Source organism: Pipistrellus kuhlii, unplaced genomic scaffold (genome assembly GCF_014108245.1).
Source record: "Pipistrellus kuhlii isolate mPipKuh1 unplaced genomic scaffold, mPipKuh1.p scaffold_m20_p_13, whole genome shotgun sequence".
NCBI lineage: Eukaryota > Metazoa > Chordata > Mammalia > Chiroptera > Vespertilionidae > Pipistrellus > Pipistrellus kuhlii.
Window position 1 is genome coordinate 12,906,156 of NW_023425438.1, and position 111,465 is coordinate 13,017,620.

At 47.5% G+C, this 111,465-nt stretch overlaps 9 protein-coding genes, 1 long non-coding RNA gene and 2 other non-coding genes across 27 annotated transcripts; 9 read left to right on the forward strand and 3 right to left on the reverse strand.

Annotated features, from left to right (window-relative positions):
• The first annotated feature begins 5,909 nt into the window (after positions 1 to 5,909).
• PPM1G (protein phosphatase, Mg2+/Mn2+ dependent 1G) lies at positions 5,910 to 28,098 on the forward strand. 3 transcript variants are annotated; one of them, XM_036434926.2, is made up of 10 exons: positions 5,910 to 6,289; positions 22,415 to 22,484; positions 22,979 to 23,064; positions 23,529 to 23,661; positions 24,328 to 24,740; positions 25,318 to 25,455; positions 25,802 to 26,036; positions 26,401 to 26,530; positions 27,081 to 27,183; positions 27,482 to 28,098. In XM_036434926.2, the coding sequence occupies exons 1-10, from the start codon at positions 6,170 to 6,172 to the stop codon at positions 27,686 to 27,688; spliced, it is 1,635 nt and encodes a 544-aa protein (XP_036290819.1). In that variant the 5' UTR covers positions 5,910 to 6,169; the 3' UTR covers positions 27,689 to 28,098. The 3 variants fall into 3 exon arrangements, with proteins under 3 accessions (XP_036290819.1, XP_036290820.1, XP_036290821.1); XM_036434927.2 differs by lacking the exon at positions 27,081 to 27,183 and having other exon boundaries at positions 5,973 to 6,289; positions 27,482 to 27,663; XM_036434928.2 differs by lacking the exon at positions 27,482 to 28,098 and having other exon boundaries at positions 5,973 to 6,289; positions 27,052 to 27,186.
• Positions 13,915 to 14,050, forward strand: LOC118717857. Its single transcript, XR_004987619.1, has one exon. It is a non-coding gene; the product is annotated as a small nucleolar RNA SNORA21 (small nucleolar RNA).
• On the forward strand, positions 23,197 to 23,303 carry LOC118717898. Its single transcript, XR_004987645.1, has one exon. It is a non-coding gene; the product is annotated as a U6 spliceosomal RNA (small nuclear RNA).
• Positions 28,099 to 28,467: 369 nt separating the features above from the next.
• On the forward strand, positions 28,468 to 34,489 carry ZNF513 (zinc finger protein 513). Of its 4 annotated transcripts, none has more exons than XM_045580588.1 (4): positions 28,468 to 28,601; positions 29,131 to 29,286; positions 30,185 to 30,763; positions 30,848 to 34,489. In XM_045580588.1, the coding sequence occupies exons 2-4, from the start codon at positions 29,262 to 29,264 to the stop codon at positions 31,672 to 31,674; spliced, it is 1,431 nt and encodes a 476-aa protein (XP_045436544.1). In that variant the 5' UTR covers positions 28,468 to 28,601; positions 29,131 to 29,261; the 3' UTR covers positions 31,675 to 34,489. The 4 variants fall into 4 exon arrangements, with proteins under 4 accessions (XP_045436544.1, XP_045436541.1, XP_036290829.1 ...); XM_045580585.1 differs by lacking the exon at positions 28,468 to 28,601 and adding an exon at positions 28,662 to 28,887; XM_036434936.2 differs by lacking the exon at positions 28,468 to 28,601 and adding an exon at positions 28,663 to 28,887 and having other exon boundaries at positions 30,185 to 30,759; positions 30,847 to 34,489.
• On the reverse strand, positions 32,053 to 37,594 carry SNX17 (sorting nexin 17). Its single transcript, XM_036434938.1, has 15 exons — positions 37,334 to 37,594; positions 36,820 to 36,894; positions 35,770 to 35,887; positions 35,196 to 35,260; positions 34,831 to 34,941; positions 34,637 to 34,727; positions 34,402 to 34,489; positions 34,089 to 34,158; positions 33,746 to 33,838; positions 33,450 to 33,653; positions 33,206 to 33,331; positions 32,971 to 33,048; positions 32,755 to 32,829; positions 32,634 to 32,675; positions 32,053 to 32,541 (listed from the first exon to the last, which is right to left on the reverse strand). Exons 1-15 carry the CDS (start codon positions 37,394 to 37,396, stop codon positions 32,428 to 32,430), a joined length of 1,413 nt encoding a protein of 470 aa, XP_036290831.1. The 5' UTR covers positions 37,397 to 37,594; the 3' UTR covers positions 32,053 to 32,427.
• A 75-nt stretch (positions 37,595 to 37,669) lies between these two features.
• Positions 37,670 to 42,420, forward strand: EIF2B4 (eukaryotic translation initiation factor 2B subunit delta). 8 transcript variants are annotated; one of them, XM_045580583.1, is made up of 13 exons: positions 37,670 to 37,846; positions 38,208 to 38,251; positions 38,528 to 38,663; positions 38,898 to 39,104; positions 39,631 to 39,713; positions 39,905 to 39,996; positions 40,216 to 40,330; positions 40,425 to 40,501; positions 40,683 to 40,785; positions 41,053 to 41,180; positions 41,312 to 41,489; positions 41,877 to 42,057; positions 42,174 to 42,420. In XM_045580583.1, the coding sequence occupies exons 1-13, from the start codon at positions 37,816 to 37,818 to the stop codon at positions 42,371 to 42,373; spliced, it is 1,575 nt and encodes a 524-aa protein (XP_045436539.1). In that variant the 5' UTR covers positions 37,670 to 37,815; the 3' UTR covers positions 42,374 to 42,420. The 8 variants fall into 8 exon arrangements, with proteins under 8 accessions (XP_045436539.1, XP_036290823.1, XP_045436540.1 ...); XM_036434930.2 differs by having other exon boundaries at positions 38,901 to 39,104; XM_045580584.1 differs by lacking the exon at positions 37,670 to 37,846 and having other exon boundaries at positions 37,862 to 38,251; positions 42,146 to 42,286.
• Positions 42,421 to 46,809: 4,389 nt separating this feature from the next.
• On the forward strand, positions 46,810 to 64,964 carry GTF3C2 (general transcription factor IIIC subunit 2). 2 transcript variants are annotated; one of them, XM_036434924.2, is made up of 19 exons: positions 46,819 to 47,209; positions 51,787 to 52,057; positions 52,220 to 52,541; positions 53,141 to 53,426; positions 55,709 to 55,803; positions 56,575 to 56,652; positions 56,802 to 56,900; positions 57,692 to 57,919; positions 58,117 to 58,228; positions 58,444 to 58,552; positions 59,620 to 59,645; positions 59,828 to 59,957; positions 61,957 to 62,101; positions 62,205 to 62,366; positions 62,559 to 62,646; positions 62,875 to 63,003; positions 63,269 to 63,418; positions 63,565 to 63,672; positions 63,954 to 64,964. In XM_036434924.2, exons 2-19 carry the CDS (start codon positions 51,811 to 51,813, stop codon positions 64,170 to 64,172), a joined length of 2,733 nt encoding a protein of 910 aa, XP_036290817.1. In that variant the 5' UTR covers positions 46,819 to 47,209; positions 51,787 to 51,810; the 3' UTR covers positions 64,173 to 64,964. The 2 variants fall into 2 exon arrangements, with proteins under 2 accessions (XP_036290818.1, XP_036290817.1); XM_036434925.2 differs by lacking the exon at positions 63,565 to 63,672 and having other exon boundaries at positions 46,810 to 47,209.
• A 2,518-nt stretch (positions 64,965 to 67,482) lies between these two features.
• On the forward strand, positions 67,483 to 79,387 carry MPV17 (mitochondrial inner membrane protein MPV17). Of its 2 annotated transcripts, XM_036434943.2 has the most exons (8): positions 67,921 to 68,025; positions 68,486 to 68,560; positions 75,845 to 75,960; positions 76,149 to 76,241; positions 76,330 to 76,425; positions 76,653 to 76,685; positions 76,955 to 77,007; positions 78,430 to 79,387. In XM_036434943.2, the coding sequence occupies exons 2-8, from the start codon at positions 68,491 to 68,493 to the stop codon at positions 78,497 to 78,499; spliced, it is 531 nt and encodes a 176-aa protein (XP_036290836.1). In that variant the 5' UTR covers positions 67,921 to 68,025; positions 68,486 to 68,490; the 3' UTR covers positions 78,500 to 79,387. The 2 variants fall into 2 exon arrangements, with proteins under 2 accessions (XP_045436546.1, XP_036290836.1); XM_045580590.1 differs by lacking the exons at positions 75,845 to 75,960; positions 76,149 to 76,241; positions 76,330 to 76,425; ... (1 more) ...; positions 76,955 to 77,007; positions 78,430 to 79,387 and adding an exon at positions 71,820 to 72,030 and having other exon boundaries at positions 67,483 to 68,025.
• LOC118717190 lies at positions 68,611 to 70,819 on the forward strand. The gene is made up of 2 exons (XR_004987370.2): positions 68,611 to 69,490; positions 69,725 to 70,819. It is a non-coding gene; the product is annotated as an uncharacterized LOC118717190 (long non-coding RNA).
• A 136-nt stretch (positions 79,388 to 79,523) lies between the features above and the next one.
• UCN (urocortin) lies at positions 79,524 to 81,298 on the forward strand. The gene is made up of 2 exons (XM_036434946.2): positions 79,524 to 80,219; positions 80,481 to 81,298. Exon 2 carries the CDS (start codon positions 80,497 to 80,499, stop codon positions 80,890 to 80,892), a length of 396 nt encoding a protein of 131 aa, XP_036290839.1. The 5' UTR covers positions 79,524 to 80,219; positions 80,481 to 80,496; the 3' UTR covers positions 80,893 to 81,298.
• Positions 81,299 to 81,393: 95 nt separating this feature from the next.
• TRIM54 (tripartite motif containing 54) lies at positions 81,394 to 99,276 on the reverse strand. Of its 2 annotated transcripts, XM_036434940.2 has the most exons (9): positions 99,029 to 99,275; positions 86,099 to 86,271; positions 85,196 to 85,367; positions 83,589 to 83,684; positions 82,560 to 82,793; positions 82,251 to 82,273; positions 82,014 to 82,138; positions 81,821 to 81,904; positions 81,394 to 81,525 (listed from the first exon to the last, which is right to left on the reverse strand). In XM_036434940.2, exons 1-9 carry the CDS (start codon positions 99,194 to 99,196, stop codon positions 81,515 to 81,517), a joined length of 1,086 nt encoding a protein of 361 aa, XP_036290833.1. In that variant the 5' UTR covers positions 99,197 to 99,275; the 3' UTR covers positions 81,394 to 81,514. The 2 variants fall into 2 exon arrangements, with proteins under 2 accessions (XP_036290833.1, XP_036290834.1); XM_036434941.2 differs by lacking the exon at positions 83,589 to 83,684 and having other exon boundaries at positions 99,029 to 99,276.
• Positions 99,277 to 102,490: 3,214 nt separating this feature from the next.
• DNAJC5G (DnaJ heat shock protein family (Hsp40) member C5 gamma) lies at positions 102,491 to 103,826 on the reverse strand. Its single transcript, XM_036434945.2, has 3 exons — positions 103,627 to 103,826; positions 102,849 to 103,062; positions 102,491 to 102,667 (listed from the first exon to the last, which is right to left on the reverse strand). Exons 1-3 carry the CDS (start codon positions 103,737 to 103,739, stop codon positions 102,491 to 102,493), a joined length of 504 nt encoding a protein of 167 aa, XP_036290838.2. The 5' UTR covers positions 103,740 to 103,826.
• Between the last annotated feature and the right edge of the window lie 7,639 nt (positions 103,827 to 111,465).

A 111,465-nucleotide genomic window follows, 5' to 3' on the forward strand; every position in this document is an offset into this window, starting at 1 on the left:
GAAACAGCAGTCAGACTGATAAAAAGACTTTCTTGTAAACCTAGAATTCCATGAAGGCAAAATGCATTTGATATAGCAGAAATAATTAAGGTATTTTTAAAAAGCACCCACACAATCTCACTGAAAGACGTATTTATAAATAACAACTTACAAAAATGATTGGGAAAACTTACACTCTGGCCATGATGGTATAACAGGAATGAAATTTACCCTCCTGCCTTAATCATCCAGAAAACTGGATAGAATATAGCTATATAAAATAGTTTTATAGTTATATAAAATAGATATAAAATAGTTTTCAGACATTGGATAACAGGTAGCACTGGATGGTGATCCCTGAGAGAAGGGAAACAAATTAAGTATAGCCTCAGTACTGTCTAGAAAGAGTTTTCAGGCCACTTGTAGAGAGAGGAAACCCAAACCCTCACTGCATTGAGAAGAGTTTGGAGTTGAGGAAGGCCAAGGTGGCAAGCATTTTCAGGGCAAAGTGCCAGCAAGGATGGAGCTACACAGAGAGAGAACAATGAAGTTCTGCAGAAAGATTTTGAGATGTTGGCTGAGCACTGAGCTAAAACATACATGAGGAAACTATCATGTCACAGTTGAGGAAAGAACCGTTTAAGAGTAGGTGGAACAGTCAGTGGAGAGAAAGCTATTCTGGTGGGCGAGGTAGCAGGCAAGATTCAATTGGCAGATTTCCTTATTTTGCTCTTTCTGTTCTAGCAAATTGTAGAGCCAAGTAATTACAAATATGAAGTCATTTGATTCTTTGAACATGAGCCTCAGTTAAGAACGTTTGTCCTCCTTACAACTATAAGAAACAGCAGGAGCTTTCTAAGTACTATTAGGGTTCTCTTGGGCCAGTCTGGCAGACTGAACTTGTGTGTCCTCAGTTCTTAGCAGCCAGCATGGCAAGGGAGTTCTCTTACAAAGGACTTGGAGGGATCTCTAAGGAATGATTAAGTGTGGCCACAGAATCTCTCTGGAAATCACTATTGCCTTTGCCAGCTGACCTTGCTCCTAAACCACTGTTACTCTCGAACTTTGCCACCTCTTACTTCAGGCTCTGCACATGGCCCCATCCCAGTGAACATAGATCTCCTCACTTTATTCTCCAAAGCTCAGCTTAGTCCAGGCTATTTATTTATTTATTTTAAATATATTTTATTGATTTTTCACAGAGAGGAAGAGAAAGGGATAGAGAGTTAGAAACATCAATGAGATAGAAACTTCGATCAGCTGCCTCTTGCACACCCCCCACTGGGGATGTGCCCACAACCAAGGTAACATGCCCTTGACCGGAATCAAACCCGTGACCTTTCAGTCCACAGGCTGACGCTCTATCCACTGAGCCAAACCGGTTTCGGCAGTCCAGGCCATTTAACAGGACACAAAGGCACAGACTTTAAAAAAGAAGCGTAGTCCACAACTGCCACTAGACGTGACCATACTTCAGCTTCCTGATAAGGCAGAACCAGCTCAGCCTGCCCACTTTCCTCAACAGGAATCTCTAGACTGCCACATCTTGGAATCTTAATGCTGGCACGAGACCAGAGGGACTCTTTCTTTTCCATTTGAAGGCCTGCTTATTTCTACTCAGAGTATCCGACCGAGGGACTATCTTCTTCTTAGAGGGGAAAACTCACCTTCACTTTGGCCTGCTTGATGCAATCCCAGGAGTTACTGGTACTTTCCAGACTTGGGATAATTTGGCTTTTATATGACACCGCTTTGCGACATGCCCGTGATTCAGGCTAGTCTGTGGACTTATGTGAGGAGTGGAGATAAGGTTGGCATTCACTCTTGAGGGTGGCTTCAGTTTTGTGAACACCTGTGAGAAAACACTTGGATAAAAACATACATAGGTTCTCCTAAAAAATAAGGATTTTAAGAAACATTCCAGTCTTATAGTCTCATTTAAGGGAAATAAATGATCTCTCTTTTCCTTCAAGACATTTCTGTGAAAGACATAATTTATATTACTAATACATAAATTAACTCCAGCAACTCAGTCTGAAACATCTGAATTTTTATTAATGGTCATTTCACAATTATCTTTAGGATAAAAATGACTATTTTATGTATGGTTAGACAGTCCATTCTGGTGATATCCTTCAGAAAAAGACTGCTAAAAATGAATTTATGTCTTGCCTTCTAGAGATACAAAACAGCAACTGATTTTTTAAAAAGTTTTATTTATTGAAAACTTAAAATATATATGGACCTAGTCCAGAACTTCAGAAATGGACTCTTTGCCCTTTCTCTTCTGGTAACTTCAAAATATCTGTATTCCTTTTCTCTTAACCCTAAATCTTGTCCCCACAGTTTGCCCCTACTCCCTGGACTGATTTTTCACCTTTAATCACATATAGGAAGGTATATGGCATCAAAACTGCTGTGCTTCCAAGGCAATATATATAGTATATATTTTAAGTATATTTTCTTGATTTTTCACAGAGAGGAAGAGAGAGGGATAGAGAGTCAGAAACATCAATGAGAGAGAATCATCGATCAGCTGTCTCTTGCACACCCCCACTGGGGATGTGCCCGCAACCAAGGCACATGGCCCTGACCAGAATCGAACCTGGGACCCTTCAGTCCTCAGGCCGACACTCTATCCACTGAGCCAAACCGGTTCCGGCAAGGCAATATTTTATGACTAGTATAATGTCATCAGAAACAGTATGTGAAGGAATTATATGAAGGGTCAAAAACAGAATTAGGAACCCTAGGATAAGTCTGGGTGAGTGGGGGGAAGTCTGGGAGGACCTACTTTCCAACTTCTCTTTTCTCATTCTCTCCTCACTTAGCATCTTCCATATGAAGGCTGAGTTTCTCAATGTGTGGTCTGTTACCTTTTGGGCGTCTTGAATTTCCAAGGCACTATGAGGCTTCTATGAGAATTTTAAAACTTTGTGCTTTAAGTCATACAATATATTAGCATATTTTAGATTATCTAGATTAGCACCTTATATTTTTGAGTGATCTTATGTTTAAGTTTACAATTGAATGGGTGTCACATTATACTCTGAAGTTAGCATGTAACTATTTTTCTAATTTTTTTAAAATTAAATTATTATCTGTGTACATATCTTACCATTGTCTCCCCCCCCCAAAAAAAAAAAAAAAAAAAAGTTAGCATGTAATTTTAAAGGCAATGTTCCCCGGACTCTCATGAATCCCTTGGGGCCGGCAGGGGTTTCTCAGTGGGTCACTATTTCTCATGTTTGAAAAAACACTGGCTTACACCACCTTCTCTTTTCTTTCCCATATGAAAGGTAACTGGAAAGAGGCTCATGAGTAGCTAATAGAAAAAGACAAAAAAGGTTTTTGTTGTTTTAATCAAGTCTTTTGGACAAATAGGCTACTGGCCTTCGACAAAAAAGGTTTTTAAAATATCTAGTGTATTTCAGTTTATCTTAAATGTTTGACCAATTGAGAGACAATATAAGCAACCTAGTGATTTGTTTAAATATATAACAAATTCTCAGAATTATTTTATTGCCTATCACACCAAACCAATCCCATGCTTTTATATTCCTTGCTGTGGAATAAACGTGGTGTATATTTTACAGACCCTTTTTTTCATTCAAGGCAGTCCCTAAAGTACATGTTTGCTGCTTCTTTCACTGTGTTCCATTAATCAGATTTTGAAACTCATAAAGATGGAATCAGGAGAAATCAATCTGTGAGTATGATGGTGTTTGGGTTTTTCAAAGAAAATTGCTTTTGCTCCCTACCAAAGCATGAAAACTTTGTGTCCTTGAAAGTGTACTGTAATGTTTTTTGGGGGAAATGGGGTTGGACTGAGGATAATCTTCATATTCTTGTCTCTTTTCCCATCTCTTTCCACAAGCCCCTTTAGTATCGTCATTTCCATTCTCTGAGACACCACTGCCCACCAAGTACCTCATTTTTTCCTACAGTCATGTTTTCTTTTCCACCTTTTTCCTTGTCTATTTTTCTTCCACTTTGTTTCAGGCAATCGTCCATTTTTGTGTGAACATAATTGCGTAATTTAATGTTATTCCTCTCTCTTATTTACTACAGTATGTGTTTATGAATACTTAATACATGGCTGTATTTTGGTTGAATAATAATACAACAATGCAAACTTCAAACTTTATATTCAGCTCCTCTTATCCTTAAAGCAATCTGGAAAAGTAGATAGTGTTTTATAGATGAGGAACTGAACCTGAGAGAGAATAAGTAACTGTGAAAGACCTCATAGGTAATATATGTCAAAACTCATGCTTTTTTCATTCTTAGGAAAAAAAAAAACTGGTATTCTCTTTACACTGCCTTCGTCAGAGATCTCATGTAAGTCACTACAGGCCTAATTAACATCTTCCTCTACCCTCATAGTCTAACTTCAATCCAGTGTTTTCAATGTTTGTATATCCAGTTGTCACCTTAAACTGAACCCCCCTTTTTCTCCCCAAACTAGCACCCTCCCACCAACACTCTATTTTCAGTTAATGGCTCCACCCATTTTTGTTATATTCAGGATCAAAACCTTACTGTTCATATATTCAACAAATACTTAAACACTGTTGAGCACATAAAGGAAATGTGCTCGGGGTGCTGAGGTATACAAGTTTGATGGTATTTCTGCCCTCATAAAGGCTTATTGTCTGCCAGGAAAGACCAGTGGAGACCCAGACTAGAGTAGGGAGATTGGAGACTTCCTGGAGGAAGTGATGCTACAGGTGGGTGAGGAGGTTTACTCTGTGGCTAAAAGCACATAAAGAGAAAGCAGGGCTTCCGAGGAACCCAGAGAGACATGGCTGAAGGCCTGAGTTGCAGTAGAATTGCGAAGTGGAAGAGATGCTAGAATTTGGTTCCAGCATGAAGGGTCTGGTAAACTGTGTGAAGGAATTTGGAGGTCTCTGAAGAGGCAGGAGGGAGCCATTGGTTTTCTGTTTCAAAAGAAGCAAACTGCTCATGGTGTGGAGAAATTTTTCCCTTTCCTTGAATCCAACCTATTGCTAAATCCTGTCGATTTCTTATGGTCTAATTCCCACTTTTTATCTTTATCTTTTTTCCCACTGCCACCACCCTGGTCCCAGCCCTTGTCACCTCGGGCTTAGATGAAAGTCCCTTCACCAGTTATTCTCCAAGACTTTCTGTTCCAGACCTACACTGCACACACAGAGAGACTAAGAGCCCTGAAACGCTATACCCGGTGACAGTGAAGTCCAAGTCACGAGTCTTGGCACCTGCAGGCTACCACCTCCAGCCTATCTAATATCACTCCTTAAAATCACTTTCTAACGAGGCTGGCCAGCTTCCTCAAACATCTTTCCAAGTACAGTTTACTGTCTTTCCCGATCCCTGAGACCTCCTCCCATCACCCTCTCACCCCCACCCCTGGCATAACGCTCTCCCAGGCATCCTGAGGGCGCCAGCCCCAGCGCGTGCTCCTCTCCTCGGGTTTCTTCTCTCCCAGCACAAAATGTGCCGGCCGTTTCTGCACCGTATTAACTCGCTGCATGTCGTAGATGAGGTCTTTATTTCCTTTGGTCAGAAAAGCCTCTCTCACACGCTACTCACACAAACCTCCTAAAAGCCCCGTCAGGTGCTTCCTGCGCTCAGAACTAAACGGAATCGAGTCCGGCGAGGTTAGCGGGTCTGAGGGCGCAGCGGGGAGAAAGGGGCCGACACACTGCAGGGCGGACTGTGAGCACCGGGCCCCGCACAAACGAGCGCCAGAGAAACACGAGAAAGGCCAGGTGGGAGAGCCAAGAAGAGGGACAGCGAGGATCAGGTACGCTTGACGTCCCTCCCCACCCCGCCCCTCCCCTCTCCGGGGATCGCGGCCGTTGGTGGGCGTGGCCGCGCCAGTCTCGCGGGAGCGGCGGTTGGGCGGGCCGTTGTCCTCGAGGGCGGGGCGAGTTGCTAAGGAAATGACTGTCGGCTGCGCCGCCGCGCGCCGCGCCGGCCGGGCGGGGTCTGGAGCGGCGCCGTTTCCGCTTCCGCTCCCTCTCCCCGGCAGTCCCGTTACCGCCTCCTGGCCGGCCTCGCGCCTTTCACCGGCACCTTGCGTCGCTGCTGCGCCGCCGGCCGCTCCTGCCACGCGCGCCCCAGGGGGGCTCCCGGCTCCGGCGCGGCACGGGTCGCGCGCGCTCCGTTCGCCTGCCCCTGAGGCCACCGGCCCGCCGCCGCCGCCATGGGCGCCTACCTTTCCCAGCCCAACACGGTGAAGTGCTCCGGGGACGGGGCCGGCGCGCCGCGCCTGCCGCTGCCCTACGGCTTCTCCGCCATGCAGGGCTGGCGAGTCTCCATGGAGGTGAGGCCGGAGGGGCCCAGGGACTGGTGGCTGGAGGGCGGGAACTATATGGAGAAAAAAAAAGGTGGGGGGGAATGGGGTCGTCCCCGGGGACGGGTCTGAATCGAGAGCCTGCCTGGCTCCCCGGTGGCAATTCTGGGGGGTCGGCATCGAGAGCGGGAGGGAGCTGCCGATGCTGGGGGTGCCGTGCTCGGCGGCCAGGGCTCTGCCATGTGGAGGGAGGCACCTTCCGACGCTGACCGCCCTCTCCCCGAGCCTTCGCGCCTTCCTCTGGTGCCAGCACGGCTCTCCGGGCTTGTAAACGGTGTGAGGGTTAGCGTGGGAGTGAAGAGGAAAGGAGCGGCCATTCATTTACTTTTGCGAGGAAGAGGCAAATAGATGTGAATGACTGCACTTAATTTTAAAAATATATATATTTTGATGTTAAATATGTGAGAGGCCTTTTTGGGCGAAGAGTTTGACAGGGAAAGGAAGCCCCGGCAAATACTCTGTTTCGAGTTCTTAACCGCATGTTAATTTCAGAGGCTCGACCTGACCTCCAAGAATTGTCTGTGTTCTCTTCAAAGCCTTTGGAAAACTTGAATTGTGTCAATCAGTAGTATTCCTTTTTAAACAGTATGCTTGATTTTTTTTTTTCATTTGGGGTTTTGCAAAACTTAATTGTCATTTGCCTGTGTTTATAATCTCCTTGGTTTTCAGTAATTTCGTTAATATTTTTTTGTTTTGTTTTGTTTTAACTACAGAGAACTGACATTCTTTTCTAAGAAACTTTACTCTGGGTAAAAGGGGAAAAGTCTGGATGAAAAAAGAGTACCCTATTGGGTAAAATGGATTTGAAACTGCAAAAGAGAGCAGAGAAAATGAGGAAAGGAAGGGAGAAAGTCCTGTGTAAGATGTGTCTTTGTTGAGGAGTATTGTGAGATCTAGGCAGAAGGATTAGGGAAATTCTCTTAATTATGTCTGGGTTTGAGGGTTTATCCTCTTCCTAGGTGGGCTTCAGGTAACAGCCAACTACCGTTCCCTTGGGAATTTCTTCAAATCCTTCGCTCCTCCCTGTGGTTAGCTCTGGAATGACAGTATAAACTTCAAGGTTTGTTCTCAGACTCAGATATCCGTACAGTTGCCTTGAATCAGTTCTATCATTAGGTATAAATTTCAAGAAAAGGGGATCCTATAGTTCATCTCATCTAGTTGGGCTCCCACCTTTTACAGCTCAGAAGTTGAGGCCCAGAAAGGTTACAACACGTGTGCCTTGGTGGAAAGAATCTGTAGGATGAATTTTTTCAAGATTAATGGATGTTTATCATTTGAAGTATAATGTTTATATTTCACTTGTAGTGCAGAGTATTGAGCTTACAGAGTGCTTGGTAAATGTAATTGTCTGTTAGAAATACCTGGATATAGTTTCAAAAGGAAAATATTTACATAATGGGGTTTGAGTTAGTTGGCAGTTTGGAGGTTCCATTTCTGTGACATTTTCTGTTAATATTTTAAGGTTTGAGGTGACTGTCTCATCTCACAGTAAGACTTTTCCTCCAGGTTTCTCATTCCATATTTTCCAGTTTACTCTCTGCTATGGTTTTTCCATTTCTTAGTACTATTCTCATTTTCTTTATGAATTGGGTATTCAGTTTTCCAAGTCATTTGCTCAATGATTCTGTGCTGTTTGCTTCCTCTCTGCAGGACGTTTTCCTTTAATTTTGGTTTCTCTGTTAACTAGAAAATGACTTTTTTTCATCTGGGGCTGTTTGGTTTGTAGGAGATCTCATTAGACTATTACTTAGATCTTAATCTCCCTTTTGAGAGGTAACTACTTTGGGTATTTTAAATCCTCCCAGGTAAACTGTTTCTGAATTTGCCTTTTTTGAATAGTTAAGTATAGTTAATCAGTCTGGCTGGATGGCTCAGTGGTTGAGGGTACACCTATGAACCAGGAGGTCATAGTTTTATTCCTGGTCAGGGCACATGCCTGGGTTACAGGCTCTATTCCGGGTATGGGGCATGCAGGAGGCAGCCAATCAATGATTCTCTCTCTTCCTTTCTCTCTGAAGTCAATAAAAATATTAAAAAAAATAATAAATATAGCTAACCAAATCATCTTCAGGTCCTGTTTGGGATCCTTTTCTGCTTCCTTGATACTTTCCCTTTGGCTTGGTTTTTCTTTCTCTCCAAAGTACAACATAATTTATTTGGTATGGCAAGAAAATAACTATTCATTTAGCTGCTTGAGTGAATTTTTTCATCAAGTATACTCCTGATCCTCTTAACCTTTGAGTCTTAATTCCATCAGTTAAGTCTATTGACCTTATTTGCTTGGTTCTAATGATTCCATTGAGGTAAGTTTATCATGCCGATATGCATTTCAAAGGTTGCTAAAATCCCAACTCATAGATTTAGCCTTAAGAGAATACTATTTTACCCATTCTCTTAAGGGAAGGATGACAACTATTAATTGTTGGCATTTTACACTTTCTGCCTCTCCAGCTCCTCTTTCTATGGCACCAGGGTACTTTGAGGAGGGGTAATCAAAAATACCACAGTTGATGTTCTCTTTCTTCTTCACGGTTTGGAGGGACCCTTAAGCTGTTTGAGAAATGTATTTGGGGGTTAAGAGATAAGTAGTAAAAGGGTGCCTGAGAAATATATGTGGAAATCTCCGAGTTTTGGTGGAGATTTCCGAGAAGTGCAATCTGAAATGAAGTATTTTTTTTAAAATACTTTTTTATTGATTTCAGAGAGGAAGGGAGAAGGAAAGAGAGATAGGAACATCAATGATGAAAGAGAATCACTGATCTGGTGCCTGCAGCACCCCCTCCCTCCCCCCTGGACTGAGCTCAACCCAGGCATGTGCCATTGACTGGAATCAAACCTAGGACCCTTCAGAGTCTGTAGGCTGATGCTCTATCCACTGAGCCAAACCCGCTAGAGCTGAAATGAAGTCTTAAAGGGACTTGTGGTTTTTGGTTGTGAGCTTCTCTGAAAGTGATAAAATGTTTTCAATGGGGAGGTAAGATTAAAAAAAAAGTTTCTCTAAATTATATTTGCCCTTTAAGGGAGTATAATTTTGAATACACTGGTTCACTGCTAAGTTATTAATGGTCATAGAGGGTTATCTAGAATTGAATGTAGACAGGGTTGAGTAGAAAATTCTTAAGATATCTGAATGACAGTTTCAATTATTATATTAATGGGCAAAATATAAAAATAAGCTACCTTAAGCATGTTGTAGGGTCCCACTTGAGAGAGGGCATCTGAGGCTGAAGAGCTTTTATGTCTGATCCTTAGATTAGTGTCTCATCTCTAGCTTAAAGCCCTTTTTTACTTACTGAACCAGGTCAGAATTCCATTGTCTGCGATGCAGTTAAGCAATTCTTACAAAGGGCATTTTTTTCATAAAATTTTTCTATTATTTTTTATTATAAGTTCTTTATAAGTTCTCAAGTACAGATTGACTCAGGTACAATCAGAACTTATACCTCAAGATTTTAAGAATATTTTACATTAATTATTTCTATTGCTCAATCTCCTAGCAGTTGTTACTACTGCTTCTCAGCTCCTGATCTTCTGTTGGGTTATCATTTTGGAATTATCCTTGAGAGGTAAGGACTTGAACTTGTTATATATATATTTTTTTTATATATATTTTATTGATTTTTTTTTACAGAGAGGAAGGGAGAGAGAGAGCTAGAAATGTCAATGAGAGAGAAACATCGACCAGCTGCCTCTTGCACACCCCCTACCGGGGATGTGCCCGCAACCAAGGTACATGCCCTTGACTGGAATCGAACCCTGGACCTTTCAGTCTGCAGACTGACGCTCTACCACTGAGTCAAACCGGTTTCGGCAGGACTGAATTTGAGTGTAGAAATTTAACAGATTTGATCAAAAGCTCTACTCATATTAGGCTTCTATTAAAATTACACTTTCAGGGCATATGCCGGGTTTGTGGACTCTATCCTCAGGTGGGAGAGTGCAGGAGAGGCAGCCGAATGATTCTCATTCATGTTTCCCTCTCCCTCCCTCTGAAATCAATAAAAACACTTTTAAAAGTCTAACTTTGAAACATAACTTACATACCATATATATCATTTAAAGTGCACTTTTCAGTGATTATTTAGAGTTCTTTAGCAATTACCGCTGTCAATTTGTTGTTGTTGTTAATCCTCATCCAAGGATATTTTTATTTTTATTTTTTTCAAAGTATATTTTATTGATTTTTTACAGAAAGGAAGAGAGAGGGACAGAGAGTTAGAAACATCAATGAGAGAGAATTATCGATCAGCTGCCTCTTGCACACCCCCTACTGGGGATGTGCCTGCAACCAAGGTACATGCCCCTGACCGGAATCGAACCTGGGACCTCTCAGTCCGCAGGCCGACGCTCTATCCACTGAGCCAAACCGGTCTTGGCTCTTTTTCCTTATAAAAATATATTTTATTTACTTTACAAAGAGGAAGGGAGAAGGATAGAGAGTTAGAAACATCAATGAGGGAGAAACATCGGTCAGGTGCCTCCCACATGTCCCTCACTGGGCACGAGCCTACAACTAAGGTACATGCCCTTGATCAGAACTGAACTCAGGACCCACAGATGTTCTGTCCACAGAGCCAAACCGGTTAGGGCCCGAGGATATTTTTCTATTGATTTTTAGAGAAAGTGGAGGGAAGGAGAGAGAAAGATAGGTGTGAGAGAGAGACATCTAACTGGTTATCTCCTACATGTGTCTGACCAGTGCCAGGGATTGAGCCTATAACTGAGGTACATGTATTGAACCTGGGATCCCTCAGTATGAGGGCTGAACTCTATCCACTGAGCCAAACTAGCTAAGACACCACTATCGATTTTTGAATATTTTCATAACCTCCAAAAGAAACTTTATAACATTACCAAGTCACTCTAAGTATCCTATATAGTAAAACCCTAATATGCAAATTGACCAACTGGCAAAACAACTGGTCAGTATTATACACATTGACCACCAAGGAGCAGATGTAGGAGCTGTCCCCTGGTGGTCAGTGCGCTCCCATGGGGAGAGTGTAGCTCAGCCAGAAGCTGGGCTCATGGTTGGTGAGTGCAGTATTGATGGCGGGAGCCTACCCCCCAAGTGCATGGATTTTGTGTACCTCGGCCTCTTAGTTTTATGTAATGGGATTATAAATATGTCACTTTTTATCTGGTTTCTTTTACTAAACATATTATTAAAGGTTATCTATTTTGTATCATTAATCTGTCAGTATTTCATATCTTTTTATGGCTGAACACAATATTCAGTTTTATCATTTTGTTTATTCATTAGTTGATGGATGTTTAGATTTCTATATTTTGGCTTTTATGGATAATGATGCTCTGAACATTAATGTACAAGATTTTGTGTGGAAAAAAAGTTTTTATTTCTCTTTGAGTGAAATTGCTGGATCATATAATAACTCTCTGTGTAACATTTTGAGGAACTGCCTAACTGTTTAAGGTTGTAACATTTTACATTTCTACCACCAGTGTCTGAGGGTGTCAGTTTTTCTACATCCTCCCTTCACTTGTTATTATCTGTCTTTTTTATTATGGTGTATGTGAAATGGCATCTCATTATTGTTTTGATTGTATTTTCCTGGTGGCTAAGGCTGTTTAATCATCTCTTCTTGTGCTCATTGGCCATTTTATATATCTTTGGAGAAATATCTTTTGAGATCCTTTGTCCATTTTTAATTGGTTTGTCTTTTTTGTCTTTTTATTGAGATTAAGAGTTCTTTTTAGCCGAAACTGGTTTGGCTCAATGGATAGAGCCTCAGCCTGAGGACTGAAAGGTCCCAGGTTGGATTCCGATCAAGGGCATGTACCTTGGTTGCAGGCACGTCCCCAGTGGGGGGCGTGCAGGAGGCAGCTGATCGATATTTCTCTCTCATGAATGTTTCTGACTCTCTCCCTCTCTTCCTCTCTGTAAAAAATCAATAATATATATATATATATATATATATATATATATATATATATACACACACACACACATACATATATTTAAAAGAGTTCTTTTTATAACCTGGATACAAGTTCCTCATCAAGTAGGATTTGCAAGTTTTTTCTCCTTTTCTGCATATTTTCTTTCTTGTTGGTGTCCTTTGAAACACAAAAGTTTTAAATTTTGAAGTCCAGTTTATTGAGAGTTTTATAGTGTTAGCTCTTACATTTACATCTGAGATTCATTTTGAGTTATTTTTTGTGTATAGTGTAAGGAAGGGATCCACCTTCATTACTTTGGCATGTGGCTATCTTCTCGGTTTCCCCGAAAATAAGACAGTGTCTTATATTAATTTCTGCTCCCAAAGATGTGCTAGGTCTTATTTTCAGGAGATGTCTTATTTTTCCATGAAGAAGAATACGATACACATTTATTGTTAAATGAAAATAAAGGAAATTTATTACCTGTATACGGTACGGTAGTACAGTAGTTGTCAACACAAACCAGACAAACTGTGAATCCTACAGTATCAAGAATTTACTCATTTATTCAATGACAATCATGTCATCATCTTCTGGAACATCATCATAACAATCCAATTCCTGAATTTCCTGGTGAATTTCTTGTGACTCCATTTCTTTCAGAATCAGAGGACCGAATTTCTCATGTTTAGCCTTATTTTTTGGGGGATGCCTTATATTTCACTCAGAAGAAAATATGTAAATAGGTCTTATTTTCGGAGAAACACGGTAGTTGTTTCAGCACCATTTGTTTTTTGTTTTTTTTTTTTAAATATATATTTTATTGATTTTCCACAGAGAAGAAGGGAGAGGGATAGAAAGTTAGAAACATTGATGAGAGAGAAACATTGACCAGCTGCCTCCTGCACACCCCCCACTGGGGGGTACATGCCCCTGACTGGAATTGAACCCGGGACCCTTTAGTCTGAAGGCTGATGCTCTATCCACTGAGCCAAACCGGTTTCGGCCTCAGCACCATTTGTTAAAAAGCCTATTCTTTTCCCTCATTGAATTATCTTGGCATTATTGTTAGAGATCAGTTGACCATAAATATGAGTGTTTATTTATGGATTCTTAATGATATTCCATTTATCTACATACCTATTGCTATGCCAGTACCACATTGTCTTGGTTGCTATAGCTTTGTGGTAAGTTTTTAAATCAGGAAGTGTTATCTCCCAACTTTGTTCTTTTACTTTTATTTTCTTCTTCTTTTCTGGGTCCCTTGCATTTCCATATGAACTTTAGGATCATCTTGTTAATTTCTGTACAACAGGCATCTGGGATTTAATAGATCAACTGAGGAGCATTACTACTTTAACATTATTAAGTCTGTAGTTTGCTGTGGTATCTGTAGGTTTTGGTATCAGGATAATACTGGTCTCATAGGATTAGTTGAGAAACGTTACCTCTTCTATATTTTGTTTTTGTTTTTTTCCCTTTAATACATTTTTATTGATTTAGAGAGAGAAACATAAATGATGAGAGGGAATCATTGATTGACTGCCTCCTGCATGCCCTACACTAGAGGTAGAGCCTGCAACCAGGCATGTGCCCTGACCAGATAGAACTGCAACCTCCTGGTTCATAGGTTGGTGTCCAATCAGTGAGCACCAACTGTATTTTGAAAGGCTATCAAGAATTGGTATTAACCCCTTTGAAAAGCACTCGTTGGGCCTTTTACTAATGACCCACTGAGCCGTCAAGAAAGGGCAAAGTAAAAACGCCACTTTTGGGTGAAGCAGCAGCATGTTGTGTTGTTTTGCTTCAATCGGTGGTGTGACAAGGTGAAAAAAAGAATTGGTATTAATTATTTTTTTAAAAAAATATTTTTTTATTGGTTTCAGAGAGGAAGGGAGAGGGGGAGAGAGACGGAAACATTAGTGATGAGAGAGAATCATCAACTGGCTGCATCCTACATGACCCCCACTGGGAATCAAGTCCACAATCCAGGCATGTACGCTGACAGGAATCAAACTGTGACCTCCTGGTTCTTTGGTCAGTGCTCAACCACTGAACCACACCAGCTGGGCTAATTCTTTAGCTATTTGGTAGAATTTACCAATGAAGTCATCTGAGATTGGGCTTTTCTTTGTGGGAAGTTTTTTTCCCTTTTGTCTTTGTTGTTGTTTGTTTTTTAAAATATTTATATTTTTATTTTTATTGTGGTAAAATACACATAACATAAAATTGACCATCTTACTCATTTTTAAATGTACAATTGGTATGCAGTGTTAAGTACTTTTACATTGTTGTACAACTAATCTCCTGAACTCTTCATTTTGCAAATTTGAAACTAAACCCATTAAATAACCCCTCATCCTCCTCTCAAGTCTCTGGCAACCACCATTCTACTTTCTTTCTATGAATTTTGACTGTTCTAAGTGGATGGGAAGAGAATTACATGTTGGTATTATTATCTGACTTTTTTAATTACTGGTATATGCATATACTAGAGGCCTGGTGTGTGAAATTTGTGCATGGGGTGGGGGATGTCCCTCAGCCCAGCCTGCACCCTCTCCAATCTGGGACCCCTCGAAGTATGTCCGATTGCCCCCAAAGGGGTCCCAGATTGGAGAGGGTGCAGTGATGCACATCCTTCGGACATCCCTCTCACAATCCAGGACTGCTGGCTCCCAACTGCTTCTGCCTGCCTGCCTTCCTTCCTGATTGCCTCTAACTGCTTCTGCCTGCCAGCCTGATCACCCCAAACCACTCCCCTGCTAGCCTATTTGCCCCCAACTGCCCTTCCCTGCAGGCCTGGTCGCCCCCAACTTCCCTCCTCTGCCGGCCTGGTCACCTGTAACTGCCCTCCCCTGCAGGCTTGATTGCCCCCAATTGCCCTACCTTGCAGGCCTGGTCCCTCCTAACTGCCCTTCCCTGATGACCTGATTGCCCATAACTACCCTCCCCTGCTGGCCTTGTGGCCATTTTGTGTCAACATGGGGTCAGTCATCTTTGACCACATGGGGAAACCATCATGTGTGTTAGAGTGATGGTCAATTTGCATATTACTCTTTTATTAGGTAGAATAGAGGCCTGGTGCATGGATGGGGGCCAGGTGGTTTGCCCTGAAGGGTGGCCCAGATCAGGGTGGGGGGTTCCCTTGGGGCAATGGGCGGCCTGGGTGAGGGTCCTGTGGTGGTTTGTAGGCCGGCCATGCCACCCCCCCGTGACCCAAGCGGAGGCCCTGGTATCTGGGATTTATCTGCCTTTTACAATTGAAACTTTGCAGCCTTAGGTGGAGGCCTGGGTGGCCAGGGCAGGCTTCCAAAGACAGATCTGTCTTTTTGTATCTGGCTTACATCACTTAGCACGATGTCTTCAAGGTTCATCCATATTGTAGCATTTGTCAAATTTCCTTCTTGAAGTCTGAATAATATTCTATTGAATATATATACCACATTTTGTTTATCTATCTGTTGATGGACACTTGGGTTGTTTGTACCTTTTTCGACTATTGTAAATAGAGCTGCTATAAACATGGGGTGTACAGATTATCTTTTCTAGACCCTAGTGGAAAGTCCAAGATTAAGGTAAATGATAAGGGCCCATTTCCTGGTTCATAGATGGCTGTCTTTTTTTTTTTTTTTTTTTTTTTTAAATATATTTTATTGATTTTGTACAGAGAGGAAGGGAGAGAGATAGAGAGTCAGAAACATCGATGAGAGAGAGTCATCGATCAGCTGCCTCCTGCACACCCCCTACTGGGGATATGCCCGCAACCAAGGTACATGCCCCTGACCGGAATCGAACCCGGGACCCTTCAGTACCCAAGCCGACGCTCTATCCATTGAGCCAAACCGGTCCCGGCATAGATGGCTGTCTTATAGCTGTGTCCTCCATAAGCAAAGGGAGCTCTCTGGCATTTCTTTTATAATCTCATTCATGAGGAGTCTTCCCTCAAGACCACTCCAAGGGCCCACCTCCAGATATATTACAATCTAGTTAGGACCTAGGACTCCCCCCTTCCCACCCCCGGATGTTGGATAACAATACCAGATAGTATATGCTGAGTGCCAAAATTATTGGTAGAAGCAATAAATATTAAATGTTTAGAGGGGGAAGTGATCATAGAATATTAGTGTGACTGAGAAAGATCTCTCAGAGGTGAGACTAATTGGACCTTAAGGAAAGAGTGTAACAGGCAAATGAGATGGAGAAAAGAGGAAGAAAAAAAGTATTAGAAGAAGGGGTAGGAGGAAAGGCTCTGAGACAAGCATGCTTACTATGCTGAGCTGGGGTAGTATCAACTAGTGTCAAGATTGTCTTTTGGGGAATAGTTATGAGAGGTAAGAGATTAGGTTATCGAGATGGGTAGGAATGGTGTTGAGTGCTTTAAATTTCCAGTAAGTTGTAGGGAATCAATCTTCAATTCAGTAGAATCTGAAGTTTGTAGCAATAAAATGTTATATTAGGAAGATTAATTTGGCAGCTGGATGTATGTGGTAGGTTGGATTATAGGGGGCAGAGAGTAGAGATAGGAGAGGAGTTATATTAAGAGTAAAGTAATTTAGCTATCATCAACAAATCATACAAGTGCTGGCGAAGATGTGGAGAAAAAGGAATCCTGCATTGCTGGTGAGAATGCAGACTGGTGCAGCCATTGTGGAGAACAGTATGGAGTTTCCTCAAAAAGTTGAAAATGGAACTCCTATTTGACCCAGTGATCCCACTTCTAGGACTATATCCCAAGAAACTAGAAAAACAAGTCAGAAAAGATATATGCACCCCTATGTTAATAGCAGCACAATTTACAATAGCTAAGATTTGGAAACAACCTAAGTGCCCATCAGCAAGCAGATGAGTGGATTAAAAAACTGGTACATGTACACAATGGAATACTACACCACTATAAAAAGAAGGAACTTTTACCATTTGCAACAGCATGATGGGACTGGAGAGCATTATGCTAAGTGAAATAAGCCAGGTGAGAAAGATAAATATCACATGATCTCACTCATATGTGGGATATAATGATCAACATAATTTGATGAACAAGAATAGATCCAGAGCTCTATTTGGCTTAGTGGATGGAGCATTTGCCTGTGGACTGAAGGGCCCTGGGTTCATTTCTGGCCAAGGGCATATGCCTGGGTTGTGGGCTCAATCCCCCAGTGGGGGCATGCAGGAGGCAGCCAATTAATGATTCTCATCATTGATGTTTCTATTCCCCCCCTTCCTCTCTGAAATCAATAAAAATATATAAAAAATAGATTGAAGTTACTAAGAAGAAAAAAAAGGAATAGATCCAGAGACAAATGGCAGGGGAGAGAGAAGGCTTAGAGAGCAACCAAAGGACTTGTAGTATGCATGCATATTAGCATAACATGGATCCAGACACTTGGGGGGTGGGGGCTTGCCTGGGGTGGGAATGGCTGAGGGGGGGGGGTCAATGGAGGGAGGGAAGGATACATATGTAAAACTTTGGACAATAAATAAAGAAGAGAGGGAAGTAATTTAGGAACAGAGTTACTAAGGAAAACTCAGCAGGACTTAGTGATGGAAAGTGGAAGACAACCAGGAAGTCAAGGAGGACTTGTATTAGGTGTTGTCTGGGAGAGTTCAGATTTCATTTATGTGTAGGGGAAGCTCTAGATTTTTTGGAGACTTACATAATTCTGGTTTACATATGTTAAGTTTGTGGTGGACATCTAATATTAACAAGAATTTGGAAGTATAGAACTACAGTTCTTTATAGAACCCAAGAGCACTTTCAAGAAAGCTGATGTGGTTTGTACTACTTACATGAATGAAAACTGCAAAACAACTCTTTGGATTGCTATTAAGGTTATTGTCTGCTCTGTGAAGTAAAATGTTGGAGGAAACAAGTTTGAAGATTAGGAGTTTAAGATGAATGTTGATATAGAAAGATGATAAATACGTTTTAGAGGCAAAAGCGAAGGAGAGATTAGATATAGCTGGAGAAGTTCTGAGATAGAATAGGGAAGATGTGATTAATATATTTAAGAGTCAATGGAGAATATAGAAAAAAAGATAAATGAAAGTAGTGATCACAATCAACATAATTTCATGACATCTTATGACTACAATACCTAGTGCCTCTGATTCAAGGGTAAAGAAAGCAGTTGGTCAGGTTATACAAGGTTGGATGAGGGTTTCTAGCTTGCTAAGAGACAGTTTTGAAATACCTAGCTCTGGCTCAGAAAGGGACAGAGAGAAATAAATAAAGGCAAGAGTAAAGAGAGAGGGGCTGTGATCAAAGGTGTAAAGGTGAAAATTGAAGTGCTTAGAAAAGGTGTAACAGTTCTAAATGATAATATAGATTCAAGCCTCCCGGGAAGTAGAGGAGAAGGTAATGCGGAGTAGTTCCAGGAACTGAGATCTCAAGCCATAAGATGAATCTTTATGGTGTGCATTCCTTTTTGAGAATAAAAAGAAGAAAAATGTGTGCCAGGTGCTAAATAATTCCAGTTTATAGTCTTGTGATGATATGGGCAAGATAGATATTATTTCATTTTATAAATGATGAAAGTAAGGTAAGAGATGGTTGGCCAGAGATCATGTAGTATATATGGTAGCATGGCTACTTAAGGCCAGTTCATAGGGTTTGTGGTTGTTTTTTGTGTGTGTGTGTTTTTGGCGGGGGTGGGGGTGGGGGGGTCATTTTATTATGAATGGAACAATATGGCTTATTGTACAAAAATTGAAAATGTAGAAAATAATAATTATTCAAAGCATGCTCTTCCTAAGTTTGATATATCATCTTCCAGACTTTTAGCATATACATACAGGTACTTTCCCCTATTTTTATTACTTAATATATTGTGAACTCATTTCCACATTAACTCATATTCATCATTTCTGCATACCCCTAGTGGGGATTGAGCCCAAAACTTGGGCATGTGCCCGTGGCCTGAATCAAACCCAGGACCCTTCGGTCCTCAGGCCGATGCTCTATCCGCTGAGCCAAACCAGCTAGGGCCGCAAAAAGATATTTTCTTAATTTTAATGTTCCTGTCTTTTATTGCTTTTGAGGTAAAATATTTTTTCATATGTTCACTGAGGCTAGATCTACTTCATGATCACATGTTCTTGTGAGGAACAGATGAAGAAGTAAAATAGATGGTAAATAGAGGTGTGGGTTTAAAAGACATGGTACAGGAGTGGCATTACTAGACAAAGACCAGTTGATTCTCTTGTTCCCACTGGGGAAGAGGGGACAGGAAGAATGCTCCTCCTTCCCCTACCGAAAAATTGAAATTAGTTGGTCTAGTTCCTCAAATTTTAGTAATGCATTAAAAAAAAAATTTACTTCTGAAAAAGCTTAACATTTCTGTGATTCATTCTCATTTTCATCTCTCTGTATCCTCACACCCTCTTATAATTAACTGCTTTTATTAGTTTTCTATGTATCTTATAGTATTACACTATGGAAAGACATTTTTATGCCTCTTCCTCCTCTCTCTCTCTCTCTTTTTTTTTTTTTTTTTTTTTTTAATCTTTATTGTTAAAAGTATGACATGTCCGCCGAAACCGGTTTGGCTCAGTGGTAGAGCGTCGGTCTGCGGACTGAAGGGTCCCAGGTTCGATTCTGGTCTGGGGCATGTACATTGGTTGCGGGCACACATCCCCGGTAGGGGGTGTGCAAGAGGCAGCTGGTCGACGTTTCTCTCTCATCGACGTTTCTAGCTCTCTATCTCTCTCCCTTCCTCTCTGTAAGAAATCAATAAAATATATTAATAAATAAAAAAAAGTATGACATGTCCCCTTTCCCCCCCACCATCGACCTCCTCTGGCCCACCTTCATCTCACCACCCCACTGTCTGTGTCCATGGATTATCCTATGATTTCTCTTAGACAGAAAGCAGCTTCCTAAATATATTGCTCTGCAGTTTTCTTTATTTAACAAAATATCTTGGAGACCCTTCATGGATTTTTTGATTATTTATTTGTTTGTTTGTTTGTTTATTTTAAGGAACGCCAGTATTTACTGAAATGATTTCAACTTAATGTTAGTTAAACGTGTACAAATATAGAACTGGGTATGAATTCCATGCCAACAAATCACACTACAAAATCAGCATAATTAAATCAATGTTAATATGGCACAATCAATTTTGCTGAAGCTAATTCGACTCAGTGTGACTTAGGTAGTGACTGCTGAGGTATAGTGTCTAATGCCTATACTATACCATGTCCCGTGCTGATTCAATTCTCCTACTGTTTTTCTGTAATGCAAACCACTCCTCCTTACTTTATTGTACTTATTCTTTTAAAAATATATATATTTTTATTGACTTCAGAGAGGTAGAGATAGATAGAAACATCAGTGATAAGAGACAATCATTGATTGGCTGCCTCCTGCATGCCCCCTACTGGGGATGAAGCCCACAATCTGGGCATGTGCCCTGACCGGGAATTGAGCTGTGACCTGGTTCATAGGTCAATGCTCAACCACTGAGCCATATCACTACCATCTTTCCATATGAGTCATACATCATTCTATATGGTTTACTTATTGTGTTTCTTCCTTACTAAAAAACAGGCAGTGAGGTACTGAAAATGGTGGTGAGAAGACAGGAAGGCACAGAGGGAAGGGAGAGACCATTACGGCTTTTGGTAGAGTGTTTAGAAGAGGGAGAAGGTGACCTTTGGTCTATGGCGCTCTCTAGATCCTGGGGATGAGGCTAAGGAGCATTTGGTGGTGACCATAGATAGGCCATCAATGACCATCCATAGCATCCCATTAGCTGCTGGAGACAGAGAGATATACAGAACTAGGTATTTTTCAATGCTCTCCTTCCCTATTCTAAAATATCTTTATTTTCTAGACTTGTATAATGAAGGCATAGTCTTATTTCAAGGGTAACTTAAGAACTACTGCACTCAGATTTTCTAAATGAAATAAATTAGAAAATTTTAATTAGTACAATTGATAATTTTAAGTTGTTGATGCCTGAAAGAGGAATGAGAACTATTATTAATAACTTACAGAAGGATAATAAAAATATAAAATTGTGTATTAAAACCTTGTTTGTAGAAAGCACCTGAAACAAAGGTTGGGTTGTTTTTCAAGATGGGGCAGAGTAAGCTGTGGTATACTTTTACCTAGGTCAGACAGTCTTGGTTGAACTATGGCTTAACATGGAATATTAGTTTGGGTGGCAGAGTTTTGTTATTAGAAGAAGTTGATTAAGCCCAGCTTTCCAACTGAAACGTTGGTATGGCAGGACTATTATAAACTTTTCAAGTGTGCTATGCAGTCAGAGTTGAATAATATATCAATTTTGGCTGAGGGCAGAAGATGGGAAGGCTGATTATATGGGGCATTGTAAGTTCCAGGTAACACGTACTAAACACAGCATGGTTAATAACATTATTTGTTAGGAAGATATCTTTTTTTTTTAAATACGTTCTTTTAAAATTGATTCTAGGGAGAGAGATATAGAAACATCAGTGATCAGGATCATTGATTGGCTGCCCATTGGGGATTGAGCCTGCAACCCAGGCATGGGCCATGACTGGGAATCAAACAGTGACCTGGTTCATGCATGGGCTCAACCATATCTGCGCCGGAGGGCAGGAAGATATTCTTTTGTAAATATATCCTCTGCCGAGCCTGAGGATAACTTCTTAAATGAGTTAAACTTTGAAGGAAGAAGGTGTTTACATAGTGTTTTGGCGGGTAGGGCAGAGTGTAAATGTATATAGTTCTGTAACTTTCTAGTGCTTTCAGTCAGGCTGTCGTAGGATTCTTTTAGAAACTTTCTAGGTTGGTAATGCTTTCTGACCACATTGTACTATTTTTCCTAGCATTTTCTTCCTTGAAGTTCACTGGTTCATGGAATCGATCTGGAAGTGACCTAAAAGATTCTTTATTCTGGTTCTTCCCATAGTTGCCACAAATCCAAACAGGTTAGGTCTAGAGTTCCAACAGCTAAGCATTCTACCATCTGGATGACTGTTACCTCCTAGGCTTGAGGCTGCTAAACTGCAGAGGTAGTGACCTGATTCATCTCGCTTCTTCCTTCCTTTCATTTTTCATTTCTTCTTTCGTTCTTATTTCTAGGTCCTGTAAGTCAGTTAGGGTAGAGTTAGTAAGATTAAGGTGTGAACATGATTCTCATGACTTGAGAAAGAGTATCCTTTGGCCTTGAGAAATGCTAATTATTCTCTTCTTTTTCCTAGGATGCTCACAATTGTATTCCTGAGCTGGACAGTGAGACTGCTATGTTTTCTGTCTATGATGGACACGGAGGTAACTTTAACAGTTCATATTGATAACATTCTAACACTTTTAACTCCAGACTTTATAGAGCAAGAACAGGTCTTTTGTTCTTTCACTTTCCAAAGTTCTGGTTCTCCTATATCAATTCCTGCCTCATGCTGTTTTTCTTTTCTGCCATTCTTCCATCCTAATAGGATATTGTATTGGTTCATAATCTCACCAGGCCTTGTTTTAATCCAGAAAAGAATCTTCTTACATTAGTTCCCCCCCCCCCCCCCCCTTCACTGAAAACTAAGTATGCAAGTGAAAAAACAACAAGGGATATATTAATATATTCCTAAGAGGTGATCGTGAAGTCCATTTTCTGAGTCAAAACTTCTCAAACGTCTTTCAAATAGGTTTGAGTTGTGCTAAGATAATTCATCTCCTCAACGCTTGGAATTTATTCCAGTATAATATATAGATACTATATTACTTTCTATGTGTGGGAAGCAGTGCGCTGGGTGACCTTACCTTTCTTCTAGGGGAGGAAGTTGCCTTGTATTGTGCCAAATATCTTCCTGATATCATCAAAGATCAGAAGGCTTACAAAGAAGGCAAGCTACAGAAGGTCTGTCTTCCCACAATGTTTATTCTCCCCTTCTACAGGCTTTTCCCCGTTTTTTCTGATCCTTGGCTTTTCCTTTCTCATTGCCACCTAACTTCTTCTTAAAGAATTCACTGCCTGAAACGAGCTTATTCCGTGCTCGCTCTGGCAGTACATATACTAAAATTGGAATGATACAGAGAAGTCTAGGATGGCCCCTGCAAAAGGATGACACGTAAATTTGTAAAGTGTTCCATATTTAAAAATAAAATAAAATAAGCTTATTCCCATTTGAGCCTTTTTAGAGCTGCCCTATCATTCCCAGGTCTCTGAACTATTTTTCACTTATATATGAGTGTCTCCTAGTGTGGTGGATCACATTCTAATTTGCATCCCATCCTTGTGACTAGGATTCAATCTAGACAATTTATTTTATACCTGCTGTACTTTTTCCTACACTTTCCTCAAAATGTTTTGCTTATATGTAGGCTTTGGAAGATGCCTTCTTGGCTATTGATGCCAAACTGACCACTGAGGAAGTCATTAAGGAGCTGGCACAGATTGCAGGACGACCCACTGAGGATGAAGATGAAAAAGAAAAAGTAGCTGATGAAGATGATGGTAAGTATGGCATCTCATGTTTGAGAGGAAATCAGCATTTTAAAATACTATTATTTAGTATATGTTATTTCTGTATCAATTCTGAGAGAGGATGACTGCCTAGGCACTTAGAGAGTCCTCAAATTAAAGAACCCTATGTTCTCCTGCATTGCATGTGATTATGAAAAGGAGAAATAGAATTAACCTTTGTTGAGTGCCTAGTGTCTTAATTATAAGCATTTTTATGTGCATTATTTTTTGTCATTGTGAATGGGGTCTTTCTGGTTCCTGCTAATATTTATGTGACCTTCTTTCAAGAACAGAGCTGTCATTAGCCCCAGCAGCCAATCATTAAGCCTTGGCCATAGGCCTAGACTGGCACTGTGGGCTTCCTGGGTCCTCAGCCAGAATAGGGTTTCCAACTTACTAATAAAAAATGAGGTGATAAGAAAAATATAATTAGTGATCCTTTGACTAAGAAGGGGGTGAAAGACAAAGACCAAAAGAAGGCTATGGAGGCAGATGTTACTTGAGAAGGAAGCAAAAGGGTGTTTTTCTGAGACTTGATAAGTGAGAGGACCCTTAAGAGTAGGGAGTGGTGGGGAAGTTGGAAGTCAGGCTGCAAGGGCAGTGGATGTAGTAAGAGGAATCTGGCATGGGGGCGCTGATTTAGCCTCTTACCTGCAGTGGACAATGAGGAGGCTGCACTGCTGCATGAAGAGGCTACCATGACTATTGAAGAGCTGCTGACACGCTACGGGCAGAACTGTCACAAGGGTGCTCCCCACAGCAAATCTGGAGCTGGGACAGGCGAGGAACCAGGGTCCCAGGGCCTCAATGGGGAGGCAGGATCTGAGGACCCATCTAGGGAATCTTCTTCAGAGGAAAATGGTCCCACAGCCAAGGTCCACACAGGCCTTTCCTCCAACTCGGAACGTACAGAGGCAGGCCAAGGTGGTGAGCCTGGCATTCCCACTGGTGAGGCTGGGCCTTCCTGCTCTTCAGCCTCCGACAAGCTGCCTCGAGTTGCTAAGTCCAAGTTCTTTGAGGACAGTGAGGATGAGTCAGATGAGGCGGAGGAGGAAGAGGAAGACAGCGAGGTAAGGGCCTGTAGGGGCTGATAGATGGTGAACTTGCAGAGGGGCCTGTTTGGTTGCCATTCATAGCTGTTTGACTCTTTTCTATTTTGACATCCCCAAAGACCCACTATATGCTAAGCTTTTCTTGAATTCATTATCTCCACCAACACCGGTACCATTAACCCTCTTATCTCTTTCCTTTGATGATTCACTAACTAATAGATTTAGTGTGGCCTTGAAAGAGTCTGTCTCCTAGAGAGAGAATAGGAAGATGATGGTTGTTACTTTGGATATTTGGGTATTTCCTTTTCTGGACAACTTACTTTCTGGTCATGTTGCCTACAAAGTGCTTTTGGCTGATTGCCTTGGCCTTCCCCAGGGCTTCCTGCTAAAGACTGGTGAGTCCAGTTCAGGATATCATTTATTCCAATGCTAGCCCTCTCCCTTCCCCCATATTTCTCACCAAGATCATATAGTTGCATCTTTTAGGGTTTTGAGGACCTGTGTTCAGCAGGGCCTCTTTGTTTTGAATAGGAGTTGGGGGAGTGGGACAGGAGGTCATTCCGGTCTCAGTTGCCTGGGATCATCCCTCTGGCAGGAATGCAGTGAGGAAGAGGATGGCTACAGCAGTGAAGAGGCAGAGAATGAAGAAGATGAGGATGACACCGAGGAGGCTGAAGAGGATGAGGAAGAAGAGGAGGAGATGATGGTCCCTGGGATGGAAGGCAAAGAGGAGGTCTGTGGGGAGGGGGACCAGGGGGTTTAGGAGAATCAAGAGGCAGTTGTGAAGCCCCTGATTTTGATTTTGGGAGAGGGGATCCCCTTGCTATTTTAGTTTTGAAGTCATGGTCATGGGGGGATTATTTTCTGCAAAGGGAATGAGGTGTTTTGGGTAGAATTGTCTTAGGAAACAGGGAGCATACCATAGTTTCTGGAAATAATAAAATTTGTGATCCTCCTTTTTGTTAAAGCTCTCTTAGTGGACCTAGTGAGATGAGGAAGCATAGGTGAATGGTCAGGGGAGCACTGATGAGAAGCTCATGTTCAGAAGCTTCCATGATGCTTTCTTTCTCCTCCTCAAGCCTGGCTCTGACAGTGGTACAACAGCTGTAGTGGCTCTGATACGAGGAAAGCAGTTGATTGTAGCCAATGCAGGAGACTCTCGCTGTGTGGTGTCTGAGGCTGGCAAAGCTTTAGACATGTCCTATGACCACAAGCCGGAGGATGAAGTGGAGCTAGCACGCATCAAGAATGCTGGTGGCAAGGTTACCATGGATGGTCGAGTCAACGGGGGCCTCAACCTCTCCAGGGCCATTGGTAAGAACTAGAGACTATATATGGAAAGACTTTTGGGGTCTTTTTCTCTGCTTTATACTATGTAGTAGCAAATTTTAATTTTCATAGCCCTTATACCTTCCCAAATACTTTTGTATCTACTACCTGTTACTTTAAATGTCTCTATGAGATAGGTAATATGGGTATCATTTCTGGATGATGAAAAAAACAGGTTAGTGAATTACTTATGATTCAACCTAAAGTCAGGGTTGAAACTAGAAAGACTAGAACTCAGTTCTCCTATCCGTTAGATTATGGAAAGGAAGGAAATGAATGGCAAGGCTTCAAACACATGACTATGGGAAGTACCCAAACTATTCGTTAACCAACTATTCCTTTACTTCAGGAGATCACTTCTATAAGAGAAACAAGAACTTGCCACCTGAGGAACAGATGATATCAGCCCTTCCTGACATCAAGATGTTGACTCTCACAGATGATCATGAATTCATGGTCATTGCCTGTGATGGCATCTGGTGAGCCTGGCAAAATGCCTTAAAATTCCTTTTTCTGTAATATTCTCGTGTAGTGCTCTGAGCTGCTTTGGCTTTATTTTTATATTATTTTAAAAAATATATATTTCTATTGATTTTATTTACTAAATATATTTTTATTGATTTCACAGAGAAAGGGAGAGATAGAAACATCAACGATGAGAGAGAATCATTGATTGGCTGCCTCTTGCATGCCCTCCTACTAGGGATTGAGACCACAACCCGGGCATGTGCCCTTGACTGGATTCGAACCTGGGACCCTTCAATTTGATGCTCTATTGACAGAGCAGACAGGCTACAGCCTGCTTTGGCTTTATATTATCAATTGAATAACTGCATTCAGAATATTTTCTCAAGCTGCTCTAGGATTAGAGTTTAGGCAGATGGCTTGGTATCAAGACCCCCAGGCCTTAGGCAGAGCTTGAGGACAGTCTCTGTGTTTACATTGGCCAAGCTGTCACCTCTAACCATATGCCTCCACTCTGCTTTGGGTGGGACTAAAGAAGATTCTGACTATTGTTTCTGATCCCAGGAATGTGATGAGCAGCCAGGAAGTTATAGACTTTATTCAGTCAAAGATTAGCCAGCGTGATGAAAATGGGGAACTTCGGTTATTGTCATCCATCGTGGAAGAGGTGAGTCCCAGGTTGGAAGAGAATGTCTGGGCTGCATAGCCAAGGTTTTCTCTAAGACCAGAGCATAGGAGTATCTTTCATTAGTGACAGATGCCAAGCCCTGATTTAGAAAGTTTCACCTTCTTCATTTCCCTGACTTAACTTATGCCTCATGGACTAGCAAATGGGCTGTTTTGTAATACCTGTGATCCATTTCTCTCCTTCTGCCACCTTGTCTGGCACAGCCACCCCTCTAGTGTGACTTTAGGTTCCTGGAAAGGTGTTCAAACCTTAAAACTGTTACCCTTCCGTTTTGTAGCTGCTGGACCAGTGCCTGGCACCGGACACTTCTGGCGACGGAACAGGGTGTGACAACATGACCTGCATCATCATCTGCTTCAAGCCCCGAAGCACAGCAGAGGTTCAGCCCGAGAGCGGCAAGCGGAAACTGGAGGAGGCGCTTTCTACTGAGGAGGCGGAAGAGAATGGCAACAGTGACAATAAGAAGAAGGCCAAGCGGGACTAGTGGACTTGGTTGTCCAGACTCCTGCCCCTGAGACTGTTTTCTGAGCCCTCCGGACCTGAGACTGAGTTTTGTCTTTTTCCTTTAGCCTTAGCAGTGGTTGTGAGGTGTGCAGGGGGAACTGGGTGGCTTTACTCAGCCCATTCCAAAGAGGGCTCTCCCTCCACACAGCAGCCCGGGAGCCGCTGCTGCTCTCCCCAGCCGCCTCCTGCTCCTTGGGGCTCATCACTGGTTCTGTGCCTGTGCTCTGTTGTGTTGGAGGGAAGGACTGGAGGTTCTGGTTTTTACTCTGTGAACTTTATTTAAGGACATTCTTTTTTATTGGCGGCTCTATGGCCCCGGCCGCTTGCACCCACTCTCTGTTGTACACTTTCAATCAAACACTTTTTCAGACTAAAGGCCAAAACCTAATCGAACCGATAGTGTCCTTTTTTCTTTGCTGCTTTCCCATCCTGTCCTGGTCACTCAGGTTGCCTGGGCGCTTCAGACTTGACTATCAGTAGTAGCATCTACCTAGCCATTTTGGGGTTGGGGTGGGGTGTGTGTGTGTGTCCCACGCAAGTGTGTGTCCCACGTGAGCCTGCATGTCCAGTAGAGGGGGGCCCAGGTATTTTAGTTCCATGAGTTACTGGCAGGCTTTGCTTGCATCGCTACTCATCCTCACCCCCCTGTGGAGTCAGGAATAATCTCCTCCTCCAGGGAGGGATCGTGACTGCAGGCGGCCGATTGGAGGAAACCCGGTAGGGCTTCAGCCCTTGCCAGTCGTTTTCTAGCAGATCTCTGATTGGCTTCCTCCCTTCCTTTCGTCACAATCACTTCCTGGTCACGCTGCGAAAGCCCTGCTGTCTGCTTCCCACGGGCGGGACTACGCATCCCGTGCGGCTGTGCGGTAGCGGAAGCGGAAGCGAGTACGGAGGTACCAGCTGGTCTCCGCAGGGGGGGTAGGGGGCTCCATGAATGGACGCGGCGGCGGCGGCGGGAGCGGCCTGAGCTGGGCGCTGGGGCCAGGGCCGGGGGCTGCCCCGGGGCCGCGCCTCCGCATGGGGGCGGCTCGCGGGCCCTGAGGAAGGGCGGGCCGAGCGCCGGGCTGGGAGGGGCGGGGCCGGCGGCCGCAGGCCAGAGGCGCGTCGGGCTGGAGCCGGTCACGATGCCCCGAAGGAAGCAAAGCCACCCGCAGCCCGTGAAATGCGAGGGGGTCAAAGGTCAGGGGTCGCAGTGGGGGGAGGAGCGGGGGTGGGGTCTGTAGAGTGGGTTCGGGTCGCGGTGGAGGGGGACTCCTGAGGGATGGTGTGGGCGATGTGGGCTCCTGGCTTCCCACCGAGGTACCGAGGGAACCCGGGAGGGTCTGCAAGTCTGGGCAGTGCGGTCCGCGAGGTCAGGCCCCCGGGCGCGGATGGTGGGCACCGGTCCTGAGAGAGAAGCTAGCAGCCTTCTCCCCTCTTCAGTGGACACCGAAGACTCCCTCGATGAAGGACCGGGGGCCCTAGTGTTGGAGAGTGATTTGCTGCTAGGCCAGGATCTGGAGTTTGAGGAGGAAGAGGAAGAGGAGGAAGGTGACGGCAACAGCGACCAGCTCATGGGCTTCGAGAGAGACTCTGAAGGTGAGTTTTGGGGACTTCCCTGGAACCCCAGAACTTCAGAAGACCGGTTAGGTTTAGTGCCCGTGAGCAAAACACCGTTTCCTGCCACGGCCAGGGCTGTTTAGGTTAGGTTTGAGCTAGATTTCTTCACTTGCCTAATTGTCCAGTCAGCTCCATCACTTTGTTGAGGTGAAGTTCTGGGGCCTGGTCCAAAGGTGGTATGAATAGGACAGTGGAGGAGTCACTGGTTAAATGTCTTTTTTATAACCCTGTCCCACTCCGCAGCCCATTCCTTACGTGAGTTTACTTGTGAGAGGTTCAGGGAAGGAACTTCAAGCTAGTACTTCATGTTTAATCTCCCTTTCACCGATAGCTTAAGCTCCTTTTGTATGAAGGTTTTAGTCTCTATCTAAAGGATCATTCCGCATTTCCTCTCCCTGTTATCTCTGCACCACCCTATCCCAGTTTGCTGCGCTGCCCTCCCAGTCCTGCCCCTGTAAAGGGTGTTTGAGTCAGTGAGGGAACCCACCTGAACCATCCTTTAGGCTTAAAGGTGGTATTACATGCATTACTTCACTTCTGTTTCCCCCCCTCTTTTTATAATCGGGTCCATGTTAAAAAGAGACCATACTAATATATAGAGCTTAGAAAAGTTTCAGGCCTCTTATTTGTATCCTAAGAACCAGTCAATTATAGTATTGATTCATTGCAGTCTGTGGTCCATTGTGGTCCTTGATCTTTTCTCATTAAGTGGAACTAGGCACTAGGCTAATCCAGACACAGCAATAGACAATTCATATTTAATTTTCGGGATAGAGAAAGGTGGGGCCAAGCACATAGGAAGACCATGAGTGAGAAAAGGTGTTTGGAGTCTAGTCCTACCTAATGTTGATGTCTCTTCTCATGTCTGTCTCACCAGGAGACTCCAGGCCTGGGCCTCCCTACGAGCTGAGTGACGACGAGTCTGGGGGTGGTCGGGCGCTAAGTGCTGAGAGTGAAGTTGAGGAGCCAGCCAGGGGTCCAGGGGAGGCCAGGGGTGAGAGGCCAGGCTCAGCCTGCCAGCTGTGTGTGGGGCCGACAGGTGAGGGGCCGTGTTGTGGGGCAGGAGGGCCGGGTGGGGGGGCCCCGATGCCCCCACGGCTACTGTACTCATGTCGCCTCTGCGCCTTCGTGTCCCACTACTCGAGCCATCTGAAGCGGCACATGCAGACACACAGCGGGGAGAAGCCGTTCCGCTGTGGCCGCTGCCCCTACGCCTCAGCCCAGCTCGTCAACCTGACACGACACACTCGCACCCACACTGGCGAGAAGCCCTACCGCTGTCCCCACTGCCCCTTTGCCTGCAGCAGCCTGGGCAACTTGAGGCGGCATCAACGCACCCATGCAGGGCCCCCCGCTCCTCCCTGCCCGACCTGTGGCTTCCGCTGCTGTGCTCCTCGTCCAGCCCGGCCTCCCAGTCCCACAGAGCAGGAGGGGGCAGTGCCCCGGCGACCTGAGGGTAAGCTGCTGGGCACCAAAGAGCCTGGGACACGGGGATTTCCCTGCGGGTACTTGGATTCACCAGGTCTCACTGTTCCCACAGATGATGCTCTGCTGCTTCCAGATTTGAGCCTCCACGTGCCGCCAGGTGGTGCCAGTTTCCTGCCGGACTGTGGACAGCTGCGGGGTGAAGGGGAGGGCCTTTGTGGGACTGGATCAGAACCACTGCCAGAGCTGCTGTTCCCGTGGACCTGCCGAAACTGTGGACAAGAGCTGGAGGAGGGCGAGGGCAGTCGGCTGGGAGCCGCCATGTGTGGGCGTTGCATGGGAGGAGAGGCTGGAGGTGCCAGTGGGGGACCTCAGGGCCCTAGTGACAAGGGCTTTGCCTGTAGCCTCTGCCCCTTTGCCACCCACTATCCCAACCATCTGGCCCGGCACATGAAGACACACAGTGGCGAAAAGCCCTTCCGCTGTGCCCGCTGTCCCTATGCCTCTGCTCACCTGGATAACCTGAAGCGACACCAGCGTGTCCACACGGGAGAGAAGCCGTACAAGTGCCCCCTCTGCCCCTATGCCTGTGGCAACCTGGCCAACCTCAAGCGTCACGGTCGCATCCACTCTGGGGACAAACCTTTTCGGTGTAGTCTTTGCAACTACAGCTGCAACCAGAGCATGAACCTCAAACGCCACATGCTGCGGCACACAGGCGAGAAACCCTTCCGCTGCGCCACCTGCGCCTACACCACCGGCCACTGGGACAACTACAAGCGCCACCAGAAGGTGCACGGGCATGGCGGCACAGGAGGGCCTGGCCTCTCTGCCTCCGAGGGCTGGGCCCCGCCGCACAGCCCCACCTCTGTTTTGAGCTCTCGGGGTCCAACGTCCTTGAGCACCGCTGGTGGCCGGGCTCTCCATACAGACTCACCCTGAACTAGGGCCTTCTCCAGGGCTGTAGGATTAGCCCTGACCCTCCCGTAATGGACCAGAAGCCACCTTCTCTTTCCTCCCCCGCTGGCCAGGGGTTCCAACAGACTAACTTAGGCACTCTATGGACCATGGGGCCTTGCCTTGACTGGTGCACTTCATGAGCTCAGTGAGGAGGGCCCTGTATTCACCTCCACTGCTCCCAGGGGCTATGGAGAAACTGGCTGGGGGACTGCCCAGCCTCCCACCTGTTTAACTTATTTCAGTACTTTATAATAAAGGAAACACTAACAAAGCCATGTCTATGCTGAATTGGCAGTGGCAAGCACAGCTCAGCCTTCCATGCTAGGATGGGGGAAGCAGGGGCAGAGAGGGAACCAGAGATAGGCAGCAATCAGGCTGTTTAATGAGGGGAAAGTGGGCTAGACCATACACAGACCTCTGCCCATCCCCTTGGCCCAGGGCCCCGAGGAGCCAGAAACTGCTGGGGGGAACTATGGTTCCTCCTCAGGCAGGTAACCATGGTCCCGTGGACTTTGTGCAAAATACTAAATGCTAATTTGGCATCGAGGGCCAGCTCTGAAAAGGGGATAATCCTTTGTGCAGCCAGCCCCAGAGGGAAGGGAAGGTTAGAGGCCCCTGGCCCAGAGGAGAAAAGGGAAAGGTAAGGAGAAGACCCCTGGGTTTGGGGGATACAGGCACAGGGCAAGTTTTTGAACATTCCTCTGGGGTAGAGGGCAGACATCCTAGCACTGGAGATCACAGATCCTCATCTCCAATGCCCTCGAAAGCGAAATTGCCATGGACATCGCTGGCACTGGCATCTGTGCTGGGACTGCCAATTCCCCGCAAGCTCACGGCACTCAGTTTGCTCTGTAACAAAGGCAGGGTGGGGTCAGAGGGCGCAAGCCTCCCTGAAATCCCCCTACAAACACCCACTTCACCAGCCCTCATGGGAAACTCACTGAGAGTTTGACCATGGACTCCCGGCTGGCATCAGGTGATTCCTGGGGAAAAGGCAGAGATGTCAGAAAAAGGCTTCTCATATCCCCAGGATGGGGGCCAGGTACTGATATTAACACTTACAAGCAGTGGTGGGGATTTCACTGCTTGCTGGCTGTCTGAGCGTCTCAGGGTGCCCCCAACCCGCCGGCGCAGCATCTGAGGATGGAGATACAAGGCACTGAGAAGGGCAGGACCACTCCCTTGGGAATCCCTAGCCCTTCCCCCTCCCTCACACATGGTTCAAAAGACAAGGTAGAGCACAGCTACTTAGCCACGTGGTCTACATTTGCTACTTACTTTTCTGATACTGCCGCCGGATTTCTTCACCATCAGCTCATCTACCATGGACTGCAAACAGATGCTCATCATGATAGCCTGAGGGTGAAAGGAGGGCTCAGCCTAGAGTTGCCATCCTGAGCCCGGTACCCCTAAGACAAGGACTCCCACTCACATGCAGTCCTGGAAGCCCTAGACTTGGGTATCTAATAGAGGCGGTGCAATGGGGTCCAGAGGCCTGAGGGTGTGCTCACACCTGGGGGCTGGTGATGGTGACCCACTGGAGCCGGTCCTTGCTCATGAGGTATTCAAAAGCCAGTTCCAGGCGCACCTCGCCCCGGCCCCGGCCCGGGCTGCTTGTGCCTCCGCTGGGCAATGGCACCTGGGAGAGAAAGGGATTAGGCCAAGTTCATTCTGACCAATCTGCCATGCTCTCTTCTGAAGCTGAAGGCTTGTCAGACCTCCGCCCCGAAAGGCTTCTCCCTTCCACCCCAACTCACAGAGGAGGTGACCCGCCAGCACCGCATGCGGGTGACCCGGAAGGAGCCTTCGCGGAGCTGCTGGCCGGGCAGGCGGAGCTGGAGGCTGAGCTCGCTGTTGCCTGCGCTCACCACTACCGGACAGTCCTTCTCTGGGAAGTCAGCCACACAGGCATCGAAGCGCAAGTAGCCATAGTGCCGCAGTGTCTGAGCCAGCCGCAGGAACTGAAACCCAGTCACCGCGCGGGGTTGGTCAGGAGGGGAAGCAGGGCAGCTCACAGGAAGCAACCCCTTGAAGGGAGACAGGCAGAGCTCACCTCCTTCTTGGAGACCTTCTCTTGCAGTGATTTGAGTTGCCGGTGCTGCTCCTTGGTCACCAGGATCCACCCACGCTCAATGTCTGATACTGTCTACAGTGAAGACAGGGCTCTGAGTCAGAGGTACAGGAAGTGTCTACTTCTACCCAGCCTGACCCCTAACCCCACATTTGAAGAACCTCTTTGGAGTGAGCCCTTGACCATAATCAGATGTTGGGTCAGGTACCCTGCTAATATTCTAGGAACTTCTCCCATGGAGAAAAGTCATGAAAGGAGTTTTCCTGGCCGAGGGAAGACCAGAGTTGTTTTCAGAGGAAGGGTTCTGAAGCACCTCCAGGCTTACCTGAGCATAAAGCAGGTTTAGGCCAACCCGGTTCTCCATCACATCATCATCATACGCAGAGTCCCAGTAACTGTGAAGCCAAGGGGTGGAAAGGGGTAATGGTAATGGGACTGCGCTGGGGTAAGGCAAGAGGTTGAATGGAAAATAGGGGCAAAACAGGAACAATCTAGAACTATCAGGCTAATGGTGGCACGATGGGAGGGAAGCTTGGTACAAACACCCAGTGCTACCCCCTCGACCAGAGTATTCTGTCTCAATACATGGCCCAAAATTTCAATCTAGCACTTCCCCATTCTCCAAGCCCAGCCCTGACCTCTTTCTTAGCACAATCTTATACTCTTGACTCCGAAGACTGGTAACTGACACATAAGGCAGCTCGAACTCTTGCAACTTCCGTACAACTACAGGTTAAAAATAAAAAAGGAAAATGTCATGAGACTCAAGGGGAAGGGAATCAAGAGGGAAGCCCTGAGGAAATGCCAGGGGGGAGATGGAGGCAAATTCACTACTGGAAGCTCAGGGTAGCAGTAAAGTACAGAGAAACTCACAAGAAAAGGCTCCATCCTCTTTTTCTCGAACTAGAAAGAGACTAAAGTATCCAATCAAGTCATCTGGAAGATCCAGCTTTGCAGCCACAGCCTGGGGGTAAAGGAGGAAGTACAGCTCATCATACTGGCTGGTTCCAATCAACCCCCAAACCAGGGATCTGGGGTGCAGGGGTACTGCAGAACTAGTGCCTCACCTCCAGGACATCTTCAGTCTGATCTGAAGTGAGCACATTAACCAGAACTTTCTGCCCGTTGCTGAGCAGCACTTCCAAGGAGACCTCTTCTGTGGGGACCTGCTGAGTCTCCTGGGAATGGAAGCCACCACTTGGTTAACCCCTGCCCTACTCCCTATGTCTAGGTTCCGCTGGTGTCTTTATTCTCAGCTGCTTAATTACATGTTTCCCTGATTTCATTGGTACAGCAGAAGCCCCATTCCATTAAAAAAAAAAAAAAAAAAAAAATGGCGCTAGGATGACTCCTCCGTAGCCACTTCATTAAAGTGATGTGGCCCTACAGGTAGGCCCTTCCCTTAAATCTTGACCCCACTCCCAAGCCTCACCTGTTGTGCTCGACGCAGGAAACTATTGAAGGTCTCACTGCTCCCAAGCAGTGGGTCTTGCCGGACTGCAGGGGCAAGAAAATGATGTTCCAGTAACTTAAAGACTCTTCCTTAGCTCCTCCCAGTTATCTTGGTAAGTAACCCCTTTCCCCCACCCCAATCTCATTTCCTGAGCTGAAGGTGGCCTGTCACACTGGCCTCCTCTCACTCACTGTTTGCATAAATTCTTTACCTGCTCCACCCTTCACTGCCATCTAGTTGATCAGTCTATGGACTAGGGAAATAACGATGATGTCCATTGAAAGCACATCAGATTTGAATTAAGTTCTCCCCACCGATCTAAACTGCTTTAAGACTATTCAGTGTCATATGAATATTTCTCAGAGATGGTAGTGCTGGGTTGCTTTGCTAATATTTATAGCATCGTTGCATGCTACTTACTCTTGCTAATGAAGTACAGATCACACAAGAAGCTTTCCACATCTCGAATTTAGGACCTTCTGCAGAGCCAGCTAACAGGTCTCTCCCCATAGTCCTCAACACAGCCAGCCCGAAGTTCCCTCCAACCACTCACCAGCTTGCATGTACTTCTCTAACTGCTCTCGCCTCTGTTCTACCTCAGCAGGTGTCAAAGAGAAGAGCTTCTTTGGGGGAAATGCAGGAAGTACATTGGCCCCATACTCCTTCCGAAGCTATTTAGAGAAAGATACAACCCTTCAAATACATAGCAAACAAGAACAGACAATCCACACTCAATGTTGTTTTGGGCTCCCTTTCCCTTCCCTCAGTCCCTGGTCATCCACGAAGCAATTCCTTTGGCGGAAGTAGCACTCAAATAAAGCCGCCCCTCTGTCCTAGACATAAGTTCTTTCCTATCTGTGTACAAGTCAGCCCCTTTGCAATGTGGGGAGGGTTTGTATGGGACCCAGGGAGCCCCTTGATTATGTAGAGCAAGACTGTGTTCATTGGGTCCTCACAGGGGGCAAAGGAAAATTTCCTTTAAAAGGAAAATGTATTGTGGGACTTATAGAGGCTTCACAGAGCAACAAGTCCATTTTTCAGTTATAGAAACTGAGGCCCAAAGAAATTAGGTAACTTGCTCAGGGTTGCACAACTAGTTATCAGTAGAATCAGGACTCTGTTAAATACATAGTTCTCAATCTGGTGAGAATAGCAAAGAAACATTGCATCACAGATACATAAAGATAACCGGAACAGTTACACTGGGATGAGCTACAGAACACAGAAGGAAACTGGTTAATGGTTTGTACAAGCAGGGAAAAGAATCTCAAGTTGCAGCTCAGATGACAGAAAAGAATGTGCTTTGGCAGCTGAAAGGGGGGTGGGCGGGAGGTACTTTTTCAAGCACAGGCAAAGCCTGGAGCAAGCCGGGGGCAGAGAAGCAGGAAGGAGAAGTGAGAATACGGAGTAACAGAGGGCAGACATTCAGCTTCCTAGGGAGTTCCCCGGAAACGTCAAACGATAAGATAAAGTCACAGGTCCACCCCTTAGCAGTGACTCCAGAGGAGCTACAGCCTACAGGAAAGCGGCGAGGGGAGACAAGGAGACGTGGATGACCAGAGGAGGGCCTGAAGCTGCCTCAAGGCAAGGGTGCTCGTCCCACCTGCTCGTGCAGCCCCAGGAGTTGGCTGTAGCGCACCCGACAGTGCAGGACTCCATTCACGTGAATGTTATAGGCCTGAGGACACAAAAGCAGGCAAGCATTTTAGGGTCGCGGTACGGGGAGACCCCCTTGAATAACCCCGGTCGGAAGTTGCCTGGCACAGCTCCACTTAAGTAACGCGCCAAGACCTTCCGAGGGTTTGTCAGTCTGCTTTCCCCAGGTCCAGGTCCCAAAGCAGAAGGGCCCGTCCTGGGGAACTGGGCGCTCGCGTCGCAGTCTCTATCCCCAGGAGGCCAGGGACGCCCACCACTGCGGCCGCGGCCCAACCGAGGACCTACAGGAGCTGGGGCGACCTGTGGACGAATCTGGGATGTGACAAACTCCCAGCAAGGACGTCGGGAGTCGGCGGCCTGGGAACAGACCCGAAGGCGGCAGCAAGGCCTCGGAGGCCGCTGAGAAAGGGCTCCGGCCCGTTATCCCCGCCCCTGCCCGGCCGGCTCCAGCCGCTCCTCACCACGTAGGCGGAGCCGCCGCTGTCCCCGCTGCGGGACTCGGTTTCAGGAATGGAAAAGTGCATGTTCCCTGCGGCAGGGCCCCGGCCAGGCACCCGACTGGGAGAACGCGGCAGCTTTGCACGCTCGCCTCCGCTGCTCAGCACGTCCCCGCAGCCTCACTCGCCATTTTGGGGGCGGGGGTCTGCGATCGGATGCGGGAAGGGCGGTGGGACGTCCGCTCGTGGGCGCGGCGCGCGGGCATGCTGGGAATTGTAGTCTAAAGGGCGGGGAGCGGGCATGCTGGGAATTGTAGTCTTAAAGGGTGGGAAGAGACTGCCGGAACCGGAAGTTGCCAATGGAGATGACTCTCATCGCCACCCGTAGTCCGCGGCGCGCCGGTGCATGCCGGGAATCGTAGTCGGCGGGAGCTGAGGGCCGCGGGTGCCAGCCGGGAGGCGCTGGAGTCCCTGTGACCGTGGGGCGGAGCCTAGGATCCAGGGAGATGGCTGCCGCGGCTGTGGCGGTGCGCAAGGGTGAGTGAAGGACCGGCCGCGGGTGTGCCAGCCGACGGACTCCGGACACTCCCGCTGGGCCTTGAGGCGCTTGGGGCGCTGTCACTCGGTGCCGGCAACGCTGGTCCGCCTTGCCTCCGGCGCCGTCCGGAGCCGCGGACCGCCGGTGCCAGGGAGAAGCGTGGGTGCCCCTCTTTTCCTTCCCCCGCCTACCCTTTGATCCTGCCTCGCACTGCGTCCCCACGCGAGCCCTTGGCTGGCCTCCCGCGTGCCGGCGGCGCCGTGGACATGCCGACCCGCCGGCCAGCTGCGCTCCGTACCGGTCCCCTCAAACCCTCCCAGAGCCTCTCGGGCTCACTGTGTGCCCTGTTTTCTGATGCAGACTCGGCGTCTGGGATGAAGGCGGAGCTTTCTCCTCGGCCTGGGGTAAGTGAGGGAGCCCTCCCTAGCCGCCTGTCCAGCGCTGCTCTGGAGGCTGTATCTGCTTCATCCCGCCCCAACTTCCACCCGTGTTTCACTTGACTTCTCCGTACAGCCAGGAGATGTTAGAGTCTCTATCCCCCCAACCGGATGTGACTTGGTTCCGTGCGGGGCTAGAGTTAGGGAGGTCTGGAGACTGCCTTCTGGGTATCTTGTGAGCGCCCCGCAGTGTTGATTTCCCTTTGGACGTGATGGGCAAGAGCAGTGTTGTCTGTGTCTCAGGCAGCAGGGAGGGAGCTGACCCAAGAAGAGAAACTGCAGCTTCGGAAGGAAAAGAAACAGCAGAAGAAGAAACGGAAGGAGGAAAAGGGGGCAGAACCAGAAACTGGTTCTGCTGTATCTGCAACCCAGTGTCAAGGTGTGGGGGCTTTTTCCACGGGGCTGGGTGTGGGGCTGGGAGAGGGATGCCTGGCAGAGGAGTGTGTGTGTGTGTGGGGGGGCCGGGCAGGACAGACTGGGTTTGAGCCAACGAGGAAGGAAGAAGTTTAGACAGACAGGGAGAGCATATCTATGCTTTCTTACTTTGGGTAATAAAGTAAGAAAGCATAGGTATTACCAGCCTGGGGGTTGGGCATTTCTTCTCTCTCGTTAGGAGGCCCAGCCAAGGAGCTGCCAGCACCTGGCAGTCAGTTGGGTACTGCTGGAGAGAAAGTGCCAGCTGGTCGGAGTAAAGCGGAGCTTCGTGCGGAGCGGCGAGCCAAGCAGGAGGCTGAGCGGGCCCTGAAACAGGCCAGGAAAGGTGAACAAGGAGGGCCGCCGCCTCAGTCCTGCCCCAGTACAGCCGCCGAAAGCCCCTCAGGTACCTTCCTTTCGTCGTAAGACCTCTGTTGGACTCTAATTCTTGTGTCAGCACAGGCGTCTCCATAGTAAAAAGGCTCTAGTTTCCTATTTTTTTAAAAATATTTTTTTATTGATTTTTTTACAGAGAGGAAGGGAGAGGGATAGGAAGTTAGAAACACCGATCAGCTGCCTCTTGCACGCCCCCCACTGGGGATGTGCCGGCAAACGGGATACATGCCCTTGACTGGAATCGAACCTGAGACCTTTCAGTCCACAGGCCGACTCTCTATCCACCGAGCCAAACCGGTTTCGCCTAGTCTCCTATTCTTTGCCTAAGTTCTCAGAGTTCAAAATTCTCCCCTCAACCTCATCTTACCCTGATTTCTTCTATTTTTTTACCCCTCCTATCCAGTTTTTTTGGATGTCTCTAAAAAAAAAAAAAAAAAAAAAAAAAAACAAAAAAACCCCCCAAAAAACAATAAAGAAAAAAGAAAAATTTTCAACGTCATCTACAGAACGTTAAAAACACGATCGTTGTTTTTTAGGAGTGAAACATCTCCCTGAGCACACCCAGGCTGATGACCCCACACTCCTGAGGAGGCTTGTTAAAAAACCAGAGCGACAGCAGGTAGGAAGTGGTGTGTGGCTGGGAAGAGCCCAGGGAGATGGGACGGAGGGAGGAAAGGTGCTTGGGACAAAATGAGACCCTGGAGGATGGGTACTTGGGACAGAGTAGTTTCACTGTTTACTTCCTTTCTAGCTTCATCACCTAAGCTTTAAACCCTTAAGCCATTGGTTTTATTCCCTTATTTTACCAAGGTTCCTACACGAAAAGATTATGGATCCAAAGTCAGCCTCTTCTCCCACCTACCCCAGTACAGCAGACAGAACTCTCTGACCCAGAGTATGAGGTAGGATCTTCCACCACGTCTAAGGGGTTTCAGTGTTACGTATTGAAAGGAACTGGACATTTGAGACTGGGTCTGTGGGCAGAAGCATGCACACAAGGCAGAGCTGTAGTGGAAATGGGGGTGTGTGTGCTAGTGAAGGAAGTTCCTTTTCGTTAGGGGCAGGTGGGCAGTAAGTGCTCAAGCTCCCTTGCACAGTGTGTGACACCGCCATCCCATCAGCATCCCATCCTCTGTGATCCACCCAGCCATGGTGCGCCTCGGCCTGCAGTATTCCCAGGGCCTGGTCAGTGGCTCCAATGCCCGGTGCATTGCCCTGCTTCGTGCCTTGCAGCAGGTATGCCGTCCTGTCCCAGCCCCAGCTTCCCCTATCCGCCTTCCAGAGACCTTTATTAGGGGGTATTTTGTTGATCAGCTTGTGTACACTACAGGTGATTCAGGATTACACAACACCACCAAATGAAGAGCTCTCAAGGGATCTAGTCAATAAACTAAAGCCCTATTTCAGGTAAGGGCAACCACTACAAGCCCACTCCCAGCTCACCTAGTCCTTTTCTTGTACCCTTTCTCTTGCTCTTCTATGTCTTTTTCATCTTTCTGTTCTCTGTCTTCTTCTTAATTTATTTTTTAAACGTGGCAGCTTTGTGAATTGTGAAGAGTCGCACAAATACAAGGTGTTCTCGTTTTAGCTTCCTGAATCAGTGCCGCCCCCTGTCGGCAAGTATGTACAACGCCATCAAGTTCCTTAACAAGGAGATCACGGGTGTGAGCAGCTCCAAGCGGGAAGAGGAGGTGATGAGTATGAGAAATGAGCAAGGCATGCACCTGGGTGGAGCTGAGAAAAGTATTCAGGACTCTTAGGAGGGACAGCGTGGCCATTCTGCCCGGGTCAGGGGTGGAGGAAGTGGTTGGGCTGTTTGAATTGTGCCATCTTTGGGTCCCCTTCAGGCAACCTCGTCCTCCTTGAGCCCATCATTATATACACGTTCAAGCACCTGGCATGGTCATCAGGAAGAAATGTGTTCATTTCTTGTTCCCTAAGCATCTCACTCCGTTTAGGCCAAGTCAGAACTTCGAGCAGCACTTGATCGGTATGTGCAAGAGAAGATTGTGCTTGCAGCTCGGGCAATCTCACGCTCTGCTTATAAGAAGATCAGTGATGGCGATGTGATCCTGGTGTATGGATGGTATGGTTCAGTCGCTATGACTGAGAAAATTGGAGAGGGGGTGGGGGGCAGAGGAAGGGTGCTGCCCTTCAGAACGAGCTGGCCATCAGCCAGTGACATTATAACTACATCATCCTGTCCATTCACCCCAGCTCATCTCTGGTGTCACGGATTCTTCAGGAGGCTTGGATGGAGGGCCGGCGATTTCGGGTAGTAGTGGTGGACAGCCGGCCACGGCTGGAGGGAAAGCACATGCTACGCGCTCTGATCCGTGCTGGAGTCCCTGCCTCCTACGTGCTGATTCCTGCGGCCTCCTATGTGCTCCCAGAGGTGAGGGCAGAGAAAAGGGACCCCAAAGTTGGAGTAAACCCTTTTGGGATCCCACCTTCCAAGGGTTACAATTATTTAGAAATATTAGAATTGGATAGCTCTGCTTATATTTAATAAGGAAGACACTAGAGTGTGCTGTAACAGTCTAGTTACTGAAGAACATTATATTAAACTAGCAACCACCAAGAGGGAACAGGACAAAAAGTAACTTCAGAGTCTCATTTTCTGTGGCAGGTGCAATGGGTCATTGGTCAGGTATTTTCCAAGAGCCCTCATTAAGGTTTGTTAGTCATTGTCTTAATATTGCTGTCCTGGGCAGGAGTGGGGGACCTGATACTGCATTGATTACACGTGACATTCTCACCTCTCTCCCCCCCTCCAAAATAGGTTTCTAAGGTGCTATTGGGAGCTCATGCACTCCTGGCCAATGGGTCCGTGATGTCTCGGGTGGGGACAGCACAGCTGGCTCTGGTGGCACGAGCCCATAATGTGCCAGTGCTGGTCTGCTGTGAGACGTACAAGTTTTGTGAGCGTGTGCAGACTGATGCCTTTGTCTCCAATGAGCTAGGTAAGGAGGCTCAGGAGGGTAGAAAACAAGGTTCCAGGGACTGAAATTTGGGAGAGGGGAGGTTGAACTGCAACGTGTTTTCTAAAAGGACATAAACGGGTACACCTCCGTTGCAGATGACCCTGACGACCTGCTGTGTGAGCGAGGAGAACATGTGGCACTAGCTAACTGGCAGGACCACAAGTCGCTGCGGTTATTGAACCTGGTCTATGATGTGACTCCCCCAGAGCTCGTGGACCTGGTGATCACAGAGCTGGGGATGATCCCCTGCAGTTCTGTACCTGTTGTCCTACGAGTCAAGAGTAGTGACCAGTGAGTGGAGGAACACCCGGTCAATAAAGGACATATCTCTTCACCCAGCAACTCTGCTGCCTTTGTCTCTTTTTAGCATCACCACCACTAGGTTAGGAGTCCAGACTCCCCAAATCCTCTTGGCACTTGCTACCAATCTCAGACTTTTACAGAGACCCTTTCAGGCGATTGGCTCCATGCCAGTGTTTTGAGGCCAAGGTGAAGGTCAGTATGGAGACTAAACACTATTCCAAGTCTTCAGTCTTTTATCAAGCATCTGAGTGCCAGATACTGAGTTAAATATGAGGACTGTAAGGACAAATAAGAGTCCTAACTTTAGAAGTATGAATTAATATTATATTTAAATTAATAGTTTAATATGTAATTAAGTAATTACATATTAATAAGTAATATCAGTATTGACTATTTACTGTGTGTCAGAAATGGTTCTAATTCTTTCTTATCCATTTGTGCAGCTTTATCAAACTCTGTGAAGAGATTTTAGAGATGAGCAAATAGGCACAGAGAGGTTATTTGCCAAGGCAACACAGCTAAGGCACAGAGAAGTTAAGTTACTTTCCCAGGATAACACAGAACTAAACCAGCATGTGATCTCAGGCACTTTGAATTCAGAGATTGTGTCTTTAACTTTAAAAAAAAATTTTTTTTTATTGATTTTTTACAGAGAGGAAGGGAGAGTTGGAAACATCGATGAGAGAGAAACATCAATCAACTACCTCCTGCCCACCCCCTACTGGGGATGAGTCCGCAACCAAGATACATACCCTTGACTGGAATCGAACCTGGGACCCTTGAGTCCGCAGGCTGACGCTCTATCCACTGAGCCAAACCAGTTAAGGCTGTGTCTTTAACTTTTATCAAGGAACATTCATCATGGTTATCTTAAAATAGCTTTGTACAGTTGATTCATTTGAATCAGGGTCCAAACAAATCCATACATTAAATTTGATTGTTGTCTTAATTTTCTTGTAACTTGAAGCAGTCTTCCCCACCCCTTATTTTCTCTCTCTCTTTTTTTTTTTTTAATATATTTTATTGATTTTGTACAGAGAGGAAGGGAGAGAGATAGTTAGAAACATCGATGAGAGAGAGTCATCGATCAGCTGCCTCTTGCACACCCCCTACTGGGGATATGCCCGCAACCAAGGTACATGCCCTTGACCTGAATCGAACCCCCGGGTCCCTTCAGTCCCCAAGCCGACGCTCTATCCATTGAGCCAAACCGGTCTCGGCTTATTTTCTCTTTACATTGACTTGTTCCAGAAACCAGATTGACTGTTTTCATACTGCCTCACATCATGAGGCAAATAAAAATGGTTGCTTGTTCCATTTTCAGTGATGAGTGGGTCCAGGCATTTTGAAATTTCCCATCCACTATGACTGTTGCTCAAATTATGTTATCAGGGAATGCAAAATGGTGATTCCACCTTCCCCCTCAATTCTATCATTCTTTCCACATAACTAGCTGATAATCCTATATAATAAAGAGGTAATATGCAAATTGACCCTCACAAGATGGCTGCCTGTGACGAGGCTAGTAGGGGGGTTACTGAGGGATGACCAAACAACCGAACAGCAGGCTGTATGGGGCGACTGGGCCAGTGAGTGGGAGCAGGCAGAGGTGACCGGGCCAGGAGGGGTGCAGTTGAGGGAAACCAGGCTGGCAGAGGGATAGTTGGGGGCAATTGGGCTGGTGGGGGAGGGCAGTGAGGGGTGACTAGGCCGGGGGAAAGGGGACAGGCAGTTAGGGGTGACCAGACAGGCAGGTGAGTGATTAGGAGCCAGCAGTCCAGTATTGTGAGAGGGATGTCCTACTGCCAGTTTAAGCCTGAACTCAATCCTGGGGATTGGGCCTAAACCGGCAGTCAGACATCCCCCAAGGCAGGGGTCCTCAAACTTTTTAAAGTGGGGGCCAGATCATGGTCCCTCAGAGAGCTGGAGGGCCGGACTATATGAACTACTAATTCCTACTGTAACACCTCGGCTGCGCTCACTGCCCAAAAAACCTGGCGGGCCGGATCAGACTCCTCTGCGGGCCGCATGTGGCCCGCAGGCCGTAGTTTGAAGACGCCTGCCCCAAGGGGTCCCAGATTGGAGAAGGGTGCAGGCTGGGCTGAGAGGACTCCCCCTCTCCCATGAATGAATTTCATGCACCTGGCCTCTAGTATTCTATAAAAAACTCCCTCTTTTAAAAAAAAATATACTTAAAAAAATTTTTTTTTATTTCAGGGAAGAGAGAGAAACATCAATGATGAGAATCATTGATTGGCTGTCCCCCTGCATGCTCCACATGCACCTGGGCATATGCCTCCTTATATGTCGACACTCAACCACTGAACCACGTGTGAGAAATCTCTCTTAATTTTGATGATTGAGTAGTATGCTCAATATCAAAACAATGAATTCATAACAATCTTTTAAAAAGAGATAAAAAGTAAAAAAATCAAGTCATTATATACCACTGTAAGTATCTAGTGATCAGTCCCTGAAAACTGGCAAATAAGAAGTTAAAGCATTTTTACTGCCTTTCCAATATTCCAATATAATTCAGAATAATAGCTCATGAGAAAAGAAAAACGCTGATTAACAAGAAACTGCCCGTGTGGATGTGGTCTGGGAGGCTGGAGGCATAGGTGGGAGTCTTCATTTTATACCTTTGCTTTCTATATTGAATTTTGAACCATGTGACTGTCTTATTACTAAAATAAGTACAATTATTAACATAAAAGGACGTTGCAATTGTTCAAGTCAAAGATAGCCTACTCTGAGGCAACAGGAATGAAGAGAAGACAGATCTGTACATTTCAGAAGCACTTAAGATCTGATGTACTGGGGAACCACACCTCAAATGCACCAACTTTGTGCCCTCATAAAGGAGTTGGTCCTAAGCCATAGAGGTGGTGGGAGGATGGGAGACTCGTTATTCCAGTTTATAAAAATCTTAGCTAGTTGACCTATGTATGAACCAGGAGAACATGATTCCCAGTCAGGGCTCATGACGAGGTTGTGATCTTAATCCCCAAGTCAGCAGGAGGCAGCTGATTAATAATATTCCCATCATTGATGCTTCTCCCCCTCCCTGTCTCTGAAATCAATAAAAATGTATTTTAAAAAATCTTAGCTGAAACCGGTTTGGTTCAGTGGACTGAAAGGTCCCTGGTTCGATTCCTGTCAAGGGCATGTACCTTGGTTTCGGGCATGTCCCCAGTGGGGGGTGTGCAAGAGGCAGCTGATCGATGTTTCTCTCTCATCGATGTTTCTAAGTCTCTATCCCTCTCTCTTCCTCTCTGTGAAAAATCAATAAAATATATTTTTTAAAAAATCTTAGCTAGTTCCACCCAAGCTTTCCTTAAAATGTTTTCTGTAAGCAAGGTTTCAATAGGTGAGATTTGTTAATAAATAAAACATTTAAACCTGTAAATAATTCTTGTGAGTTTGAGCCAAGCTCTCGACAATTGCAGGAAAGCAGGATCTCAACGTATTGAGATAGTGCTCCAGAGAAAGGCCATCTTTCATCTTGTTTTATACACTACAATCAAAAGAGGAGATCCAGGTGGGTTACATCAAATCCACTGGTGACAGATTAGGGAGGCAGGAGAAAGCAAGAGGGAACCTCTGAGATTGGATAAAAAGTAAAATGACAGACACGTGTTTCCTTTACACAGGTGAGTGCAGGGTCGGTAAGTCAACAATTAACATAACGAGGGAATTTATGATCTCTACCCAGGCACCAACGGTACCGGTGCATTGGCTGTGTCCTGAGGGTTCCGGAAAAAGGGAAATTACAAATTACAGTACCCTGATATTCCAGTTTTGTTACCTTAGATGCAAAAACAAGCTGTCTCAGTAAAGATCAAAGTTGATCTTTGTTAAGGAAGATACTGGCCTAGGACAAGACTACCCTCTCGAAACTTTGTAATTAAAGGTTTTAATTTCAGACCATTCTTTGTGGTTTCTTTAGGTCCCTTGAGTTTGCAAGGCCGCCAAGCAGGCCTTCCCTGAGCTAGTCAGGTTAGCATGTGGCCTCTTTACCACACCCCTCCCAGGATGTATTTATACATTCTAAACACTCCTATTGTCTGTGGAGACGCGCGAAATTTTATGGCTTTAAGTGCTTCAAGAAAGGACAGAATGTATCACATTCTTCATTCCCCCGCATCCCACCTCCTAATGAGGGAGTGAGGCAAAGCCGGAAACCAAGGCTAATGTCCAAGCCAGAGTCTCACTCAGCGCAGGCTTTTCAACTCCTCCTTTCCTTTCCTTTTCCTCCTGGACTTCACTAGCGGCTGCACCTGCAGGAGGGGGGCGGTGCCCCCTCGGCGGAGCCCCGAGTCCTGGCGCCCGTTTCATGGATTCTTTTGTCTCCCAGTTTCTGTCTTTGGCTCCAACGTCGCAGGTAAATCCTCACATCCGCCCTGGCCCAGCCCGCCATAGACCCAGAAGAAAAGCCTGGGGAGCAGCACACTCGAGTAGAGCGTAGAGGCCGCGTGGGAACCCCGGTGGGCGCGGCGAGCGTCACCGCGCAGGCGCCAACCTTACCTTCCAGACACTGCAATTCCCATAAGGCCTTGCAGCACCCTCCGCGCTGCCGGAGCCGGGAGCTTCTCCCGCTCCGAAAGGGCCCGGGAACCCTCGCCGCATTGCATTGTGGAACACAGTGCAATAGAAAACTCTCTGGCACACACCCGCAACCAAACTCACGTGTTTACCTTTGTGCACTGCTACCGGAGGTCGGGGATGGGCCGTCAATGAAGAGTAGCTACGAGATTACGTCATAAAGCCGCGACCAGACGGGCGGCGCCATCTTCGAACTTGGACTTCCGGAAGGACTTTGGTGAGGGTGAGTGTACAGCCGTGGGGTGTGCGGGGGCCCCCCACGATTACTCCTCCTCCTTTTTCGGTGGCGCCAAAATATTGGCTCCGCTGTTCCCATTCTACACAGCATCGCGACCTCCAGCCCCTGGGCGGCTGCTATAGGAACCATCAAGCTCCCCACTTCCTTACCCACCGTGGCCAGAATGCATCCCCCATCTCTGCAAACCACGGCCTCGCCTCCTCCACTCACACGGTGCCCGTAACACAGCATCCAGTGCCCTGGCCTGGGCGCTTCTTACGTTACCTCCCTCGACGCTGGGAACCTACAGTAGTCCTCAGCTTTGGAAAGCCCAGGGCTGGCCTCAGGCCCGGGCCGGTGGTGAAAGGTGCTCCCCTGATCACGGCTGAGGGAGGGCAGGCGGGCACCTTAGAGGAGCTGCGGGTCAGTCCCTCCTGCAGCTGTGTCCCAGCCTCCTCCCTCCTCCTCCTCCTCCTCCTCCGGGAGGCTCTTCGAACCCTAGGGGTTGTGCCCCGCGCGCTGCAACCTCATTGGCGCAGTCCAGGGCCAGTTAGTTTCCTCGCCTGGCCCTTTTCTCCCCTGGCGAGTTGGCTGGAGAAGGCAGAGATGACGCCTTCAACCCCACCCAGCACTTGGTTAGAGAGCTGTAGGGTATGGCCAAGCCTCTTCCCGGAGCGGCGTATTGTTACACAAACTTAAGTCATTCCTGTGCCATTAGCACTTTTGCCACCCATTCTTACCAACTGTACTATTAGAGTTTTCTTTAAATTGATTTATTTTTAAAGTTTAAGTGCTTTCGTCTCAATGCAATATATGAACCCATGAAGTTTCATGGGCTTGTTATATATATTTTTTATAAGTTAAAATAAAACACAGTCGAGTAAAATTGTTCATTTTTATACTATTAAAATAATATTGCATACCACCAGTTGTACCAGACTTTGGGAAATAGTATGTTAGACCCAACAGTGAGTTTAAATTGTAAAAGATTGAGGAACTTCTGGAAGGTTACTGAATTTGAATTTCTTCTCAAGAAAAGACAATGTTTCAAGAAAGTAATGATAAGTAGCTTCAGTGCTGCTGAGAGGTCAAGTTAAATAAGACTGAGAAGTGTCAATTGAATTAATTGGCAGCAATTACTGCGGAATTTCAGCTTCAGGGGTGGGGTGAGGGCAATATCCTAGTTAGGAGGAAGTAGGATAATTAAAATGTAAGGGCAGGCAACTCTTTTAAAAGTCTGTGAGATGGAGTAGGAACATATTAGTTGGAGGAGGAATATGGGTTGAAGGGCAATTGTGTGTGTGTGTTAAGATTCGAATTGTAAACATTTATTTATTTTTTTTGTACAATATATTTTATTGATTTTGTACAGAAAGGAAGGGAGGGAGATAGAGAGTTAGAATCATCGATGAGAGAGAGTCATCGATCAGCTGCCTCTTGCACACCCCACACTGGGGATATGCCCGCAACCAAGGTACATGCCCTTTACCGGAATCGAACCCAGGACCTTTCAGTCCCCAAGCCGATGCTCTATCCATTGAGCCAAACCGGTTTCGGCTCAAATTGTAAACATTTAAACGTGCTCTTTGGCTCTGGCTGGTGTTGCCCAATAGTTAGAGAATTGGCCTGCTCACCGAAGGGTCTTGGGTTTGATTCCTGGGTTACAGGTTTGATCCCTGGCACCTGTCAGGGTGTGTAGGGGAGGCAACCAATTGGCGTCTCTCTCTCACATTAATGTTTTTCTCTTTCTTCCTCCTGCCCGCACTCAGTCCTCCCTCCCCCTCTTAATCCCTTCCTCTGCCCCTTCTACTCTCTCTAAAAAAACCAAAAATAAATGGAAAAAAAATATCCTCAGGTAAGAATTAACAACAACAACAACAAAACATACCCAACAACAACAAAAACACACAACACACACACACACACACACACACACACACACACACACAAAAAGAGGTCAGTGCTTTTTTGGAAGATGCCCATAGAGAAGAAAAGAATAAATGACTAGTTTCCTTAAGAAGGCAGAAAATGGGGCTTGAACACTATGGAAGGTGAGGCTTTAAGTGGATGAGGGAGGAGTCTAAATGCATGGAGGATCAAGCTACTTTGCAAGAAATCCAAGTATTTCCCTCTAATGGCTTTTAATTTTGTTTAAAAAACCAGAAGCAAAGTTATCTGCTGAGAACCAGGGGATCAGACATTGGAAGAGAGAGGGTGTGATTGTGTAGCTTAGATGCACACAATGAAGAAGGTAGAAGATCGGTTCATCTAAGGCTGGAATTTTGCCAGATCTGTGAAACAAAAGACAGACAGAAAGAAAGTTTATAATGTCAATAGAGTCTGACTAAAGAAATCTAAGCTAGATTGTATGTGGCTGCTACCATAGGGAGAAATTGGAGAGATGAATAGTGGCTAGATGTGATTGAAGAATAGATACAGTGATGGGAGTTGAGCAACCTAGCTGTAATGATGGGAGGTTGTGATCAGATAGTAAATGTTTTAGAGATTCTGGAGGTTAAAAAGTATGATGTGATGACAGGGTCCAGGGTGTAACAGCGGAGCGATTAGCAGGGCTTTAGCTGAATGTTACAAGCTTCAGAGGAACAAGGCTTTTGCAAGAGGGGAAGGACTACTTGTCAAGCATTGGCATTGGAGAGGATCTGAGAAGACCCTGATCCCACTTTCTCACCTTGGGTAAGTGGGATGTGAGGAAATGAACAACCTCCACTTAGAGCCTGGAAAGCTAGAGATTTCATTTCCTGGAAATTTACCATCCAAGACTCTGAATGTGATTTAGGTCTTTCCGATCAAATGTGCTCTTAAGGAACTCAAATTGGGGCTTGAGATTAGAGAGGGGAGAGGCAGGCCAGCATGTGTGCATTTTGCTGGGGCAGATTGTGGCCTCGGAGTGCTTCTGGATTTGGGAGCCAGAGAAGTGTCTTCCCCATTTACGTGGTCACATTCTGATTGTAGAGGCAACTTGTTTATGGAGCCATAGCTGATCAGAGAGAATCATTGATCGGCTGCCTCCTGCATGCCCCCCACTGGGGATTGAGCCTGCAACCTGGGCATGTGCCCTGACCAGGAATCAAACCGTGACCTATAGGTCAATGCTCAATCACTGGGCCACACCAGCCAGGCTGTTACTAACTTTGAATGGAGTAGTTCTGACAGGGCTTGCTATTTACCAGAGAACAGTGCAGGTGGATTCTCACTGACCTCCATTTACTTTGGCATTGTTCTCTTCTATCTTTAGCACATGATGTTATAGTGTGTCCTTAACACCTGAGTTAGAGAGTTGGCTGTTATCATTTATAATCCACTTAGACTGTTGTGAACTTTTAATTGGTTTGACATTTCGTATGTTTTCATCAGCAACCTTTTCTATAAGACGGATCATTTCTTTATCCTGAAGACACAGACAGTCCTGCGGGGAATTCCCTCCTCAGATTTGAACTATTTCTCCCTCTTTGACCCAGACAAGCAGGTTTTTCTGGCTGAAAACTGTGCCCTGGCAGAGTTCTTTGTTGCTCAGGTTTTTGGTTGGTATCAGTGTTTTGTTTATCTCCTGTTGACTTTGGTCCATGGTTGTACACCTGATTCCTGGGTTTGAAGAAAATGAAGATTTATGACCGTTTTAAAATCCATTCTTCAATGTGGGGAAAGCTCTTTTTTTCTTAAAAATTTTAATGTGGATTTGAGAGAGACATTGATGTGTTGTTCCACTTATTTATGCATTAATTGGTTGGTTGTTGTATGTGTCCTGACCGGCGGGTAATTATCCGAACCCACAAACTTGTTATATCGGAATGACACGAACCAACCGAGCTACTGACCAGGGCAGGGAAAAGTCTCTTAATGTAGTAGGATGCTCCTTAATTGTCTCAAAGCCTACGACCTCCCCAACCCAGGTAAAAGACTGATGACTGGGCACTGGAGAACTGTTTTACTTATTTTTTATTAAAAAAAAAAATTTATTAATTTTTTACAGAGAGGATGGGAGAAGGGTAGAAAGTTAGGAACATAGATCAGCTGCTTCCTGCACACCCTCTACTGGGGATGTGCCCGCAACCAAGGTACATGCCCTTGACCAGAATTGAACCCGGAACCTTTCAGTCCAGAGGCTGACACTCAATCCACTGAGCCAAACCGGTTAGGGCTGTTTTACTTATTTTTAAATAAATCTGTTCCTTGACTAATGCTTATAAAGATGGCTTTTAGACCTAGGCATTCACTGCAGTATCATTACAAGAAATGTTATGAGCTTTAAGTTATATAATGTAAATAAAGCACTTAACTACAGTGCTTGCACATAGCAATTGTCTTAAAAAAAATGGTGGCTGTATTATTATTTGTTTGTTATTATCAGCTTCACTAGCATGTAAGTTCCATGAGGGCAGGGACCTTGTCTGTCTTGCTTATTGTCATAATACCTGACATGGAAGATGTTTAGTAATTATTGCTGAATGAATACATGATCAGGCAGCTTAGATTTCTGGTTTCGGGAAGGGCAGCGAGGGGAGAAAAATCGGAGTCAGTACAAACAGATTTTACCTTCTTTTCATTTGTCTGTCTGTGTGCAGGGGCAACCATTTTGGGGGGCGCTGATGGATGCCTGCGGGGTCGGCTACGTCGCCCTGGGGGAGGCCGGCCCCGCGGGGACCGTGGCCACAGTGGACTCTCCTGGACAAGAGGTGCTAAACCAGCTTGATGTCAGGACCACTTCAGACACAGCCAGCACCGAGGCTTCCAGAGAGATGTCTCTGCCTACCTCTTTGACTGGACTTGAGGGTTCTCTTGACGAGAAAAAGCTCCTTCCAGAACAGGAAAGCCTACCCAGACTGGAACAGCAAGGCATGTACCTTGTCTTCTCATCTTCTTCTCTCCCTGTGCTCAGTTTAAGATGAAAGAGAACAGGTTGAGTTCATAGGTTTAACAAGCCTGGGTATGTTATAGTCTGTTCCAAAGAGGTTTGAGCTCTGGTCCCATCTCATAGACACATATTCTTCTCTACAGATCTTTCTTCAGAGATGTCAAAGGGCTCAAAGCCTAGGGGCTCAAAGCCTGGCCGGAAGAGAGGTGGTAGGGCGCGGAAAGGCCTCAAAAGGCCTCAACAACCTAATCCTCCACCAGTCCCTCTGGCTCCTGGTCACTTAGATTCGTCCATCCCGCTGTCCACCCCCATGCCTAAGAAACGAGGTCGGAAGACCAAGGCAGAGCTGCTACTGCTGAAGTTGTCCAAAGGCCTGGATCAGCCAGAGTCTCCGGCTCCGAAGAGGCCCCCTGAGGACTTTGAGACCCCACCTGGGCAACGACCCCGCCGGAGGGCTGCCCAAGTGTAAGCATTGGGGCGCATCTTGAGTGGGGGTTGGGGTGAAGGAATCAGGGTGGGTCAGATGTTGGGGAGATGAAAAGACTATGATGAGGTAAGCGGGCGTGGTGTCGGGTTCTGGGGACTTGAGTGATCTGGTTTTTATATCAGCAACTTTCACTTGTTCACTTTGTCTAGGATTTTCTTTCTGTAAAATCTTTGTATCCTATCCATTTTTCACAATTTCCCCCCAGGTCTTCATTACAATTTTACCACTCAGATATAGTATATCATTATATCCGCACCTTTCTATTATTTTCTGTTGCCATCCGTGATTTTTTACTGTGGTAGAGTGAAAAGTGCTTGGGACTTGAAGTCAGAAGACCTGGTTTAGATCCCACATATGTTATCTGAATCATTTTGACCAAGTCACTTTACTTTCCTGGAATTATGTTTATCTATCAGAAGGGAAGGAGAAATAAATAGCTGCTTCACAGGGTCACTGTGAGGGTCCAGTGCAATAAGAATCAACCCAGTGTCTGGAAAAGTGGGCTGTAAATAAATAAGTAGAGAAAGAGTGGGCTCTTGTTAAGTGTGAGTATGTCTGACTCTGCCCTACCCCACAGGGCACTTCTGTATCTTCAGGAACTGGCGGAAGAGCTCTCAACAGCCCTGCCTGCTCCAGTGTCCTGTCCTGAGGGCCCCAAGGTGAGCAGCCCCATCAAAGCAAAGAAGATCCGGCCACAGTCAGTCTGTCAAGGTGGAGAGGAAGAGGACGACACCACACGAGACGAAGACTTTGTTCTCAAGGTTGAGGCTGAAGATGGAGAAGAAAGTGAGGTCCCAAGTGAGAGCTCATCTGACCCTGAGCCTGCTGTGGCCCGCAGCACCCCACGAGGAACCACGTCAGGGGTAAGAGGATCCACTGAATGAACTAATAGGATTATTAGGGGGTCAAGAGGGTACCCAGAAAGGAAGGCTTTGACCTAGTCACTGTGATGACCAAAAGAGGTAAAAGAAGAAAGATACAAATTCAGATACACTTGAGATCGCAGGAGCTAAGGGTGTAAGTAAACAGGATTCTTCCTTCATCTTTTGAGCATCTGTTCTAGCCGGTTTGGCTTGGTGGTTAGAGTGTCAGCCCACGGACTGAAGGGTCCCGAGTACAATTCTGGTCAAGGGCATGCACCTCGATTGTAGGCTTGATCTCCACCTGGTTAGGGCCTGTGTGAGAGGCAACCGATCGATTGTCTCTGTCACATTGATGTTTCTCTATGTCTCTCTCCTCCCACCCTCTACAAATCAGTGGGGGAAAAATTCTCTCTGGTGACGATTAACAAAAATACCTAAAACATATATTGAGCATCTACTGCGAGCTAGGAAACACAAATTGTGAATAAAGCAGAGTCCTGCCTCCCAAAGTTCAGTGTGCTAGGCCAGGAGAGATCAAAATGCGTTAGCCAAATAGAGGAGGGGTAATCAACTGCTTAGGCTTCACAAAGGAATGATAGTTCAGCTAGGTCTCAACAGGTAAATGAAAGTGTGCCAGAGATTGATTTTTTCAGAAATTGATTATGGCTACAGCATAGGGCTTTGGGTAAAGTGGGGATTAAACTAGAGAAGATAAAAGGAGTGACAGTAGGAGCCATTAAAGGTGTGTGCTTAATTGTGATAAAATCTACATAACTGAAAACTTACCATTTAAAAATGTATAGCTCGCTGGCATTTAGTGCATTCACAGTGTTGTGCAACCACTAACATTATCCATTTCCAAGATGTTTCGTCATCCCAAATAGGAAGAGTGGGGTACGCAGGAGAGGCAAAGATGGGCAGTGATGAGCTCACTTTCTCGCATACTGAGTTGGAAGTGCCTGTAGACCATGGACCATGCTGGGGACATTTGGTCACCTGTCAGAATTGAATATGGGACCCCAGTGCCTTACTTGTCTTAAGTGCAACATTTAAGGGAGCACCAAATCCTTAGAAATCAGGATGAATATTTTGGTACATTTTTAAAAATCAAAATTAATTTAACAAATCTATAATTACCAAATATCAAATTTTATTTATTTATTTATTTATTTATTTATTTATTTATTTATTTAAAATGTCAAATTTTAAATAAAGACAGGAACTGTATTACTGATTTTCCTTTTGCCTCAGGCTCTAATATTGCTTGGCACCACTGTATGGATCTAGAGTTTGTAGAAAAGTTGAAAACTAGTGAAGTTTGAGCTTATTAAAATGTAAACTTGATTAAAGGGTAATGATGGTAGTCAGACTTTATAATCAGGTATAATGTTGGGACATGGGGTGAAATGACCAGGAGTGAATGTATGGAGGCTGGAAAAGAAGTCAGGACGTCTCTGGGAAATACCATTATGGACCAAGTCTATCAGAGGAGGGAGAACCAGCAAAGGAATATTAGAAAGATGGGAGGAGGAAGGAAAGACTACTCCATAGGCAAGAGTTTTAAGAAGTAAATGGAAATCCTCTAAATCCAATGTGTGGAGACATCAAGGAAAATGTTCAAAAACATGTAACAGATTTTTTTTTTTTTTTTTTTAGAAAATATATTTTATTGATTTTTTACAGAGAGGGATAGAGAGTTAGAAACATCAATGAGAGAGAATCATCGATCAGCTGCCTCTTGCACAACCCCCACTGGGGATGTGCCTGCAACCAAGGCACATGCCCCTGACCGGAATCGAACCTGGGGACCTTTCAGTCCGCAGGCCAACGCTCTATCCACTGAGCCAAACCAGTTTTGGCAACATGTAACAGATTTTGCAGTTTTAAAAAATATAAGGTTTTTTTTAAACTTATTTCAGAGAGAAAGGGAGAGACAGATAGAAACATCAATCAGCTACTTCTGCACGCCCCACACTAGGGATGGAGCCTACAACTCAGGCATGTGCTCTGACCAGGAATAGAACTGTGACCTCCTGGTTCATAGGTCAACGTTCAACTATTGAGCCACACCAGCCGGGCAGATTTTGCAGTTTTGATGGAGGAGTAGGAGCAGAAGGTGGAGAAGTCATTGTAATGGTTTTAACATAAATCTTTTGAGATTCTGATATGGCAAAGGTTAGAGGAGAAGTTGTGCGGAGAAAAGTAAAAGCTGAGAAAGCTGTGTCCTGGGAACTTTCTCTGGCTATAAAATTCTCCTTGACACTTTCTTCATTTGATCCTAGAAGCAGAAGCTGCACTGCCGGGGCATGGCTCCCAATGGCTTGTCCAATCACATCATGGCTCCTGTCTGGAAGTGCCTCCATCTCACCAAGGACCTGTGAGACTTGGGAATGGGGCCTGGGAATGGAAGGGTGGTGGTGGACTGCACAGAATGATCTAGAATGGGCCTGTGAGAAAGAGGGCAGGCACTCACAGGGCAGAGCACTGAAGACATTCATAAATAAACGACACTGCTCCAAAGGCAAAAGTTTTAGTGCTGTGCTGTCTGTTATGCAAGGCAGTAGCTGCATGTAGCCATTTAAAAGTAAAATTCAGTTTCTCCTTTGCAATAGCTCCATTTCAAATGCCCAGCTAGCAGCATATGTTTTGGACAGATAATAGGTCACTTGCATCATCACAGAAAGCTTTTCTTTTAATTGGTTATTTTAATTGTAATTTTATTTTTTTAGAGAGGAAGGAAGGGAGAGAGAAAAAAAAAAACTGATATGAGAGCAAAACACCAATTGGCTGCCTCCTGCATGCCCCCTACCATGGGTCAAACCTGCAACTGGGTCATGTGCCCTGAGCAGGAATCGAACTGGTAACCTTTTGTTTGTTTGTTTTTAATATCTTTTTATTTATTTCAGAGAGGAAGGTGGAGAGAGAGAAACATCAGTGATGAGAGAGATTCATTGATTGGCTGCCTCTCGCACACCCCACACTAGGGGTCTTGTGCCCTGACAAAGAATTGAACTGTGACCTCCTGGTTCATAGGTTGACACTCAACCCCTGGGCCACACTGGCCAGGACCATTATCACAGAAAGTTTTTTTTGGCAGAACTGCATAGAATTTATCTCTTCCTTCGTTAATGCTTCTCCGTCCCTCTAGCCGTGAACAGAAGCATTCGTACTGGGAGTTTGCAGAATGGATTCCTTTAGCCTGGAAGTGGCACTTGTTATCTGAACTGTAAGTTGAAGAGCCATCTCTGAAGCCTTGGCGGGGTGGTGATACCACTGGAGGCTGCAGAGTGACAGAGGATCTAGATTTATGACAGGAAACCTGGAAAAGGAGAAACTCTTCCAGATTCAGGCTGTTGTTCCCTTTGCCTTCCCTAGTGAGGCAGCTCCCTACCTGCCCCAGGAGGAGAAGTCTCCACTGTTTTCTGTGCAACGTGAAGGACTTCCTGAAGATGGCACACTCTACCGCATAAACAGGTGAAGATTGTATCTCTTCTTCTAATTCTAGAAGAGAAGTAGGAAAAGTGAACGTTGGAAGGGAAGACAGATTGGCCCTGTTCTTCCCCTGCTGCTGGTCCAGTTGATCCCAAGGGTCGGAGTCCTGGGTAGATCTGGTCATTCCCCTCTAGTTTGCAGTGCTCGTTGCTGCTGGCCAGACTGAAGGACACTATGGAGGTTGAGGGTCAAACCTGTTTACAAGCTCATCTATACTCAGGTAGTCCCTGACAGACTGGCCCCGGAGAGAACACTGTAGTAACCAGGATGCATACCTGACGTCTTTGAAGGTGAACTAGAACAGAAGGACTGGGAGGGAAAGGAGGAAGACACAAATGAGAGCTAAGACTGCTCTCACGTGTAGACTGTCCTTGATCCTCTGGCCCTTGCTGAAGCCAGTTCATTCTAACTCCGGTGGAATTCCCATTCTGTCCTCATTATCTTTTTACTAACTGAAATTTTTAGAGCAATTTAACTTCACAGGTAAATTGAAAGGAAGTGATAGAGATTTCTAATATACCCCCAGCTCCCACGCATGCATAACCTCTCCCACTATCAACATTCCCCACCAGAATTGATGACCTACATTGGTATAGCATAGTCACTCGAAGTCCATAGTTTACATTAGGGTTCACTTTTGGTGTGTGTACATTCTATGGGTTTGGACAAATACTTCGTTTGTTTGGACGTACCACTGTTTATCCATTCACCTATGAATTTTTCATTACCTTTTATTAACTCCTTTTTTCATTCTATCTTCGACTTGTCTCCAGATTTAGCTCGATCACGGCACACCCAGAGCGCTGGGATGTGTCCTTCTTCACAGGGGGCCCTCTCTGGGCTCTGGACTGGTGCCCAGTGCCGGAGGGGGCCGCAGCCTCGCAGTACGTGGCCCTTTTCTCCAGCCCTGACATGAATGAGACCCATTCCCTGAGCCAGCTTCATTCGGGTCCCGGGCTACTGCAGCTCTGGGGCCTTGGGACTTTGCAGCAAGAAAGCTGGTGAGGTGGGGCTGGGACACTGCTGACTCCGGGAGGGTGTCTGAGGAGGAGGGACGGATGGGGCTGGGCAGGATCCGGGTTTGGGTTGCCGGGGAGGGAGGGCTTGGATTGGTTTGAAATAAGGGGAGCACACAGGCTCTGGCAGCCCTAGACCCCCTTCTTCCTACCCATACTCCCCATATGGCTTCTCTCCTCAGTCCTGGCAACAGGGCCCACTTTGTCTATGGGATTGCTTGTGACCACGGCTGCATTTGGGACCTCAAGTTCTGCCCCAGTGGAGCATGGGAACTTCCAGGCACCCCTCGGAAGGTACCTCCCAGTTGATTGTGTGATGGCCCTTGGACTCAGAGCCAGAGCAAAGGCTCTGGGTGTTCCCAGAGTAGGAGGAACAGAGTTTGGATGGTGGTGGATGGCATTTTTTTCTAGCAACCTCATGTCGTATTTCCAGAAACTAGAACCTCAGAAGTTTTCTGAGAGGCTCCTAAGCCAGCAGTCCTCAGCACAGATCTGGTCTCACCCCCTAGGCTCCTCTCCTGCCTCGGCTGGGTCTCTTGGCTCTTGCTTGCTCAGACGGGAAGGTGCTGCTGTTCAGTTTGCCCCATCCCGACGCCCTGCTGGCACAGCAGCCCCCAGGTGAGTAGCCCAGCGAAAAGGAGAATGAGGCTGCTGTGGCCATGGCCAGAACTTTGTAGGGCCTGTCCATCTCCCCGGAAACTCTTCTAGGCCCAGTCTCTATAGTACAAAGCCTTACACAGCCACACCTTCCATTCTGGCTTCACACGTTCTGTACTTGACCTCTCTCTTCAGCAGCCCACAAATAATTCTCTTTTGCAGACTTATAACTGCATTTTTTCATCACATTGCCTTCATCTCCCTCTCTTCCCTGTTCTCCCTGCCCAGGCCTCTTCCTCTGTGGCCACAGTTAGCTGTGTAAAGAACTGCCAACGGCTGAGGCTGACTAATAGGGCCAGTCGTCCCTGCCATACTCTTGTTCTCCTAATCTTGTCCTCAGCCTCTCCTGTCCTCACCACCACACATACACAGAAACACACACTCTGTTGTAAACAGAGGGAGAGAAGATAGAGCTGAATATGAGCAAGAAGAGGAGGGTCAGGGGAAGGCAGCTCCTATTGGTTGAATTTACTTGTTTTTCAACTGCACTGAGTTGAAGAGGGCATCTCAGTTTGAACCCTGAGAAGGCCCATGTTTGGTGAGCAGGTGGAGGAGAGGCTTGAGGAGCGATTGGGAGGTGAAGAAGTGAAGATAGAATGGATAGACAATTTTTTTCAGAAAGTCTGGCTGTGAAGGGGAACACGTAACAGGGTAGTGGATGGAGGTAAGAGTCTTGTTTGGTTGGTTTAGATAGGAGGCGATAGTGTGAATGTGAGAATGACCCAGGAGGGGGAGAGAAAGTGAATAATGCAGATGATAGGATGGGTAACCAGAGACCAAAGTTCTTTGGGAAATGGTGAGAAGAGAGCAGAGTGGAGGGAACCACCATTCTGATAGGATACTGTGAGAATAGGAGGAAAGAAGAAGATGGGGCAGAGAAAGGTGGGCTCGTACATTTGATGGGGAAAAGATAAGAGTGTAAGGGAACGTCACTATTGAAAGGGTGGGGTGCTGATCTAAGAGCAAGGCTTATTAGGACCTCTGTCTTCTGGATCCAGAGAATCAGTTCTGCTCTTTTCCCCTCACAGATGCAATGAAGCCCGCCATCTATAAGGTGAGTGAGGAACCTGCTGCCTTACCCAGGCTCCATCTTCTGGAGCCTCCCTTACTGAGTCCTTAGTGAGTCTTTCTCACTCTGAGAGATCTTCCTCTCCTGCCGGATTGGACACTAATCTGAGTCTTCATTCCAAAAAATAGGTATTCCTAACCCTAGTCCCATCTCTTCTGTCCCTGCAGGTTCAGTGTGTGGCAACCCTGCAGGTGGGGTCTGTGCAGGTATCAGACCCCTCTGAGTGTGGTCAGTGCCTTAGCCTGGCCTGGATGCCCACCCGGCCCCACCACCACCTGGCTGCGGGATACTATAATGGTAAAAAACAAAACAAAACCTAAGGAGCTATTGCTCTTTAAGCTTGCTTTGGGTTGTTGTTTCCTTTTTGGTTGAGTGTTGAGCATTACATAGTTATAAATATTCAGGCAATGTAAAAAAAATACAGAGATGAAAGAAAAAAGTTATTGGAATATTTCTACTTAGAAAAGTAATTGAGTAGAGGAACATAATTTCATGTAATTCTCTGTGCATATGTAAAGATGAAAAGAAATGGGATCAGCTGAAACCGGTTTGGCTCAGTGGATAGAACGTCAGCCTGTGGACAGAAAGGTCCCAGGTTCAATTCCGGTCAAGGGCATGTACCTTGGTTGCAGGCACATGCCCAGTAGGGGGTGTGCAGGAGGAAGCTGATAGATGTTTCTCTGTCATTGATGTTTTTAACTCTATTGCTCTCCTTTCCTCTCTGTAAAAAATCAATAAAATATATTATAAAAAAAAAAAGAAAAAAAGAAATGGGATCATAAACTATAGCAAGTTTAAATGAAAAGATGTTAAATGTAATTATACTTTGATTTTATAGTAGAAAAGACAAGTGAAGCTGAAAGATGAGCTAAACTCCTAGATGTTCCTTTACCACAGAGACATTAGTTCCTTAAAGATACTTTTAAGATTAAAAATAAAAAATAAAAATTATAGATAACATTAAGTCGTTGGAGATGTTAGGTTGTCGTTTTTAAGTGACAAGTTTATTTTAGACATTATCAGTAGCCTTTCTGCTGGGGAGGTAAGGAAATTGCACTCTCACATTTCTTCTTCTTACCTCTTCCACCATCTCCTAATTGTTTCTTTTAGTGATATTCTTACATTGTCAAGGTACATGATACTTGATGCTGCTTTGCTGCCTTAATTCCCAGTTATTTAATCATAATTTTACATTGAAATGATTGCAAGTCTTTACTACTCCTTTCATCTGTCTTTCCCTCCATTGCTGAATTATTAATGCTGCTTAGCTGTAATTCGCTGTCAATACCTTTTTTTCAAGAAAGGTTCATGGGTATTACATTTCCTGAGTTTATATGTAAAAGAGGTTTTAGTTACATACATTTTTCCCAATTTTTATTTATTAAAATTCTACTGTTTATTAGTTTGTCTTTTTAAAAAAAAAAATGTTTTTAATGATATTGGAGAAGAAGAGAGAGGGTGAGACAGAAACATCAATTGGTTGTTTCCTGTACCGGGATGAACCCATTACCCGGGCATGTGCCCCAACTGGGAATCGAACCAGCAACCTTTCAGTGCATAGGACAATGCTCAACTAAGGCACATTGGCCAAGGCTGTTTATCTCTTATTTTAATCAAAGTTACATTTTTTATTATCCCCTGCTCTGCCAGCCTGGTTGGGGTCAACTTGTTTTGGGTCAGCCAAGTTAGTTTTTGTTTGTCCATTTGTTTTTTGTTCTCTGCATTTTGTTGCGTTTGGCTCCTTGCCCATTCTCTTTGTCTTAGAGCAGAGTTGACAAACATTTCGGTAAAGGTCCTGATAGTGAATATTTTATGCTATATGGACTGTTTGGCCATTGTTGGAACTATTCGCCTCCAATACGGTAAAGCGAGAGCAGCCATAGACATTAGGTAAATGATTGAGAGGGCTGTGTTCCAGTCAAACTTTATTTACCAAATTAGGTGGCAGGCTATTCTTGGCCCATGGGCTATAGGTTGCCAGCCCTCTCTTAGACAGTTTATGGTCTTTCAAAATCCCTTTACTTAGATTTAGTAGGAAGTAGAGGCTACTGAGTGCATTCAACCAAACTTTTTAACTGCAGGTCCCAGACTAAGATAATACTTTTTTGTTGCTTGGAATTGGAACTAAAAATAACAGGTTGAGTCTTTAAAATATGAGGGAATGAATGGACTAGCTGATCATTATCCCTATGTCATTTCATAGAGGATCAGATCTGAGGATAGAAGATAGAGAAGGCAATTAGAGTAAGGAAGAGAGAACCTGCCTTAATACCTACATGTTATGTCCCTACTGCAGGCATGGTGGTTTTCTGGAACCTTCCCACTAACTCGCCCTTGCAGCGGATACGGCTCCCTGATGGCTCTTTGAAGCTCTACCCCTTCCAGGGTTTCCTAGCCCATGACCAGGCTGTGCGTACCCTTCAGTGGTGCAAAGCCAACAGGTTGGAATAGGAGAGTTGTGGAGGCGGGAGGTGAAGCTGGGTTAAGGCTGACTCTTTCAGACTCGTTCAGATTTTAACTTCTTCATCTTTCATCTTTCCACAGTCATTTCATAGTGTCTGCAGGGAGCGACCGGAAAATCAAATTCTGGGACCTTCGACGACCTTATGAACCAATAAACTCTATCAAGCGCTTCCTGAGTACAGAGCTGGCCTGGCTGCTCCCCTACAATGGTGTCACCGTGGCTCAGGACAACTGCTATGCCTCGTATGGCGGGATGGAGATAGGAGAAGCTTGGGGGACAGACCTTAGGGGTTGGGGTGCCAGAGTTCCAGATTATTGTGTGGGGAGAGGAGGGTTGGGGGTGATTTCAGTAAGGTAGTTTGACTTCTGGAAGGACATGGGGAGAAGAAATTAATCTTAGGAAAAGGGAAGCTTCATTTCCTCTTTCTCTTACAGTTATGGACTCTGTGGAATTCATTATATTGATGCTGGTTACCTTGGTTTCAAGGCCTACTTCACTGCTCCTCGAAAAGGCACTGTCTGGGTGAGCCTCTCTCTTCAAAATCTTCATTACACAGGAAAATGATTCATTTACTCACCTAGTGGTGGTCGGGAAGAGATAGTAGTTTTTTATAGATATAGGTGTGTGGTAACTGTATCATTAGGAATATGGGTTATGATAAACTCATTTGTGTGTGTGTGTGTTTCTCTCCCCTGAGAATGCAATTATTATCAGTTCACAGAACTGAATGAATCTGTCTTTTCTTACTAGAGTCTTTCAGGATCCGACTGGCTTGGGACAATAGCTGCAGGAGATACATCCGGGGAGCTCATTGCAGCTATATTGCCTGATATGGCACTGAACCCAATAACTGTCAAGCGACCTGTAGAGCGAAGATTTGTACGTATATGAATATTTAATGGCAGCATCATTTATTAGTTCCTAATCCACATGGCCTCCCAAATTAGTACTACAGGTTAGTTCAGGTATTATCCCCGGGAGTCTTGTTACGCACAATATTGCCTACCCTAGTTCATCTGAACATATGCTTGAACATACTGTTTTCTCCATCTTTAAGTCTCTCCTGCCCCAAATCAATTTTCTCTCTTTTACTTTCATTTTGTCTTCAGTCTCATGAGACCTAACCTTATGGTCTCCTTTCTAGCCTATATATAAAGCAGATCTGATGCCGTATCAGGATAGTCCTGAAGGTCAAGACCATTCTTCTGCATCTGGAGCCCTCAACCCACCCAAGGCTCGAACTTATGCTGAAACCGTCAACCATCACTACTTGCTCTTTCAAGACACAGATTTGGTAAATTGGCCCAGGAGAAGGGGTGTGGCACCAGGAAAAGTAGGAAACTGTAGTCCTTATGTAATAGGGAATCCTAAGGAGTTCCAGCACCAAGATGCAAACCTAAGAAGCTGCTCATTGTCTCTCATTACACTTCCCCTCCCCAGGGTTCCTTCCATGATCTGCTCCGTAGAGAACCAGTGCTGCGTATGCAGGAGGGAGAGGGGCAGGCTCAGCTCTGTCTGGACAGGCTGCAGCTGGAGGCTATTCATAAAGTAAGAACCTTGCCTCTTATCCTCTCCACCCTTCACTCTCATTTTCTCCCAACTCTGGACCTGTGATCAATGAAATGGGAGATGAAAAGCAACCAAGAGGGCTTAGGAGGGAAAACAGCTCTGGAGAACTCATCTTCAAGAACTTACTTTGGTCACTGTCTTCTCACCCTCTCACGGTCCTATCCTGTCAGATTGTGGCCAGGTGTTTTCTCTCACAACTGGCACTCACCCTAAAGCACCAACTATGAGCATCTCTCTCTTGTTTTCTATTCTCTTCATAGGTACGTTTCAGCCCAAACCTGGACTCGTATGGATGGCTCGTATCTGGGGGGCAGTCAGGGCTGGTTCGGATCCATTTTGTCCGTGGACTCACCTCCCCATTGGGCCACCGTATGCAGCTTGAAAGCCGAGCCCACTTCAATGCTGTGTTCCAGTCGTCCTCTTCTGCTAAAGGGCCTAGCTTCCCTCCAACCACCCATCGCCTTCTGCCCAATCCCTAGTCACGGTCCACACGAGACCCTTGAATGAAGTCTGCCAAGAACAAATGGCCCCACGCATAGACCATAGAGACTGGGGCCTTCTTGGACAGTGATGCTGCCGGGCCTGGACCGTTAGATCTGCCTCCCAGGATTCCTTAGATACCTCTCCTCCCATGGATTTCAGCTGTCATCACGTTTGGAGGCTTCTCCTCCACAAACTCTCAAGGCTCCTCAGCCAAAACTGGCTCACAAGAAACACTCAGGCCTGATCTAGGCTTGGGAGACAAATTGCTCATATTGAGCATATTGTGAAGTGGGTAAAGCTAAGTAAAGGTACTGGGTGTTTTTGAGACCACATGTGAGTGGGTGTTTGGAAAACTGGAAAGAGTATCTGCATGAAGGCTTCTGACTATATTGCAGGATCCAGTATTACTGCCTTCCCAGCTTCCTGTTTAGAGTAACCAACATGCAAGCCCATGGGGACGGGGGTAGTAAGTTGTTGGACTGAAGCTGCTTGTAGTAGTTTTTAACTGAGGAACACCACAGACACACTACCGGTAGAACAGTGGTTCAGATCTTACTTGCTCCTGCTTAGGAAATATTCCTGATCACTGGTCATCTGACCCTACTTGAACACTCCTAGACAGTCCTGTTTTAGAAATCTTTATATCCAGTCAGAGTATACCTCTAGATTTTACCATTGGTATTAGGAATTCTAGTAATTCTCACCTGTGATTGCCCTTTTAAGTGTTTAAAATAGCTATCATGTGTTTCCCAAGTCTTCTCTAGATTAAATATCTTCAGTTACCTTAACCATTCTTTTACACGTTATGATTTTTGATCCTTTATGATACTGTCACATTAAACATGTTTAGCTACTTTATTTCAACCCTATATATAGATTTTAGAAGCCATGTATAGTAAGTCCACGCTTATTATCAATAGCTTGTGTGACATTTTTTTTTTTTTTTTTTTTTTTTTTTTTTTTTTTTTTTTTTTAAATATATTTTATTGATTTTGTACAGAGAGGTATTAAGTTTGTTAATGTCTTGATTTTTAGAGATAGGGAGGGAGAGAGAAAGAATGGATTTTTTTTCCTTGTTGTTTCATTCATTCATTCATTCATTCATTGGTTGCTTTTATGTGCCCTGGCTTGAGACCAAACCCGCAGCCTTGGTGTATTGGGTCAATGCTCTGACCAACTGAGCTACCCAACCGGGGCAAGATTCTGTGACTTTAAACAACATATAAGGAGACCAATTTTATTATAGGTAAGTTGATATAAACCAGATTTACGTTCATTTGGCATCTCATATAATGAAATGAGGTTATTTGAGGACCTGCTGTATTGTTAGAGCTCATCTTGTTAAAATCCTTTTGTGGGGTGCTGCAGACTCATGCCTGCAGTATTGCTTCCTAAGCTAGGACATACCCCAGTGATGAGAAAGAGGCAGATCACAGTCTTGGAATGTAAAGGAGTACAATCGGGGTTTGGAGGTAAGTAGATGACTTCAACTATTTTAGAGAAAAAGACACAGCCAGCTGCTATTTGAAGGGAGTAGAAATTAGTTTAGTGCCTACCTGGAACAAAGCCCTCTGGCACTCCAGACTGATTGGCCAGATATCTGGGAATAGCTTTCTGCCTCTTAAGTGTAAGGAATTCATCATATGTCAGAAACCTTTAAGAAAGGGATGAAGTGCTTCAGTTTCCTTCCTGTACAGAAGAGGAAACAGACCTGGAGGAGACCCAGACCATTAGTAGCAGAGGAACCACAGCCCACGTCAGTGCAAAAGAGCCAAGGATTGCACCATCCTATTGCGAGCCAGCTCAGGTTGTGCCAGTTCGCTTTCTGAGCTGATTGAGAAGGAACTGCCTGCCATTGCAGAGAAATCCGCATATCCTACGCTGTAGTCCCTGACACGGCATTATTGAAACCACCCTGTCGGGTAAAAAGGATGGGACCTGGGGCTATTGAGGCTGTAGGTGGTGCTGGCAACCCTGCTGCTGAGTGTCAGCCCGTCTTGACCTCAAAAAGAACCAGGAAGATGTTTTCAGCCTATGTTCTTTCTCTAACCCCTTTCTCTCCAGCCACTCCCTTTCTAACCTTCCCTCCCAATATATCCACTTTGTATTATTTATAGATTTCTGCACTTCTGTGGCTATTCTCACACTTGTCCCTCCTCTGGAAGTGTCCTTTTCTGGCCTCTCCACCTAAGGACTCAAGATCCCAGCTCAAATTCCACCTTCACTAAGGGGCTTCCCCGATTTCTCCAGTAAAAATTATTCCGTGTGTTCCCAAAAGGGAAGAAAGGAAGGAGGTTAAGCAAGTGTTTATTAAGCACTTGGTCTCTTTTGGGTACTTTGCATATGTCAGTTAATCATATGATGCAGGTATTACTCCATTTTACTTGATAAACGAAGATTTAGAGCAGTTAACCAGTCTGAATAAAGTCATGGAACTAAGTGATGGTACTGGGATTTTAACCTGGACATTCAGAGTTCATAACACAATTTTCCAACCTGTCACATTTGGCCTACTTACTAGTGAAAATTATTTTATTATGGTGTTTTGCTTGTAAAAAGTTAAAGATTTGTGACATTGAATTCTCTTGCTTCCTTACTCCAGTATCTGTGACAGGATTCTCCCTGCCTTAATCATATAGGAATTGAGTATATCGGGGCTGCAGTTAGCCAGGTAGAGAGCCTGAAAAACAATCAGATATGGCTGCCTCCTGAGTTAGCAAAGGCTAACAAATCCATTGTCAAGGATCTTGTAAGAGTTTCTACATCCCTAAGGAGGATGTTGCACTATATTCACAAAATTTTAGAATGTTAGAGCAGTAAAGGGTAATTAGGAAATCACCGAATCCCCAACATTTTTAGTTGTGGGCCCTTTTGTTTAAAAGTGGCTCTTTCTATAAGTATATTTTTAACAAGTTAAGATAAAGAAGACTTTGTAGTGATACCCATCCTCACAAACATCTGTAAACCTGCAGCCCAGTTTGTTAAAGTCCAACCCCCTTATTTCACAGATAAGGAGCCTTGAAGTTCAAGTCTAGTGATAACCAAAGCTGCCCAGCCCACTAGTTAAGAAACCAGCACCTAGCCCAGCCAGTGTGGCTCAATGGGTTGGGCATCCTCCCCTGCACTGAAAGGTTGCCGGTTGATTCCCACTCAGAGCACATGACTGGGTTGCCTGCTCCATCTCAGGATGGGGCGTGCAGGAGGCATCTGATGGATGTTTCTCTCTCATCGATGTTTCTCCCTTACTCTTAAAAAAATCAATAAAAACATTTAAAAAAGAAAAAAAAAAGAAACCAGTACCTAAACTTCGTAACCTAATCTCACTGTATCTAATCCCGATGCAGGAGTGATCTTGATGCAGCATTCTAAAGGTTATTGTGGACAAAGCACTGAACTAGTTGCTATGAGGGAGACAGCTATGAACAAGACCCAATCCCACCCACTCAGGAACTCACAATTGCGGCTAAAGTAGAACCTGGAGACAAATAACACACACACTTGACTGACTTAGTTTCCAAACAGACGGAGACCGAAGTCAGGACCTTGGCCAGTTCCGGGAGGCTGGAGCGGCGGGGCGGGAAGGGGCTGGAGGAGACCCGGCCGGACCCAGGTGGGGAGTATGACAGGCGCGGCCACACCAACACCGGCTCGGGGCTTGGACAACTGGGAAACCAGCTGCTCCGACCGAGCAGAGCCGCTCTCCACGAGCAGTAGTGACGAACCAGGCCGCCCCCATCCCCGCGCCGGCGGCCGGGAAAGCCTCCGCCCAGACAGGCGGAAGGGGCGGGGCTCGCGGCGGAAGTCCCGCCGCCCGCCCAGGTCACGTGGAGGGGCTGAGCTCGCGCCCAGGTGAGTGGCTCGCGGTCTGCTCCGCGTCCTCCCAGGGCGCACGTGACAGTTCCATTCCCAGGAGGGACCAGCCCTGGTTCCTGTGTGGAGTTGGGCTCCGGAAGGATGCGGGCTGGTTCCTACTGAGAGTCTGGGTCTGGGGGCCCGGCCAGGCTCCGGGGAAAGCCGGAGCAAGCCTTTCCCCAGCAGTGCCTCGTGGGGCGGCGGCCCGGAGGTGGCCCTGCTCCCGGGCTGGCATATGGTGGCGGGAGGCTGCCACCAGGATTTCACAGTCACTCACTGCCTCCCTGTTTTACCCGATGGCCCCAGGCGGCCCTCTGACCGGAAGCTGTCCAGGAGGCATTCCCCCTGAGGCCCCTGAGGATGGCCTAATGAAAGCGGGAGGGGGAGAGGAAAAGCCCAGCGTCTCTTTACTTGGGCGGGGCGGTGGGGCTGAACCCCTCTCCTCTCGGCTTGACAGGAAGCATGGCACTCTGGCGGGCATACCAGCGGGCCCTGAATGCTCACCCGTGGAAAGTACAGGTCCTGACAGCCGGTGAGTGTCCCTCTGGGACCTGAGTGGGACCGGAGTAGGCTAATTTGGAAGCCAAAGATTGCCCACCACACCCCCCTCCCTTTTCCCTTCTATTCAGCGCCCTTGCAGAGTTGGCTGGCTGTCGTCCCAAGCTGTCTCCAGTCTGTTTTGGAGGGCTGGTCACCTTAAGAGAAGGAATATGCATAGTTGGTCTAGCTGTAAAGTAGGATCTGAGGAGTCACCCCTCATGATAAAGGCACTGGCCTATACTATCCTTTACCTCTTTGCACACAATACTGTATGCCAGAATTGCCTAATCCTCACAGCTTCCAACTACACGGTAACATTTATCTAGAGGCCTTAACTTAGAAAACTAACCATAACAAACGTTCCTCTAACATTTTACAGTGTGCAAGCCACATTCACACACAGTGTCTCGTAGGGTCCCCACAAAGCTCTGTGAGCGAGGACTTATCCCACTTTGTTTTTCTTAGTATTTTTTTTATTATTGTGAAATACATCTTAACATACAAAAGAATGATTAAGACATGTATGTACACTTTCAGTGGTATCAAAACGGAGCACTCCTGTGTGAGTACCCAACTTTGAGATCCCTTGGGCACCTGTCCCTAATTCAGATTCCCAAGAGATAACCACTTGGCTGAGTTTTGTTTACACCATTCTTTTGCTTTCCTGTGGTTTTACTACCTATGTACGTATCCCCCCAAAATATACTAACCAAGGGTTTATTTTTACTACAAATCCAGTGATTAAGTAACAAGTTTGTAACAACTTTACAAAGGTAACCCAGTGACTTGCCTGCATTTGTTATTGTTATCATGTTCGTTTTGTATATTAGCTAATGTAAGGGATAGCAAGGAGATAAGTAAGTTATTATAGGGGGAAGAATCATAAAGAGTGTGACTATTGGGGCAGTACAAGAGTGATCAGGTTAAGCCCTAACTGGTTTGGCTCAGTGGATAGAGCATCGGCCTGTGGACTGAAGGGTAATGGGTTCGATTTCGGTCAAGGGCATTTACCTGGGTTGTGGGTACATCCCCAGTAGGGGGGTATGCAGGAGGCAGTTGATTGATGTTTTTCTCTCATCAATGTTTCTAGCTATCCCTCTCCCTTCCTCCATAAAAAATCAATAAAATATCTTTTGGGGAAAAAAAGAGTGATCAGGTTAAGATGGGGCTTTACCTATGTTTAGAGGAAGGGGACAGGATTCTATGAGGACCACGGGCTTCTGAGAGGAAGGCTGTTGAAAAGTGGAGGGAGGAGTATACTGAAAGCCAGGATGGAACAGCGATCCTGTTACTAGAATAGCTTCACATCAGCACTAGAAACCTCACTGGGGGACTGTCCAAAAGGTGGATTCTTTTGCCCTCCGTCCCCTTTCCAGTCCACTGTGCCCAGCCACCCTGTGCCCTGTCCTCAGAGTGTCCGTCAGCCTGTATGACTCACCTGGCTGCGTGTGTGGTGACTCATGCTGGACTGTGATGGGAACTGACACTCTGGGCCCTTTGCCCAGCCTCAGATTCCCTCAGGGCCCCTAACTGCCGGAAGGAAGGTTCCCCTTTTGGCTATTAAGAATAGCGAGGGAAAGAAAGAAAGAAAAAAAAGAATAAGGAGGGAAGGATAGTCCTTACTCAAGGCACCTGCAGCTGACAGGGCAGGAGTTGGAGCTTCAAGGGGCCCAAGAGCAGATATGCAGCTGACTTGGGGGCTTGTCTGTCAGTGCGACAGCCCTGTGGCTCCATACCCGCCGTCTTTCTGAGGCAGTGCCAACAGCTCAGCCCCGAAGCAACCACTGGGTAGCACTTTTCTCGGCTTTTCCAGACCTTTCAGGCGTCTCTTCCTGCTGCTCAGTGTAAATTGCTCACCGAGTTGTCTTTAGATCCCAGCACAGTGGTTCCTAAAGGTCCATGGGGTAGCTCATCACATTAGAAAACAGCAGAGATTTCAGACTTGGAGTTGGAAGACCGTGATTTGAATCTTAGAGCCATAGCAGTTAGTAGTAGCTGCACGAACAAGTCTTTGAGCCTCAGTTTCCTCATTTAGAACTTGAGTTTACTTATATGACTTCACAGAGTAAGTGTAGGGATTACCTCTGAGAAGAGGCTTTAGAGACTTAAAACTGTTAGTAATCTTCAAGGCTCGAGGGGTTGGCCTGGAGTGTTCTATGAGTGTTGGCAACCCAGGCACAGCAAGTTAGTCTTTTTAAAAAAATACATGTTTTTCTTCATTTCAGAGAGGAACAGAGAAGGAGGGAGGGAGTGAGGGAAGGAGAAAGAGATAGATAGATAGATAGATAGATAGATAGATAGATAGATACATCAATAATGGGAGAGAATCATCAATCGGCTGCCTCCTGCACACCCTCTACTGTTGATGGAGCCCACAACCTAGGCAAGTGCCCTGGTGGGGAATGAAACTGTGACCTGGTTCATAGGTGTACATAGGCTCAACTTATGAGCCACACCGGCCGAGCAAACTGTTGCTTTTATAGTGGTATTTAGGTTGGGTTTGTTCACTTGCCAGAAATCTGAGCATGAGCCTTGGTGGGGTTACTCAGTTGGTTAGAGCGTTGTCCTGATATGCCAAGGTGGTGGGTTCGAACTCTGGTCAGGGCACATACAAGAAGCAACCAATAAATGGAACAATGAATTGATGCTTCTCCATTTCAGTCCCTTCATCTCTCTAAAATCAGTAAATTAAAAAAAAAAATCTGAACATGGACCATTATCTTAGCCTTGGTTCTCCAAAAAGCAGAGCCTGAAGCTTTTGTGCAAGTACTTTACAAGGGCCCATGGGGGAAGGACACATTGTTAAACTGGACACTGCTTAAGGCACCTAGCTGCTCAGTCCCTTAAAACCGATTGAGAAATTCTTTGAAATGCCTCTTAGGACTACACAGGTGAGTAGTCTTTTCTGGAGAAAAGGAGAAACCTTTACCCACTAGCTGCCAACTCACATTGGTTAAAGGTTCGCCACGTGGGATGTTAAAGCCCACGTGCTACCAAATTACACATGCATGGCCCCCAAGTAGAGCATCAACAGTGCAGCCCCCAGTGTGGCATAGGCAAGAATCTATCAGGTTGAATTGCTGTAGTGGCTGGAGTAAGAGATAAGTGAATCAAGGGGATCTGAAATGGTTCAAAAGAAGTGTCTGATACATTCAGTTTGGACCAAGCCAGAGTCAGGAACAGGACGGCCTGGGCAAAGGTCTGCTGTGTTTTGCAGAGTTTGAGTCAACCTCCTCCCATCCTTTCTTCAGGGGACCCACAGCCCAATCTTTGCCAACCTGGTCCTTCTGTGGAGCAGCTGAGCTTCTGCAGACACTGGTTTTCCTGGAGTCTGAACCAACCCAGGATATAAGAGCTCATCCAGTCCAGCCCCTGCTGTCATAGAAAAGGAAACTGAGCCAAAACCGGTTTGGCTCAGTGGATAGAGCATCAGCTTGTGGACTGAAAGGTCCCAGGTTTGATTCCGGTCAGGGGCATGTACCTTGGTTGCGGGCACATCCCTGGTGGGGGGTGTGCAGGAGGTGGCTGGTCAATGTTTCTCTCCCATTGATGTTTCTGGCTCTCTGTCCCTCTTTCTCTCCCTTCCTCGGTGTAAAAAATCAATAAAATATATTAAAAAGAAAAAAAAGAAAAGGAAACTGAGGCAAGGAGGGACACATGCCCTGAGGTCTCACCTCATCGGTAGGAGAGCTGGCATTAGAACCTATGGCGCTTGCCAATGCGCTGCCCCGCACTTGAGGCTCCTGGGGACTCAGGATGCTGAGTGCGGCCCCAGCTGGTCTGGGCTTAGACACCCAACACACTACAGAGTGCTCTGGTCTCGTTTTCTAGCAAACACAGGATTGGTAGGTCCAGGTCAGGAATGGGGAAGACATTCAGACCAAGCCCAGAGGATGCACTCCCCCCCTTTCTGCTGGGCTCCAGCTCCCTGTGGGCTCTGCCAGCCCAAGCCCCTCTGCCAGGCAGCTGTTGAGTGGCTGGAGGCTTCTGGGGAGGAATGAGTCAACAGCACCACTGGCCCCACAGCAGCAGCTCTACCCGACAGCGCGGGTCTCCTGGACGCAAGGACACGCTTCCTGCCAGCTCTCTGCCCCCAGCCTGTTCTCCTCCACTAACACTTGTTTCCTTGCCCCTAAGACTCCATGCACAAAAGCCAGGAGAGGAACAGAATAGAGAACTCACTCCCACCTGTACCTAGGAAGAGGGGATAGAAGTGGGGCTTTTCCATAGCGGACAGAGGAGTGGTCCCAATTCCCTCTGTGCTCAGAGGCAGGCTCCCCGCAACCCCTATCCCCCGCCCCATCCCGCCTCCACTCTGCTGAATTTGGACTCGAGTGACGGCATGAGAACTGGCACCTGCCCAGGGGTATGACGTCACGCCAGTGCCAACGTCTGCCCACTGGGCTCTGTGCCCAGCCTAGCTTTGGGGCATCACTGGCCATCAGGGCTCGGGCAGTATGTCTCTGCAGGCCTCCAGCCCCAATCCCTGGGAACAAGCCCACTGTAAGGAGGGCCAGACCAACCACATCTGCCTAAAAGGGCTCCCAGGACTGGGCTCGGGGAAGTGGAATACGGAATCTGATGTCAGCCTTTCCTGCCCAGCCACTTGGACCAGAAATGTAGGCCTTGCTCTGTGCTGGGAGCGAAGCCATAGACCACCCTGGAGTGGCTGAGGCTCAGGGGCCTGATGATTAGTGGGCAGAAGGGAATGTCGGTCCTGTCCTGTCTGAAATGGACAGAACTGGCGGGGCTCCTGAGCTTCACAGCGCCTCGCCTGCTGCTCCCTGTCCCTCGGTGTCTCTGGGGTTTGGTGTGCATGGTTAGGGGCCTGGAATCCACCTTTCTCAAAGGCTGCAGGGCGACGGGGCTAGAGTTGGGACTTTGGTTTTCATTCCTGCTCTGCCTTGAGTTTGCTGCTGACAGTTGGCAGGCGTGAAGAGTGGAAACACACAGCTGTCTGTGTGACAGTTTCTTCCCCAGGAACCTGGCTGCTTCACTCCCCACAGGTGACAAGGAACAGAGATGGTGTCACATTCATGGGAGTAAAAACAGAGAAGTGCCAAAACCGGTTTGGCTCAGTGGATAGAGCGTCGGTCTGCGGACTAAAGGGTCCCAGGTTCGATTACGGTCAAGGGCATGTACATTGGTTGCGGGCACATCCCCAGTAGGGGGTGTGCAGGAGGCAGCTGGTCGATGATTCTCTCTCATCGATGTTTCTAGCTCTCTATCCCTCTCCTTTCCTCTATGTAAAAAATCAATAAAATATATTAAAAAAAAAAAACACACACACACCACAAAACAAACAAAAAACAGAGAAGTATCTTAGAGATGCAGGCCTCTGGGGTCTGGTTCTGGCAGAGGGCAGGAACCCCCTGCGAGTAGCAGCCACAGGAGCCAAGTCTCAGGTACTCTGGGAATCCCCTGTTCCTCCTGGAGAGAAGCTCTGGGTCCAGGCCCCCAGCTCCACGTCTCATCAAGTCCCTCTTCCTCAAAGGCAAATGGATGTGGGACCCCTGCCTGCCAGACCTTTTGTGAGGATGAGAGCCCTTTGTAAACTCTCAACACCTTGCTAAAGTAGAATGTCAAGCTGTTAGTGTTTTTAACAAGTGCCCGCACCTTCCTTCCCTTTAAGCGTGGCCACAGCGGCTCCCTCCCGGGCCTGGGAGCGCAGCTGGTGACCCCAAGTTGTCAGGGAGGGGCATAGGGAGTTACGTGCTAACTAGGGGAGCTAGCCTTCAGTTCCACTGGTCCTCACACCTTGAGCCTGACGTGGTCCTTTGGGCTAGACTCAGAGTTCTTTAACTCCCTTTCCCGGAGCAGCCCTGTCGTTTGGGGCAGTGCATTTGACATTTCTCCTTTATTCCCGGAGCACCTGCCAGGGGATCGACTATGTACGGCTAAGGGTGAGAGAACAAAGATGCCTGGGATCCTGTCAGTAGGTATTGGCAGGTGGCGAGTAGTCATGCTCTGGGGAGGACCTCCCCCACCATGGGAGTTTCAGGGAGAGGAGAGGCAGGGCTGTCCTAATGGCTGTGCTGAGACCAGCAGCCCAGGTCACCTACAGGCGCCCCAGCTCTAGCTCAGCCTTGCTCAGCGGCCTCTGACGAGGCTGCTCCGGGGCCGGGCTGTGCAGAGGATGCGGGGGAAGAGCAGTGAGTGTGCAGCCAGCACGGACGTCAGAGCCAGCTCCCGGCCAAGGGAAGGGTTGAAGGATGTGTTTGCCCAGAGCTAATTGAGGGCACAAGGACAGTGGTGGCTACAGGGCTGGAGGGGGACTCATTACTCCGTGAGATGGGCAGGCGAGCTGGAGATCATGCGGTCACTCCCAAGCAGCCCTGTATATATGAGTGTATTTGCTAGAAGCCATCACGCCACCATAGCTGAAGGGGGGCTCTGTAAATAGCCTTGTTTCCTGGTACGGGCATCTGACAAGGGCTGCTTAGAGCTGGGTATCGGTGCCAGCGAAGCGGGGTCGGGGAGGGGGAAGCAGGTGTAGAAGCTTGGGGGAGAAATGGCTATAATACCTATTGCCAGCTCAATCTGAGATTGTGAGTGGGGAAATGGGTTTACCTGATTGTGTTAAGAGGTGGGCGGGACTCCTCCCTATGGGGACTCTTACCACCTCAGCCCGCCATCTTCCTAACTAGGACCATTTGAACACTCATGTTTTGAAAAAGAGTTATTCTTGCTCTTATCCACAACTCGAGACCCCAAGACCAAGGTGAAGGACATTGACCAGGGTCCTGCCTTGGGCTTTGGGGAAATACCAGGGTTCCTTATCGTTCTATACATGACCTACTCACAGTGCGGTGTCCTGGAAAGAAAATTGTCTAGTAAATCAAACCATGTGGCTTTGCCTTGGCTCTGCCACTTCCTGGTTACTATGTGAGGTTGCAGACCTCTATTCCCATACCTCTAAATTACGTGAAAAGCCTTTCTGATTCTGACAGTGCGGTTCTCAGTCCCTGATGCCTTAGATTCTCCTTCCTCTAGCTTCAGTTTCTGACTCTGACTTCACTTGATTGCTCCGTGCAGTTCTCAGGTCTGACCAGCTCAGGGCTGCTCATCACAGTTTTTAACAAGTCACACATGAGGGGTCACCATCCTCGGGAGAGAATAACTTGAAAGCATCAGCAAGGGACCAGGCCATTTGTCCCAGAATTAAGCCCTTGGGCCCAGAGTGCCAGAGCCTCATTCAGTCAGCAGGCTGATCCACCTCCTTGGAGTGGCAGCCCATCTGGGAGGTGTCCTGACAACACCTGTGTACCCTGCACAGGGTCCCTGATGGGCCTGGGTGACATTATCTCACAGCAGCTGGTGGAGAGGCGAGGTGTGCGGAAACACCAGATTAGCCGGACCCTGACCATGGCCTCTCTGGGCTGTGGCTTTGTGGTAAGTCCGCCCATAGCAGGGCTGCTGGTGGATTGGACAGTGGTCTGTTTCCCTTGGCTTCTCACACATCTACGCTAACCTGAGTGAATGCTTGTGCTGGGGTTTGGTTTCTAATGCTTGGGGGAGGAGCTGTGTGATGTAAAAGCCAACTGCTTCCCTCACTGCCCCTCCCTGGGGTTTGCTTTCAGGGCCCTGTCATAGGAGGCTGGTACAAGGTTTTGGACCGGCTCATCCCTGGCACCACCAAGGTGGATGCTCTAAAGAAGATGTTGTTGGATCAGGTGAGCAGAAGGAAAGGGGGGTGAGGAGGGTGAGCTGCATTGGGACAGGGGTTGAGGTGCTCACAGCATTTTCATTTCTCTCCCCCAGGGGTGCTTTGCCCCATGTTTTCTAGGCAGTTTCCTCTCTCTGATAGGGGCGCTCAATGGGCTGTCAGCCCGGGACAACTGGGCCAAACTCCGGCGGGTGAGTTGGGCAGGTGTGGGGAGATCTCTGGCTGTCCAGATGCATGTCAGGGCAATGAGGCAAGCTTCATGGGGGTGAGACAGGTGGATGTGCAGGTAGAGACCCAGCTCTGCAGGAGAGGGGTGGTGCAGATATGTGTTCTTTGAACAGAGGTCTGTGTGTGATAGGACTGGGAGGCAGGAGCTGCATGGAAGTGCAAGTAATTTCTTCCTTCTTTGTCTCCTTAGGATTATCCTGATGCCCTCATCGCCAACTACTATGTAAGAGCTGACAGGGATTGGGGGTGCTCCTGACGTAGAAACCCCTTGGTGGGCTTACTCTCTCATTCCCAGTGTGGGAGGCACACTCAGAAGCAGTCACCCAGTTGTTCAGCTTGCTTTTGTTTACAACTTACCATGGGCCAGTTTTCATGGGGTATGGTTGCTGGTCAGAACTGAATAGGGTCAGCGCTATGAAATGGCCCATTTCACTCTGGATGGGGTGGGCTAACGGAGGCAGCTCCCCAACATTTCCCTTCTCTCTCTCGTAGCTCTGGCCTGCTGTGCAGCTAGCCAACTTCTACCTGGTTCCCCTTTATTACAGGTATGCCATTTCCCTACCCCACTCTTCAAGGGAGAGCCACATTATGCATAGTTGTAGATAGACCGATTTTCATTCAACCTTGAGCTAGTTTTTTTTTTTCTAATTTGTTTTTTTGTTAATCCTTACCTGAGGATATTTTTCCATTGATATTTAGAAAGAGTGGAAGGGAGGGGGAGAGACATAGAGATACATGATGTGAGAGAGACACATCGATTGGTTGCATCCACATGTGCCCTGACTGAGGCCGGGGAGGTAACCAAACTACATGCCCTTGACCAGAATCAAACCTGGGACCCTTCAGTCCAAGGGCCAATAGGGGCAAGCCAGCTGGGGCTTGAGCTACTTTAGACGCCTCCCAGAATACTCTGCCTAATCAGAGTTCCTAGACTCCTGAACATTTTATTCAGAACCTGTCTCAGAGTACCTGCCCTCTGACCTTCTTCATCTTCCCAGGGAGGGTCCTGCTCCCCAGTCATTGGCTCATCCCACCCGAGCTCTCCACCCTGCTGCAGGGACAGTTCCTCGGGGCTGCAGCCTAGATTACACAGAAAAGTGACCAAAGAGCCATATAGGTGAGGTTAGTCCACAGGTCAGGTTAGTCCAGGGGTCGGCAAACTCATTAGTCAACAGAGCCAAATATCAACAATACAACAATTGAAATTCCTTTTGAGAGCCAAATTTTTAAAACTTAAACTTCTTCTAATGCCACTTCTTCAACATAGACTCACCCAGGCCGTGGTATTTTGTGGAAGAGCCATGCTCAAGGGGCCAAAGAGCCGCATGTGGCTCACGAGCCTCAGTTTGCCGACCACTGGGTTAGCCCACTGCAAAGTATTATTTTGTCCTAATACTAAAGGTAGTTACTGAAACTACAATTTAAAAAAGTCAAATTCAAGATGACTAGTTAAAATTATTGTAAGTGAGGGGGCTTTGGGAACAGGGAAAAATACAAAACTCTTCAGAGAGGACATGGTCAAAAGGAATTATAGACTTACGAACCAAAATTTAAACATGAGGGTCCTTGCAACAGTCTTTGAAGCTAAAACAATGTAAAGAAAAGAGAAGGCGCTACTTTCAATGGCAGATAGTACACGTTGAAGATGAGATCTCAGCTGGTACAAGGTGCATAGATATGTGTGTTTAGAAGGAGCCTCCTCAGGGGCATGAACAACAGAGCCACGCAAGGCAAGATGGCTGCTGAGGGCGATACACTTTGAGGCTCTTGTGCAGGAGTCTGGGACAGCACTGAGCTGGTTGTCTTCTGGTCTGAGCCACACGTCCCTCCGTAGAGGGCTGGAGGAAGGAGATCTGAATATGGATGTTCTCAGAGATAACGCCCCCTCTTCCATCACACTCTCCCTGAATCTCCCCCTTTGCTTTCTCCTGATCCATCCTCTTCACGATGCCGTTCCTGTTCCCTAGGTTGGCTGTCGTCCAGTGCGTTGCAGTTATCTGGAACTCCTACCTGTCCTGGAAGGCACATCGGTTCTGAGCTTGCCTCGCAGTGATGCAGCTTGACCCTGGAACGGTCAGATGGCCTCTTCAAAGTGGGCACACCAGTTTTCATGGGGTTTAGTTGCTGACCAGAACTTAATAGGGTCAGCACTATGAAATGGCCTATTTCACTCTAAAATGTAAACTGACTCCCTTTAAATTCACGAAAATCTTTATTGTGGTCTTATGCCTACCACATAATAGGCAGTCCATAGTATTTGTTGGACCATATGATCTTGGCAACTTCAGTTTATGCCCATATCCTGGCAAATGCCATTTATCCCCACTCTTCATTGATACTGTCGTTTATCCAACCATGCCCAACCCCAGTGTAGCTCCAGTTCTTTGGGGATCCCTTCAAACTCTTTATGTGGTACTGCCATAAATATGGAATCGGGTACCTCTATACAAATGTAATCTGGAACCTGCAGAGGCAATGAGTAAGACCCAATAGAAAAATACTAAGGAGTCAAAATTTCTAGAGATGGAAAGAAAAGCCTAGAGATCTCCACGCCCAGTCTTTACAAATGAAGACAACTAGGTCTATAGAAGTGAGGACCTGTCCACACCATAAGTTAGTGGCAGAACAGAAATTTGAGCCCATGTCCTAGAGATTGCATTTTTTTGTATAACCCCAAAATCATGTGAAAACCCAGTGTCTAGGTGATGGTATTAGGAGGTGGGGCCTTTGGGAGGTGAAAAGGTCATGAGGGCAGAGCCTCATGGGGATAGTACCCTTATAAAAGCGGCCAGTGAGGACACAGCAAGAAAGTGCCATCTGTGAACCATTAAGCGGGTCCTCAGCAGACACCAAGTTCATTGGCACCATTATCTGGGACTTCCCAGTCTCCAGAACTGTGAGAAATAAATGCTCATTTATAAGCCACCCAGGTTTTTGTTTGTTTGTTGTTACGACACCTCCAATGAACTACGTAAGACACCATGTTTCCTTACTTTCTACCAAGGGATCTTAACCAGGAAGCCTAAGATTCAGGAATGGTGCTACTGTGATTCCCAGGAGAAAATTTACCTTGACTAAACTACCATCCTGGGGTAAAATCAGAAGAGATGGATCAGCTTTTTATGCTCTGAAAGTATTCTGAGGCCAAAAATCTTTTTTTATGGTGTCTAGTCAGCCCTAGGATTTAGATCCTGGAGCTGGAGTAAGATCAAAAAGAATCCTGGCCAACTCAGCCTGCCTCAGCTGCCTCTTGGGTGGGTACATGGTGATGGCTGAGCGCCAGCTGTGGCATCCTGGTTGCCTCAGTTTACAAAGCTGGGTCCTGCAGCACAGCATTCTCCCATGCCACTGACACCTCTGGGGGCAGAGGGCAGGGTCAGCACCACGGACAGCCCCACGATCTAGTCTGGTCTGGGGACCTACTCACTGCAGACTTCTCTCAGTGGTGAATGACTCTCATGGCTTCCAGAACAATCCTACCGCCCAGCCAGCGAATTGCTCACTGGAGTCCGCTGTCGCTTCCAGCGCAAGCCCCAGAGACCTGCCCCTCGGGGGACCCGCTGGACTCGAAGCCACGACCGTCATTGCTCCACCATCAGTGCATGCTCCTGGCTGACGTCAGCTGGAGCTGCCCTGGAACTATATAAGCTGGCGGCGGTCCTGGGACAGACCCCGTGTCTCCCCAGGCGCCCTCCCTCCGCTCGCCCAGGGACCGCCCGGAGCTGCGTCCTGCCCCGCGCACCGCTCTCCCGCACCTGTGAGTGGCCTGGGAGCGCCGCGGACTCCTCTGCACCAGGACTCGGCGCATTTACAGGGGCCGCTGAGGGAGGAGGGGGGAGGAGAGAGGAAAGGGGGGCACAGGACCGGGCAGCGGCTGGGGCTGCAGGGAAGGAAGGTTGTGGGCACCGGGCACAGCCGAAGGGGACCTGCGGGGCCGCTGGACGTGCACGGGAAGGGGAGCGGTGCCACCTGCGACTGCCCGAGTGCGCCTCACCCCGCGCTGCTCCTGTGTGTCCAGGGCCGGCGGCGGCACCATGAGGCTGGCCGGGCGAGAGGCGCTGCTGGCGGCGCTGCTGCTTCTGGCCCAGCTGCGCCCGGGGAGCGGCCAGTGGAGCCCCGAGGAGGAGGCGGCGGCGGCGGCCAGTGTCCGGGACCCCAGTCTGCGCTGGAGCCCCGGAGCTCGGACCCAGGGCGGCGGAGCCCGCGCGCTCCTCCTGCTGTTGGCGGAGCGCTTCCCGCACCGCGCGGGGCCCGGCCGGTGGGGAGCTGCGACCTCGGGCGGCGGCGAGCGGCCGCGGCGGGAGGACCCCCCGCTGTCCATCGACCTCACCTTCCACCTCCTGCGGACGCTGCTGGAGCTGGCGCGGACGCAGAGCCAGCGGGAGCGCGCCGAGCAGAACCGCATCCTCTTCGACTCGGTGGGCAAGTGACCCGCGGGGCCCGGGGCCCCCCCGGAAACCTCGACCCCACCCCCCGCCCCCGGGCTGCCACCTGCTCGGCCGGAACGGACCCAGTCCCGCGGGGCCGGCGCGGCCGGGGACGCCCGGACACTCTCTGCGCTACGAGTTTTTAATAAAAGTGCTCAAGAGCCTCTGGCCTCTGTCGTGGGGCGCGGGGGGCCCTCCACCGCGGGGCGGGGGGCCGCAGTGAGGTGAGGGGGCAGTGCTGCCAGGGGAGCACTTGGGGGAACTGTCCGGATCTCCGTCGCCCCTAAAAGTCCCCCAGTGGCTCGTCCCCATCCGTCCACCACCACCCCCCTCCGCCCCTGCGCTTTGCCCGCGGCGCTGGGCTGGGGAGTCCGTGCCTTCAATGAGTGAGGTGCCCAATTGGGGTTCATTCACTTCCGCCGTACCCACACCCCCCCAGCTGGTCCCCGGTCCGGAGAGGGGGTGGTGGTGGACGGATGGGGCTGAGTGAGCGGAGCCAGGAGCCGCGGGTCGGACGCCTCAGCCTTTATTGAGCTTCCCCGGCGGCGGGCGCGCGTGGTCTCCGCGCGGATCCTCGAACCCGGCGCCGGCCCCGGGGCGCGGGGTCCCCACGGGGCGGGGCGGGTCAGTGCAGGCCTGTCCCCGGAGAGAAAGCGCGGTGAGCGGGGCTGCAGGGAACCAGCGGCGCCGAGCCCGGCTCGTCCCTTCCCCCGCCACGTGGGTGCCCCTCCGCTTCCCCACCCGCTGCTCCCCCAAAGCGCAGGGAAAGTGCGGGGGGCGGAGCGGGGGGAGGGCACAGGGGGAAATGGTGATGGGAATTACATTTAATTGAAAAGAAAAGAAAAGAACCTGTCCCTTGGCCCTGCGCTAAGGGGGTGGGGCGGACGGAAATGTCCGGGCTCCGCGCCCCGCGCCCCGCGGCCACGCTCACCTTCCGGCCGCTCCTCCTCGGGCCCCGCGCCGCCCTCGTCTCCATCCAGCGCCGCCTCCTCGTCCTCTTCCTCCCAGGCCGCGCCTGGGCCGGGGAGAGCCGTGAGGAGGGGTCCCTGCGGCCCGGCCCGCCGCCCCCTCCGGAGGGTCGGACACACCGCCCCGGCCCGGCCCCTCCCGGCCCCCGCCCTCACCCGGCTGGAAGTCGATGGTCCGCAGCATCTCGGCCACGTGCTCCACGCTCACGGCGAACTGCTCCATGCTCTCGTAGCCCGGCTCCGGCCGCCCCTCCAGCTCCACCTTGGACATCGCCCCGACCCTGCGGCAGGGGCGCGGCCGCTCTCAGCACCCCCAAGCCCCCTCTTCCCCAAATCCCACCCCCCCACTTCCCGGGGCAGCCCCCTCCTCCCCTCCCGGCCCCGCCCACTCACTTATTGATCAGCTCCTTGGCCTGCTGTAAGGAGGAAACGAGGGCGAGAGTCAGCTGTGCCACCGCTGGCCACAGTCCATTTCTGATGCCCACCGCATCCCGGAGGGCCGGTAGGCAGGGGGAGGGAGACACATCCCAATTCCGAAGACGCACTCAGAGGGGGTGACTGGCCCAAGGCCGTGGAGAGGGGGGGGAGGGGCATGTAGGTGCCAGAGATCGGCCTTGAACCTGGGTCTTGGGGAGGTGCTAGGGGAGGGGGGAGAGGGGGCGCTCTAGCCACTGCGCATCCCGCCAGCCACCCGGGGCCCACCTGCAGGTAGAGCGCCATCTGCGGCTCCTCCATGGACTGGATGGCGGACTCCACGAGCTTGGAGGAGGCCTCCAGGTGGTCCCCGTACTGGCGGATGAGGCCCCGGACGCGCTGCAGCTTCTGCTCCTGCTCGCGGGCCAGCGCCTGCAGCAGCTCGCCCTTGCGCTCCTCCAGCACCGCGCACAGGGTCTCAAACCGCTGGTTCAGCAGCTGCTTCTGCCGCCGGCTGTTGTCCTGAGAGAGGGGGGCGGTGGTCTGAGAGCGTCCGCCCCACTCCTCTCCCCGGCCAACGTCCCTCTCCCCACTCAGTGCAAAGCGGGGAGGCCCCAAAAGAAAAGTGGCCTGTCAGTTACACCCCAAATTAGTGGCAGAGCCGGAACTCCAGCCAAGGGCTGCTGGTGCCCAGATCTTTTCAGAAATAATAGCACAGAGTTTTCTGAGATATAATGGTAAGGTGACCAGACGTCCCACTTTTGGCGGGGCAGTCCCGATTTTTAACAATTTGTCCCGCGGCCTGCGGCCTTTTTAAAAAGTCCCGATTTTTGGAAAGATTCTGTCATGGACATGTAGTATCATAAAAGTTTCAGGTGTGTAATGCAATGACTCCGTATTTGTATCTATGGTGAAATGATCACCGCAAGATGTCTAGTCAATATCTGTCATCCTCCATAGTTACACTTTTTTTTTTATAGATATGATGAGAACTTTCAAATCTACTCTCAGCAAATAACAATACTTTAGTCTCATGGGTGCTGTCTATGTCTCACTTGTTTATTTAGAACGAACTTATCATATTTAGTTCTCATAAAGATCCAACGAGGTTGGCGCCCTAACATTGCCATTATTGCTATTTTATGGAGGCAAAACCAAAGCACAAAGCACAGAGAAGTTAGGTAACCAGACCGAAGTCACAGAGCTAGCGAGGGGCAGAGCTGAGATTCAACTCCAGCAGCCTGGCTAAGCTCATCCCGTTACTGTGATCCCCCCTGGGAGCCCAGAAAGTCTCACTGCTTCCCATCCCAGGCTTACCTCAATGGTCTGGCACACCTCCTCCATCTGCGTGATCACGGCTTGCACACGGTCATTGCCCGCCACCAGCATCGCGATGCCATCACTGAGCTCACTCTGCCACACACACAGGCCAGCGCTTAGGGCTGGAGGGCCTGGTCTAGCACTGTACCCCTCCCACATAGCCAGGGCTGCCTAGGAGAGAACTGCCCCCTCCCCCCACCGTTAGGGCATCTTCGGGGCAGCTATTCTAGAGACCAAGAGGGTGCAGAACCTTCCAAGAAGTGTGGAGGCACACCCTGTGCCTCTGGAAGGTTGAGAGAGGAAGTCCTCTACCACCAAGTGAGACATTCACCAAATACCCATCAAGTGCCAGGCACTGGGCTAGATGCTTTATCTGTAGATTCGTGCCTTCCATCAATTCTGAAAAATTCTTCATAATTGTCTGTTAGGATAACATTGCTTCTCCTCCATTCTCTTTATTTTCTCACTGTGTGACTCTGATTAGATATGTGTTAGACCTTCCTACTCTCAACCTGCTCATCTCCTAACGTTGCACTCTAGGCTCCCCTCCACCCCCACTCCCCCCCCCCCCCAGCCCACCCTTGCTATTTACGAATTCTCTCTTCAGAGAAATCTCTCACTTAATTCATTCTTTGAATGTTTTATTTCAACAATTGTATTTTTATTTCTAAAAGCGCTATTTGGGTCTTTGTGATATTTGCATTTTTGATAGTCTAGTATTGCTTGCTTTTTTTTTTCTTTTTCTTTTTGCATTGCTTGTTTTTTAATCCCATCTTTTTTAGAGCATTTTATACCCAGTGCCTTTCTATTCTTTAACAATTCCAATATCTGAATTTCTTGGAAGTATAAGTCTAATAATGTTTGTTTCTGGTGACGTCAGTAATGGAGTACATTTCTTTGTGTATCAATTGTGAGCTAATCATTGTGGTTCTTAATCTAAGAAAAGCCCAAGGGCTTAAACTGAGTTCTTTTTTTTTCTCCAGACAGAGTTTGTAATTTGCTTTTGCTAAAGCCAGGTGATGAAACTGACCACTTCAGTTCTTAGGATTCCAATTTAACCCGGGGTTCTTTGGGGGTCTTCATTGCAGGTCCCCATCTTCTAGGTGTTTGGAGACATGATCTCCTCTCTCTAGCTCAGCAATATTGCCAGCATTTGCCCTCTGGGAAATCCTGCCTTTTTTGTGCTCACCAGAGTTCTGTTCTCAGTTCACTCTGTCTTCCTCTCCCCCCTCCTCCCCCCCACCCCCCACTGCCCTTACTTGGAGATTTCCTTTAGTTCCAATGTGCCTACCAATATAAGTTTAAGTTACATTTTATGTAGAATCTAGTTGTGTGATAGTGAGAGGGCCTTGGGAGTATCTAGTCCACCATACTGAAGTATCTGCGTACAGCCATTATCCTATTTTATCCAGAAATAACTCTCAGAAGTAGGCATTTCATCCCCAGTGAACAAGCGAGGAAAGTTAGTGCCTGAGTGGTCAAGTGACTCACCCACGGTCACCCATGGAGCTGGGACCTTAAAACCAATTGGAGTAAGAGGCTGAAGTTAGAGCCCCTGATTATGCCCTCACCCCCGAATGCCTGCTCCCTCTGCTGCTTGATACCTTCTGGCGTTTGTAAATGGTGGGCAGTGGGGCCACCTCACAGTCCTTGTGGGCACCAAAGACCTTGCAGAGAGAGCAGGTGGGCACCTCGCAGCTCAGGCAGTAGATATTGATCTTCTCCTCTTCATGCTCCTCGCACATGAGGTGCTGCTCAGCCTTGGAGTGCAGTGGCCTGAGGAGAGCGGGCAGGGTGGCAGGAGGGTCAGGGGCCAGGCCGGGGCGGGAGGACGACTGAGAATGTGAGGCCCCATGAACACCTTTCCTTCATTCTCTACCAACCATCACCACCTTTTCTGCCCCTGCAGTTGGTGCTACGGCTGGGCAGGTGACTTCCACAGTGCTCTTCATTTGGGGAATAGAAGATGCTAAGTAGGGGTGTCGAACTCAATCAGAGAAGGGGCCAAAATCTAAAATCCAGCCTAAATCGCGGGCCGAATGGTTTACTGAACAGTCATAAACTGTCATTGTGATGGAAACGCAGCGGAGTGCAGTGATGACAGCGCTGTGCGGGCCACATTGCAAGGCCTGGCGGGATGGATTTGGCCCGCGGGCCTTGTGTTTGACACATGTGTGCTAAAGGGTAGAGTAGGCTTAGATCCGAGAATAGCCTTCATTCCAGAAGACAGAGAGGTCCCACGGGGCAGGAAGTAATGGAGGGTTGGCAAGGACCTTGCTAGTGGACTGCCAGCCCTTCCCAGATGGAGACTGAAGGCGAAGCATTGACCAGGAACCGGAGACCCCCTGAGCGGAGTGACCTGGGCAAGTCCTTCTCCTCCTCTGCTCCCCTCTCCGCTCTAACCTGAAGGGGCAGGTTGTTCGGTGCCTTCCCTTCAACCCTGAGGGGTTCCCAGGCTGCGCCCCAGGCCCTGCCCTCTAGAGGGACAAGAGGCCCCCACAGCTCACCTCGAAGACTCCTGCTTATAGATGTCGATAATGTTCTCCACCAGCAAGTTTCGCTGCAGGCCGTAGACGCCATGCCGGTCCAGGACAACCTCATGCCTGCAAGATGGGCAGCGGAAACGGCCTCCGGAAGACACGGTGGTGGAGCCCCGGGATTGCCACAGAGGGTTCGAGGCCTGTGGAGGCAGGGAATGGGAGAGAACAGGCACCATGAGGCCTGAGGGAACTGGGAAGCTGCTGGGAGGTAGAGGGGACTGGAGAGGACGGCATCAGCTCATTTCTATGGCTGGGCCCTCTGAGAGCAGCTCAGCGTGGGTGGCCATTTCGACTTTGTTTCCCATATTTATTTTATTACCCAGCCCACCTCGGTGAGTGTCCCTGCATCTGGAGCCTCGCTTTGGCCAAGGCCTACTCAGAATGGGATCTCCCCAAAGGGGCCCAGCTTGGAGCCGTGAGCTGACATTGACCTTGGCAGGGAGGCTCAGGCAGGAAATGATGCTGTCAATGTCCTCCAGCCTGGGCTCTCCTGGCCACTTCTGGGGGAGATGCCCTGCAGCTCTGGGCAGGGGCTCAAGCAGAGACAAGTGCTGGGGGATTCTGGGAAATCACTCCAGGGCCTGGGAGCCAGGAGTCCTGGGTTCTTTTGCTGCCCTTGGCACTGTTCTACGATGTACATTTGGACGAGTATACCCCAGGCCACAGGCAATTGGCTCAGAATTGAGGAGGTGATTGCCTGACCCAAGCTAGACATATAAACCCTCTCTCTAGGTACTTGGAACTGAGACAGAACCTGAGGTGGCTAGACCATGTATGGCCTTGGAACTGAAAAGACCTGTGTGTTGGGCTACGAGTTGATGTTGTGTGCACCCAAAACCTTGTGCAAGCAGAAATAGAAAGTGCGTGGACTCAGAAACTCTGAACAGAGAAGGCTAGTCTGTAGAGAAGAACAGAGTCCATTTGTAGAGAGCCGCAGAGATGGAACAATGGCAGAGACTGCTTGTTGTTCCTCGAGATTCACCTCTTCTTAAATAATAGAGCCCCGGAGATTTTGGCAAGACACATGGGATAAAGAACATGTGTCTGCCCAGCTGGTGTGGCTTCGACCTATGAACCAGGAAGTCACGGTTCAATTCCTGATCGAGGCACATGCCCAGGTTGTGGGCTCAATCTCCAATAGGGAGCATGCAGCAGGTGGCCAATCAATGATTCTCTCTCTTCATTGATGTTTTTATCTTTCCCTCTTCCTTCCTCTCTGAAATCAATTAAAAAAAGAACATGTGTCCAAGTCTTCCTTCTAGCTGGGTGTGGCCAAGAGACTGTGTTCTGGCCAATGGGGTGTAGATAGAAATGTTTTGTGTCATTTCTAGGGAGTGTGCACACTGATGAGATGTCACAGGGCCTTAACTCTTTTTTTTAATTTTTTAAATAAATCTTTATTGTTCATATTATTACAAAAGTTCTTCATTTTTTCCCCCTCCACCAGGTTCCCATCACCCTCTGCCCTTTCCCCACCCCCTATTGTCCTCATCCATAGGTGCACAGTTTATGTTCAGTCTCTTCCCACACACCCCTCTCCCCTTTTCCCCGAGAATTGTCAGTCCACTCCCAGGGCCTTAACTCTTGTCCATGTCAATAAGCCTATCATAAAATTGGTTTCGGTGCCTGTCATTTCATTTAAAGTTCCAGAATCTATCTGCAACGTTAAGTGAAGAGTTACTGTGTCTTTGATGGGAGAGGCATGCCCTATTCTTCCTTCCTCCTTCCTGCTGGTTGAAATGAAGATAGAATGGCTCATGTTGGAGCAGCGTCTTAAGCCATGAGGTAGCCACATGTTGAGAATGGCACCAAGATAAAAGGAGTGTCTCTGATGAGACAGTCCAGGACCAGGCAAATGGGAGGTTAAGTAAAGAATTCACTGCCCATACTTTCACTTGAGAGGAAAAACAAGTCTTTACCTTCTTGAAATTGTTGTTATTTTGGTTTTTCTGTCACAGCAGAATCTAATCCTAATCGGTTAGAAAACCACACACTCCTAGAGAGGAATAGAGAGACTAGTCGCCTGTGACTTCGTGCATTTCCTGCAGTTGGGATCTGTCAGACTCTCCAAGTCCTCAGATCCCTTCGGTGGATGCAGCAGCAGCCTGTGACACCTAGAGGGCGCCCAAGTCCAGAGTCCCGGTGGATCCTCTGGTAGCAAGAAAGGTAGGCTAGGTAGGAAACGTGGCCAAGTGGGCAGCCTGTCTTGGGGAGAGTGACTGGCATGTTACAAATATCACATTTTGGGGAAGATTTCTTGAGCATTCTAAGAAGCGAATGATCATAAAGTTAGAACAAATTAGTTTGAGATTATGCAAGGCTGTGTTTGTCTTTCTCAGTGACTAGATTATATGAATATTGTTCAGTTTAATTTAATTTAGTTTAGTTGTGGATTAAAGTATAAAATCACTGAGCTTTTAATATTTAGAATCCAAGTGAGTAAGGATGACTCTAAGTCTGTAAGCTCCTGTAGGGATCTTACTTCACACATGTCCCCAGGGAGAATATTCTTTTTAAATACATTTTATTGATTTCAAAGAGGAAGGGAGAGGAAGAGAGAGACAGAAACATCAATGATGAGAGAGAATCATGCATGCTCCCTACTGGGGATCGAGCCTGCAACCTGGGCATGTGCCCTTGATCAGAATTGAATCCAGGACCCTCCAGCCCACAGGCTGACATTCTATTTCCTGAGCCCAACCAGCTAGGGCTCCCTCCTTAATTTTAAATGAAGCTGCAAAAAAAAAATGTTATTTTCTGGAGTATTTGACATCATGCTCTCTGGCATATGTCATCAGTTTGGCTCAAGTAAACTCTTATGAAAAATATCTACAGATTTCTTATGTCAACACTTTGATTAGCTGGTGGGGAGCCTATAAAGATGTTTAGTAAATGTCTGGATGGTTAAAAAAAAAAAGTCATATTCTAAAGCCTTAGCCCAAAGCAAAGGCAAACTCATAGGTACCCTCTCTCCGCCTCCTCCCTCCTCCCTGTACCTTCCTCTGTACTCATCATTTAATGGTCAACACATGTTTTGAGGGTCTATTAAGTAACAAGCACTGTGCTGTGGGCTTTCCAGACATTATTGAATTTAATCCTCAAGATTTCCTTGTGCAGATGGTGGAGATGAACGTGAACCCCTAAATTGGACTACAAGAATTATAATGATAAGGGCTGACATCTATGGAACACTTCCTTTATGCCAGTTTTTTGCTCTAAGTCCTTCTATTTGCATTAACTCATTTAATCCTCATGTCAACCCTATGAAGTAGGTTCCACTCAGCCCCATTTCAAAGAGAGGAAATGGTAGCCCAGGCAAGTTAAATGAATTGCACATGGCCATGAGCTATTAGGCGGCAGAGCCAATATTTGAACTCGGGGCAATCTGACTCCAGCGTCCATCCTAGTCATCAACATACCACACTTTCAGTTCCAACATTCGTCTCTATGAGTTTCAGGTAACACAGATCTTAGTAAAGGCCATGCAAGACCAAACACCAACCTTTCACCAATGACAGAAACAACAGCCTAAAATCCAGCTGCAGGTTGAAGTTACCTGAGCGAAGATAAACAAACGATGACCCATCAAATCAAAACCTCTGCGCTATGGAGCATGGTAAGGGCCCAGCTTGCAACCAGAATGACCTGCTTGTCAGTGAAAAGGAGAGGCGATAGCTTAAATCTCAGGGCAACCTCTTCCTAGGGATGTATGCATGCCTCCAGGGAGAATAATTCGTCAGGTTTGGTGAGGAAAATGATCTGATGTAGCATAACTACCCTGAGGCTCTTGCTATCTACTAATCCTGGTTATACCCCCTCTGTTCACCAGAGAAGCCAAAGGACTCAACAGAGACTGCAGCCCAGCGATGACCCCCTGCCAGCCAGTTTACCGTTCAGAGAATCGTGGAAGAAAGCCAAGGCAAATGGGAGGCTAAGTAAAGAATTCACTTTCAGCATCAGATAAAACCACCCCTGTTCCAAGAGGAGTGATAAGCCCAAGGGATCTAACAGAGATGCAAGCCAAGATAGCACAAAAAGAACGGGGGAAAGGAAGCATGACACGCAAAGGACAGATGAGGAATACACTTTGGGAGAAGAATTGCTCCAAGAAATAGCACAATTTCAATATAACATTTTGAAGGAAATAGAGAAAACAGCCCCTTTGATAAAAGAAGAGATAGAAGTGATTGGAGTTGGAGAAGAACAGTGAGTTGGCAGAATTAAGGAAATAAATCGAGTAAAATGTTTTAGCAACATAGGAGCAAAATGCACATTTGACACGGAAGGAACTAGAGTCTACGACACTGATCCAAGTTACATAGATTGTATAAAACAGCAGAGACTGAGTCATCGGGACTAATGATACAGTATAGATGAACCTTGAAGACATTATATGCTAAATGAAATGTCTGGCACAAAAGTACAAACATCATATGATCCCTCTTCGATGAGGTACCTGGAGCAGCCTAACGCATAAAGGCTAAAAGCAGAATGGTGCTTGCCAGGGGCTGGGGCGGGGGAAGGGGGAAACAGAGTTTCTGTTTGGGAAAGTGAAAAAGTTCTGGAGATGCATAGTGGTGATGTTTGTGAACAATGTGAATATTCTTTTATTTTTTTATCCCCACCTGAGGGTATTTTTCCATTGATTTTTAGAGAGAGTGGAAGGGAGGGAGAGAGACAGAGAGAGAAAAACATCCGTGTGAGAAAGACACGTCGATTGGTTGCCTTACATATGTCCCCTGATGGAGGCGGGTAAGCGGGGGAGGGGGACTGGGAGGGAACCCACAACCCCAGCCCAGGTACACACTCTGGACCAGGAATCAAACCGGAGGAGACCTTTCCGTGTGCATTTGATGCTCTAACCCACATGTGTCAAACACAAGGCCCACGGGCCAAATCCGTCCCGCCAGGCCTTGCAATGTGGCCCGCACCGCGCTGTCATCACTGCACTCCGCTGCGTTTCCATCACAATGACAGTTTATGACTGTTCAGTAAACCATTCAGCCCGCGATTTAGGCTGGATTTTAGATTTTGGCCCCTTCTCTGATTGAGTTCGACACCCCTACTCTAACCACTGAACACGCTGCCTTCTTTAATTTATTTTTAAAAATTTCATAATTTCCAAATTTTGTACAAGCACGTTGGGATTTGGAAAAAAACAACCCTTTATTTATTTATTTTTTAAAATGCAATGACCAGGGCTGACATAAGAGAAAAGGGGGCGCTGAAGTGCCATAAGAACCAGCAAGAGAAAACCTACTTAGTAAAGAACTGTTAGTTCAAGGGGGAGGATATCTAAGACGATAGCATTTGAAGACTGGGTAGACAGGTAACGGGATGGTAGCTAGGAAAGAGCTGCAGGAGAGCAGAGAGACCTTAGGAGGTTGGTTACAAACAGGGACGGGAGAGAGGAGACAGCACAGCTCAGCTGGGAAGCAAGTGCCACAGTCCCTGTGAGTCTCTGTCTGCCCCGATATGGTGGCAGCAATTTTTTTTTTAAATAGTCTTTTTTTAAAATATATATTTTATTGATTTTTTACAGAGAGGAAGAGAGAGGGATAGAGAGTTAGAAACATTGATGAGAGAGAATCATCGATCAGCTGCCTCTTGCACATCCCCTACTGGGGATGTGCCCACAAGCACATGCCCTTGACCGGAATCGACCCCGGGACCTTTCAGTCCGCAGGCCGACACTCTATCCATTGAGCCAAACCGGTTTCGGCATGGTGGCAGCAATTATGGGCGTGGAATCAGTAGGACAGGCCAATCCCTTGGATGTGGGTGGGCTGTGGGGAGAGGAGAGAGTCACAGACAATTCAGGCATTCCAAGCCTGGATGCCTGGGTACTTAGCCTGGGACAACGACCCCCCAAAGATCCATGGCTAGAATTCAAGTGGCCAGTGAATCAGATGGAAAAATAAAATTTCATCTATTTCCATTAACGTCTGGCAGAACCTGGGCTCTTTCCTCAGTTATGAAGCTAGGCGACAAATCACAGTAATAGTATTTTAGCAACAGAAATCATAGGTATTGTCAGATCACATTACAGATGTTGATCAAGTCTCCAAAAACAATTTACGCTCATTACTGCTTCTAAACTAGGTAGTTATGAGGCTCCCTGCTCCATCTCCTTATTTAATGTGTTAATCAGAAAGCACATGTATCCCCCTATAAAACATGTTCTAGTTACTTTGGTATTTATTCCAGTGTTTTTCAAGCTTTTCCCCTCTCCTCCCCCCCCCATTACTGTCCCTTCCAGGAGCCTTTGTAGACAATTTTCCTCCCAGTCACTAACTCCTCCCCTTTACATTTTAATACCACAAATCTGAAAAACTCAGAAATTTATAGAAGCAGCCTTAGCTGGTTTGGCTTAGTGGATAGAGCGTCAGCCTGCAGACTGAGGGGTCCCAGGTTCCATTCCAGCCAAGGCCACGTGCCCGGGTTGCGGGCTTGATCCCCAGTAGGAGGCATGCAGGAGGCAGCCAATCAATGATTCTCTCTCATCATTGGTGTTTCTCTCTCTCTCTCTCTTTCTCCCAAATCAATAAAAAAATATATATATATTTAAATTTATAGAAGAGTAGAAAGGTGGTTGCCAGAAGGTGAGGGGTGGAGAAATGGGAAGATGTTGGTTAAAAAGTAATCATTTCAGCTGTAAGGTGAATACATTCTGGAGTTCTGATCTGACTACAGTTAATAATACTATATTGTATACTTTGCATTTGCTGACACCACACACACACACACATACACACGGTACCTATATGAGGTGACAGGTAGGTAAACTAGCTTGATTGTGGTAATCATTTAAAAAAAATATATATATATATAAAATTATCACAGAGTACACCTTAAATAGATATATTTTTTGTTCATTTGTACCTTGCTAAAGCTGGGGGGAGGGGTCTTATATGAAAGCAAAGATAAATAAAAAAAATTTAAAAATAAGATCACAGCCGAAACCAGTTTGGCTCAGTGGATAGAGCATCGGCCTGTGGACTGAAGGGTCCCAGGTTCGATTCTGGTCAAGGGCATGTACCTTGGTTGCTGGCACATCCCCTGTGGGGGGCTGCAGGAGGCAGCTGATCTATGTTTCTCTCTCATCGATGTTTCTAGCTCTCTATCTCTCTCCCTCTCTGTAAAAAAACAATAAGATATATTTTTTAAAAAGTAAGATCACGATAAAAAAAATTTCAACACCACAGATGTACTTGGAACAACATCGCCCCCATTGAGAATGTGTGAAAATGCATGCTGAGTTCCAACAATTGGTTTTCTTTATAATCATATGTATTATATTTTATGCATTTAAAAGACACTTCTTTTTTCAAAACTATACACACCTTGTCTTTAAAAGGGTCCCTAACAACAAATCAAATAAATAAATAAAATAAAAGAGTCCCTAGGCTTCACAAACTGACCAAGCAGTGCTGGCACTAACAGAGATTACTTCCTGCCCTGAGAGTAAGTCCCTGGACGGCCTCATCACAAATAGGAATTTTGTACCGTGAGGTTTTCATGGCAACCTCCTGAACACATTTCCACAGCTGATGGTCTCACATTGAGCTAAAGAGCCGTCAGCTAATATCCAGTTAGCAAAACCCTACTTTTTGCTTCTGTTTATCTTTCCGTTTCAAGAATAAGAAATAATTGATGGGCTCTGTTGTACACACAAATGTCTTTGTTCTTTCCTTTTATCGAACGTTGTGAGGTAGTGTAAACAAGAGAGCCAGCACCACCGGAAAATTTCCTGTGCCAGTGAGGTGATGTATAAAGGAAATTCCATCACTCCGGGAAACGGAACACCCGGATTTATGTCCCTACTCTGTTCCTTTGTGTGTGTGACTGTAACCTATTTCCTGTATTCTCCCCATAAAACAGCAGTGACACCCATTCTACCCAACTCAGACAGAATCACGCGTGGGATTACAAAGCACTGCTCTAGACCTTAACAATAGATGGCCACACGGAACCACAGGGCCCGAAATAACCGTTCCTTCTTCTATGGAATAAAACAAATAAATGGAATATAATTCTAGGCTATGTTCAAGGCTCCTATGTAGCATGCATGCCACGAGTTGTCACCCTTTTAGACTCTGTGGTGCCTTCCATTTCCTTGGCAACATTTCATAGCACCAAATAGAAATGTTCCATCTAGAAAGATGCTTCGTGAATGCAGTCACTCTAGCAAGTCGATACTTATGTCCGAACGTTCTCCTTCTTCCCTCGCTACCCAGAGTGATGCTGATGTGGGAGACTGGCCCACCATGCAAGGTGGGGAGGGGGAACGTTGGAGGTGGTGAAGGCATTCTCCCCCCTCCCACCCCCCCACCCCCGTGACTAATGGTGGGCCGCGCCAGTCCTCCGAGCCGGCCTTGGGTACACGGACGAAACCAGGCATTTGGAGACAAGCCGAAGAGCCTTAGAAGAACCCAGGTGTTGACAAACGCTGAGCTGCAGGTGGGAGCGTGATTCGGAGTGGAGGGCTAGCTCTGCCTGACGGAACCCAGCAAAGAGTCCAGCACGAGGGTTCTGCGAAGGGACGCTGGCTGAAGGGAAGATGGGTGAGCAGAAGAGAGACTCAAGGTAAGACACCAGCAATGGGATGGAAAGGCCTTGAAAAGAAAGTCCATGATAATTCTTGAACTCACAAAATCAGATTGCTAGAATTACAAGGATGTTAAAGATCCGTTTAAGTCATCCTTTTCATCTCTTTCACGTGTGTGTGGAAAGAGGCGTGGACGGGTGAAATGGCCTGATTTACCTCACATGGCAAGGTAAGGAAGAAACTGGTTTGAGGAGATCCCAGGAATGCTACCTTCCAGCCTAGATTTTTGTTTCCCTAAATCAAGTCTTTTCCCTAAAGTCAGTAAGGTTTTTAACCCTGCTTCAAGGTCAGTGCAACTAATAACATTTCAACAAATCATTTCTCACAAGAGAGAGGGGCCCAGGCCTGGGCTGGCGCCCTCAGTAGCAGGTGGAAGTGGTCGAGGAGGCTGGCTGTGCAGGGTTTCACTGCAGGCCTGAGCCTGATAACAGGTCTCCACAATTACGGTAACCCGTAAAGAACTGGAATTCGGGGAGGAGTGGCAAAACATAGAGGCCATCCCTTTTCCTGACCGCTCTGCATGAGAGAAGGAGGTCCTGTCTTGCTATTCGCATCGCGGCAAATCTCTCCCTCTATGGACATCCTCCAGAAAAACTTCCTGAACCATCTTCTCACAAGGCCTTCTGTTCAGTTACAACAGGTTGCAGCTCATACACAAGTGCCCACAGCGAAGAGGGGGGCAAGAATAAAAATAAATGAAGGCTTGCTTTAAAGTAGCTCAGGAGCGGATAGAGTTTACAAATACAGAAACACATGGCAAGATGTTTGTGTCAAACTCCCACACCAACAGCTTTCTTCTAGTCAAAATGCTTGGGAGCTGAGTGGGTGCAGGGTGAGGAGAGAGGGAGAGACAAATTAAAGGGGGCAATGTTTAAATTGAGAGAGAAAGAGAGAGAAATTACAGCGCTAATGAAAACTAGTTAAACCATGATGAAACTATGTAAAAATATGGGTCAAAGGCTTGAAAGTAATAGACAAACATAAAAATAATTGTCTTGGGGAGGTAGGATTATGGATGATTCCCTCCCAAACCCTCAATACTATCACACATTTTCAATTAAACCTTTTAACTTTTCAAATATTTTTCCTGGCTTTAGTTTTAGCTTTTGTTATAAAATCACAATTCCCTAAAATTCTTTGTTGTTCATCACAGCAGTTTTTAGAACAGTAAAAACACTGAACACCATCTAAATGTTTTAGAGGACTGATTAAATACAGGGTGTACACAAAAATGTATATACACTTTGAATAATTATTAATTTCAATGAGTTAAATCTGATGCTTCTTTCATTAGAAGCATCAATTGAACTATCAATTGTTAAGTGAATATACATTTTTTTTTAAAATTGATTTCGGAGAGATAGAAACATCAATGATGAGAGGGAATCATTTATTGGCTAGCTCCTGCACACCCCCTACTGGGGATTGAGCTTGCAACCCAGGCATGTGCCCCTGACCAGAATCAAACCCTGGACTCTTCAGTCTGCAGGCTGATGCTCTATCCACTGAGCCAAACCTGCTAGGGCTGAATATACATTTGGGGGGGACACCTTGTAGACTGTGGTCCAGTCATAACAATGGAACATCACACAACCATTTGAAAAAGGGGTGGGGGGAAGAAAAACACGAATCTGAATGTGTGGATATGGAAAAGCTGCCAAGAAAGAGTAAATGAACAAAGGCAGGTGTAGGACAATGAGTCTAGTTTAAATATGTGTACTTGAGGCCCAATGCACAAAATTTGTGCATGGGTGGGGTCCCTCCGCCTAGCCAGTGATTGGTGCTGATCAAGGTCATCTCACCTAGTCCCGATTGGGCCAATTGGGATTGGTGGCTGGGGAGGGACTGTGGGAGGGCTCCAGGGTGTGTCTGGCCCTGCCTCGCCCAGTCTCAATCAGGCAGACCCCAGCAGCAAGCTAATCTACTAGTTGGAGCATCTGCCCCCCGATGGTCAGTGCACATCATAGCGACCAGTTGGTTGACTGCTCAGTTGAACACTTAGCATATTAGGCTTTTATATATATAGATCTCTCTCTTTCTCTCTCTCTCTCTCTCTCTCTCTCTCTCTCTCTCTCTCACACACACACACTTGTGCCTATGCATGGAAATTTTCTGGAAGACCATCAGAAACACTGGTAATGGCTACCTCCATCTGGAGTAGGGAACTGAGCACTGAGGTGGAGATTCACTTTTCATGATGTAAATTCCCATACTGTTTAAAAAATGTGTGAGAGAGTGTGTGTGTGAGTGTGTGTGTGTGTGTGTGTGTGTGTGTGTGTGTGTGTAATATAATATACTGGCATCACTTTATAAGTTCTACTAACTTTCTAGGCAATGTTCTAAGGGTATTTTTCCTAAGTGGCTTGAAGATAGAGAAACCGAAAGTCCTATTCTTGTCCCTATACTTAGAAAACAGACGATCTGATTATGCCTCGAGTTGTCAAAATGTGGAGGCAATGTGTGAAGAAACTAAATATGCTCATCTTTCAGAGGGAGATCTACTGAGAAGAACATACAGAAGTGCAGCCAAAAAACTGGGTCAGCCTCCCACCAGGCCGGCCCAAATAAAGCAGCGAGAAACAAGCTGTTCAGTCTCCTCTGCTGGAGGCGCAGGGGGCTCTGCACTTGAAAAGATCCACAGAACCACCCCGGAGCCCTAAGCACCACACCATCCCACAAGTACCCGGCACCGGGCTGGGCCCAAAGCATCCCCAGGTCTCTCGGGGCCCAGGCCAGTACCCCAGAGCTTCAAGGAATCAAAGCGGGTATTTCTGGATGCAGAGGCCTGCCTTGAGCAGGGAGGTCACGCCAACATCTCCTGGCCTCCTGTGCCTGCGTCCCCCTGCCCGAGGATACTATGTGTATGGCTTTAATAGTTGTACCACTTTCTACAGACAACATGAGCTTCACTCTCCAAACGCCCATTTGCTTTCCCATATTCCAGGCTCTCGTGAAAGGATGCTTCCTTCTAAATTCATGAGAAGGGAAGGCAAAACCTTTTGGGCATTCCGACCTAGGCATCTCAGCCTGAAAGATGTTCAGAGACGTCCTCAGACCAAGGCAAAGACCTACATGGGCAAGGCAGAGGCTCTCATATGTGACTTGGTGCCCGGGGTAGGGAGGCCTTACGGTCAGTCTAGGCCCCCTGAGAGCGAGAATCACTGGCTCTGAGACTCTCCGGAGCCACATAGACTGACAGAGGACTAGGAGATGGGCATAGGGCTCGATGGGAAGATGGCAGGAAAGGCTATGGGGCTGGGCATCAGTGAAGATGGCAGACAACCTGAGGATGGCCTGGCTTAGGGAGCCCGTTACTTCCCCTCCAAACATGCTGCCCCAAAGAGCTTAAAAGAGAAGCATGTTCTGGGTGAAGTTCAAAATCACTGTTCAGCACACTTCCTCATAATTTCTGGTTCCGATGAAGAATGTGTGTTCGTGAGGTCTCCTATCACTGCCATGCATACAAAGCAGGCCAGCTGTGGTCCATGCAGAGTTTCATTTCATTTCATTAGCAAGAGGGTGTGTGTGTGTGTGTGTGTGTGTGTGTCTTCCCCTCACTCTTTCTGAACTTTGCCCCATTTTGTAGATTACCGAACCTCTGCCAGTGACAGGGCAAGAAGGAAAGCCCGTTGATAAGCCATTCTGGTGGATGCTGCTCTTCTTTTTAAAACCGATAGCTAAAATGATTATCTGCGGATTGGATCACGTCTGCTTTGCCACGTGACCACATGCAAACCCACACTGGCCCCTTGATGGCTCGTCAGGAGTGGGGCACGGGCCTGGCTCTTTCAAGTGGGGAGAATCCGCGGTCCCCTGCCCACTGTCTAATTCTGCCTCCCATACACGGACGCGCTGAGCTTTGCATAGTTCCCCTGTCACCATGACCTTGTAGTGTTTCATGATCTCAACGCCCTTTCTCCAGGTTGTCCGCAATGTTCTTAAATCTGAAACGCCAAGCTGGAATGCAGAGTCCAGTCCAGACTCTTAGCAGCCTGGGGCGGGACCACCTCCCCTCTACTCCCTACGGGGTCTTCCTTCCTCTGGAGATACCGCCGTCCCAGCTGCTGTCCCAGCCCGGGCTGACCGCTGACCTCGCAGCCTGCAGCGCCGCTGCTGACTCATGCTTACTCTGGGATCGCCTAGAACTTCAGCCAGGACAGCCACCGCCCGCCATAGAACACTCTCCCCATCACCTGGGGGGGGCAGGGACGGGGGGGGGGGGCAGGGGGGCCCTCAGGGCTGATGAGAAGTCTCCCACAGCCCGCACTGCTTCACCGCGCCCAGCCCACCTGGAACACGTCGTTGGCACACTTCCGGCACAGGTTGTGCTGGCAGGGCAGGATCACCACCGGCTTGGAGAACATCTCCAGGCAGATGGGGCAGATGAGCTGCTTCTCCAGGTTGTCCATGCTGTGTGCATCCCCCAGCAGCGGCTTGAAACCCACTGCGAAGTTCATCCCCTCAGTGATGTGCCGACCTCGGCCTCGGCCCGGACCTGGCCTTTCCTCGCTCACTCAGTCTGTGGGTTCTTCTGCTCCCTGCGGACGCTCACTCTCAACTAGCTCTGTGCTCTCTCCTGTCCCTTCCCTTAGCTGTTTTCAGACACCCGTCTCTCTCCTCTCTGCTCTGTCCCGCAGCCACGCACAGGCAGCTTTCTCCAGCCCTCGCTCCCTGAGCAATTGTCCCTGGAAATTTCTCCTTTTGTTCCTCAAACGACTCTCCTTCACCCCGCAGGCAGCACTGTTTGTCCCTCACTCCCCGGAGAGCAGATTAACTTGAAGGTGGGGGTGGGGAACAGGGGCCTCTGTGTGACATTCCAGCTCCCGATTTAGCTCCTGTAAGGCGAGCCACAGCTGTCACCGAGTGAGTGACCCTGACTAACGCGGGAATGGGTGACTCTTGGGCAGGAGCAGGGGTGAGCTTCGCCGCGCGTTGGTAACAGGTGGGCCGGCACAGGTACCGAGCATGAACTTGTTCTCCCTCGGAAGCTCCTGGGAGCCCCTGAGCCCGCTCTGGTGTGGGCCCTGCTCGCAGGGCAGTGCCGGGCAGGGCGCAGTCTGAGTCGGCCTGCTGGAGAGGCACCTCACATGGCTCGGGGAGGGAGGCAGATCTTGGTAGTCCTACTGACAGTGAGAATGTCTGCCTCCACGGCTTAGCCAGCGACCTGGCCCGCTTCCTCTGGGCCCCACGGGGCAGGACAGCAGCCCCTGAGACTGGACAGGCTCTGGTCCAACACTTCTGGGCCACTTTGTAGTTGTTTTTAAATCTTTGCCCGAGGATATGTTTTCCCCCAGTGATTTTTAGAGAGAGTGGAAGGGAAGGAGAGGGGGGGGGGAGAAACATTGATGGGAGAGAGACCCATCGGTTGGTTGCCTCCAGCACATGCCCTGACCAGGGCCAGGGACCGAGCCTGACCAGACTCGAACCTGGGATCCTTCAGACCATGTGCTGATGCTCTAACCACTGAGCAAGTCGGCCTGGGCTGGTCCACTTTTGTTCTTGCCCAGAACTTCTTTATATCGCCCTAGGAAAAGCAGCTCTGGAGGCTAGAGGTGCAGTGAGCTTGTCCCCGAGCAAGTATGGCATTCTGAACCATGAACACATCGCTGGAGCCACTCCAAGGACTTTCGATTTGTTGGGAAATGGAGAGAAGCTGAGCTGGGCAGAAGGGACCCAAGTGCCAGGGACCTATTTTGAGCACCAGGGGACTCGGCCTCCAGGGAAACTTTAGAGCACTGACCAGTCGTCATCACACGGCTCCCGGAGGCCTCAGCTGTGGGAGGCCTCGGCCCCAGCCCCACTGCGTCCTGGGCGCCCCCTCGCCAAGGCGACGGCTCTCTGCCGTGAGCACCGGTCCTCACGGGCCTTCTTCTCTACCCTACACACAGCTGGTCCTTTTGGGGCCCCACATACACACTGGAATCAGACGAAAGCTCTTTTATTTTCTGACATTCTTCAGCCCTTTTCCCAGTCAGGAGAGACAAGTGTGAGGAATCACAAAACTCTGACCCTGGCGGACGGGAAATCAGTGGTGGGGAGAGGAGACCGAACAGGTTGTGTGAAGAGGCCCGAGTGGGGAAAAGGGTCTGTAAACGGACCATCGTTTGCCCATCATGGGTTTCGTGCCTGTTTAGAGAACCGCCTGCATCAGATGTGGTGAGAGAACGGAGAAGCCTCAGAGGCACCGTCTCAGAGGCACCGTCCTTTTCCCCCCGCTGACGCGGGGTGGTGCAGAATGAGGCTGGTGGTGCTGAGTGTGTGGACACGGGAAGAAGGTGGACCAGCCCCGCCCGGAGAGGCACACGGGCTGAGGGGTGAGTCTGATGCTAAGAGTGCTTGGTGCAGAGGAGCTACAGCGAAGGAGGGTTCATGGCACCACAGCTCTGGGCCAGGATCCACGCTGCTCTGCTTCCAGGATCCGGGTGGAGATCCCCCAAGTGGCTCAGGGACCCTACCCAGCTGACACTGGCTCCAATCCCAAAAAAGGATGCTTGGGAAAAGTGTCACCACCGCCTGAGATGTCTTCAGGGTAGGGATGGGGGAGGGGTGCGTGTCTGCTCTCTAACATTGAAATTGGGACCGGAGCTAAAGAACAAGAGTAGCTGGGCGACCCTGCATGGCCAGGGTCAGTGATGCCGTCGGGGACAGAGACTGCATCCTCACTGGGATGGACGCCGTCAGTGCTTCTAGAGTTGGGATTCTTACAAGAGGAGGGGCAAATCAGGGTCAATGTCAGGACAGGGCTACTTGCTCCTCTCTTCAATGTGTCCAGTGGACTGGGCAGCAGGAGTCGCCTTCTCTGGGTCAGCACCTAAGGAGAGAAGTTGAAGTCTTATTAACTAGAAGAAATGAGCACCCAGATTGTAAAGAAAGCCCCCATTGGGAAAGCTATGAACACTTACAGTTCATATTATACTATAGGGCAATAAACTTTCCATTAAAGACTCATCTGGAATTAGTGTGTAGTCTTTTCTTTTTTAAAATCTATTTTTATTGATCTCAGAAAGGAAGAGAGAGGGAGAAAGATATATAGAAACATCAATGATGAGAGAGAATCATTGATTGGCTGCCTCCTGCACCTTCCCCCCCCCATTGGAAATTGAGCCCGCAACCCAGGCATGTGCCTTGACCAGGAATTGAACCATGACCTCCTGGTTCATAGGTTGACGCTCAACCACAGAGCCACACCAGCCAGGCTGTATGTTCTTTTCTTATCCTTTAATTATTGCTGCATTTCAGTTTTCATACCCCGCTCTTCATCTTTTAATCATCATCATCATCATCATCTTCCGATTTTCTAAAATTCGCTTTGCTTCCTAAGATGGAATTTGAAAAACACTTATATACTAACAGTAACATTTTGTTTAGCCCAGGGGTGAGAAAACTGTTGCCTTGCAGTTACACATTAGCATCCTTAGGTGGCACTAGGGTGGATTCCAGTCACGTCACCCTTGGAAGTTTAGTTGGGGTGAGCATAGTCTCAGACACTTCATCTTCCTTTTGAATAAATGACATCCTCTAACTTGTCTTCTAGGCACACTCTCCCGCCCATTTCTTAACTCCCACCCACCCCTCAGCTTAACTGTCCGGAGGCCAGCATGACAGTCACATGGTCCGTGTGTAGCATAAACCCTTCAGAAAACAGGTGTCTCCCCTCTCTCTCTCCACTTTGCCCCAGTACCGACTTGAGACTCTCCTATTTATGGTTCGCCGTTTCATCCCAACCACCTTTTCCATTCCCAGTCCAGCTCTTACCCTGGTCCCTGCCAAGGGCTCTCACCTGCTTGCCCAGGCTGAGTCTGGACGTTCTGCTGGTATTTTCTCTTCCCTATCTCCTCGGTAGGGGGCGGCTTGAGTGTGCCACAGCAAAAGCAGCAGCAACAGCAGCAGCAGCAACAGGTGAGCAGAACACACAGGATGACAAGTGTCTGAAAGGCAGGAAAAGATGGCCTCAGTCCACATATCCATTCCAGTTCCCCGCCCACACCCTCCTCGTACCCAGAAAGGGAGACAAAAAACATCTGTCCTCAGAGAGGAGGGGAAGGTGCCCTTGGTGAGGAGGGCCACCCTTTCCTTCTTATTCTTAAAGGGCTAGGAAGACGTGTGTACCTTGAACCAACAACTATTCATCATAAAATAGTACTTGACGCCATCTTCACCAAAGTGATCGTATAGATATATTCCCAATGAGCCATGCCGGTCGTAGATTTTCCGCTTCTTATGATCGCTCAGGATCGCGTGCGCTGTGTTGATCTCTTTGAATATTTCTGCTGATTGAGCGTCCCCTGGGTTCTTATCTGGGTGATACTTCAAGGCCAGTCTCCTACCAAGGCAATATCCAAAAGCGGGGAGAGAATGGGGAGTAGCTGGGGAGGGAGGGTTAGGCTGAAAGACAGGGAGAGGCCAAAACTGGTTTGGCTCAGTGGATAGAGTGTCGGCTGCGGACTGAAAGGTCCAGGGTTCGATTCCGGTCAAGGGCATGTAACTTGGTTGCGGGCACATCCCCAGTAGGGAGTGTGCAAGAGGCAGCTGATCGAAGTCTCTCTCTCATTGATGTTTCTAACTCTCTATCCCCCTCTCTTCCTCTCTGTAAAAAATCAATAAAAATATATATATATACATATATATATATTTTTTTTTTAAAAAGAAAGAAAAACAGGGAGAGGTTTCTAGATGGTGATGAAGGAACACCTCAAATTTCCCAAGTTAGATGCGGTACAAAGAATGGAGGCAAGCAGGCCACGTCCAAAGTCCTTCCCACGCCATGCTGAAGAGGATGGTGGCCCCACCCAGCCCCCACGTGGGTTTTCTAAACGGGCCAGAGAGCGAAGGAGAAGGAAGTGGGTTGAAGGGGGCGGAGGGCTTCCTGAGAGGCGGAGGTCCGAACCTGTAGGCCTTTTTTATTTCTTCGGGGGAGGCGCCCTTCTTGAGCTCCAGCACGGCATACAGGCTAGTCCCGGTCTTGGACAGGCGGCGGGCTGCCTCCTCCACGTGCGTCATGATCTGGTCAGGTGAGCGCCGCCGCAGGTGAGGCCGCAGAGACGGGGACGTCCAGGGACGGGAAGCGCATTGCCTTCAGGGGCTAGGCGGGCAGAGGACCACCGAAGACAACGGTGAGTGGGCTCTGTGACTAGCAGGGGAGTGCCGGTTCCCAGAGAAGACACTCAAATTCAATTTTTAAAAAAATATTGAGAGCCAGAGGGAGAGACAGATTGAGATGTGTTGTTGCACTTCTTCATGCCTTCATTGATTACTTCTTGCCTGTGCCCTAACTGGGGATTGAACCCACAACCCTGACATATCTGGAGGATGCTCTGACTGACTGAGCGGCCCAGCCAGGGCCAAATTCTTTCAAAAGGAACCATGTCACATTACCCAGGGCCCTTCAACCATGCAGACATCTAGACACCCCACATCCTAGACTCTAGGACCTAGAGAGTTGTAAACAGGAGGAAACCCAGGGCAGCCTCGGGCCCTGAGCAGAACGGGCCAGGGACCTGGGAGAGCTACAGTGTCTGCGGGGAAAACAATTCAGATCACACCCTGAACACCCAAGAGAGGCCCGGGGTCCAAAGCCCGGCCCAGGGCAGGGCTTACAGCCAGGCCAGAGACTTTATTCCTCCCTCGGCCTCCCCTCCCAACTCACCCCACCCCTGCCCCTCAGAGACAGGGCAGTGAAACCACCCGGAGGATAAAGAGGGGGGTGAAAAGGGGGTAGCTGTAGGGCCCGGCCAGCGACCAGCAAGGGGTCAGGGAGTAAGACCCCACAGACTGGGGACAGCCTGGGGGGATGTGGTCCCCGGGGCCCCGGGGCCCCTCTGCTGTGTGGACTTCCCACCGGACCTGGCCTCGACCTCCCTTCAGCCAGCTGGGCAGGCCTTTCACCCTCCGCCTGGGCGTGAAACTTCACACCGCTGGTCCCCAGTTGCTCACTGCGCCTGCGCACTGTGTTAACTCTCAGGGTCGTTTTTTGGCGCCACCGGAAGGTCTCGGAGGCGAGGCTGAGCGAGCCCTGGGACTTATTTCGCTCGCGCGGAAACCTGAGCTTGGGGATAAGCCAGGCGCCTGCAGGCAAGGGCAGCGGGGCCTCTTTGGTAGCAACTCTTCTCCCCTGGAAGGGAATCACCCATCTGGGCTCCGTTCTGGTTCGTTGACTCACTTAGGGAAAGACAATGGGCTTGCAGTCTTTGTGAGAAGGATGGTTGCTGCACGCCTTTCTCAAGACGTGTTTGGCCTTCCCCGTCTTCATGTTTACCTTCTCTTTCCCTTCCACCTGGAAACTGGGGTAGGTCCTTTAAGACTCACCTCAAATGCCAGTATTCCTGGGACTCCTTCCTTCATTCCCCCAGTCATTCCCACCTTGCCCGGCCAAAGCATGTATCCTATTGTATTGTTGTTATTAGTTCGCACAGTCCTTTTTAAGACAATATCTTGAACATTTCCAGAGGTTACAACTGTTCTTGAAAAGCTTCCTTTAAATACTATGACATCATGAGTATGTACCATAATGCAAATGTATGATCCAGATTGGATAATGAAGTTGTTTCTAATCATGCGATGGTATAATAACCTTATGATGAAAATTCTTATCTTACCTATCAATCTTTAAGTAAATTTCCCTTTTCCCCTTGGAGTAGAAAGTGAAATTCTTTGAGGACCTTGACCCGTATTACTAACTCTCTTCCAGGAAGGTACCAAAAGTACCAATTTACATCCCTACTAGAGGACATGAAAGCACCTATCTTTACCTGGCCTTATTTTGGTGATCCCCTAGGAAGCAGTGTTTGCAGCACTAATAATTTACCACGTCATGATATTGGAGAGGCAAACTCAATGGTTCCTATAACATGTAATTGAAAGAGCTTTATTAATTCAATAATACAATATATCTCTGTTACCCCCCCTTCCCCTTGTGGTTTTCACCATTCTCTTTTCTTTAACACAGTTATATGTGCACATCTATCTCCCCTTCTAGGTTTTTAAAAAATTATTATCTTATTGATTTTTTTACAGAGAGGAATGGAGAGGGTCAGAGAGCCAGAAATAACAATGAGGGAGAAACATTGATCAGCTGCCTCCTGCACACCCCTCCCCCCCTCCCAACTGGGGATGTGCCCCCAATCAAGGTATATGCCCTTGACCAGAATCGAACCTAGGACCCTTCAGTCTGCAGGCTGACGCTCTATCCACTGAGCCAAACTGGCCAGGGCCCCTTCTAGGTTTTAAGTGATAAATCAATACTCCACCCCAAGAGATATGAGCCATCTGAGCAAAGTAACTAAGGAGTCCATATGTTAAAGGCACAATGATTGCTGAACTAATGATTTATTTCCGTAGGTTTCTGATCAGGATGGGGGTGGATAGCTGTACGTCTGTAATCAGGGTGCGGATTGAAATATTTGGCATCTCCCACCCAGTTCATAGGTTCTGGGTCAGATGAATTTAGAAGGTAGTGGCCTAGAGGGAAGGAACTAAAGCTGAGAAATTTTTTGGTGGGTGGTACTATGCCAGATTTCTCTGACTAACCTCCAGCCTTTGATCACCATCACGGGAAGACAGAAATAGCAGGACAACACAATCATTTTCTCACTCGCACTGGGAGGAGGGCAGAAGGCATCAGAAGTGCAGTGCACTCCGCAAGTTCCTCACCTCGGCCTACCCCTGCCCCTCAGTCCCACACTTTTTCTGTCATTGCTTTGGAGACACCCAGCTCCCTTCCATTTCAAGGGCCGTTGGCTATGCTGCTCCCTCTGCCTGGAGGAATCCTCTCCGGACTGAGTGCCATGCCAACTTTTCATCCTTTGTGGATGTCGGCTTCCTGCCTCCTCAGAGAGGCCTTCTACAATAAATGGAATTCCACTCTTCTCTCCCACTTCATAATATCCTCATCATTTGTGCATAGATGTTTATTTGCATGATGATTTGTTTAACATCTGTCTTTCCCAGTAGGCAGTGAACTCCATGAGGACAGGGACCTTGTCTATTTGTTCACGTTGTATCCCAATCACCTAGAAGCAGGCTTGGCTCCCAGTAAGTTAATTCATGATTTGTTGAATGAGCTACAGCAGAGGGAGCCCTCTGCTGGTCCAGTGTAGACTCAGAGGTCAGCCCATAGCAAGGGGCAAAGAAAAAAGGGCAGTAGGGGAGATGGTAATGGTGATTCTGAGCTTCTTGTTTGTGTTAGTCTTTGTCTAGTTCCTAACATAGTTCCTAGAATGTTGTAGGTGCTCAATAAATGTTGGTTGGTTGAATGAACCAGCAAACTTTTGTGTGCCTTTTCAGAGGTACTTTTACCCAATTACCTCTGATTCTCACAACAACCTTATATGATCACGTCCCTGCTTTATAGAAAAAAATGCCGAGAAAGAGGGCAAATTAAGTGCTGAAAAGAAGTAGTAAATATCTTTCACATCTTGCCAGAGGCTCCAGAAGGTTATTACTTCTTATCATTGCCCTCTGACATTCTAATTAATTCTAATTATAGTTTGTGGCTCTTGAAATAGCCATCATCTTTAAGTTTCTGAGCCTCCGTTCTGACTGAAATGACACTACAGCCAGCAGGCTGCAGAGATAGGGATAGAGCAGGCAAGTCATCCTGGCACTCTTTGGGCACAGGCTCTCCACTTCGCCTTCACCTAGAAACAGATCCCCTTTGGCTGTGTTTCCTGCACATTGTATCTTCTAACACCCAGCACAGAAGGAGGAAGAACACACCAGCCAGTAGACAGAGGCCCTAGTTCTGAGTTCTCACTATCTTTCTAACAAGTCACTTAAGCTGAGTCTAATTTTCCTCTTTTATTATTATTATTAGAGGCCCAGTGCGCCAATTCACGTACCGGTGGGGTCCATTGGCCTGGCCTGCGGGATGGGGACGAAGCTGGCTCTCTGACATCCCCCAAAGGGTCCCAGATTGCGAGAGGGCACAGGCCAGGCCAAGGGACCCCACCGGTGCACGATTTGGGCCAGGGAGGGACACAGGAGGTTGGCCAGCTGGGGAGAGATGGCAGGAGGGATTCAGGGCATGTCTGGCCCCCTAGCTCAGTTCTGATTGGCCAGACTTCAGCAGCAAGCTAACCTACCTGTTGGAGTATCTGCCCCCTGGTGGCCAGTGCACGTCATAGTGAGCAATTGAGAGGCCTTAGCATTGATTGGCTGAACAACTGACCAGACAACTGGACACTTAGCATATTAGACTTTTATTATATAGGACTAGAGGCCCGATCCATGAAATTCTTGAATGGGTAGGGTTCCTAGGCCTAGCTGGTGATCAGGGCCAATCTGTGGGGCAATAGGTGGAGCGATCAGTGGGCAATTAGGGGGCCCCTGATGGCACATGCCTTGGCTGGTCTGGGGCCTGTGAGCTGGGGGCAGATCCTGGGTTGAGTGTCTGCCACCTGGTGGTCAGTGTGCATCATAGTGGCCGGCTGTTCTGCCGTTTGGCCGATTTGCATCTTAGGTTTTTATTATGTTGGGTTATTTTAAAATATATTTTAATTTATTTCAGAGAGGAAGGGAGGGAGGGAGGGAGGGAGGGAGGGAGGGAGGGAGAGAGAGAGAGAGAGAGAGAGAGAGAGAGAGAGAGAGAGAGAAAGAAATATCAATGATGAGAATCATCAATCAGCAGCCTCTGGCATGCCCCCTACTGGGGATCAAGCCCGAAATCTAGGCACATGCCCTTGATGGGAATCGAACCTGGGACCCCTCAGTCTGCAGGTCAACACTCTACCCACTGAGCCAAACCTGCCAGGGCTCATTTTCCTCTTTTATATAAATCTGCATCATTTCCAAGGTTGCTATCAATACTAAATTACATTTGGAATAAAAAAGATGGAAAAATGAAAATAATTATGCTGAAGAATGAGAACAGACTAATATCTTTTCTGGGGTTATTTGCCCTCTCACCATACCTTAAATCAGGAATCTTTGAGTTTACTACCTCACCGAGCCATTTGGTCTCGTCTGGAGAAAACCAAGAAACATCCTTTATTTACCCACAAACAACGTTTTAGTCATATAGCTGGAATGTACACATACAGACAGCAGACATTGACATATTCATACCCAAAATATCATGCTCTCAAACATATGCAGTTGGAGAGAGAGACCATAATTTGTCATCCCCAAGCACCAGGTTCTAGAATTGTGCAATTTTTAGAGACTTAATTCTTATCCAATACCTTTATTTTAAAATTGAGAAATGTATGTCCCTGAGATAGGGATTGACCTGCTCAAGGTCAACCAGTGAGGTCCAGATCTAAGTCTTCTGACTCCAAGTTCAGTGTCTATATGGTGACTTCTCCTTATACACACCAGCGCGCGTCCTCTCCCTCCCCTCCCCTCTCTCTCTCCTTCCCTCCCTTCAGAAAGAAAGGGAGAGGGAGACATAAACATCAGTGATGAGAGAGAATCATTGATTGGTTACCTCTTGTATCAACTCCGAAACCCAGGATGTGTTCCCACTGGAATCAAACCATGACGCTCAACCACTGAGTGACAATGGCCAGGCCACACCAGCTCTCTTTAAAATTTAGGTTAGAGACAGACCAAAGCTGTAGTTGTTTATGGATGATGTCGGCAAATGTCCCTCTTCCCCTCCCCACAGGCATCTCAGGGTGGGAGATGGAGGGCTTCCAGCTAGAAAGGCGTCTCTTACCCCGTCCTCTCTGCCCTATGACCCCAGACTCTGCAGACCTGACAGGGCACACCTGCCTCACCTGGAGATGGTAGTGTCTGCCTCTTCAGGTTGTTAGGAGGCCTCAGTATTTCCTTTGAACAGTGCTTGGCACCTGGTAAATGCTATCTCATTTATCATCATCGTCGTTTCTAGTCTATCTCCTCTCAATTTTGTAAAGAGAGAAGTTACTTTTACATTGTCTCTGGGAAGAAAGGAAAAACCAGGCTGCTTCCCTCAAGAAGATTTGCAGCCGAAACTGGTTTGGCTGAGAGGTAAAGCGTCAGTCTGTGGACTGAAAGGTCCCAGGTTCGATTCCGGTCAAGGGCATGTACATTGGTTGCGAGCACATCCCCAGAGCCAGCTAGTGGATGTTTCTCTCATTGACGTTTCTAGCTCTCTATCTCTCTCCCTTCCTCTCTATAAAAAATCAATAAAATATATTTTAAAAAAGAAGATTTGCAAATTGTAATTGGGATCCTTCCATCCCCTTTCTGCACCCTTCTCAGCCATGTAGAACCCCATTTTCTTGTTCCTCTGACCAATACTCACCTGCTGCCTTCTGGCTATTCCAAATATCTCCGGCAGTCCTCCCCCAAGCAGTCAGAACTCCAAAATTACCTCTCTACATGTCCAATAAAAACAAATACCTTCATAAAATGGTCTCATCCTCAAGGGTTAGGTGGGAAGCAATCTGATTAAAATACTGTTAATTCAGCTTACAGTGAGAAGGATTAAAAAGGAACAACTGGAATTTCCAGCCATGTTTTGAGAAGAGACTTTGGATCTTCAATCACTTCTCTCCTTTGTGTCCAACTCCACCAACTTCACATCTTTCCTTCCCTGCAGCTCTGCATTATTCGGATTCTCCTTCTCCGACTCCAGTAAAGTTCCGCTCCCCCTGCTGGATCCTCTCCCTTCTTTCACCTCCTGGCCATGGATATTCTATAAGGTTTTGTCTTAAAGCCCCTGCTGTGCTCTCTCCTCTGGTCTTTGGAGAGCCCATCGGTACCCATGGCGTCAGCTGTCACAGTGATGCTCTGGTGTCCATTTGGTGTCATTCACATGCCAGTTTCCCATGGTCTCAAAACCAACTCTGAAATCTGAACTCACCATCTCGCCCCCAACCTGGTTGTTCCTCTTGGTTTCTCTATTTGTTAATGTTATGACTTTCCAAGATAATGATGCTCAAAACCCAAACATTATTGGGCTGTGGACTCATGATTTCCCCCAAATTCAGTTTTAAAAAAAAGTCTTACCTTCTAAATGGCTCTTTCGTCTCTCCCTTCTTTTCAGCTCCCTCCACCTTGAAGCTACAACTCCAGATGAAGGATTGCCATGTCACACTGACTGTTGTCCTAGTGTCCTAACTGTTCTCCCTACTGCCAGTTTCATCCTGGATCTGATGACCACTCTTTTGGTCTTAGCCTACAGATGCAAAACAACCATTGAAATCTGGCTGCTTTCTGGCTATTCAACCTTGATTCCAACTTGATTCCAACTTACCCCTCCAAACTTAGTGTCTACTATTGCCCTCAAGCAAACCTCCCACAACACTCAGACAAACATTCCTACGCCATCACTCTCACACCATTTCCCCCCACGAATGGTCCTTTTCATTAACCAGTTCACTTACTCTTCAAATATCTGGTAAGCACTGCCATATGCCTCATACCTTGGCTACGCTAATTGGCCAAACTTGTTTCTGTTCTCATAGATGATAGCCCTTGTGTGGAAGACAGAGACTCATCAATATGCTCAGCAAATGTTTGTTGGGCACAGTCACGTGCCAGACACTGTTCTAGATGCTGAGACTGCAGCAGTTTACCAAACAGACAACACTCTCTGTCACCATGGAGCTTACATTCTGGTGGGAGGAGGTAGCCAGGGAATTTAAATATAGTATGTTAGGTGGTAACAATGACTATGGAGAAACACAAAGCAAGGGATGGAGACAGAATCTTTTAGGGATTGCAGTTTTTTTGTTTGTTTGTTTGTTTTAATATTTGTTTGATATTTTACAGAGAGGAGGAAGGGAGAGAGATAGAGAGCTAG

Coding starts and splice junctions, on each gene's coding strand:
- EIF2B4 (XM_045580582.1), top strand. CDS start 38,114: ATGCCGACCCGCCGGCCAGCTGCGCTCCGTACCGGTCCCCTCAAACCC. Junction 38,252..38,527: donor AGCTTTCTCCTCGGCCTGGG/GTAAGTGAGGGA, acceptor TCTGTGTCTCAG/GCAGCAGGGAGGGAGCTGAC. Junction 38,664..38,897: donor ATCTGCAACCCAGTGTCAAG/GTGTGGGGGCTT, acceptor CTCTCTCGTTAG/GAGGCCCAGCCAAGGAGCTG.
- TRIM54 (XM_036434940.2), bottom strand. CDS start 99,196: ATGAACTTCGCAGTGGGTTTCAAGCCGCTGCTGGGGGATGCACACAGC. Junction 85,368..86,098: donor TATAAGCAGGAGTCTTCGAG/GTGAGCTGTGGG, acceptor CGCTCTCCTCAG/GCCACTGCACTCCAAGGCTG. Junction 82,274..82,559: donor AGATGGCGCTCTACCTGCAG/GTGGGCCCCGGG, acceptor TCCTCCTTACAG/CAGGCCAAGGAGCTGATCAA.
- SNX17 (XM_036434938.1), bottom strand. CDS start 37,396: ATGCACTTTTCCATTCCTGAAACCGAGTCCCGCAGCGGGGACAGCGGC. Junction 34,728..34,830: donor AGACTGAAGATGTCCTGGAG/GTGAGGCACTAG, acceptor CTTTACCCCCAG/GCTGTGGCTGCAAAGCTGGA. Junction 34,490..34,636: donor AGAGGATGGAGCCTTTTCTT/GTGAGTTTCTCT, acceptor TTTAACCTGTAG/TTGTACGGAAGTTGCAAGAG.
- PPM1G (XM_036434926.2), top strand. CDS start 6,170: ATGGGCGCCTACCTTTCCCAGCCCAACACGGTGAAGTGCTCCGGGGAC. Junction 24,741..25,317: donor AGGAAGAGGAAGACAGCGAG/GTAAGGGCCTGT, acceptor TCCCTCTGGCAG/GAATGCAGTGAGGAAGAGGA. Junction 26,531..27,080: donor ATTGCCTGTGATGGCATCTG/GTGAGCCTGGCA, acceptor TTCTGATCCCAG/GAATGTGATGAGCAGCCAGG.
- ZNF513 (XM_045580585.1), top strand. CDS start 28,833: ATGCCCCGAAGGAAGCAAAGCCACCCGCAGCCCGTGAAATGCGAGGGG. Junction 28,888..29,130: donor GAAATGCGAGGGGGTCAAAG/GTCAGGGGTCGC, acceptor TCCCCTCTTCAG/TGGACACCGAAGACTCCCTC. Junction 30,764..30,847: donor AGTGCCCCGGCGACCTGAGG/GTAAGCTGCTGG, acceptor CTGTTCCCACAG/ATGATGCTCTGCTGCTTCCA.
- UCN (XM_036434946.2), top strand. CDS start 80,497: ATGAGGCTGGCCGGGCGAGAGGCGCTGCTGGCGGCGCTGCTGCTTCTG.
- MPV17 (XM_036434943.2), top strand. CDS start 68,491: ATGGCACTCTGGCGGGCATACCAGCGGGCCCTGAATGCTCACCCGTGG. Junction 76,242..76,329: donor AGAAGATGTTGTTGGATCAG/GTGAGCAGAAGG, acceptor TCTCTCCCCCAG/GGGTGCTTTGCCCCATGTTT. Junction 77,008..78,429: donor CTGGTTCCCCTTTATTACAG/GTATGCCATTTC, acceptor CCTGTTCCCTAG/GTTGGCTGTCGTCCAGTGCG.
- GTF3C2 (XM_036434924.2), top strand. CDS start 51,811: ATGGATGCCTGCGGGGTCGGCTACGTCGCCCTGGGGGAGGCCGGCCCC. Junction 59,958..61,956: donor GGCTGCGGGATACTATAATG/GTAAAAAACAAA, acceptor TCCCTACTGCAG/GCATGGTGGTTTTCTGGAAC. Junction 62,102..62,204: donor CAGTGGTGCAAAGCCAACAG/GTTGGAATAGGA, acceptor ATCTTTCCACAG/TCATTTCATAGTGTCTGCAG.
- DNAJC5G (XM_036434945.2), bottom strand. CDS start 103,739: ATGACGCACGTGGAGGAGGCAGCCCGCCGCCTGTCCAAGACCGGGACT. Junction 103,063..103,626: donor GAAATAAAAAAGGCCTACAG/GTTCGGACCTCC, acceptor TTGCCTTGGTAG/GAGACTGGCCTTGAAGTATC. Junction 102,668..102,848: donor TGAATAGTTGTTGGTTCAAG/GTACACACGTCT, acceptor CCTGCCTTTCAG/ACACTTGTCATCCTGTGTGT.